This window comes from Vipera ursinii (assembly GCF_947247035.1).
Source record: "Vipera ursinii genome assembly, chromosome: 1".
NCBI classification, from domain to species: Eukaryota; Metazoa; Chordata; class Lepidosauria; order Squamata; family Viperidae; genus Vipera; species Vipera ursinii.
The window spans coordinates 277362933-277507111 of NC_139512.1; the positions used below are offsets into that span (position 1 = coordinate 277362933).

General features: G+C 39.4%; 1 protein-coding gene across 1 annotated transcript; it reads left to right on the plus strand.

Annotated features, from left to right (window-relative positions):
* Positions 1 to 3772: 3772 nt before the first annotated feature.
* FNDC1 (fibronectin type III domain containing 1) lies at positions 3773 to 85413 on the plus strand (the record flags this gene model as incomplete). The annotated part of the gene is made up of 20 exons (XM_083373117.1): positions 3773 to 3860; positions 33778 to 33981; positions 34855 to 34953; positions 37104 to 37221; positions 38741 to 38928; positions 40117 to 40224; positions 42270 to 42458; positions 45030 to 47690; positions 48408 to 48526; positions 48616 to 48727; positions 51219 to 51584; positions 58864 to 58929; positions 62376 to 62528; positions 67347 to 67577; positions 68674 to 68782; positions 74934 to 75013; positions 77567 to 77596; positions 80332 to 80493; positions 81859 to 81981; positions 84589 to 85413. 20 exons carry the CDS (start codon positions 3773 to 3775, stop codon positions 84702 to 84704), a joined length of 5322 nt encoding a protein of 1773 aa, XP_083229243.1. The 3' UTR covers positions 84705 to 85413.
* Between the last annotated feature and the right edge of the window lie 58766 nt (positions 85414 to 144179).

Below are 144179 nucleotides of genomic sequence, written 5' to 3' on the forward strand. Positions count from 1 at the left end.
AATTTGGTCTCCCATAGTTAATTCTTAGCACTGTAATAATGAAGTTTTGCTTCCCACAAAAAAAGTCAGATTCCATAAACCTACCCAATCAAAAAATAAAGAATGCATTCCTCCTCCTCCTCCTCCTCTTTTTTCCATCGTGATGAAGGAAGCCTCAGAGTTACTTGAGAGACGGGCAGCATATAAATTTAATAAACAAAGATAGAAGGAGGGGAAAAAGAAATGTCAAAGCCCAGCACAAAAACCTTACTGCAAACCCTCGAGTGGTTTATATTTTCTTTGGCCAAGCTATGCATCAGGAAAGAACTGGGTCGGAAGAACTGTTTTATTTTCATTTTCCAAAACCAACTATGGCTTGTCACTCCCTTTTTAATTTTATTTTTCATTGACTCCCAAAGAGTTTAGTGATGGAGCAGGAGCAAATGAACAGTTGGTGCTACTTGTCTCTATGGCTGAAGAACCTTGCTAGATAAGCTCTTTCTCCCGCAATCAAATCTTGCAGTCCTCTGCAGTCACCTGCCACACAGCCCAGATTAACAGAATAACAGAATAACTGAGTTGTAAGGGACCTTGGAGGTCTTCTAGCCCAGGGGCCCCCAACCCCCTTGGGCCATGGCCTATTCAGTCTCCTAATCCAGTGCCTTAACTATTGGGCCGAACCAACTCTTACAGTAATAGTAATAGTAGGAGATGCTAATCGGGAGTTATTCCATAGCTCCTGTTATGCTAATCCTTTAATCTAGTAGTTACTCTGGCTGTGACTTGGCAACATGTTTTATTACAGTCCTAGGAACTCCAAACTACTTCCCAGGTTTTGCCTTTCCTACACAAAAATCCCTTTCACATAGAGAGAAGCTCAAGATTTTTGTAGCCTACTGAGAAAAATAACAAGACAAAGCCAACATAATCTACACAAACCATAATGACACCAAGCTGATGACATTTACACACTGATGTCTTCACATGAATGCTGCTCTTGCATACTTTCATCCTGATGTCCGGCACTAATGCAGAAGTTGTGATGTTCACACTATGACATTCTGCACATTCTTCATTTGCTTCCCTGGCCTGCCACTCATGGCCTGGATGGTGCCTTTTCTTAATTCTTTGTACAGAGACAAAAGAGCCAGAAGTCAACTCTTACCTCAATACTGACAATAGGAAGGTGTCCAGTGCCACACTTATGGGGCAGCAAAATAGTCTTGAGGAGTGTTTTTCAAACTTGGCAACTTTAAGACATGTGGACTTCAACTCCTAGAATGCCTTGTGATGAATGATCATGCTGGTTGGGGGATTCTGGGAATTGACATCCACACATCTTAAAGTTGCCAAATTGAAAAACATTAGGTTAGACCAGGGGTGTCAAACTCAATTTCATTGAGAGCCGCATCAGCATTGTGGTTGCCTTCAGGAGGCTGGGTGGGTGTGGCCTGGGTGGGTGTGGCTAAAATGCATATGGCCTACTGGGTGGGCATGGCCAGCACTACATCGTTCACATCAAGGGTGCCTATGGGGACCTGAGCAGGAGTGGGACAGATCTGAGGGTCTCTGGCAGAGGAGGGTCTCTGGGCCAGGGCCAAGGTAGTGGGGGCTGTTCCCTCACTGTTTCCAGGATGGCTTCGCGGGCCACATGAAACCACTTTGCGGGCCGGATTTGGCCCCCGGGCCTTGTGTTTGACATGTCTGGGTTAGACAGTGAAAGCCAAGCTGTCTAGCAAAAGCCTCTTTGCTCCTCTGAATACCTTGAAGGCATCATTGTAATGTCAATATGAGGCCATTTCCTCAGCTATGGTACAACGCTGGAAAAATTTCCTGTCATCTACAGGTCAGCCCATTAATAGGCTTATATATTTCCTGTTATGTAAGTGATACTTGAGGACTACCATTACAATTTTTACCTTTCTTACAAGGAAATGATTTTATCATGAATGAATAGTTGGGTTTACTCTCAGTGTGCATGACATAACCTTCTGACAAGAGGTTCTACTGCTGCCTAGCACAGGGAAACATGAAGGGCAGCATGAGGGAATAAGTATGAGGGAACTTCAACTTCCCAAGGGCACTTTTACCTTACCTATGTCTAAATGACTGAAGACATTGCATTGATTAATAATGAACCTGGCTCAGATGCATGTACTACCTGGTATTCTAATGAAAAGGAAACTTATGGAGGAAGAGGAGGAGGAGGGGGAGGAGGAGGAAGAAGAAGAAGAAGAAGAAGAAGAAGAAGAAGAAGAAGAAGAAGAAGAAGAAAGGTTTTTGAATATATCAATATCAAGGCTGGGAGTAATGATCTGCTCCATAATTTCCCTTCAGTTGCATAATGTTGCCAGATACTTCATGAGCACTTGTAACTTATCATTCTTGTGCAAGATGGATGAGAAGAAATCAATAGGAAACCGCCTGGGTGAATAAAAGCCTTAAAACCTGTTTTCTGGGGTGGGGGTAGGGGAAGTAGGAAACCTCTGAAAGAAAAACTACAGTAAGCTACAAGACTTGGGAACCACAGGAGTCTGTGAGCTTCTGAGGGAGGATGCTGAACAGTCTGGGGAAAATTATTTGGTCTTTTTAAAGCAGAAGAGAACTTCAGACATTCATTCACCCTTAATAATTCCCAACCCTTCTGCCAATTCAATTGTGGTCACTCCCTTTTTGTAGCGTGCCATCAACAGTAGGATTAGCAGTGGCCATCCAGATTTAGGGAGCCCAAAAGAAAAATCTAGTTAAACTTGATGTGGACCCTGAACTCATCAAAAATTGCATATCTCTGGTTTAGCAGTATGTTTAATTATATGACATATGCCCTGTTCACCACCCTGAGTCCCTCGGGAGAAGGGCGGTATAAAAATTTAATTTAATAATAATAAATTTAATAAATAATAAATTCTATCCTTCTATATCCCTTCTTAAAAAGAAACTCAAACCTGGAAACTTTTAGTTTACTATAACTTAAAGGGTGGTAGTAAAAATTACTATAGCCCTACATATTTGAATTTGCTAAACAACTAAGGCCATTCAGAAGAAAACAAAACAAGTCAACAACCAAGATTAAAACAAGTCAGGACTTGGTTTGATCTAGAAATTTAGCAGGTTCTTCTTGTCTTACATAGTGCTTCACAAGGTGGTTGTATGGATAAAAGTTTGGGCCTGTAGGTCGTCCTTTAAAAGAGGAGCGATAAAAATGCAATTAAATGAATCCCGGAACAGGGGAAAAAATGGGAATATAACCCTTCCGTCCCAAGGGTGTATTTTGTCTTTTACGTGTTTTTTTTTAAAAAAAACTTTTGTCTTCAGATCTATTACTTTCCTCGCTTGCCGTCTCAATCCGCCTAGCAGAGCCCGTGTTTCGGACGCTTCGTGTTTGGTCGATTTTGTGACGGAGATTCTCCGCGATCGCACAGGGCGGATCGACCTCCGGGCCAGCTGTCCCCAACGGAACCCATCCCGCCGCCGCTGAGATCGGAGCGCCCGTTTCGTTTCCTTCGAATGACGGAGCTTGCAATGGCGCTCCCGGCCAGCAGGAGGAGACAGGAGGCCGGCTAGGCAGCCCGGCGGAGAGGAGCGGGGACCGCGCTGCAGAGAAGGGGCGAGCAAAGACGGCGCGGAGGCGAGGCTGAGCTCTGCTAAGTGTGGGGAAGTGCGGAGGAAGAGCGCGGTCTCTGCACCGGCCCGTCGGCGTCCACTCTCCCAGCCACCTTCCGCGGACACCCGCTTCCTACCCTCCCTTTGGCAGCTTTCGAGGAGCCCACCGGCCCTTGCGCCCACCGGCTCCATGGCTGCTTCGGCTTCGCGGACCTTCTTGCTCACCGTCGGGACGCTCCTGGTGCTCTTCGCTGCCCTGCTCCACTCCGCCTTCCCAGGTACAGCCCCCCCTCCCCGCCCGGTTCGTTCTCTCGACGGCGCGCCCGCGGGCACCCTTGGAGAGACGGAGGGAACTCGGGAGACCCTGGGGTAGTTTGCAGAAGGGCTTGGGACGCCCTGCCTTCTCTCTCGCTCCCTCTAACCCCCCCTCCGCCGCGGTTAAATTCATCAGCATGGCACCCCCGGGTGCGTGGGGCTACAGCTCGCCAGTTGGCTATGTTGGCAAAGGAAGACGGGAGTTTTCACTCTGGGTATCTGGAGGGCCCGCGCTCCAGAGAATGGCAACGCCAGCCACTTCCCCACCGTAGGAATGAATACCTGGCGTGAGAAATGCCGCGCTTGCCCCGCATAACTCTTATCTCCACCTGCTTTGCGGTCTGTGCAGCCAATTGAGCTTCCTGGCAGAGCAAACTTCTGCTAGCCTGGACTTTTCTTTTTTTGCATCACACATAGATAGATGCAAAAGTGATTGGCCAGCATTGTCTTCTTTTTTCTTTTAAAAGAGGATTGATGGAGCACGGCTCTCCACAAAATGTTGTTTTTTTAAAGTAAACCTCATAGGAATGCAATGGAGCAAATGTTTATTTGTGTACATGGGATCACTGCTTAATATACACACACACAGAGGGACACACACATTCTCACTTTTCCAAAGCTCTGATCTCCACCTTTATTGTCCTTCCATGTCTGTTTTGGTTGTAGGGTCCCACAGAGCCAGGAAACCCGAACCAGTTGTTCCTAAATGTAAAGCAAACACAAAAATACATCTCTCCTGGGGAACTCAGGGAAGGATCTCAGTTGTTTGCAATGCAAAGATTGCAATTCAGGGATAGCATTCCTACCAAATGCTGCAGGGTAGATTTGCAGTAATTATGCATAGGTTAACTCCAGAAGAGGAATGGCTAGTGATTGGAAATAAGATTTGGAGGGGGGGAAAAATGAAACAGTGAGGAATGACTGAGGGAGAATTTGCCACGCATGCTGTTGGAGAGGATCTCCAGGGTCTGGATTTTTTCCCCCCTGCTCAGAATGTTCCCCACATCCACTTTTTATAAAATTAGGTATTGTTGGTAAATGTCATTGGAAAAAAAATTGTCTAGAATCTGTAAAGATATTTCAGATTTGTATTGGGAGTGTAACCAGCAGGAGAGATCTTTTATCATATGTGCTGGGTGTGCAAAAAAAAAACAAACAAACTAGGAAGTTTTGGGTTCAATTACATTACATCAATTCAGAAGATTTTTAAGATTTATGTACAACTGAAACTAGAGGCTTTTCTTTTGGAACTGATTGGTAAGCAGTTGGGAACTTCATGGAGCTTCTTTTTTATATATGGCTACTGCAACAAGACTATTATAAGCACAAAGGAGAAAAGATTTGGTACTATCCACAATGGAGGAATGGATGGTGAAGATTATGGAACTTGCTGAGATGGCCAGATTGACAACTCTGATCAGAAAAAAAGATCTATTATCTAAGTTCAGTGCTGTTAGGAAACCCCCTACAGAGGGGGAAAAATGGAAATGTGACATATGGTTTTAATGACTAGAAAAAAATAAATGGCAAAAAAAGTGTAAGTCATGTTGTAACCATGAGTAAGAAGTTAATTTATCTATAACTTATAAAAAAAATCAAAAGTCTTTTCTTCCTTCCTTCCTTCCTTCCTTCCTTCCTTCCTTCCTTCCCTCCCTCCCTCCCTCCCTTTTTGCTTTTTTTTCTTTTTCTCTTTTTTCTCTATTCTAAATATTCTTGCTAGATTTTAATCTTTTTTAAATAAAATTATATGTATAAGAATGTTCCCTACCTCTCACTCCTTTTTTGCTTTTATTTTTGGTCCTTTTGATCTGTGTTTTTAAAAAAAAGCACGTACTTTTCTCTTATAGGAAGGGCAGAAATGGTAAGTAGCTGAATATGCCCATACAAGTTGAGCTGGGAGTAAAGAACAGGAATTCTTAGTGCATATTTGCCCACAGGGCCAGTTCCTCGCCATAATAAGAGGATAGGATTGTTAAGGTTGGGACTAAATCCTAAGCAAGACAGAATGCTTGGAAGCAAATCCCTTTAGAATCAAGGAAACATCAATCTGAGAAAATACAGTAAGTTCATAAAGTCAGGTTGGAAAGTTGAAACAAAAACAAGTGCGCCTTACTGAGATGTTTTTTCCTCACCCAGGTTTTGAATATCAGTTATTTCATGGTATTAAAAAAAACGCACTGTGAAGTATCTTTCATCAGGCGTACATTTGTCAATACTGTGGTTGTTTCCAACAAGATGCCTTAGATTATAAAGATGGGTGTGGCAACTCCTGAAGAGTTCCCAATGCATTTTTCAGCTCTTCTTTTGGAAAAAAAAAACTTTTGCAGGACAGTGGCTTCCAGGAAGCGTCTGCTGGAACACTTTAGATTAACACAGTACGGAACTCTACAGAGACTTTACAATTAAAGTATCTGCAACTCACTCAGAGGTCACTTATTGGTTGTCTGAGCAGTTCCTGATGATCTAATCAGAGTTGTTAATAGCAATTGGGAGCTCCTAATGCCCTGCAAGGGACGCGGTGGCTCAGTGGGTTAGGACACTGAGCTTGTCGATCAGAAGGTCGGCAGTTTGGCAGGTCAAATCCCGAGTGCCGCGTAACAGAGTGAGCGCCTGTTACTCGTCTCAGCTTCTGCCACCCTAGCAGTTTGAAAGCACGTAAAAATGCAAGTAGAAAAATAGGGACCACTACGGTGGGAAGGTAACAGTGTTCCGTGCGCCTTTGGCGTCTAGTCATGCCGGCCACATGACCACGGAGATGTCCTCTGACAAACGCTGGCTCTTTGTCTTTGAAATGGAGATGAGCACCAGCCCCTAGAGTTGGAAACAACTAGTACACATGTGCGGGGGAACCTTTACCTTTAATGCTCTGTATAAACACAGAGGGGTGTTTTGGGGTTGTTGGGGTTTTTTTGGTCTTGGCCTGAAGTCTTGTGCTGAAACTCAGCTTCATCCCGTTTAACTCAGTTACAACAATTGGATGCACAGATCAAAGAATTATGTGGAGAAAACGAATTGGATGACCAGGGATGGGTGGGTGGAAGTTTTATCTTTGCTTTTATATGGAAACAGTCACAAGATATTGAAGGCTGAGTAGTCTGCCCAGGATAAAATAATTGCTGGCTCTATTCTGTTCAGTTCCAAGTCAGTTCCAAATAAACCTGTTATAGGTAATCCTTGACTTACAACCAGTTGCTTAGAGACCAGTTGAAATTACGACCTACCTAAAAAGGGAATTTAAAGTTAAATTTAAAGAATTTAATCCAAAGTTCCAATGCACACACACACACACACTGCAATCACATGACTGCGCTTTGGGTGCTCAGCATTATGGCTATATTTACGGTAGTGTGTTGCATCCTGTAGTAATGTGACCACGTTTTACAACAGTGTTATGCAAAACTGGTTACTTCTGGTTTTCATCAAAAACTGTGCCCATTATGATCCATTGGTTTGTGTAACAACTGCTGCATTTGTTTAATGACTGCTGCAAAAAAAATGTTATAAAATCGTGACCGACCCATTTTTTTGACTGTTATGACTTCAATAGTAATGGGAGGACTCTATTACAGTCATAATTCGAAGACTGTCTATACTTGCTTGAATTCTAGAATTCTAGAATTTCAAAAATCTGAATTTAGTTAAAGGACATCCACAAGAATGCTCATTTCTAATATTTACTGCTCCATTCACCTGAGCAGCCTATCTTGGCCTTAACTTTCCTCGCCTTCCAGAGATGTAATTCTTAATCTCATAATTGAGAACGATGCTTAGCCATGCTAACTGGGAAGGATGAGATAACAATCCAGCACATCTGTATGGCCAGTCTACTATCAGCAGTGCAAGCTTATACATGTCAACTCAGAATTAAACTCTGTTAAGGCAAACCCACACAGTCCCATTCCCCCTGATGAGATTAGCCCACTAGCTGTTTCCAAAGGACATGCCCACCTCCCACCCCCTCTATCTCATTGACCACTTGCAAATGAGGCAGACCAAGCACAGCTTTAGATATTCCACTCTGGAAGTAACTTTTTCCCCCTTCTCCCACCTCCATATGCCAAACATAGGCAATGGAGGGCACACTGATATGTCTTGGGGGAAGTGGCCAAAAATGTGCTCCTTGCTATGCTCTGTGTCAGTAAATTTGTGGCTTCGGTTGGTTCTGCCGGTTTCCTTTGGAGCTGCACCCTTTCATCTGAATATTGACTCGCTCTTAGACTGGTCTTATAGATGTGCTGGACTATTATCTCATCACTATCTCCTTCTACCAAATGAGCAATTAACAAGCATATCGATCTAGATCAGGGGTGTCAAACTCGCAATGTCACGTGACGTGTCGTGACGTATCACGACTTTTTTTCCATTGCCGGCAATGGGGTGGGCGAGGTTTTGACACCCCTGATCTAGATCCAGCATATGTGAGAAACCAGACCACTTGAACTGCCAATCAATAAGAGAACCAATCAGCTGCTCAGAATTCAAACATAGCACCAAACAAACAACCAGTCACATGACCAACTGACCACACTGGCACACAAGACATTTATAAGCTAAGGAGAATAGGACAAGAAAATCCTGCTGCTGATGTTACCTAGTTTGGTAATGAAACATTCAGAAATTATATTGAAATAAGCTTGGAGAACAAACCACAGCCAAAATTATCTCATTATTTCCAGTTAGCATGGCTAAGCATCGTTCTCAATATGAGATTAAGAAATACATCTCTGGAAGGCAGCTGGTGAGGAAAGCTGCAGTAGACCAGCGTTTCTCAACCCTGGCAATTTTTTTTAAAACAAGTTTTATTGATTTTTAATATTTACATGGACATGTACGGTATTTGTGAAACAATATGGTGGCTGGGTAATTAAAATAAGAAATAGCCATTTGTAAATAGGTCAGGTTACATCAACAGAGATGCCCTCTCTAATTCCCTTAGTGATTACATAGTCAAAATAAGCAAGTTAGTATATTTCTAGTTATAACCTAGTCAATCAACAAAATTCAAAATATATTTTCACTAATACATATCAATATCCTGTTTTTAAATTTTATCTAATTGCAATAGGATATTCTAGAATAGCCTACAGTATATAGAAAAAAAGCTTAATTTGGGGTAACCCACAATTCCCTATTTCAAGGTGCTAACAATGACATACAAAGCCCTACATGGTATGGGTCCGGACTACCTACGGGAGCATCTTCTGCCAATGTCAGCACCCCACCGTCCTGTGCGCTCCCACAGAGAGGGCCTCCTCAGGGTGCCACCGCTCAAGGAATGTCGGCTGGTGGCCCCCAGGGGGAGGGCATTCTCAGTGGGTGCGCCAGCCCTCTGGAACAGCTTACCAACCGAAATCCAGATGGCCCCCGACCTCCGCACCTTCCGACGCGAATTAAAAACTTACCTGTTCCAGCAGTCCGGCCTGGCCTGATAGCTCTAATTGGGGTCCCAGTTTGTATTTTACTATTGGTTTTTTCACTATTGTTCATTCTGTATGCCCACCTTTTCTGTACACCGCCCCGAGTCCCTCGGGAGAAGGGCGGTTTATAAAAACAAACAAACAAACAAACAAATAAATAAATAAATAAATAAATAAATAAAAATTCTTTTGTCTACAAAACCTATATTGTTCATTACGAAACATTTTTATGTTTTACCATTAAAGTCTAATTTTCATCTTAGCAGATCACCAGTTATTAGAAATATATTTTTTGCCTTATCCATTCAACAATTATTAAAATGCTATCTTTTATATATAAAGTTCTAGATTGTATACTATAGTTCAAAACTAGCCACTGAATATTCTATAAGGCATCTTAACCATACATCAATTATTAAAATACCATCTTTTGATATGTCATTCCAAATTCTATAATATAGTTCGGAGTTATATTTCCTTTACAAATCTAAAAATTAAATGTAAAATCAGTGATATTGTTTAGAGATTCCCCTTAATCCATAAAAAGATATTTTTATAGTCTTATCTTTAGAATCCCAAAAAAGAAACAAGTTCAGTCTTTTAAATCTAACTCTTGCCTTCCTTTTCTGCCAATCATACTTCGCTCTTGGTATCTTTAAATTCTCAAATGTATCTTTCTTTCTTCCTAGACCCCTTATTTGAATCCAGGGAGTGAATCCTAATGTCAGTTTTGCAAGGAAAATGTCCCCTTTGTAACCATTGTATTTTTGCTTTGGTAGTTCGGTTTTTGGTGGTTGATATAATATGTTGTTGTTGTTAGCTGCGAAGTCGTGTCCAACTCATCGCGACCCTATGGACAATGTTCCTCCAGGCCTTCCTGTCCTCTACCATCTTCTGGAGTCCATTTAAGCTCACGCCTACTGCTTCAGTGACTCCATCCAGCCACCTCATTCTTTGTCATCCCCTTCTTCTATTGCCCTCAATCTTTCCCAGCATTAGGCTTTTCTCCAGTGAGTCCTTCCTTCTCATTAGGTGGCCAAAGTATTTGAGTTTTAGCTTCAGGATCTGGCCTTCTAAAGAGCAGTCAGGGTTGATCTCCTCTAGGACTGACCGGTTTGATCGCCTTGTAGTCCAAGGGACTCGCAGGAGTCTTCTCCAGCACCACAGTTCAAAGGCCTCAATTCTTTGGCGCTCAGCCTTTCTTATGGTCCAGCTTTCGCTGCCATACATTGCAACTGGGAAGACCATAGCCTTGACTATACGCACTTTTGTTGACAGGGTGATGTCTCTGCTTTTTAGTGTGCTGTCTAGATTTGCCATGGCTTTCCTCCCCAGGAGCAAGCGTCTTTTAATTTCTTGGCTACAGTCCCCATCTGCAGTGATCTTGGAGCCCAGGAAAATAAAATCTGTCACTAGCTCCATTTCTTCCCCATCTATTTGCCAGGAATTGAGAGGGCTGGATATAATATAATTGTCATTAAATCAGTCAAATCTTTTTGTTCTTCCAATTCTGTCTGGGTTAGGTAGAAAGTAGTAGCTGGTATTATGTTTAACATTTGATTAATTGAATTCTCAATATAGTGTATTTGAAGGCCTTTTGTGTCTTCATTCTTGGTGTTGCTTTCTTCAGGTGCTATTAACTTTTTGGCTTGTAAGTTTTGTAGTTGCTATTAAAGTTTGGACTTTAAGGTTTTCTGTAGGTTGCTTTTGTTGTTCTTTGAAATCTCCTATTTTAGTGTTAGTTTCCACTTCTTCTATTTGGTTTTGGGTTATCTTTTCCTCATTTACAGTCAGAGTTTGATTTGGTGGCTTTCAATTGTCAGATTTTTCTTGCAGCTTGTCTTTAATTTGCTCTGTCATTGCCAAGATCGTATCCAGTATTAGTTTATAATCAAGTGGCGGGATGTATTCATCCATTTTGTTGTTATTTACAGTTAAATCTTCCATGGAGGCTGTTTTAATGATAGTCAAAGATTTTCTACCTCCTGAAGAGTTGTATTCAGTGCCAAGTGTTCCCACACTTATCTTCAAGAACAGCTCTATTGTTCAGTCAGCTCCCACAACAGAAAAAGGAAATTTACTTGCTGTACCAGGTTTCGCCACAAGATGTCATCAATAACATATAACATGCAATGTAAGAGGTTTTTTTTCTTTTTCTTTTTCCAAATTAATATAGAACTTTTGTAGGATTAGTCCAAATTTTTTCTTTAATTCACAGTTTAAAGAGAGAATAGGATAGTGAGTCCCCAGCAACAAATAGAAGCTTTTTAGTAAATATGGCTGAAATTGCTTAAATTCTTTGCTGCATTAATTGGATTACTTTTGTGACTTTGAGGCTTTAAGATTTGTTCCCAAAGTAGATATTCGCCGTTTTCTCAAAAAATGGGGATTTTCAGGAAAGTCCCACAGGAAGATGATTAAGGGAATAGGAAAGATAAAAGCTCACCCAGGTCCTCTAGATTGCTTCTTAGTGCTAAGTAGTACTTTTGGCTTTCGGCAGGGAGCGGCTTAGTGATCGGCCATCTTTATGGCTGGTCTCTTCTTCTTCAGGCCAAAGGAGACGATCCCAGATTCCAGCGGAGGGTTGCCACCCTTCCACGATTGCAGGGAAGTCCTCCTGTCAGTAATCACCCCTCCAGGGCGATTTTTGACCCTTTTCAGGGTCCTCCAAGCAAGAAAGAAATGGATGGCAGGAGACATACTGTCCCTGCACATCTGGAAGCGCCGTGTGCGCAAACCGGAAGCCTAAACCTGCCAATTTTAAGATGGTGAGGAAAGTTGCAATAGACCAGTGTGGATTTCAGCTCCCCAAATTCCCCAGGCAGCATTTGGGGAATCTGAGAGTTGAAGTCCATAGACCTCAGAGTTACCTAGGTTGAGAAACACTGCTGTGGATAAATCCTTTATTGAATATCTGTCCTTGATTTGCTTGAAAGTAATGTTAATGAATGAAATACAGGTAGTCCTCAACTTACAACTCTTTGCTTAGAGACTGTTCAAAGTTATGACAGACACCCCCAAAAAGTATTTATAGCCGAGATTCAAAGTTCTGATAGCCATCTTGCTGGTCACATGACCACATTTTATGTGCTTGGCAACAGGCCTGTATTTATGGCCACTTATAACATCCTGAGATCATGTGACCAACTTTTATGACTTATTTGCCAGAAACCGGTGTTTACAATGGGCTCACTTAACCACTGCAAAAAGGGTCACAAAATTGGGCTTGGCCATGTAATGACCCATTTAATGATGGTCACAACTTATGACCGTAGTTGCAGTCTCAATTATGGTTGTAATTCGAGAACTACCTGTAGTTTTGAGAAAGGAATTAAATCCTTGACCGCTTTTTCTTTAAAAATTGTTTATTTTCTTTCTTTCCGAAAAATGTGAAAGTTTGCCAACTATTGTAATGAAACATTCCTTTAATGAATAATTGCCCTATTAAAACTTATGAATGAAATAATTTTCAGGAAAAAAAGTACAGCATATTTTATTTGGAATAGTGCAGGCCATAGCGAAAGGTTCCAAATGCGGGCATGCATTGACATGAGGGAAAAGAGAATTTTATAATAACATTTTTTCATAGCACTTTCCATAACTACTACTACTACTACTACTACTACAACTACTACTATTATTATTACTACTACTACTACTACTACATTAGTATTAGCATTACTGTTTCTAAAAAAGGGAAAAATAAAACATTGGACTATTTGATTGTCCATCAAAGTGGCAGCCCTATCCCAGTGTTTCTCAAAGTTGGGTAACTTTAAGAGGTGTGGACTTAATGCTGGCTGGGGAATTTTGTGAAGTGAAAAATCCACTCATCTTAAAGTTGCCAAGTGTGGAAAAACACTGCCCTGGCCTATTTTGTTTGATCTTGGAAAGCTAAGGAGGATCAGGAAATCCAAGGACTGTAAACCGTACTGAGAAAATCAGAGAAAAGCAACATAAAACAAGATTATGACTGTGAAACATGCCTGTTCTATTAGAGGCCCAATTCCAGTGGCACTGATTCTGTAGCACTTTGTGACCTACTGACCACAAGGGAGCAGTAGGGGATAGGTAGAGAGTTAATGATTCGCTCTGTGTCTCCTCTGTGTCTTTCACCCTGCTTGTTTTAATAGATGGCTAATCTCAGAAAAAGAGGAAGTAAAGAAGTAACTCCTGCAAGAGAGTGACTTTGATATTGGTTCCTGGTAACTGCCTGGACTAGTCCTTGCACTTTTCTTGGTAAAATTTCGGATATAGTTTGCTCTTGCCTCCTTCCTAAGGCTGACAGAGTGACTAACTCCCGGTCATCCAGCTGGTTTCATGCCTAAAGCGGGACTAGAACTCACAGTCTCCTGGTTTCTAGCCTGGGTGTCCTAACTGCTACTTAACCTGGCTTTCCAAATGATATTACATAATTACATAATCTTCAATCCTTGTGCTCTTTGCAAGACTTTAAGAAGGCAGATCCTAGCTAAATCTGTTAAATTTAACAAACTACCCTGTGGAAAAATTATAAAGATTAGAAAATTATAAAGATCATCTTCTGGATTGACTTAATTCAGCACCTTCCAAATCTGTCCAAAATGGAGCAGCATTTCTGCCATCTAGCATGCATCCTACTTCTGAAGCTTCACTAGAATTTGGAAGGAGGTGTAGTTGGGCAATCTTTGAATAAGAACCATTCAAGAGCTTGAAGAGGGGAACAAGAGAAGATAATTTTGATTGAAACATTTAATTACTAATTTTAGTGAGTGGGTTTACTCTTTGTGAAAAGGAAAGGAAAATAAAATTAGCTTGGGATAAGTCTGCTGGACAATGTTGTTACTGAAGCCAGGAGCAGAATATTGAAAGGGTCTTAATGTTACATTGGATTCTTATTATGGAAAATGGAAATGTTCTGCTTCTGCTACTATTTACTCTATTTCTATACTCTATTCATGTCCTATACTGCAATTTCCATGACTTTGGAGTTTATTGACTATAAAATACAGCCAAACAAAGAATCCTTTAGCCAGCTTTAGATTCATCTTTTTCCAGCTTTAAGTATCATCCCAAAAATGCAATGCTTCTTGTCTATAATGTACACAATTTTTTATTTTCATATTTTTTATTAAAAAAAAGATAGAGAAAGAAGTAATGCCACTGTCCTTTGTCCAACCACATCGTGATTTTTTCATTATCTGTACAGCACGTAAAAGCCTTGGCATCAAAACTGGGCAAATGGAGAAGCTATTCAAAATTTGGAAAGAATTTTATTTTTTCTAATACATAAATATTTCCAAAATTTATTTTCATGGGTACTTAAAACCCTAACTTACATCTTTGTTTCAACTTATGACTTTGGTGATGGCAGTGAAGTTTAAATTGATTCCAGATTAGGTGATGGCATAAAGCCAGCCTGGCCTAATCAAAAAGCTAAGCAGAATCAGATCAGGGCAATGCTTGGATGGAAGACCATGAGGAAATACTAGGATTATAAGTTTGATTGAGACAATTATATAAAGTCAAGCATGACTCAAATGAAGGGTAACATGGAAGGTGCTGGGTTCTCCTTCACTGATATAGTTAATGGAGGTGGGATGGTTTTCTCCCACAGATGCCATCAGTGGAATCCCACACTGGGCAAGAGATTAAACTAGAAGATTTCCAAGAGATTAAACTGGATGATTAAATTAGATCTTTTACATTCTGCAGTTCTATGATTCTGTCCTTAACAGTGGGTAACCTAAGGCCTCTGTCTCAGGCAGACCTTGGGCCTCTTTTTAAAAGTCCCAACTATGCAAATGTCTTACTAAGGCCACGGTCTCCTCAGAGTTTTCACTTCATAAATGACCAGGTTCAAATTAACCAGGGTGGCCACATTAAGTGAAGACCTAGCTCTGTGGAGAAGGTTCTAACGCTGCAAAAAATGGAAGGAAAGAGAAGAGGATGTCTAGCCATAAGGTGGATAGATTCAGTGACAGTTGTGATGAGTGCACTGTCGAACACTTGAAAGATCAGGTTAGGAACAGATTCTCAGGAAGGAAAATTTATCCATGTCGTCATGAGGAGTTGAAAACAACTTAATAGCATATAGTCAAACAACCAAAATGACAGCATATTTATTTCTCCTCTCCTTCAAAAAAACAAAACAAAAACAGTCTTTCTTGCTTATTATGAAAAACTCCAGAATATAACCTTAAGTTCAATGGATAACATCTGTGATTTTCTTACAACATTTAATATCTAAGAAAATTATTTTTATCTTGAAAATTCATAACACAAAATATTAGTTAGCTTTTGAAGACATCAAAGTCTTGCTTTGTGAAAAACAGTTTTCATAAGCCTCACTTTTGTAAATAAATACTTACCCGGTAAATGTAAATACATAAAATGTTGAATGAAGTATTTAATAGGGTGCATTTTTTTAAAAAAAATTATATACTGTGAAATATGACTGAATATTGGGTAAAACATGCACCAAAATGCAATAACATTCATGCATTGTGAAAATAACTTCAGGTTTTTTATTTTAAAACTAAAACTTGGCTTTAAGGAAACAACCTTCAAAATTGTCTCTGTAACACTGATGAGTGGCTAGTGTAAATGGCAATACAGAAAGGAACAAAATGCACTCAACTTACATTTTACAAAGATAAAAAATGTTTTTTTTAGAATTTGCCTGTTTTGATATTTTATAGTTTGGACTTTGGCAAAGGAGGATGTTTCCTAATCCCTAGAAAAGATGCATCCAATATTGCTGATTTATTGGTTGTGTTTACTATTAAAAACACAACTAAGAAGAATGTTAGATTTCTTCATCAAGTAAGTGCATGTTAAAGCTTGAGTATGTGTTCCTTGACATTTTTTCAGATTTCTGAAAGAATGTTGGCAAGAACCAGTGGAAAATTGAACTTGCACAGTAGAGATGGAGTGGAAAACCTTTCTATAAACATGAATCTTTCTTAGGTGGGCAAAAAAATGTCTTCCTGTAACACAAAAGTGGAAGAATATTTTGTAGTGTTGAAGGAAAAGTCTTCATCAAGGTTCAGTCCAAGCCGGGAATAAACAACATGGTGACTGCTTTAGAAAGAAGGCTGCAGTTTATTGAAGAGGAGAGCCAGACAGAAATATGGCTCTGGAAGAAAAGAGAGAGAGCACATGTAGGGAGTGGGTTTTTATACCCTTTGGAGCCTTTTGTTTGGAGTTGTTCCTGTGGCATGAACTTTGACCTGAGTCTGAATGTGCCTTTCTGGTATTCTGATGGTGGTGGGTTAATCTTATTATATCCCAAAGATCAATCCTGCTTCTCCAGGGCTGTGGCTGACGTCTCTTAGATTTTTGGTGTGAGGGATTGTTGATTCTAGGGATCTTTCTTCCTAATCCCAGTTTCCTGACTCCAGTCTTTCTGAAAAGATGATCACATCTGCAATTCTGCAGACTTGGTTTCTGTTTGGGACTGAGAGACTGGGGGGCGGGGTTGGTTTCTCCTTTTAAAATCCTTTAGGGAAATGTATTCTGCCTTTTAAATATTTCCAAAAATATTTTTTTCTCGGTGTGGCTGACTTCCCACAGTAGTCAGGTCTCATCATCATAACCCAACATGGTCAAGAGGCTTCTGTAAAATCTGCAATGGAGCATCCTTGATGGATAAAAGGCTCTGATATTAGTTTGTCCTTTTGAGTTCCGGAGTTAGACTTTTGACCATTAATTTGGGGGTCCTCAACCTTGGCAACTTTAAGGCTTGTGGACTTCAACTCCCAGAATTCCTCAGCTAGCTTTGCTGGCTGAGGAATTCTAGGAGTTGATGTCCCCAAGTTTTCAAGTTGCCAAGGTTGAGGACCTCTGCATTAATTGTTTTGGGTAAAGTCTTAAGGAACAATGTTAATTTTCTTGTAAAAGGACTTGAAGGAGAACACCTTATAATTAACTTTGCTTGACACACTGGAATGTGTGTTACTTAACACACAGTATTATGCTTCTTTCCCTCACAACAGCAACCTTGTGTGGTGAGTTGTGCTCAGTAGAAAACTTAAAGTGCGAATATATATCTCATTCGAATGAAAAGCTATCAGACACAGAAATGTGTAAAACTTTTCAATAAAAAAAAAGAAATGTGTAAAAGTGTGGATGCATTCTTTGATCATCTTTATTTCATTGTATCCAGCTTTTTATTTCTTTTTCCCTATTTCACTGAAAAATGAAAAATAAATCTAAATTTATATTTTAGTAGTTCATCTTACAATGGTGATCCCATTTCAAAATGTTGCAGGGAATAAGTCATAATATAGGTTTGGATGAAGAGGATTAGAGTTAAGCTCAGATCTTACAAAACCAAGCGGCAATGGGTTCTTCCAGATCCAGGGACTTTTCTGACTCTAGTTCTAAATGGGGTTGCACTTCTCCAAATAACACTAATATGTCATATGAGGATCTTCCAGATCTTCCAGAACTAATATGTCATATGAGGATCTTCTTTCTGAAAGAGCAAATGACAGCTGTAGCCAGAAATGGTTTCTCATAGATGTGTCACATGCATCAAATGTTCTTCTTTAAAAAAGCCTCAAAGAGCTGACTCTTTCCCCAGGCTGTGGGTTAGGATGGGATGTAAAGCAATTTTGTGAGCATTTTTAGGATGGCTTCTAAATGCCTTTGACACCCATAATCATTGAGAGGTTGGATGGCTTTAGAAATCTTTCTTTCTTTCTTTCTTTCTTTCTTTCTTTCTTTCTTTCTTTCTTTCTTTCTTTCTTTCTTTCTTTCTTTCTTTCTTCTCTCTCTCTCTCTCTCTCTCTCTCTCTCTCTCTCTCTCTCTCTCTCTCTCTCTCTCTCTCACACACACACACACACACACACACACACACACATCATCTGGGATATAGAATCAGCATATATAGTATTCAGCCATGGTGGTGTGTTCTCAGTCAGTGTCCATTTACCAGCCTAGACCAGACTTGATACAGAGACGCAAGCTTTTTGAGCTTCTATTCAAAATCCATGTGCAAAATAAATGGATGGATTATAGAATGTACAAAACGAATTACAAGACATACTAAACTTGACCTACCAAGGAGAAGTTTCATCTAGCTTCAAATATGTGTTGGACATCTGGAATTTTTCAGCTACTGTTAGTATTATGTCACAAATATATGCTTAAAGTTCTGGAATCAATAAAAACTTATGAACCAGAAGGAGTTATCGGCACTTAAAAGATATGAGAGCCAGTTGCATGTATGGATTAAGGCACCAGGCTAGAAATCAGAGGCCATGAGTTTTATTTCCAATTTAGATTACTCTCTCTCAGCTCTAGGAAGATGACATGAGCAAGTCTCCCCTATAAAATCTCAGAAGCTTAGCCAGGCAGTTGCCAGAATTGAAGTCTGACTTGAAGAGGGGGAAAAAGATAGAAAGCAAGAAATGAACTGAAAGATCTATTATACCAAACAAAATATTTCTCTGTCAGCTTTGGGCCTAGCAACTAGTAACAGGGAAGAAATTTCTTTCACCCATTTTTTTACCCTAATTTGAATTACTGTGACAAATGGAATATAGTTATTCTTTGAATCATAAACTGATCCAAATATGTATGGCTTTCCTTACTGTTTTGGAGTCAGCAACAGGCTCAAAAATACCATGCAAAAACCATGTATATTAAGAAACATTGAATGCAAAGTAATATACAATAAATATTGCCAACAAAGCATGTGTTATTAGAGGTGAAATTTTGTGCTGTTTAAAATTGCAGGCAGGTGTGGAAATTGGATGTCACTGATTTATGAGTGAATTCATACTTGATTGACACGAGTTAGTGGTTACCTACTAAGAAGGCCACAGTCCCCTCCATTGCAAGGCCCTGTCATTTCTATTATTATTACTACAGTTGATCACACAGTCAACGAGACGTTTTAACTGGATTTGGCATTTTTGTCCATCTATTGAGTCCTCCTCAAGGATCCGGGATAGGCAGATGTTGCTTAATAATATTAAATGTATTGTCACAGGTTGTAAGCTGTTCCAAGTAAAGCTGCCTGTTGAGAGTGATTGATGGTGATTTTGTCAGTGCCTATGGTATTCAGGTGTTGCTCCAGAAGTTTTGGAATTGCATCCAAGGTGCCTGTTACTATTAGTACTAGCTTTGCTTATTTTGCCACAGTCATTCTATTTCTATTTGCAGTTGTTTATATTTTATGATCCACCCCCCAGTTCTTTCTCTTCTCTTCTGCTGTCTCCAGGTATTGCAATGTCCACGTTCCAGAATTTCTTTTGTCTTTCTTATCAATAATTGTTAAGTGTGAGGTGTTGTGTAGCAGATGCTGCTCTGTTAAGTGTGAGGTGTTGTGTAGCAGATGCTTCTCTGTTTGAATTCTAAAGGCTCAAAGCATTTAGCTTCTTCGTTTTCTCTTACTTCATCTATTTTGTGGTCTCCCAGTTCTTGCTTGCAGGCAAATGGTATTTCTTGCAAATATTCCAATATACCATTCTTGCTACTTTGTCATGCTGTTGTTCGTAGTCGGTTTGTGTGATCTTAAAGTAGCTAACTAGGTTCTTCGGCTTCTTTGCAGAGGCGACATTTGCTGTCTGTTACTGTCTTCTCAATCCTGGCTTTCTGTGCATTTGTTCTTAAGATTTAATCTTGTGCAGCCAAAATTAGCTCCTCTGTCTCTTTCATCAGCTACCCTGCTCTTAGCTCTTGCCAGGTTATCTGCTTTGCCTGCTAGCTTTTGGCTGTGTAACTGGCCATGCAATACTTCGTTTTACCACGTCTCTTCTATTTGGTCTTCCTTATAGGCCAGTTTGGTCTCTTTGGTATTGAGTAAACCTTCATTACTAATTCATCTTCATACTTTATACAACAAGAGAGCAAAATAGAATCTAGACCTGTGTTGAAAGGTGGGACGATCAGAACGAACATAGAATGGTCTTCTTATTATCTAAGACAGACATGTCAAACACAAGGCCCGGGGGCCGGATCCGGCCCGCGAAGTGGTTTCATGCGGCCCGCGAAGCCATCCTGGAAACAGAGGGAATGGCCCCCACTGCCTTGGCCCTGGCCCAGAGACCCTCCTTCTGCCAGAGACCCTCAGATCTGCCCCACTCCTGCCCAGGCCCCCATAGGCACCCTTGATGCGAACGATGTAGAGCTGGCCACGCCCACCCAGTAGGCCATACGCACTCTAGCCATGCCCACCCAGTAGGCCATGCCCACCCAGTAGGCCACGCCCACCCTGGCCACACCCACCCGGCCCCCTGAGGGCAACCGCAATGCTGATGCGGCCCTCAATGAAATTGAGTTTGACACCCCTGATCTAAGATCACCTTCACTGCTACACCCAACTGGTTCTGGGTTCCTTTATGGCAAAAGGGACTGATTCCATGGAGAGAGGTTTTTCTGCGGACCAGAGGGGGCATGGTTTTGAGTGCTGCCTGCATCCTGTGGATGGGGCTTTGGTTGTTTGCTGGCATGCCGCGGCCCAGTTCTGGTCCACAGACTGGGGGTTGGGGACCCCTGCTCTATGGCACTTTATCTTTTCCTCACATAGTTCTCAGTGCTAGAACATCTGAGATGCACGAAGGATCTGCTTCAGAGCTCTGCATGAAATACACAGCAGGATGAGAAGATATAATTCCATAAAGAAGGCCCACCAGCATAGGAGCAGCATGTTCCTTCTGGCTGTGGGGCTAAAATCAGAAAAGGATCTCATTCTCAGGGAATGCCTGGTGATATACATATCTTTGTATTATATGTCATGATTAGCAGGAATCATGTGAGTATGAATGTTGGACTTTTTAACGGCTCTCGTGATATCTTCTCCAGATGTGTGACACCTTTACTGCATGAAGGTTTCCATAAAAGGGTTTCCTACCCCCCAGCATTTGGTTTTAGCAATCAATTCCAAAATGAAAGTTTCTTCAAGGGGAGACATAAAAATTATAAATCTGTGCTTTTTTTTAGTCTACAAGATTAGCCTGCTTTTTAAAACAGATTATCTCATCTATTTTTGTGGAATTATTCTGTGTGGGCCTATTTCATCAGTACTTACTATATTTATGCATCTGCATTAATAGTGTAAGATATCCTTCGTCCTTTCTGATCTTCCCATCTTTCACCGCAAATCTTCATTCGGTTTTGTTTTCTTGTCACATAAAATATTTCTACTTTTGAAAACATAGTGGTCTCTCTGAATCAACAACCATTGGAAGGTGGTTAGGTTGGCTTTTTAATTTGCTAGCCTAAAGTTTTTTTTCTGAGTACTGGGAAAACTGGGAGATCTAAGAATCCATTGGATGAAATCCTTGAGCTGGCAGACCTTTCAATATAGCTGTGGTATGGCTATTGAGTGATTTAGATTTTTAAGAAATAAGGTATAATTGCTCATTTAAAAAAAAAAACTTTTGGAGAAACAGATGTAGAAGTGTGGTTTATAAATAAAAGCTGGAATAAATCCCTTTTCTGTATAAAATAGAGATATTTTTGACCCAGAATACCCTCAATACATTAACAATTTATAGTACCACCCTGCAATTACTGTGGCAATGTAAACTGTGTCTGCATTAGGCATATATATCCAAATTAGTGGATAGATGGTACTAGAAATCTATAATGTAGATAGTCTCAGGTTCTTCAGAGATCCAGTGATATGTCTGTTAAGTGACTTAAATTTCTCAGGGTTGATCCATTTCTTTTATCCTAAGATTCTTCTTCTATTGGCACATGTTTACTTAAGGGTACACGACACCGCATACAATGGGATTAGCGCTATGTAAAAAATCCGTAGCATTTCAGTTCTAAGTCATTCTCTTTTCCTTAGCTTCGAACCTATGCTTTTGTTAATTTTGTCGTGATTTGCTCTGAGGTTGGTACAGGGCAGAGAAAACATTGAATGTTGACTAAAGAGATCCAGGTTCATATCCTTGTTCAGTCAGGAAGGCTGACCTAGCCCAACTCATTTTATAGACCTCCAAACTTTGGTGCATAACAAGACCTTTCTAAGCTTTCTTTGCTCTTATTTTATATTTCATGGCCTAGTATAATTTTGTGATATATATATATAGTGAATTGGTAATGAAATTCAGTTTGCTGGCTGAAGTGGAACAGAAATGGTACACTGCCCCATTACTGGGTTCAACATTTTTCAAAGATCTTTCTGGACATTCATACTCAGTTCCTCCTTTCATTTTTCTCTCATGGTGTAGTCTAAAATCAGGTTGGTTCAGCAAGATACATTCTCAAAGATTTGTTCATAGCTCCGCAGGATTATTTGGGATGCTACACATCCTCTTCATGATCTGTTTTCCTTGTTACCTTCTGGGAAGAGGCTTTGTGGTATCTGAAGCAGAATTTCTAGATTCGGTCATCTCTGCAGCAGTAATGAAGCTTATTCTTCAGAAGCAGTTTCTGGACAAACAAGGTAGAAGCTGCAGAGATTTGATAGTTCTGTAAACGGAGAGTTGGTACAACAATCCGCCACCTGAACTTTCAAAAGAGAAGAATCCTAGTGGTGCAGCCTATGGAAAGTGTGGTAAGCAGTTCAGGACCCAATGATATTTCATATTCACAGTATAAAGGCAAACTGCTCAGAGTTTCTCATGCCCTATTTTACTCCCTAATGGACTACTGCAACATGCTCTGTGTGGAGCTGCCCTTGAATGCTGAAGCTTCAACTGATGCAAAATGTAGCAGTGCAGGCAGTTTTGTGCAGCCCTAGAATGGCACATGTTTCACTTCTGTTCCTTGAGTGGTGGTTGCTTCTTGTTCCAATTCAGGGTGCTGTTTTTGACCTGTAAAACCATAGATGGATTGGAACCAGTGTATTTGAAGGACTACCTTTCCCTAATCACATCTGTTGATCCCATCAGGTCAGATAGGAAGGACAGGTTACAGTTCTTGTCTGGAAAGAAGTTCCATCTTACCCAGGAGCGGAGCCTTTTCTGCTGTGGCACCTGCACCTTGGAACATTATTCCCCCTCTCCCGAGGTGAGGCGGCCCTGATTCTAGCCCTAATTCTATTGACCTTCTAGAAAATTCTTAAAATGTGGCTTTTGCAGATGATCTGGGAATCCCTTGGAAAAAGGGAGCCTATTTGATAGTTACATTATGAGTCTTTCAAACACTCCTCACCCACCCCCACCCCCGTGGTCTTACTGATATTTAATTGTTTTTACTGGCTATATGCCTTCATTATTTTGTTTTCTAGATGTCTCCCAGAGTCACATTCATGACATGGACAGCTATATACATTTGATAGATAAATAAACTTGTGTCCTTTATAAATTTGGCCAATATGGCAAAAAAACAACCACCATTATATTAAAAAACCCCAATCATACTGGCATTAATTAGTACCCCAATTCTATTGAAGAGAGAGGCAATACTTAGGGTACAGTGCAGAACAGGTGACCTTCTACCCTACTTCTCACCTTAACATCTGTACTTTGAGGCAGCTGTTTTAGTAATGATAGGGTTGACTTTTTGTTATATGATGTTGATGAGATAGATATCATCTGTGAATGTCTAGAGCTAATCCTCAGTAAGAAAGGATAATTCTGTTGATGTTGGTTTCCCTAATTTCTTAACTTACTGACTTCCTGTCTAGTTTGCAAATTTGGCAGAAAAACCTTGCATCATTATTGATATTGATGCTCTGATATACGTACCAATTCTATTGCTGGAAGTTCACATTTTTATATTTGTTCTAATGTGGGTATTTTTGTTACACATTTTTTCCATATGAAAATACGTTGTTTTTCCAATTTTTGGACTTTGAAGAAGCAGGATAGAAAGAGTATTGGCATTTTTTGAAGTTTGGTATTGAAGAAGACTCCTGAGAATATCATAGATAGCCAAGAAAAATAAACAAATGGATCATTGAAATAGTCAACTCAGAGTTTGCACTCAAGGCACAAATGACCAGGCTGAAATTATTCTACTTTGGACGCATTATGCCTAGTTCTCTACAGCAGTCTGTAGTGCTGGAAAAAGTGGAAGAGAAGAAGAAGATGGACTTTGTTACAATGGTGATGGCTGCACCATTGGAAGACCTAAAGGACCTAGCTAGGGACATATTATCATGGAGAAAATCTGTGTTGCTAAGAGGCAACACCAAATTGTTGGCAGAGCACTGTGTTTTTTGAGGTATGCTTTCTCTGAATGCATGTTTTAAATTTTCAAACATTTTGGAAAGTTCTGACTGTAGATTTCAGCTTATATGTGCATTCCAAATTGTTCTACATATTTAGAGAATATTTTCCTAAAGATTCTGCTCAGCCAAAGTTTTCTTCCGTCTTTACTTCTGGAAACTTCTAATTTCATTTCCTATGATTTGTTGCTCTTTCCTCTTTCTCATGAAGTGACTGAGTCAAAGGCTTAGACCCAGGAGAAGATGCAGGTCAGAGAGAGAGAGACAGAATTTACCACAATCAAAATAGAACGGGAAGGGACCTTTGAGGTCTTCTAGTCCAACACTCTGCTCAAGCAGGAGACCCTACACCATTTCAGACAAGTGTCTGTTCAATCTGTTCTGAAAAACCTCCAATGATAAAGAACCCACAATCTCTGCGGCAAGCAGTTCCAGTGTTTAATTGTTCTCACTGTTAGGAAGTTTCTCTTTAAACCCAGGTTGCTTCTTTCCTTGATTGGTTTCCATCCATTGTTTCCTGTCCTGCCTTGTGGTGCTTTGGGAAATAAGTTGACCCCCTCTTCCTTGTGCCAATCTCTCAAACACTGGAACACTGCTATCATGTCAACCCTGGTCTTTCTTTTCTCTTGACAGGCCATACCCAATTCCAGCAACTGTTCTTCATATGTTTTTGTCTCCAGGCCTTTAATCATCTTAGTTGCTCTTCTTTGCACTTTTTCCAAAGTCTCAACATTTTTTTTTTGTAATGTGGTAACCGAAAACTGTATGTAGTATTCCAGGTATGGCCTTACTAAGGCTACAGTTGCAAGAAAAAGTATGTGAACCCTTTGGGATTACGTGGAGTTTTGCATGAATTGGCCATAAAATGCGCTCTAAACGTCATCTAAGTCAACAATAGAAAAACACAGTCTGCTTAATATAATACTACACAAACATTAGCTGTTGTCATGTTTTAATTGAACATAAGATGGAAACATTCACAGTGCAGGGTGGAAAAAGTATGTGAACCTTTGGACTTAGTAACTGGTTGACCCTCCTTTGGCAGCAATAACCTCAACCAAACATTTCCTGTAGTTGCAGATCAGACCTGCACAACGATCTGGAGTAATTTTGGACCACTCCTCTTCACAAAACTGTTTCAGTGTAGCAATATTCTTGGGATGTCTGGTGTGAATCGTTCTCTTAAGGTCATGCCATAGCATTTCAATCGGGTTGAGGTCAGGACTCTGACTGGGCCACTCCAGAAGGCATATTCTGTTCTGTTGAAGCCATTGTTTTGTTGAATTACTTGTATGCTTTGGGTCATTGTCCTGTTGCATCACCCATCCTCTGTGGAGCTTCAGTTGGCGGACAGATGGTCGTACATTTTCCTGCAAAATGTCCTGATAAACTCTGGAATTCATTTTCCTATCAATGACAACAATCCGTCCAGGCCCTGAGGCAGCAAAGCAGCCCCAAACCATGATGCTCCCTCCGCCATGTTTTACAGTGGGGATGAGGTTTTGATGTTGGTGTGCTGTGCCTTTTTTTCTCCACACATAGTGTTGTGTGTTTTTCCCAAACAACTCAATTTTGGTTTCATCTGTCCACAGTATATTTTGCCAGTAGTGCTGTGGAACATCCAGGTGCTCTTTTGCAAACTTCAAACGTGTTGCAATATTTTTTTTGGACAGCAATGGCTTCCTCCGTGGTGTCCTCCCATGTACTCCATTCTTTTTTAATGTTTTCCTTATTGTAGATGTGTCAACAAAAATGTTAGCATGTGCCAGAGATTTCTGTAGGTCTTTAGCTGACACTCTAGGATTCTTTACCTCATTAAGCATTATGCGCTGTGCTCTTGCAGTCATTTTTACAGGATGACCACACCTAGGGAGAGTAGCAACAGTGCTAAACTTTCTCACATGAACATCAAGGCTTTTGGAGATACTTTTGTAACCCTTTCCAGCTTCATGCAAGTCAACAATTCTTGATCGTAGGTCTTCTGAGAGCTCTTTTCTGCAAGGCATGGTTCACATCAGACAGTGCTTCTTGAGACCAGTAAACCCAAAATAAGTTTGTGTTTTTAAAGGGCAGGACAGCTGTCAGCAACACATCCAGTATCATCACACTGATTGGGGTCAAGGTTGGCTCACTCCTGGCTCCAATTAGCTCTTGGAGAAGTCATTAGGCTAGGGGTTCACATACTTTTTCCACCCTGCACTGTGAATGTTTCCATCTTATGTTCAATTCAAACATGACAACAGCTAATGTTTGTGTAGTATTATTTTAAGCAGACTGTGTTTTTCTATTGTTGTGACTTACATGACGTTTAGAGCGCATTTTATGGCCAATTCATGCAAAACTCCACGTAATCCCAAAGGGTTCACATACTTTTTCTTGCAACTGTATATAAAGCAGTAATAATGCTTCACATGATTTTGCTTCCATGCCTCTGTTTATACAGCCAAGGATTTGTACAGTATTTGCTTTTTTGGCTGCTGCTGCACACTGCTGGCTCATATTTAAGAGATCATCCACTAGGACTCCAAGATCCCTCTCACAGTTACTGTTTTCAAGCCAGATTTCACTTTATTTGTACTCGCACCTTTGGTTTTTCCTGCCTACGTGTAAAACCTTGCTTTTCTCTACATTAAATGTTATGGATAGGGCCCATGGTTCAAGTCTGTCAAGATCTTTTTGGATCCTGAGCTTGCCTTCTGGGGTGTTGGCTATTCCTGCCAGCTTAGTGTCATCTGCAAATTTGATGAGTTCCCCTTCTATTCCCTCATCTAAGTCATTTATGAAGATATGGAAGAGTACTGGGCCTCAGACAAAACCTTGTGGTACCCCACTACTTACGTCATGTAGCTGTAGTGCCATGTCTTCTCCCATCTATCAAGCAGCTTATTCCATGGTTCATTGGAGTGGGTAGAAATAGGTGCTGCCATGTCTTGGAAACCAGACTGGCAGGCAAATGCAGTGGGCAGTAAATCTACAGGGAAGAATTCATATTAAGACCTCCATAGAATATTTCATATTGCTTTCCCTTTTTAAAAGCCTGCAAAGAGAACTAGGATAGAGAAGCAAATCCTTGTCTATAGCCAGATTTATTTTAAATGGATATACTTTCCATATGGCTTTTTGGCTGCTTTAGGTTTTCTCATGCCCTCTATCCCACGAAGAATCTTTATACCAATTCCAGTTGGAAAAGGGTATCTATAACTGGTGCAGAAGAAGCTGATTGATTGCAGACTTCCTTCCTGCTAAACCAGACCAGCAGAAGTTCAATTAAATTATGTGGCCAGTAGCAATGTGTTCAGTCTTTGTCAAGGATCAGCAATAAGTCTGATTTATTGCAAAGTGAAAATCAAGGAGTTATGGCAGGATATGAAAGCCAAGCCCATAGAATCTTCAGATATGGCTATTGAATAGAAGGTTGACATCATAGGGTTGCCAGCAAAATTGCTCTTTAAGAGGATTCACAGCTACTGCTATATCCAGGTGAGATATATATTACCAGCCATAACACCTTTAATTTCAGTTTCACTGGCAGGTAAGCAGGTTTATTACAACATCCTTGTCAGTTTTTGGAGGAATATCAAATGGACTGATTTTTAACAGTCTGTCTATGGAACTCTAATTTTCAAACTATGCATCAGATGAAAATCTTACTGACATTTTTCTTGCACACAGAAAAATCATAATAACTTTTATGACTGATCTGCTTGCCAACCGCATGAAGAGATGGTTGATCCACTTGCCAGGAATTTTAAAAAGTTTAAGCTGCTTAATATACACACGTTATTATATGGATCCGCATTAGTTGTACCCCCTTGTGAGCTTCAGAATATTTGCTGGTGTGCTAAGGACGGAGGGTGCAGATACATTTTTTTAGGCTTAAGGAGCATTTTTTTGCTATATTTTCCAGGAAAAATAGAGCTTGTCCACATGGAGCATTTATACCAATGCTACTATCATCTCTCTGCTGTTTTTCCCCATGCTGTCCTCCTTGGCAGCTGAGTTCAGCCCTGCCCACCCCCAGCTTTGTTCTGGAAGTCCTGATACACAACATATGCACTGCGGTTTCATCAAAGGAGTCCTTTCGAGCAGTGGCCCCCAACCTTTTGGGCACCAGGAACAGGTTCAGTGGAGAGAGGTTTTTCCACAGACCGGAGGGTGTGTGTGTGTAGTTTTGCATGCTTCCTGCATCCTGTGGATGGGGCTTTGCTTGTTTGCATGGACCAGTTGCTGGCATGCCATGGACCAGTGCCAGACCTAGGGACCCTTGCTTTAGAGATTTGGTACTCCAGATCCTGTGCAAACTGTTTAAGGGATCAGAACAACCTGCACAATCCCACTCCTCCTTTTGCATATAGCTTAATAGCAGAGAGGAATAAAGATCATAATGAATATCTTAAGAATTGCTTCATGCTATCCAGAGGTTCAGGTCTGAAAGTAGGGATTTAAAATTGGCTTGATGGCTTCTGATTAAAGGCAACTCCCCAGTTACTGTAAACAAAGGTGAAGCTGGGAAGCTGTGGAAGGCGTGAGTATTTTTGGTGGGAGAAGGAAGAATCTGAATAACAGAAAGCAAACGAGATCTTGTACTGATGCCTAATTGGACAAATATGCTGAAGGAAATGGAAGCATGGCATAGGTTCTAAGACAGAGTTTTCCAATCTTGGCAACTTGCTGGCTAGGGAATCTTGGGAGTTGAAGACCAACATGTCTTAAAGCTGCCGTGGCTGTGAAATCCTCTTCTAAAAGAAAAGCAGCTTGATTAAGTCTGGGGCCTTTTAGGGCAAATGCAAAGATGCCATTGTATACATGTAACTGCTTTCCCACTTCCCACATAAGGACAGATTGATGGCATAATCATGATCCAAGCATCCTTGTACCATTTTGATTGTAGCGTAGTTCCAGATCATTGTAGAAAAATGAGAATAGTTTCTCCTAACTTACCAAACAGTAGTTCAAAGGATAATTGCCATGTATCTTCTTATATAGATAAGTGGTCCTTCTTTGGCCTTATTTCATGAGCAATAATTTCTAAGGCATTATTTGATCTGCTTGATGAGAGTTTGAGATCAATCCTATGTCAGATGATTGCATACACTTTTCATGAGTCGTGAAATTCATTTTCACTCAGTACTATTGGGTCCATTGAACTGTTCAGTACAACCGAAGAACACATTTCTCTGTGTTGCATTCAGTGATTTGTTCATTAAATTGGAATGTAGATTGCTAGCCTTGGTAAGTGCTATTCATTTTATTCAGTACTGTTTTTTTAGTGTATGGTTTTATGGTGGAATTGGATGTATTTCTTCTAAATCAAGAGTGGGCAACTATGGTCCCTTTACGACCTGTGGACTTCAACACCCGGAATTCCTCAGGGCCATAGTTGCCCTTTCTGTTCTACATAAATATGTGCATTTTTGTTTGTTTTTGCCTGAATTTAAGCCACCCACCATCAGTGTTTGGGATTGCCTATAAATAGCCTTTAGTTGAATAGCCTTTTCAGTTATCTACCAATATGTTTGTGTGCTCTTTTCTATTCTGTGGCTACACTACATATGACTTGCAATTTTCCTACCACTTAATTTACCATCATTGGTTTCCACATCCACATGTTTGAGCCCTTTCAACTTCAGCTCCACTATTGCAATACCTTAATGGCTTGGATCTTGAATTCATTATATTGCCTCTTATTTCATCTCCATTGTACGTGCTAGTGTTTGTGTCTATCTACTTGCGGTTAGAAGATTACATGTCAAATCTTCTCATTAACAACCTGGGCTGGTGATTTTTCCTCCCTCAACTCATGTGGTTTGTTTCTGTAGCTCATCCAGTTTAAATGCATGCCTTAACTCTTGATTGCTATTTTTTTTGGCCTTTTCTCATTGTGGTTTTTCATAATCTGTACAATATTTCAACTAACAGTTTTATTAAGGGAAGTAATGGTATGTGGATATATGCTCGGCAAATACTGAAAATGCAGCTAATGTATCTTGGGAGCTGTTGTAGATTACAAACTCACCATACTGTACAAACTGTGTCTACTTGGTTTGCCTTTAGCTGCATTATACAATGTTCCTCAATGAACAAATAGGTGTTTTGTTGCTGTGTAAGCACATCAGCTCACTCTTACGTACTTTTGTAGCATATCAGAAATGTATTTGGTACTTTGATTTTTATGTTGTGCCAAACACATATTGGTGCATCTGGATACCATTGGTTCCATCTGAGCATGCATGCTTATTTCATAGAATAAGCATGCTGGAATGTCCCACATCAATCTTCATTTATATATCTAAAATAACAATTTATTCTTCTTGGAGGAAAAGTTACTCCTTTTCTACTGTTAATTCTTTGATATCTCAGAAATCTTTAATTTCCTATTGTTCTGAAAACCTGACTTGGAGCCAGCTGATTTTTATCATCTTAGCTGAGCTTTAGCTTGGCTTATTTCCACCAGTTTCTTTTCAATGATTTGGACATTTGGAAGTAACTGCTATTCTAGACTTATTCTAGTCTTCTTTTCTACTTAAGGTAGCCAAATGTAACTGGACAGCTACAAAAACAAGCCTCTTGTCATGTAACAAATCAAAGGCAAATTCATACTGTACTTTTAAAGACTCCCTTGAACTGATCTTGTCTTCGAGGCGAGAAGGGCCATGTTCATATAGTTTTCTTGGCACAATACAAAAGTGGTTTGCATTGTCTTCCACTCTGGTCATTATTCCAGTTGTCTACAACAAATCCAACATTGACTAACAACCTTCTAATTTAGCTTATATCTTGGGATTTGCTAATGTTATTCAGGAAACTAAATGGAAAATTAGCAGCAGAAGATTATGAGCAGAACCACTACCGCTACCTCCTCCTCCTCCTCTGATGAGATCTAACAAGATTGGCTAACAGTGCCACCTCTGTGACTACACATTTGAAATGGGTCAAGTGTACATTGTGGAATGGTATCCTAGGCAGTAACGATTGGCATTGGGTCCCTTGCTAGCAGGAAAGACATGTAGGTTGAATGAAGTTGAATGCTGGGTAGCTGCTGTGAAATGCAAACACCAATAAAGCACCTCCCAGATCAGTTATCCATATAGTACTTCTTATCAATATATTTCATCAGAGTAAAGTCAGAGGAAGAGGGACGCGGTGGCTCAGTGGGTTAGGACGCTGAGCTTGTCGATCAGATGGTCGGCAGTTTGGCGGGTCGAATCCCAAGTGCCGCGTAACAGAGTGAGCGCCTGTTACTCGTCCCAGCTTCTGCCAACCTAGCAGTTCAAAAGCACGTAAAAATGCAAGTAGAAAAATAGGGAACACTACGGTGGGAAGGTAACAGCGTTCCGTGCGCCTTTGGCGTCTAGTCATGCCGGCCACATGACCACGGAGACGTCCTTGGACAAGCGTTGGCTCTTCGGCTTTGAAACGGAGATGAGCACCAGCCCCTAGAGTCGGAAACGACTAGCACACATGTGCGGGGGAACCTTTACCTTTACCTAAAGTCAGAGGAAGTGAATAAAAAGTTAACGCATATATTCAAAAAATGTGCAACATTTTTGTAGTGTCACTATCACCTAAAAATCTGAATTTGAAAAAGGGAGGATGTGAGACTGAGGTTAGGAATTTGAAGGCTGGAAGATTCTTGTTGGCCAAAGAGATGTCTCATTTGGACCATCGAAAAAGATCTGTATGATATGTTATAAGAAAACTTTTTATGTTTGTATTTAGGGGAGAGATCCACAGGAACAGTTCTGATATGGTCAGCTTGAAATCCCAGGGGCTGAAATTACCTAAAACTATGTAAAGTAATTAGAAATTTGCAGATTTTTAAGATCTTTAATAAGAAATAATTCAAAGCAATAAGCACTGGAACTGGTTATGTCGTATTATATTTTCTTATTTTCATTAAAGAAGGTAAAGGTAAAGGTTCCCCCGCACATGTGTGCTAGTCATTTCCAACTCTAGGGGCCGGTGCTCATCTCCGTTTCAAAGCCGAAGAGCCAGTGATTGTCCGAGGACATCTCCTTGGTCATGTGGCCAGCATGACTAGATGCCAAAGGCGCATGGAACGCTGTTACCTTCCCACCATTAGTGGTCCCTATTTTTCTACTTGCATTTTTACGTGCTTTCAAACTGCTAGGTTGGCAGAAGCTGGGACGAGTAACAGGCGCTCACTCTGTTACGCGGCACTCGGGATTCGACCTGCCAAACTGCCGACCATCTGATCAACAAGCTCAGCGTCCTAACCCACTGAGCCACTGCATCCCTTATTTTCATTACAGCACTGTAAAAATGGGCAATTATGCAGTTAATGGTAGGTTTCATGTCTTCTGAGAGAAGATTCATGTGGAAATATTGGATCTTCCTGGGAATCTATTTATTAGGGGCAATTTAAATAGACCTAATATCCTTGTAAAATGTACGGTGTAATAATTTGTGCAAAATGGTTTGTCTTTTTTTGTTACCACACAGGTAGATGCGCTGGATTTAACGGAATTTTAGATACCTGCCTTGCTATGTGGGTTGTAAGCTAATTGTGCCTGACTTTAAAGAATGCAGTTCTCAGTCTGGGGAAAATAAGGTTCTGTAAATATTGTTCTCAAACACCCTGATCTATCCAATTTCTTCCATGTAGAGGCAGCTTATTAATTTGTTAACTCCTTATCTTGTATTCCTTGGGTGAGCAGTTGCTTAGCTTGGTCATTTCCTAGGGAGATTAGGAATGGTGTAGAAAACTCATATACAGTAATGCTAACTCCTGCTGCATAACCTGTTGCTTGGAGAAGGGAAGTTATCTGTGAAAATTAGAGATCGGTCCAGCTGGGGGAAAAATGGATTTGCAACCAGGAGCTTATTCCCATCTTCCAGGCCATTACCTGGATTTTGGACACTCCTCTCTCAGCTCTTAATTGGACATTTGAAGGTCCATTTGGTGTAGTGAGAACTCAAAAAATGTGTTTGCATTGATTCCAGCACATTTTTTTGCATAAATTCTTACTTCTGCGCTGCAGCTGATTTGGCTTCAGAGTTTGGTGCCACACACCTTCATCTGTGTAACAAATTTTTTTTAATAGCATTTGGGGTTCTTAGAGTTAACTGCACTATATGATGTGCATTCCAGGTGTCTTTGACACCCTGGATTATTTAAAAGCAGCAACCTGCTCTTATTTGTATCCTTCTGCTTTCCAGAATAGAATTTCTCTCTTTTCATTCAAGATCCCCATGTTAGCAGTTCCTTCTTCAATTAATGAATACTACAGTTTTGAAAAGTGGGTTCTTCAGTGTGGAAGCAGAAAGAATGCATCAGAGTAACTGTTTACTTGTGTCCTTGTGTGTTTTTTACATTTTTTTTTAAGAAAAGAAAGTGCCAAACAGACCTTTGAGAACACGCTTCCGTTCATCATCTGGCAGGTCGTCCATTCAGTGGAGACCATCCCAATCAGCAAACTCGAGCCCGCGGAGATATCCAGCCTATCTTCGTGGATATGGGGAGAGCAACAGAAAAATCAGTTTTAAATCTCTGCCAAAAGAAGAAAGAGCCCATTATGCTAAAAAAATAGGTAAGTGTGTATCTATGTGAAAGTTTTTGATCATCTGCTTATTGTTCTCACTGTTGTGTTGTTTTATGTGCTATGAAAAATCATTTGATCTCTTCTCCTTGGTAATGTGTTTGTTATTTCATTTGCCAGAATGAATTATTATATCATTTGTTATCAATCATAAAATTGATTACAGTAGTTCTAAACTGGAAAGAACGAAGTCAAGCCAAAGTTCACCCATGGCCACCAAGAAATAAAATAACAATTGTATGTTATAAAAAAGAGGAAATACGATGGGGCACTCAGAAAGGAAGGCATATACATTGCTAATGAAAGTCTTGATTAAAATTGCAGTGATTTCAAAAAGAGGGTGTTTTTTTTTTGCAACATTACAATTAAGTGGAACATTTGCAACCCAAGTTTATTTCACTTCTAACGTGCCTACATCAGAAATAAATTCTGGCATATATTGCTAGCTATTTATTAAATTAATTAATTAGTTGGGTGGGGTTGATGGCATTCATATCAGAACAATTTAAATAAATGAAGCTTCAGGTTGAGGCAATTTTTTTCCTCTTTTTTTTGGTTGTCAGTGTCTCACCCCCTTTTAAAAGTGCATCGCTTGGATTGCACACATATAAAAAAGGGGCAGATCTTAGATCTGGTCACAGCTGCCATTTTTATATTGTTTCACCCTTGCTATGGAGACCCTGTCCACCCATAGCTGACAACATTGGTACTAGTGCTTATTCTGACTGCAATGGTTGTTAAGAGCAGTTACAATTCTTTGAAATGTAGGCTTTCACTCTTAACAAGCCAAGCACTGTTGACTTTTAATCTTTGCAGTAATAAATGTATTAAAATAGTGTATGTGTTTCTTCTTGTTGTATGCAGCATCTGAATCTGTATATCTGGTTTCACCGCATTCAAGAAACTTTGAAGGGCGGACTCAACCAGTACATCAGGTTGTATTAACCAAGAGGAAAGTCCCAGGTCAGTTTTGAAATCAGTGTGCAAACCGGCAAGTCATATTATTGCATAATGACTTTTTTTTTTGCTAGAAAGTGAAATTTGGCTAGAAAATGAAAATTAACAAAGGGCTAGAATCAAGAACATGTGAAGTGTTAATACTACTTTACAATGCCTTGGTAAGACCACACTTGGACTACTGCATCCAGTTTTGGTTGCCTTGATATAAAATAGATGTTGAGACTCTAGAAAGAGTGCAGAGAAGAGCAACAAAGATGATTAGGGGACTGGAGGCTAAAACATATAGGGAACGGCTGCTGGAATTGGGTATGTCTAGCTTAATGAAGAGAAGGACCAGGGGTGACATGATAGCAGTGTTCTAATATCCAATATTCCAGGGTTGCCACAAAGAAGAGGCTCCAACTTATTCTCCAAACACCTGAAGGCAAGACAAGAAGCAATGGATGGAAACTAATCAAGGAGAGAACCAATCCGGAACTAAGGAGAAATTTCCTGACAGTTAGAACAATTAATCAGTGGAATGTCTTGCCTCCAGAAGTTGTGAATGCTCCAACACTGGAACTGGGCATTTGTCTGAAATGGTGTAGGGTTTCCTGCCAGAGCAGGGGGGTAGGACTAGATGACCTCCAAGGTCCCTTCCAACTCTGTTATTTTGTTATTCTAGTTAATACAAGGGAAGACAATCTAGTGCTTTCATATATTTTAGACCACAAATCCCACAATCTCTTAGCATCAGCATATACTGGTCAGGATGATGGGAACTGAAGTCAATGAAGGGAGCACTAGGCTGCCTATCCTCTATCTAGGGATTCCAGAGATCCACTGTAGAGATGGATAGACAGATTTGTGCTTTAGGCTACATTTAATTTTAAATTGTCTTGAAATTGTTACGAAGACATTTCGATTGTTATCTTCATTGGAAAGTATAAGAGTTGCAATTCAACACATCTGGTATGTAGTTTTGGAAAAAAAAAAAGCTCCCAGATAAATGCTAAGTATTTATTTTTCCTTGTCCAATTTGTGTTTGGGTGGAACCAAATATTGTGCATTGCAGGCTTGGAAATGGCCATTTGCACTGTAATAAAAAATAAATCATAGCATACCGTGTTGTTTCCTCTGAAGTTATTGCTTCAAAATATTTACAGTGAATCCAATAGCTGATAATGAGACAGTGTTTTATTCACTTACTAAAGTGGAATCTAGACTTGGTATTTTTTTCATAGAAATTTAGATGCCACAGATTCTTGAATCATTCCCGTTTTAATAGATATCATACTTTCTAACCTGGATGTCTTTTAGCATCTATTCAGATGTTTATAGGCCAGTTATAGCAACTCAAAACTAGAAGAAGTCGTTGTGTAGTACTAAGGAACATCTTTTCACCATCTTTAACAATAGCATTGAAATCAGACTATACTGGTAGTTGAGGCTCAAAATAAACTTTATATGATGTCTAAGAAGTATGACCACTTTCCAAATTTATGACCTTGAGATATGTTAAAATTACGACTCCCAGGAAATTCTGTGTGTTGCAGCCTCAGTGCATCTGGCAAGCACCCATTAGGACAGCTGCTCTACCTTAGTGGGAAGTGGTGGATACTATGGCTAAAGGATGGCTCTGTTCACTTTGAATGAGAAAGCAATCTTTTGTCTGCAGAAATTTTATAGCTTGTTTAAGCCTTCAAGGTCCTTTATAGACAGCCTTGATAATTAATCTGGGTGCTGTTCATTTATATTGACTATTTTTTTTACTGTATTTGCTTTTATCTCATATTGTTATATGGTAAATCATCCGGAGGCTTTTGTAGAATACTTGGCCGAATAAACAAATACATGTGTAAATAAATAAATGTTTTTCTTAAAATCAGCCAAGTGCTGCCACAGCAATTTTTGGTGGTTTTAGAAATCTGGGATGGAATTTGATGCTTTTCTACTTTTGAAAGTTAAGGAGGAGGGGAAAAGCCAATTCAAACTCTATTTCCCCCACACACACACACGCACACACATATTGGATTCTTAGCCAATGGTTAGAATGCTGACTCTTTGTCTAGAGGAATTTAGATCTAATCCTTACCCCCACTGACTATGTAAACTTTTCCCTTTTTAAAATCAACTTCCATATTCATGTCCCAAACAATGTTGTCTCATTTCAGAGGAAGATGGACTGGAAGAAACGAAAGACATTGCTGTTCGTGTTATGTCCTCTCATTCAGTACTGGTCACATGGACAGATCCCTTCAGTGAAAAGCAGAAAAGGCCAATCCCCTCTAGGTACTAAGCATCAGTGCTTTTTTTGTAAAAGAAAAAGGTGCCGGAACTCACACATGTCATACAACCTGCCTTGCCTACCCTACAAGGTTCCATCCAAAAAAGGTGCCGGAACTCCATTCTGAGTGTTCTATGAGAAAAAAAGCCCTGCTAAGCATTAAATGGGATTAAAATAATAATAATAATAATAATAATAATAATAATAATAATAATAATAATAATAATAATAATAATAAAAATTAATCTGGGCTCTTTACATAGGCTTGCCGCAGGTATGGCAATTCTAGCTTGTTGCTTGCAGCTTTGGAAATCTAGCACGGCTGGGCAATACTTCAAGGAACAACAAATCTGACTGATTTGCTTCCCCTTAACCACAGGGCCAATACAACTTTACAGTCCTAGTGCCATGTCCAATATAGGGTCAGTAATTGAGTGTCTAAACCAGGGCTAGGCAACCCTGGCTCTTTTATGACTCGTGGACTTCAACTCCCAGAATTCCTGAGCCAGCCATGCTGGCTCAGGAATTCTGGAAGTTGAAGTCCACGAGTCATAAAAGAGCCAAGGTTGCCTAGCCTGGTCTAAACTCTATTGTGAAGCTTTTGGCAGTTGTCTCAAATTAAAAGTATTTCTTCCATGCGGAAAGTTCTTGTGAAGCATTCTTTAACAGGATTTGTTGAAAGGGGTAGAGGTGCAAGAATTTCAGCAAGTGAACAGTATCTAATTTGGAATCATTATATTCCAGTACATTAAGTTGCAGTCGTGTAGACTCTCTTAGTTTCTCTTTAACTACTTTATATGAATCAGTGGACAGGCATATTTTTTTTCTTCACTGAAGGAAAAATCTGCAGCTGGCTGTTTTACAAAGCCATCTCTTAAACTTTAGGCTTGCTGGATGGCTGTATTGTGGGGTTCAACATGTATTAAATTGAATTTCATTCTGAGATTATGTCAACGCTGCTAACATCGAATATTATTGCTTGACAAGAGATGAAGTAGCCGTTTCATATGTTAAACTTGTGTATTGCTTTAAGAGATTTAGTTTAAGGTTGGGAAGGGGGATGAGTAGGATTGCAGCTTTCAAGGGCATCTCTAACCAGAGAAGATAAGACCTTGGCAGGTTTTCTAACGGAAGGGAAACTGATTCTTTAAATTAATTGGAGAATATGATTAATGACAAAATTAGAAAGGTGGAGAATTGTGTTTTAATATATTGTGCAAGGGGCGGAGATTTCAGATTCCAGTTTTCTTTGAGCAAGCATTTGCCAGTGTATTAGGCTAATAAAGGACTTTTAAGGTAAACAATGCCTCAGAGTCACTTGAAAAGCCCATACATCGGGAACTTGACATATTATTCTTCTGCTGTCACGTCCTGAATATTCTGATCAAGAGTATTCTGCTATCCTTGAGGAATTTGCCAAGTTCTTCAGGGGTTGGGTGCACTGTGCATGTAAAGTAGTGATATCTGAACCTTTGCTATTGTGCATTGGGTTAATCCTGCTTTCTTTTGTCACGTTATTTCTAGGCAATATACTGTCCGCTACAGAGAGAAAGGGGAATCTGCGAGGTGGGATTACAAACAAGTATCCAACAAGCGGGTCTTGGTGGATAAACTAATTCCAGACACAATGTATGAATTTGCAGTTAAAATCTCACAAGGAGAAAGGGAGGGCAAGTGGAGTGTTTCAGTTTACCAAAGAACTCCAGAGACTGGTATGTATTAAGTATTATCAAAATTGTGCCGGTTAAATCTTTTTTGAGAATTGTTAAGGTTCCAGTCCAAAAAATCCCCCAAATAAAATCGTCGTGTTAAGGTAAGTTTCTTAGCCACAACATGAACATGATTTGCCATTACTTCTCCCAGGATAGGGTTTCTACTTTCCCAGTCTGACATACAAAGCTCAGCGTCTGCTAAGCTTCCGTTTTAAAATCAGCCATGCTTGGTTAAGAGCTGCTACCTAGTTGGGCAAAGCAGGCAATACTGTTTTATATGTCAGTTTGCTTTTGATTTTTTCATCTTTAACCAATAGGACCAGCTGCTTCAGTAATTTCTCAATAAAAATAACTCTCTCTCTCTGGTCTTTAATTGGCTATCTGTCTGTCTTATCATCAAAGCAGTACTATACTGACAGGCATGCATGGGTTTAGAACAGGGGTCCTCAAACTTGGCCCTTTTATGACTTGTGGACTTCAACTCCCAGAATTCTTCAGCCAGCATGCCTGGCTGAGGAATTCTGGGAGTTGAAGTCCACAAGTCATAAAAGGGCCAAGTTTGAAGGCCCCTGGTTTAGAACTTCTCTGAATTGTTTATATTATACTGTAAAAGTGTAGCATGGAGAGCAAGCAATCCCCAGCATTTTGTAAATGACAGGCATGTTTGGAAATTGAAGGACATGTGGTGGATACTTTTGTAAAATATCTACCAGAAGGATGCTTGCTGTCTCACTGAATAACTGCTACATGTTTATAATCAATTACACAGCATCATTTTATCAGAAAGCTGTTTGCCACTCATCAACCCCCCCCCCCCCCATCAGAATGTTCCCTAGTCTTTAGCTAGTGTCCTATTCCTGGCATGAGGGCACATTTCCAAATTAAACACTAGATTGCAGTGATCCATCACCTTTGTTTTATAAGAAAAGTTGTGGGTTCTCTTCAGAGTCCAGAGGAATGAAGCATCCCAGTGTCTCATATGAAGAAATATATGAGACAGGGAGCCTATTGGGCATTAAATAAAGTATTTATTTATGAATTTCTTTCTTTCTTTTCTTTCTTTCTTTCTTTCTTTCTTTCTTTCTTTCTTTCTTTCTTTCTTTCTTTCTTTCTTTCTTTCTTTCTTTCTTTCTTTCTCCCTTCTCCCTTCTCCCTTCTCCCTTCTTGTATTTGCTGTTTATTTTGCAGCTCCTGCTAGTGCCCCAGAAAACCTCAATGTGTGGCCAATTAAAGGCCAAACTCCTTCTGTTGTGGCTACCTGGGATGCCCTTGCAGAAAGTGAAGGAAAAGTCAAAGGTAAATGGGGGAAATAAATTAAAGAACCTCATGTGCTGATTTCACTGAGCTAAATAATAATAATAAATAAATGGCAAAAGCAGAAAACTACATGCCCAATCCTGATCTAAATCAGCAAATTGAACAGATGCATTGCCCTCAAATGTTTCTCCCTTTTTTAGAGAGGGATGCAGGGGTCTGCTAAAAACCTGAAACGACATTAGTAGTCCACATTGTTGCTGGGGGGGGGGGAGCATTCATATGCTGGAAAGCAAAATAATATAGTTGTACTTTGAATTCTGGTATCTATAATCTAAGTCAGCATGAGACCACCAGTTTTAGGATTGCAACGCTGAACACACACACCCCAACTCAAGTCTCAGCAAGCTGAAAATAAAAATCTTCATGGCATGCCCCCAACAAGCTAATATAATCCCCCCTCCCCAGAAAATAGCCACTTCCACCCTAGGAACCAGTCCCGCCACACATACACAATGGCACAATAGTGCAAAGCCAGGAATGCAGCTGCTTGTGGAATTTATGGCCCGCAACACACAGCAACAAGGAGGAGCTGCAGCCACTTTATGTTCAGCCACTACAGTGTGGAGAAGCAGGGCTAGGAAAGAGCCAACTTCCCATGGAGACACACCTTCAGAAGTAGGTGACTGTGAGACAGAGGGCATAGACAACAAAGTTCAAATGCAAGAGAAATGGGGAATGACCGTTCATTCATTCATTTATTCATTCAATTTCCCTTTAGAGTTTCTAAGATTATAATTTTAAATTCAGATTTGCATTTCTGTGGCTCTTGCTTCTTTAGTTTGCCAGTTGTATGGGGCTTGATTCTGTCCTTGGGGAGAACCCACAGCATCTAGCCAAGATCAGCAAGTTGCTGGACCACCTGTCCAGTTGAGGTTCCCTCCACAACTCGGGCCCACCCCTTCCCAAACTTCCTTGCAGCCTCAGCAAATGAATGGGATTGTCACATGCAGCCAGTGGGTTGCAACTTTCAGACCTTTGACCTGAATGATACAGAGTTTATGGAAAATATAATGAAATGATGGATAGAGATAACACTCAAAAACTAATTACCCAAGCAACTGATATTAAAAGTACATCCAGCTCAAGTACTTCCAAGTAGCTAGCAACAGAATTGTTTCATTCTGTAATCAGAAACCCTTTGAACATCATTCACTTTTTGAACTAAAAAGAGAGAGATGCCAATTAAAGAGTGCTCTATGTCCTGTTCCATTTTCATGTGAAGTCTGTTCTTTGCTTGTTTGTGACTTAAATGTTAGATTTGTACAAGCCATAAAAGAATGCACAAAAATATTTATAAATTATAAATTACACTTATAATTTAAAAAGAATATCTATCCAAATAAAGGCGTGCCATTGCTAGTAGGCATCAATATTGTATTCAGCTCTTTTCATATTGCAAAGTCAACATGAGAAATAAACAGAACGCAATCTTTAATATGAAAAAGGAAACCTCATTTTAAGATTGTTATAACCCAAAAATAAAGAATACATAAACAGAAGATGCAAATTCATTAGTCTTATGATGATATTGATGGATCAAGGATGGTAATTCCATGGCCTTAAGTTTTATTTGAATAATTAATTGATGTTCTCTAACTGTTTATGTTTCCTAAGTTTTTTTATATGAATTCTGAACTATACTGTAAACTATAGGCTATGGGGAAAGATTACACGTATGAATATTGTTTCCCATACAAACAGAAAAAATTCTGCATGATGAATAAAGAACTTTGAATGAAAACCAATCTCCCTTACACACACACACACACAAAATGTTCAACTTGTATTAATGTATATGTACTAAGATGAACAATTCACTTGCCTGATACACTAGAATTGACTATCACTGCTACCTATATATAAAATGCAGTATCTTTTATAGCCCAGCTTTTGTCTTGACGTGCATTGCCAGTGTATTAATTTTAGTAATGCACGTTCTAATTCATCCTACCCATACAGTCTGTCCACTGGAAACAGGATTGTTTTCAGTTTTCTACTTCCAACCGTCTGCCAAATTGTTTCAGAATACATTCTCTCATACGCCCCGGCACTCAAACCCTTCGGCGCAAAGTCCATTTCCTACCCAGGAGAGACTACATCTGCTTCAGTGGAGGGACTGCAGCCTGGGGAGCGCTATGTTTTCAAAATTCGTGCTGCAAACAGGAGAGGCCAAGGCCCTCAGTCGAAAGCCTTCAGTGTCGCCCTGCCAGCACGTAAGTACAGTGGCTCCATTGTTCACAAACTTCTTGTTGCCTTTTTAAATTCATCGCATCTTGATAATTTTGGAACAATCCCTGCTCCCTTCCAGATGATTGAATAGTTTGAGGGGGGTAGGCAAAGGGGTAGGAAATCTTTAAGGCAGATAGAGCCTGAAGGCAGGACAAGAAGCAATGGATGGAAACTAATCAAGGAGAGAAGCAACCTTGAACTAAGGAGAAACTTCCTGACAGAACAATTAACCAGTGGGACAACCTGCCTCCAGAAGCGGTGAATGCTCCAACACTGGAAGTTTTTAAGAGGAGACTGGACAGCCATTTGTCTGAAATGGTATAGGGTTTCCTTGGAATAAGATGATCTCCAAGGTCCCTTCCAACATTATTATTATTATTATTATTATTATTATTATTATTATTATTATTATTATTAATAATTTATTATTTAAAACTTTTATTCATAAAACATGAAACTCAGTCAACTGAACACTCAAGCTGACTGGCACTAATGGTCAACACGGGTTGCTGCCAGCATCCTAGGTATCAACCAGGTATCTCCTTAAAATGTGAGATATTCAAAGTAGCACAGTTTTTTGTAGCTTTGCTGGAGTTATTGCAGGAAGCTGCAATTTCTTGATGTATTTTGCAAAGTTTTTGGACATAGTTCCCAGTGCCCTGATGACAATGGGTATCACTGTTACACGTTTCATCTATAATCGCGCAGTTTCGATGGCCAGGTCGCGGTATTTCATAATTTTTTCCAGTTCTTTTTCTTCGACTCTGGCATCTCCTGGTACAGCAATATCAATCAACTGTATGCTTCGGTTCTCTATGACTGTGATATCTGGTGTGTTGTGTTGTTATTATTATTGTTATTGTTGTTGTTGTCTCTGTAGCCTCCTCTTCTACTAATTTCAGACCCTTTAGCTGGCCTTGGAGGTTTTTTAAAAGGAAGACAGGTAAATGAGGTGATAAAAAGAGAAAGAGTGAAAACAGTGAAGAGGAAGAGGACTTTGCCCATATCATCAAAGGTGTGCTGCTAATATATAAGAGCTGATCATTGGCTTCAGCGACCATGCTTCTCCACAGAACATCTGAGGAATGAATTAGGCATTGAGGCTCATCTCTGCTGTCAACTGGCTGAAAAGACTAAAAAATATATATTAACAATTGGCTCTCAGAAGTCAGCTCCTGCATACCCTGCCTAATACCCTGCCCACTTGTGTCTCCAGCTGTACCCCTTCTTGCCACAGGGTCGTCCAGCACATAATCCCTGAAAAAATGTTGTTTTTGACAGAGCAAAGTTTTCCCATGTTTAGGCTCATGCAGCCCTTAGTTGGATGGATCCTAAAACATGCCTTTTTAAGGCAGAATGTCCTGCATTAAATTCCAGAGCCTAGATCAGGGGTGTCAAACTGCTGGCCCGTGAGCCGGTTTCATCCTACCGAAGCCGCACCCACCCCATTGCTGGCAATGCAAAAAGAGTTGCGATACGTCGTGACACGTCATGTGATCTGGTGAGTTTGACACCCGTGGCCTAGATGGTGGCAGAAGTTAGGCATATTTCATTGGTTAATCCAGAAGCTGTATATGTACTATTTCCATTTTGCACTGGGTAATTAAAATATTGTAAGACTGTGAAAATCAGAATGTTCAGAAACAAATTTATATCATCAAAATGTTTTTCTTTGTTTCCTGATTCCGATGTTGGACTATATTCCCTAAAAAATATCTGAGAGTTATATTTGAAACTGAATAATATTTTACTTTGATAGTGATCATATTATGTGGCATTTAACATCAGATATAATTTCTAAAAGCACAGCTGATGGCATTTAGTTTGTCCTAATGCTGAGTAACTAACATTTTTTTCCTTCCTTACTCCTCAAGAATAAAAAAGCAGTAAAAGTTGGAAGGGATCTTGGAGGTCATCTAGTCCAACCCCCTGCTAAGGCAGGAAACCCTATACCATTTCAGACAAATGGCTGTCTAGTCTCTTCTTAAAAACTTCCAGTGTTGGAGCATTCACAGCTTCTGGAGGAAGGTGGTTCCACTGGTTAATTGTTCTAACTGTCAGGAAGTTTCTCCTTAGTTCTAGGTTGCTTCTCTCCTTCATTAGTTTCCATCTGTTGCTTCTTGTCCTGCCTTCAGGCACCTCTTCTTTGTGGCAGCCTCTGAGATATTGGAACACTGCTATCATGTCACCCTTCGTCCTTCTCTTCGTTAAATTAGACATACTCAATTCCAGCAACTGTTCCTTATAGGTTTTAGCCTCCAGTCCCCTAATCATTTTATTTGCTCTTCTCTGTACTCTTTCTAGATTTTAAAATATTTTATTAATATTTATATCGGCTTTTAATCCCTATCAGTAAACAATTCTGAAAATATACTACCATAATTATAATTTTAAAAACTAGAGATAATTACAATGCAATATGTTTTATTACTTAATCTTTTCTTTCTTCCTTCCTTCCTTCCTTTCTTTCTTTCTTTCTTTCTCTTTCTTCTTTTTTCATATTTGTTTATTTTTTATATTTTTTTATATTTGTGTTCTCTTGTCTCTTTGTTTAGCCAATACAGATGAATTGAAGACGAATCAACAAACAAATACCGAAGAAGATTTGGAACCTAAAAAGTCTATGAAAATTATGCCTTCTTCCCCTTTTCTAACTTCTTCTGCCTTGTCTCAAAGTGCTTCACCATCCTCGTCTTCTAAGCATTTTTCTAGTCACCCAGTTACTTTTCCTGATGAGGTAGATTCAAAATATCCAATTTCTGATCCGAAAAATAAAGTCTTAGATGGTTCGAACAAAGAAGCAGAGCTGAAAATGGCTTCTCATTCTACAGAAGATTGGGTTGATTCTGTCAAGGCAACATCAACCATGCAACCCAAAGTTCAGAATATTAAAGGGAATGTTAAATCCCATTCCGCCATTAAACCTGCACACACTTTCACATCCTCAGATAAAGCACCTCTCAGGACACGAACGTTAGCAAGGGTAGGGCAAACAAATCCTGATACGCCTAGATCACTACCATCTTCTTCCCTTCCCAAACATACAGAGGATGAAACAAAGGATCTACGACAGGACAGACCTAACCTTTCTCCTGTCCCTAAAGGTACCGTAGATAATTTGCCTGTAAATAATGAAAATAACAACCAACTAGACAATCTGGAGGATAAGCCTAGAACTCTAGAAGAGAGCCATTCAGTTTCAAGCAAGCAACTGTCTGTGTCTCGGAAGACAACTCATAGTAGACCCACCAAATTGCGTTTCCCTTCTATATCAGCTAAATCTCCTTCACCAACCGCAGCTGCAAAGTCTCAAAATCATTCACATCACTTCTCTTACAAACCTATTATGCCTGATACCGGCGATATTCTCGATGATAAGAGCAGAGGAACAGAAAAAAGAGAGCAGAAATTAAATTCCAGGGCGTCTTCTCCTCAGGGAGGTTCATCTCCATCTGTGCAAACAAAGCCTCTCACATATTCCAATCGCCATGCGTTGAGAGATCCAAAAATAACTACCTCTGCTGTTTCTGCTGCTGCCACCCATACTTTACCTCATTCACATGTTTTATCTTCTGATAAACATAGGTCCAAGGGAAGAGATAATTCTGATGATAGTGAAAATGAAAAGAGTGAAAGAGAAGGTGAAGAAGAAGACAAACAAGGGTCATCATATTCTAGACCAAATTTTAGGCCCTCTTCAGGCCTGGCTACCTCGGAACGTTTTGATTTATTAAAATATAGATCTGTTATTACTTCTAACCGATTTGCAAATAGAGTTACCAATAATCATGATGCAAGAATGCAACCACCCAAAGATCCTTCTGCCACACAGTCTTCCAAAGTTCATCCTCAATTTAGTTCTCGTATAGCATCTGGCAGTACCAGTCTTAGGTCTAATTTCAACATTGATAAAAAACAGAGAAGTAAAAATGAAAATCCTCTACCATCCACTCCTCTCCATAGTTACTCACCACCATTTTCTAAGCAGTCTTCTTCAGTAGATGATTTCAAAAGGAAACCTGTGGCTGACACTAAGAGTCACCACAGAGTTACACCAACTAACAAACCTAATCTTGTAAACATCCAAGGAAATAACCATAATAAAGAAAAAGAAACCACAGATACAGATTCCTCAAGAATATCTGCAGAAAAATCATTTCCTCTACATTCTCCTACTTCCTGGTCTCATCTTGATGATCGCAAGATCAAGACTGCATCTCCTAGGACAAAACAAACATCATCTTTGTCAAAGAAACCAAACACTGCTTTATCCCATAAAATTGTACAGCCAGAATCCATTCATTCCTCAAAAGCATTAACTGATTGGGCACAAGTCCGATCCTCTTTAAACTCAAGAAGTGATCTGATGTCGCTTTCAAAGAATGACAAAGAACTTACTGATAATGACAGTGCAGAAGACAAGGAAACAAATGTTAAAGAGGAGCAAAGAGGATCTCCTTTAACACCTGCCAAAGGAGTTCCCACATCTAGAAGAATATCTACATCTTTGTCTCAGGGAAGAACCCGCTCTCTTTCAAAGCATTTTAATTCTCGGTTTGATAGAACTGATGAAAGATCTCCAACTCAGTTGCTACCAGAAAAACAAGCTGGGTCAAGGGTTATAACTTCTACTGAAGTTACCTCTAATACGTATAAATTGCCTTCATCTTCACCTTCCCAAAGATCTAAATATGTACAACCGACATCTACCTCTTCCAAAGACACAATCAGAGACTATCAATACAGTAGAGAAACTTCTTTGAAACAAACTCATCTTTCAGAGCCTCATTATCCATCTGGGTCTAGAATTTCAAGTAGGGTAGCATCCCAAATAAACAAAAAGCATGGACTTTTCCAGCCAACCTCTACAAAGGTTGAACTATCTCCAAAACTGCCCTCCTCTAAAATACATCAGTCAATTTCAAATAGTGATGATGATTACGAAGACTATGACCAATCAGATGTAGAGAAAGATCCTATTTTGTCTTCATCAGCCAAGACTTCACAAATTTCTAACAAACTGAAATCCTTGCCAAAATTAAACTTGGCTTTGCCCCACACCTTTGAATCTGTGTCTTCTCATAGTCGCTTGGCTTCTAGTGTTTCTCCAACACATTCCTCAACTTCTCCCTCAGTGCCTCCTGTTCAACGAATACAGAACTCAAGATTATTAAATCCTTCTCAACGACATCAATTTCGGTTTCCTCATAGACAAGGTGAAGTATAATCATAAACTTTCTAGTTAAATTGAAAGAGAAAAGTTTTACGTTTGGGTGGTAAGAATCTCATTAGGGAAACTGGTTTGTTTTGGAGCCATCTCCTAGTTTTGTGTTATAAAGACTTGTAGTCTCTGAACTTTTGCACAGTTCTGCAGACAGATATCATTGAACCGGTATTTCAGTGAAAATCATTTTGTCATCATCTCTCACTAAGAAAGCCATATTTTTGTGTACTAATCAATAATCATATTAGATAGTCTTAATTCCTGGTAGATGTTTTTTAGATGTTTCATATACGTAGTGCCTATCCTAGGTTAATTAAAGAAACATATTTGTTAGGTAGCACATAAGTTTTACGTACTTAGGTAGTATATAGAATTGTAAAGCAAAGCAAAAAAAATCTCATGAAAAAAAATTAATGTGTGATGAACATGTTTTGTAGGCAAATATAATATGTAAACAAACACTAAAATAGTGGCCATATGAAACATAGAAACACATTTTGTAGAGATACATTTACAATTATTAACCCCAATATGATTAGGTAACCTGGTTTAAGCAGTATGTGTTTGCCTGAAAGACACCTTTATACATGCTCATTTATAAAATGTATTTTGCCATGTTGGAATGATTTGAATTTAATTCCGAGAATTGTCATTTCCCTGAATGGGCAAAATGTTTGATTGCTGTATGTTTTCACCAATTATGTTTCAGGTAATGGTAGGAGACCCAGTGTGATGACAAAAACAGATCTAAATAATAAAATAGCTCCAAATAATAATGGAAAACGAAATGGACAAAAAATAATAAGTGGTCCGCAAGGTGTAAAGTGGGTAGGGAGACCTTCTTTTAAAATATCTGAAAGATTTAATTTTATATTCCTTTGAGTTGGAGGACCTTTCAATCAACATATTGCTTTTAGATTGTAGATCTTGACCGAGGGCTGGTGCTGAATGCCGAAGGGAGATATCTCCAAGACTCCCAAGGAAAACCTCTTAGAGTAAAATTGGGCGGAGATGGCCGCACTGTCGTTGGTATGTTGTATTATTATGCTCTGTGATTAAGGCCTTTTTTTTGTTCAATAAACTTCCCAGAGTATTCTACATTGTGATAAATCCTGAAAGTAAGTAAATTATTTGTTTACTTACTTGATTTCTATCCCTGCCCATTTCACTTTTATGTGACTCTAGGCAGCTTACAATAAAACAAATGAAAATGTGAAATGCATACAGGGAATCCTGTACTTACAACAGTTCATTTAGTGACCATCCAAAGTTACGACGTGGCTGAAAAAAGTGACTTGTGACCCTTTTTCCTGTGACTCTTGGAGCATCTCCACAGTCACACAATCGAACTTTGGACACTAGGAGTCATGCCTGGAGTCATGCCATCACCTTTTGCCACCTTCCGACAAGCAAAATCAATGGAGAAGCTAGATTCACTTAACAATTGTGGCAAGAAAAGTTGCAAAATGGAGCAAAATTCACTTAACTATCTCGCTTAGCAACAGAAATTTGGGGTTCAATTGTGGTCAAAGGTGAAGGACTACCTGTAATAGAGAACCAAAATAAAAACAAATAGCAACTGGGCATGATCTAATTCAGGGGTCCCCAACCTATGGGCCATGGCCCACTACTGGACCATAGCCTACTCACCCTCCACTCACCCTAGCCCAGGGACCTATTTGCACATGCGCACAGGACTGGCGGCGGTGGCTAGCACCTGCACACCTGCACAAATGGGGCCACTAGCGCCATGCAGGTTTTGTGGCCAGTTTGAGCATGGACATGGGGGCTAGCAGCAGCAGCTAGCGCCTGTGCACATGCGCAAATGGGGCCGCTAGCCCCGTGCCGGTTGTGTGGCCTGTTTGCGCATGCATCCTGGGCTAGCAGTGGTGGCTGGCACCTGCACGTCTATGCAAACGGGGCCGTTAGGTTCATGTCAGTACATGTGGCACCATTTCTGCATGTGCAAACTTCCCAACTGCTTCCTTTCCCTCCGGGCCTCCAGCATGAAAAGGTTGGTGACCTCTGATCTAATTCGCCATCTATACAATCAGGCAATGGTCTCTAACCCATGCCCAGGGCTCCTGGCTCGAGCATAAAACCAGGTTTTCACAGCCTTTGGGTTGGATGGAGCCAATCTAAACTCAGAGGGAAGGGGGGCCACAGCAGAAAAGGCTCTCCTTCTAGGCCTTGCCAGCTGACACTCTCTTGCTGATGATACCTGGAGCATGCCCGTCCTACCAGATTAGACAGGAGAGGTAGAAACAATTGAAGCGAGATAGATCTGTAAATAACCTGGCCCTAAGTCGTGAGGGTGACAACCAGTAGTTTGAATTATACCTGGAAGCATACTGGAAGCCAATGCAGCTCAAAGAACAGAGGTGTCACATTATTCAGATATCATATCTAGGACCAGGCAAAGGCATCTGATCACATGAGCCTTCCCCCCCCCCCACCTCTCAATAAAACTCTTCTGTCAAGCAAAATGTATACCAGGAAGCCATCAAAAGATTTAAAAATGTGCTTCTCTGTTTACTTCTCTTTGGATGTCAGTACATAGTTTGCTGAAATGGAGCCTTTACATGCTCTGCCCTCCACCCCGCAAAAAATAAATGATTTGGGTAAATGTGTCACTGCCTTGAGGTAGCGTTCTGTGTGAAAGGTACCACTGGCCTTTTTGTAGTTTGGTGACGCAACCTGGTCTCTTGTCAGTTTCTGCTGTATTTAATTGGATAACAGTGGTAGCCTCAAGAATCTGCTGTTTCTCAGAAAATTAAATAAGATTGGAGAGGACTCGTAATGGCTGATGTGTGTCCTACGAAAGGTATTTTGATCATAATGCATAGTTAATTCATCAGTCTTTTTATTAAAATGTCTGTGCACCATATGGAAAAGAATGGTTGAAGCTTCATGGAAGAAGTCAGTATATTAGGAGAGGGTGCTAAGGATATAAATATTTTGTATGCAGGTACTCCTCAACTTACAACATTTTGTTTAGTAACTTCTCAAAGTTACAACACTGAAAAATCTGACTTATGACCGTTTTTCACAGTTATGACTTTTGCAGCATGCCCATGATCATGTAATCAAAATTCAGATGCTTGGCACCTGATTCATACTCATGACCACTGCTGTGTCCCAAGGTCAGTGATCACCTTTTTCAACCTTCTGTCAAGCAAAGTCAATGGGGAACCCAGATTCACTTAAGAAGTGTGTTACTAACTTATCAAGTGCAGTGATTCACTTAACAACTGTGACAAGGTCATAAAATGGGGCAAAACTCACTTAACAAATGTCTCACTTAACAACAGAAATGTTGGGCTCAATTGTGGTCATAAGTTGAGGACTACCTGTAGTACAGCCCTGAGAATGATTATTTAAATATTCAGTAGTTCTGGCATCTTAAATGGCATGTGTCTGGTTTTCTAGACAATGACCACACTTAAATCCAGTACTTCCCAATTCTTAGTGTCCTAAGGCAGTGATTGAAGTATATTTCCCTCTTCTTGTCTTCTGATAGATTCTAAAGGAGCTCCAGTAGTAAGTCCAGATGGCTTACCTTTGTTTGGACATGGAAGGTTTAGTAAACCTGTAGCAAATGCACAGGATAAGCCAATAATAAGTCTTGGAGGTAAGCCATTGATAGGCCTTGAAATGGTTAAAAAAACCACCACTCCTTATACAACAACAACTACAACAACTCCTGAACCTACAACGACTCCTGAACCTACAACTACAATTGCTACAACTACTCCTAAACCTACAACTACTGAGCCACCAACAGAGAAACCACCACCTACCTGTCCTCCAGGCACCTATACAGAGAATGATGAACAAGGGAATCTTGTATTAGACCCAGATGGTCTGCCTGAGTGCTATTCTGAAGGTACCCTTTCCTACGTTGGCTAAAGACCAGTAATATCTTTGAATATGCCTACATCGAAAGTTGTGATGCGGGGGGAAAGGCATCTATTTTCCAGCAAGGCTTTACAGTTGCTGGGCTTACGAGGCAGGTAAGATTCAAGCTATCAAAAGCTTGAGTTAGTGGTTGTGGAAGAAGAAATGATTCCTTGTTCTCACCCATCTGTTGCAACGATAAATTGTTGAGCTGTTTAAACCAGCAAAATGCAGAAACAAGCCCAAAATTCTTTAAAGCGTGCTTTAAAGAGATGTAGACCTTTATGTAGATAGTTTTTAAGCAAACGCGGGAGAAAAACCATTAACTCTACAGAACAGTTCATTTTCATGTTGGGCTCCTGTTCTGTGGTAAGCTTGTATCTCATCAGCCCTTGAGAGTATGTTGCATGTAATAATGTCTCTCAAACCTGACTGCTCTTCTCTTCATAGAATCAGTGTCTTATCTCTCATATACATTGATCATGCAGAAGTCACTTAAAACTCTTCTGTCAGTCCCTATAATGTGTAGTATCACTTCCCACACTGACATGGCATTGGTATAATTGACCATTTGTTGTTGTTAGCTGCGAAGTCATATCCGACCCATCGCGACCCTATGGACAACGTTCCTCCAGGCCTTCCTGTCCTCTACCATCTTCTGGAGTCCATTTAAGCTCACACCTACTGCTTCAGTGACTCCATCCAGCCACCTCATCCTCTGTCGTCCCCTTCTTCTATTGCCCTCAATCTTTCCCAGCATTAGGCTTTTCTCCAGTGAGTCCTTCCTTCTCATTAGGTGGCCAAAGTATTTGAGTTTTAGCTTCAGGATCTGGCCTTCTAAAGAGCAGTCAGGGTTGATCTCTTCTAGGACTGACCGGTTTGATCGCCTTGCAGTCCAAGGGACTGGCAGGAGTCTTCTCCAGCACCAGAGTTCAAAGGCCTCAATTCTTTGCCGCTCAGCCTTTCTTATGGTCCAACTTTCACAGCCATACATTGCAACTGGGAAGGCCATAGCCTTGACTATACGCACTTTTGTTGACAAGGTGATGTCTCTGCTTTTTAGTGTGCTGTCTAGATTTGCCATGGCTTTCCTCCCCAGGAGCAAGCGTCTTTTAATTTCTTGGCTACAGTCCCCATCTGCAGTGATCTTGGAGCCCAGGAAAATAAAATCTGTCACTACCTCCATTTCTTCCCCATCTATTTGCCAGGAATTGAGAGAGCCGGAAGCCATGATCTTGGTTTTCTTAATGTTAAGTTTCAACCCAAGTTTTGCACTCTCCTTCACAAGAGGCTCTTTAGTTCCTCTTCACTTTCTGCCATTAGACCATTTATCAAGGGTAAATTCTCTGCTGTGTGTCCTTAATTAAATCTTAAGGAAAATGCTTCGGATTTTAGGAAGAAGAGATAGATTTTCCCTCATCATTTGAAGGAACAGAGAAGATTTTTTTTCCCCTGTTCACATTTGAATGCCCACTTAGTTTGCTGTTTATTCAGAAACCATCTGGCTCCCTGCTTGCTCCTTTTTGGGGTAGGATTTCACTCCTCCTGAAGAAGCAGGAAGCAATCTGGTGGTTCTGGATTTGCAGGTCCTGCTGGAACAGCCCGTGAAATCCAGGACAGACTTTGTCCAACTTCAACGAGTTTGCCAATCGCAACCATTCTTGGAGCAACCTTATTTAGTTAATTGATTAGATTCCTATCCCATCTTCATTATTTTTATAAATAACTCAATGTAGCAAGCATTACTCCTTTTTCTTCCTATTTTCCCTCTGGGGAATAAGTTGGGTTGAGAGACCGTGATTACCCCAAAGTCACGCAACTGGCCTTCATGCCTAAGGCATTAGTGACTGATGTTCGTGCCTTTATGACGCTGTGCTTGAATTGCGATCGTGCACAATAGGCTACCTTTGACTCCTCAGAAACTCCTGTTGGACCAGAACGTAGTACAAGAGCCAGTTCACCAAGGTAACACTTAAACTGAGTTGGTTGCCAATATGCTTCCAGTGTGCTAGTTATGAAGTATAAAGCTCTTATGACCTCGGGACCATCTTCCCCAATTGGGCGGTGCCCAAACTGTGTGTAAATTGAGAAGCTGTGTTGGAAGATTTCTACCCCCATCCTACAGGACCTTCTCTTGCCTTATGGACAGCTTATACCCTGGGCCCAGGATAGCCCCCTTTTTGTTGATTTCTGAGCAGGTGGAATGGGCCTTTGGAGTGTAGAATGAAAAATATTGGGCCAGCTGCCATTTATTTATGGATGATTTAATCGGTTGGTTTTACTGATTGTGTTAGTATTTGATATGTGAAATGCCCAGATTGTTTTATTGGAGTGGCATATATTGTAAGTGCTGTAGAGGGGAAAAAGTGATAAATAAGTAAATGCTATGAGTAAATAAATGTAACATCATGAAATGGTTACTTACATTTAGCAGGGTGATAAACTATTTCCAGACCTCACCTACAAAAATTGCCTCTAAGTGTGGGATCTGGAATCCTTTAAAGGCAACCCAGAAGAAACTAGAGTCAAAGGACCAAACAATTGACAATGATTTTGAAGGATAAACCAAAATTGCAAAGTGAAAGCAAGAGATGGCCAAAGTTTTCTTATCTCCAAAATGGTATTAGGTAAGTCAGCATGTTTTGCATGTTTTATTTTTTTCCTGAATAAGCATTACTTATTGGTTTTTAGTACCACTATTGGTTTTTAGTACCACTGTGGAGTTAATTGCAACTCCTAACAACCTACCCAGTATGATCTGTGATAAGGTTTACTAGAAACTGGATATCAGCAACATCTGCCATGAACTTTGCTGTTTATGGAAGCTGTGTTGCACTGCAAATTGTTTTAAAAGTTGCCTACCAATCCTATATGCAACATTAAGCAGTCCTCTCTCATGCAACACTATTTAAATTATGAGTATGTAATTTGCTCTGCTAAGTTATGCAACAGAAACAAAGAAAAGCCATTATTAAAAGGGCATTATAGCAGTAATGATCATAGGAAGAAAGTGCTAATTCAGCTTTCCCAGCCTGGTGCCTTCAAAATATGCTGGTCTACAATTCCTATAATTTCCACATGTGTGGCCATAGATCAACACATCTGGGAAGAACTAATTTGGTGATAGCTTTTCTAAAGCTAACTACAGTAGTGGCCAAAATTGGGAAAACCGTTTGGGAAAAGTGTATTTTTGAGGTTTGATGGCTAATAGCACCACTTTTTTGGAGTAGTACCATAAAATTATATATCAATGGAAAGATAATTTAATCAAGAATGTAATGCAACAAAGTTTGTTCAAGTATCTGTACTGTATTCTATGAAAGATTATAGCCAAATAACCAGAAAAAGGAAGCACAACTTGCTTAGGTTGATATCAGGTAGCTTTCCTTCATCTGATTGTAGCCAATGAGCATGAGTGTTTCGAGAGCCAATCAGGTGTCATCTTCTTTTGGCAATTAGCCAATCAGATCATAGTAGAATTCAGTTATTGATGTCATGTATTGAAGCTGAGAGGAGGACATTTGTCAGTGTGTTAGGTGTTATGCTATCAAGTTGGTTGGGTTTTTTTATGTTCTTTCATTTAGTGAGCTTGTAAAACGTAATAAAATTAAAGTAATGGTGCAAAGAGTTGACTGGTTGCCCAGAAAGTGATGTAAAATAGCATTATTAAGTGAACAAGGCTACAGTTATAAAGAAATTAGAAGAAAACTTGGTGGAAACTTAACCAAAATTGACATTTCTACTGTACACTTTTCCCAAAAGGTTTCCACAATTTTGGCCACTACTGTAGGTGCCTAAGGTAAAATAATGAACGGATTACTTACATTTAGTAAAAGTTTAAAAAAAATGGCAAGCCACAAATAATTCTTTAACTCTTAGAAAACATCATCATTTCAAACGGTGTTTTTCAATAGAGAGAACACAAACCCATGTGCGTATCTGTTTTTTTAAAAAAAACAACAAATGCCATTTTCTGAAAAGTTATGTGCTTGCTCTTATGAAAGGCTGTTGGTAGAGATTTCCAGTGTTTATTTTATTTATTTTAATTTAATTCCATTTATATCCCGCCCTTCTCCGAAGACTCAGGGCAGCTTACAAACTTAGCAGTAGCCTTTATTCTATGTATAAGCCTGCTTATTAGGGCTTTCACACCTCCCCCAAGCGGCATTATTACAAAGTCAGCTTAATTGCCCCCAACAATCTGGGTCCTCATTTTACCTACCTCGGAAGGATGGAAGGCTGAGTCAACCTTGAGCCTGGTGGGACTCGAACCTGCACTAATTGCAGGCAGCTGGTGTTACTTAAGGAGGCATTAGCCCACTGCTCCACCATGACAAAGAACAGAATTTTTAAGCCATCATGATGTTATGAGTGTAAACAATAATTAAAAGTCATTTTTAGAAAATTATGGCTATAAAGAACCCACAGATTTAGTTCTCTCATGTTATTTTGCACCTATGTATCAATATCTATCTTGTCACAAATGAAAGCAAATATATGTGTCCCAGGATAATGTTGCAGGATCCAATCTGGGCCGGTCATCTCTGGTCCAGTGACCAACCCAGTTTTGATCCTGCAATCTATCTATCTGTCTTTCTACTTATCTGCTGCGGGTATTGTGTTGTTGATCTCTAGAGCATATTTTATATTTTATGACATGTTACAGTGGCTCAAATAGAAGGGAGAACAAGGTGGGTAGAGGGGAATGGCAACATGGGCATGATGTGTATGCTGCAATTCATCTATTTCCCTCAGCTGTCCTGACAGAAGTCTATAGTGGCAGCTTTTATCTGATTATGTGATGATGTGCATGTCAGCTTAAGCTGCCAGTGACCTAAGAGGACTCTACTATGTTGATTGTCTTGGATTCTTAGAATTCTTAGAAGAAAAGTTGAATATATGTCAACAACAGCAGTACAGTAATGATAAGGAATGGTGCACAAAGTCTTATTACTGATATTGGAACTGAAAAAGTCAATGTAGTGCACTTGAACAATTCATGACTCATAGGTTAAAACATAGGATTGGGCAGTACATACGTATTCTAAATTAAGAAACAGTCTAAGAAAAGGAGGGTTTTCTGAATTATAGATGCAGAGAGAATAAATGAGAGCACAGATGTCAGTGGAATTCTCTCTGTAATAAAAATTAATGTGTATGCATGCAGAGAAGTTTGTTTTGGTGATACATATGCAGAGGAGACCTGCCTACATCATATTTTGAAATGCAATCTCTCTGTCTCTCATCTTTCCAGCTACCACTTCTCCAACGGCCTTAACGTTGCTCTTTACATACTGTCATTCATGTTTGAAAGCACAGCAGTACAAGAACCAGTCTGGAATATACAAAACCTGACTCTGTTCAAAAGACCAGGATTTCAAGAACTTTGGGTTTGCAAGCCATTCAGATGGATATGCCAACAGGCCAGATGTTAAGTGAGCTATTTTTGCTATGGACTGATTGAGCACCTGAGGTGTCCCTGGACAGCTCTCGTTGAATATGATAAGCATTTTCTGAACACCGGCTAGATGACTGAAGCAGTGGCCAATGTGTTGCAAAAATGTTATCTATCCCTGTGTGGTGTTGGAGGATAGATAACAGCTTTACCACAGTCCTGCCAAATGCAATCAACAGAATCTTCCAGAAAGTTCTCTTAGGATGGAAAAATGCAGCGGCATCTTGGGTCAAACACTTTGTCATTTCTCAGGAATCCGATCAATTGACAGCTTCCAAATGGACTCAGGGAAATGCGGTGTGAAAAGAATGCTGCTGTGGGTTTTGCTAAAATCCTTTGGTCCAATTTTCTCCTTAGGGTTTTATAAAAATGAGTTTAGCAGAGACGGTTGTGTTCCACAGACAAGGAACATTTGGGAAGTCCAAGTGATGCAGCAGTGAAATCCCAGATGGTTCAACATCTTTGAAGAACTATAGTCAACATTAAAAGCCACTTTTACAACTGCTGCTATCATGTTACTGGAAAATAGAGGCCCGTAAACATGAACAGTTATGAGCTTATTAAGGAACCAGTATTTCTAGGCTGCATTCTTTTTTCTTTTTTTAAAAAAGTTTAGTAAAGCAAGCATTCGCTCAAACTAGCTACACTCAGAATTCACGAAGACTGTGGATTACCTTTTCTGGTTAGATTATCCTTTTTGATCCTTTATACATGTTGAGTTCAGTCTATGGAGAGATCTGGGAAGGAAGGAAGGAAGGAAGTGGGTAATATATGTCAAAGAAGAATTACTGGCAACTCAGCTATGGAAAAATGAATGCTCAATTTTGTTTTGCCCTTCCCAGGGTTTGCTTTGGCATGGCTCCTATAAAATTGTATTTTTCTTCTTAAGTCTGAAAGTCGCCCGAGATGAAGTGGCAGTGCTTAGGCTTAGAAATGAGGAAATTGTTCAGGTTGTGTTGCAACTGATGTTGAATAATCGAAGTGGACTAGTTTGGATTTACCAGCTTCCATGTTGTAAAATCTTCCAGAGATGTTGGACAACATTTCCCATCATCCTTTGCCAGTATGCTCATTGGTCTTAGCCAACACATTGGAAAATATCAAACTGAAGAAGACTGGCTTAACAATGATTCTGATTCATGTGAATTTTTTTCTAGCAGTTGACTATCGTTTGGGTGGCAATGAATATCTTATATAGACCTTTAAAAGTGTAATATAGTAACCCCCAGACAGACATGATATGTGTTTCTAGATCTATAACTGCCATCTTTTGTCTCATTGTGCTGCTTACAGATCAATATTTATAACTTAATGTTTTGAAATAGATTGCTGTTAAATATGTTTAACTATGCAAAAAAATGTAAACTTTCATTCTGATAGAGAGAATGCAAAAAGGCAGGAGCTGGAGGTGCTTCTTAATGGTCAATAATTATTCATGGAATATCCTTTCATTCCTCTATTTATTAATATATAAGTGAGTAGCTAATGCTGATTTCTATGGGAAAACAGATATGTTGCAGTGAGGGGAAAATTCAACGAAATATAAACAAAATATCTCCTCCACGCCCAACTTTTCACTACCATATTGGCAGCTAGTTAGATGGAAGGTGATATTTTGGCAAAATAATGCACCTGAATTTCTCCACAAATTCCACCTTGCTCTTTATATTTCCAAAGCAGTTCAGCATAGAAATCAATTTGTTGTTTGATCGGTACATTACAATAGAAGCCATTGGCTTTAGATAGGGATAATCAATAGCCATTGAATGAATAGGAATTGTTTCACTGTTTGAATGTATTCTTTTTTCCATAGATGTATTCTCAGGGTTTGATGCAGATATAGCAGGGACTACAGAATCGTATGTGGTTTATGATGAAGGTACTTGAAAAATCCTTTTCCAAAATGGGTTTTACCTTTCATGTTTGCTTCTAGAAATGCATTTCCAGAAAGATATAATGAGTTTCTAAGAACGCACTGGTAGCCTAGACAGAATTCCAATCTAAATATGTCTAAACAGGAACACTGACTTCCAAATTCTGAGTTTAGTGTCTCCAGGCCAAATAAAAATTAGCAGGTCTGCAGGCAGCATGACTTTCTACATAAACATACACTTGACAGACAGAGATGTGTGTTTAAACAAAGTTTTAAATGGCAATCTTTCCATCCATGTAGAAAGAGGATGGTATAAGCAGATTTTAATAGCTGGAGGGGGATACTGATTAAGGGTTACCTCATTAATTGCTTTCTTATATCTAATTTTTATTCATGCTCACTTTTATATTAAGCTTGGATAATGCCATTAACTTAAAGGAGAAAATAAGTAAATACTAATTGTATGCCAGAAGGAGTTTTTTTAATCTTGGCTTAAATGGATTTTTGTCATTAAAATTGACATGGAGCTTTTTTTTTTACATAACAAAAGGCAAAACAGGTACAAATAATCAAGATCAAATATCCGAGTGATCTGTTTTGCTCCTGGAATTAATAATATTGTTCATATTTCTGTGTCTTGTTTTTCCAGAGGTTGTGCCTTCTGGAAAAATACAACAATGCTGCTTTCCTTCACCAGTGGCTATCAGATTGGCCAAGGACACTTTTTGTTGTGTTTGTTTTATTCCTTGGGTCATTCAAGCAAGACATTTAAAGCTCTCTAAGTAAACATTCCAAGCAGAAGACACAAACCATCTTATATGAGTGAAGTTGTCCATAAAACAAATCACTGTAAATTAAGCAACAGCTGGACACCCAAGAGGAATCCCAGCTCACCCACCACAATCGTTGTGCAATGCCAAGAACTCTGTCCAACTTGCAGGCACACATAGCTAGAAGTCCTCCTGCGACTGTTTTAGTTGCTGAACACATGTGAAAAGGCAATCCATGGTGCAAGTCCATCTCCATATTTTATGGGACCTTTGGCCAATTACACTTGATGGGTTTCCCTATGTCATTGCAAGCTTCTCTCCAATTATTAACTATCGGTCCACTTGGAGTTCTGGATATGTACGGTCAGGGCTTTTTTTGTCATAGAACGCTCAGAACAGAGTTCCGGCACCTTTTTTGGATGGAACCTTGTAGGGTAGGCAAGGTGGGTTGTATGACGTGTGAGTTCCGGCACCTTTTTCTTTTACAAAAAAAGCACTCTGTACGGTATGCTTTGGACTTCAATGCCATAATTTATTTATATATCACTTCCCCCGCTCAAAGGAGTTTACAATGTAGCAATTAAAATGCAATAATATAAACATGTTTAAAAGTACTATAAAAACAACATATTTATTTTTTTAAAAAAAAGGTGGCAGGAAAACAAAACAGAAACCACCTCTTGAACCTTCACCCAGGAAGATTTGGGTAAAGAAGGAGTTTTCAGCAGTGATCTACAATATGTATAGAAAGTTACTCATATTTTCAAGGGCAGAGCATTCCAGAATGGAGATGTTTTGCCTCTAGAAGTTGTAGGTGCTCCATCAGTGGAGATTTTAAAGAAGAGATTGGTATAAGGTCTCCTACTCAAGCAGGGGGTTGGGCTATCCAACTCCATTATTCTTTATGTGTATGTTAACTTAGAGTAGTAAACCCAAGATGCAAGAAGAGTTCCGTGACCATATTAGTGTTTATCTAGGGCTCTAACAGTGAACATATTCTATTAGGAAAGATCTGTATGTGCTGGTAACACCATCTTAGTTTTATCATCAGCTCTAGTGCTATATAAGGCCCAAGCCCAATATAATTAGCAAGGTAACACTGATGACTTAATGTGTACTGTGTATCTCTTGTAGATTTTATAACCAGGCCCATCTCCTTCCAATTATTGTTTACCAAGATAAACGACCTAGTTCAGACATGTCAAACACAAGGCCCGGGGGCCGGATCCGGCCCACGAAGGGGTTTCATGTGGCCCGCGAAGTCATCCTGGAAACAGTGAGGGAACGGCCCCCACTGCCTTGGCCCTGGCCCAGAGACCCTCCTTCTGCCAGAGACCCTCAGATCTGTCCCACTCCTGCCCAGGCCCCCATAGGCACCCTTGATGCCAACGATGTAGAGCTGGCCACGCCCACCCAGTAGGCCATACGCACTCTAGCCATGCCCACCCAGTAGGCCACGCCCACCCTGGACACACCCACCCGGCCCCTTGAGGGCAACCGCAGTGCTGATGCGGCCCTCAATGAAATTGAGTTTGAAACCCCTGACCTAGTTGGTCATAGCATGTACCTGTATATTGGCCTTGGGTCTTTTCTAGTCACTAATCAACATTCCTAGTCACATCATGAGAAACTACGCTGAAACATGACGATTTGTTCAAGAAAACATCTTGCCCAAGCAAGAAATTCTTTCCAGTGCTACACTGTAAATTTTAGAAGAATGTCCATTTATTACAAAATCTTATGCAACCCTACAGTTAAAAAAAACAAAACAAATTTATTTATTTTATTTTATTTATTTTATTAATATTTCTATACCGCCCTTCTCCCGAAGGACTCAGGGCGGTGCACAGGGCAAGAATAAAATACAAAGTTACAAATATTAAAAGAAGATTAAATAGTTGCCCATTAAAACAATTAATACCCTACATTTATAAAAACCCAAAAAATACAACAATAAAAATACAAAAATAAGAACCCCACCAATCCCTCATCAGGCCAGGCCGGCTTGTTCAAACAAAAACGTCTTCAGATTGCAGCGAAAGGAGCGAAGATCGGGCGCCATCCGGAGCTCTACCGGTAACTGATTCCATAGTTCCGGAGCGCCCACAGAGAAGGATCTCCCCCTGGGGGCCACCAATTGACATTCTCTGATCGGTGGCACCCTGAAGAGACCCTCTCTGTGGGAACGCACAGGGCGCAGGGAAGTTGATGCCGGCAGCAGGTGTTCCCTGAGGTACTCCGGACCCCTGCCATGTAGGGCTTTAAACACCATTACTAGTACCTTGAATCTCATTTACCAGGATGGTGACAGTTCCAGAAAGCTCTGGTATCCAAGAAACAATTAAAGGATGCAGGGGAAATATGATTGCAGAAAAGCAAGTAGATTGTTCTCTGTTACCTCAAAGGACAGAATTGGAACCAGTGAGTTAAAAGTTAAAAGTAAAGAAAAAAAAGAGGGGGAACTCCTGATGGTGGAAGTTGACAGTGGAACAGACTGCACATAAAGTCATGAATTCTCCTTTACTAAAGATCTTCAAACAAGAGATTGAATGGTCAGAGATGCTATGTAGACTTCTTCAATAGAAGTATAGACCAAATAACTTTTCTGCTTCTTCAGCGGCCTATGACCAAACCTGGGCACTCTTTAAACAAATGCATCACATTTTCTATTCTTTTGTCTAGATTATGAGTTTTTGGAAACTACTTTGCCACCATACACCACCACCGCTACCACCACCACTGAATCACTGCCTGAAAACATCTTTCCAGAGTTTAGTGTCACGGGCACAGATCCTTTATCAGAATATGATTCTGCTGGAAAGAAACGATTTACTGGTAAGTCTGAAACTGCTGTTAAAAGAACAAAGATTACCAATCCTCTGATAAGGGCTTCTGAAGCTAACTAGACTGTCAGTCCTGTCAGCAAGATTATTTTGTTAATGGCAAACATGCCCTGTGCACATCACCTGAGAACCATTTGCTTCATGAGATCATAATAAGAATCATAGTCAGATAGAGGAAATAAAAAATACACTACACTACTGTCATGGTTCCGACAGATGAAACTCTTCAAAGAACTTCGAGGCATTGTTTACCTTAAAGAATCTTTATTCGAGAAACATAGCATCGGCACGTACACAGGCAAAGCCAAAATTTGAATTCCCCTCCCCTGAGCACGTAGTATCAAAGCACAATTCCCTCCTCTAATTAATAGTCATAAATCACATTGCCCAATTAGTTTGAAATGCAGGCTTTCCCTCCAGTTCTCCAACCTGCCATTCCTTGTCATCTCTTATTTCACAAACCTTGGTTCTCACACTACTACAGTATTGTTATGTCTAACTAAACTCCCATGCACATTCCTCCTCCTCCCCACCCCCAGTATCATTTAATTCTAACGCTAATTCTAAGAGTAAAACATAAGAAGGAAAATGGCTGCATCTCCAGTGTTTCAAAGCAAGAACATCCGATGTTAGCAGCGTTGACATCTACACCACTGATAAAGTAATAAATTCATATTTTAAACCTCTTTCACAAGGACCAGCTTGGTGTGTCTATGGGCATCAGGACTTTTGCTGGATCCTTCTCCCTATAGAAATTCTCCCTCCCTGCACATAAAATAAAATAAAGTAAAACTGTAAAATTCTGAATTCTTACAAAGTTATGAAATTGTGTGTGAGTTTTATAATTTTTAATAATTTTATAATTTGTATAATTATTATTTTTATAATTAGATTACGAAATCTAACACCTTGCAGTAGAATGCTGACTTTACAGGACTGACAAAATCTTATGAGACTTTTCTGGCTTTGTGCATTTTCTTTTGAAATGTATATGATCTTGCTCGAAAGGACATGAAAAGCACTTGCAATCTTTTCCCACATAAGGTTTGAAATGGAAAAGGCCTGTCAAAGTTTGTTGGCTTTTAATCAATTCTGTCCCTTTTTACACAGATTTTCCCCCCCAAAACTAAGTAATTCAAACACCGTTGCCTTTTGTTGTAAAGAAATTATTCTGATTTTCATTCTGATCTTGACAACATAGTATTCCCAATTCTGATACTCTTTGGAATTGCTTGGAGGAGAAAAATTGAGTCTGCTCCTTCTAAGAATTAAGCATATTCTGTGGTAAATGTTAAAAGGTATTTTCCCCCTGGAATTGGCAAAGAGACGAATATTTTCTCAAAATCTGTACAGTATTCATCAACCTCGTGAAAATATGGAAATTATACAGTAAATGCAGTATCTTGTTCCAATGTAGACATTGGCCTATATAGGAAGAAATGTATGAATACTTCTTCCAGTCCAGTAGGTGTCTTTCATCTGGCAATTCATTTCCCTTCTTTTGAAGAAGATTCAGCTTCATATTGCTGAAAGAAAAAATTTCATCAGGGTCCAGTCCAAGCCGGGAATAAACAAAATGGAGACTGTTTTAGAAAGAAGGTCGTAATTTATTGAAGAACAGAGCCAGACAGAGGGCTCTGAGAAAAACTGACCACACGTTGCTGGGAGTGGTGGGTTTTTATACCTTCTTGGGCTTTTGAGGTTGTTTCCTGTTCCTGTGGCATGAACTTTGACCTGAGCTTCAGTGTGCCTTTCTGGTATTCTGATGGTGGTGGGTTAATCCTATTATGTCCCAAAGGTCATTCCTGCTTCTCTGGGGCTGTGGCTGATGGCTTACTTCCTGTATTGGATTTCTTGGGTGAGGGATCGTTGATTCCAGGGATCTTTGTCTTTCTAATCTCATCAGCTTCTAGCTTCCAGCCTCCAACCTTTCTGAAAGGATTGTTGAATTTGCATTTCTACAGACCTGGTTTCTGCTGAGGGGGAGGGAGAAGTTTCTGCCTTTTTAATATTCCCCAAAATATTTCTTTCTCGGGGTGGGGGAGGGGGCTGACTTCACACAATATGAACTTGTGATTTTAACATTATGTACTATGTTGCTGCTGCTCCACAGTTTAACTCTAAACCTAATTTGAGAAGAGTGGTCAAAGTAAATACCATTTCTTCAGGTTTTGTTTGTTTTTTCATGAATGCAAACCTTTGTGCATAACAAAGAGAGACTGGAAGGACAGTTATGAAATGATGGACGTTCTGCTCCTCAGTGTACTTGCAAGCCTTTGGTTTTGTTTTATGCTGTGATGCCTAATTGTTTTTTAAAGTTCTTTATAATGGTATAAATGGCACACCCCTTGAATGTCTATCTTGCATCTATGAACAAAACAAATCTAAACTTGTATTTTTGAAAAATAATAGAAAAATGCTGTACTTCTGGATTAAAAATTGCATCATGTGAAAAGGAAAAGAAGAACGATATCCAAAGTTTATTATCTCAGAAGGTGATCCTTTGCAGTTCAATGCCAAGTAGGGAGATTTCTCTCAAAGCAAATGTTCTCTTCAAAAACAGATTTTTTAAAAAGGTTTGCACCAAGAGAGGAAACAGCTGAATTTCCTTTCTTATGACACCATTTATTAACAGTCTCGCTGTCTCTTTCACACACAAACACACAACACACACACACACACAGAGAGAGAGAGAGCTGATAGAATTACTTTCATTTTTAAAATCCAGTTTATATAACAGGATATGAAACTGCATGTAAAGTTTGTCCCAGATAAAGCTGTTTTTAAAAGGGAAAAAAGTGCTTCTAAAGTTGGTTTTTAGGTGGTGAATTTGAATCAGTTTGTTCCTTTGAAGGAACTACTTTTTGCTTTGGTTTCAATCAAGCCTTTGACTAGGTATGTCTATCAAGCTGTCAAGAAGTCTTCCTTTTCTCTCACCAACGAGATCAGGTCATTTGGGAACAAAAAGCAATCATCTCGCTTAAAAATAAATGTACACTTGGAAATAATTCTTCCAGAATGACCAAATCTAACGAGATTAACAGACATTTTTTTCTTATAAACATTTTGTCGCATTCATGAGGAGAAAGGGAAAAATTGTTCTAACCAGAACTGTAAACTGTAACAGAATAAATATTTCCACTGACTAGTGCAAAGAGATTTTTCAACCTCAACCTGACCTTTTGAGATAATATGTACGCCCATTAATTTACAAGATCTGTTTGCCTGAACCCTTCTTACTGGTATAAAATACAAAAGTGATAAATTGAGCTGGGGTAGCAATATTCTTCATAGAACTTGGAAGGTGTACTTTGTATCTCAGGAAGAAACCAAACTGGCATTCTTGCCTACTTGCTAAGTGCTGCTATTTATTTATCTTCGTTATTTTTGTAGGTTGCTGTTTAAGGCTGTTTGCAAGGTATGGTTAAAAAGATAAGTCAAGATTTGCAGCCATGAAAGTACAATTGAAATCTCATGTGTTTCTTATGTGTGATGCAGCCAATCAGAAATCATTTAATCATTTCGCATCTCAGCTGTAGCTACAGAGAGAAAAAATAACCATAAAATTGGTTCAAGTCCATAGTGTACCTTCTCTGCAGTATTCTGAGCATTATGGTTAACCCTTAAGTACTCAGATTCTAAGCACATGTTTGAAAATATAGTGATCCCTAGTTGAGACTATCATAATCACAACCATTCTCTTGGCTTTTAACAATTATTTAATTGTCGTTAATGCTTTTATAGTTACGTTTTTATGTCATTATAAACTACCCAGAATCATTTGGATAGTGAGATGGGCAGCATATAAATTTAACAAATAAGTGACCAAATCCTAAACTTTTAAGAGGCAGAATTGTTGCTGTGAGACATATGCAAATAGCAGCCTTACTACTACTTAAAAATGTAAACAGTAAGACCCTACTTATTTCCTAAACTTCCTTCTAAGGATGGTATAGCTGCTGAAAGAGAAACCTAAATGGTATATAAAGTTTATATTCTGATGCTTTTTAAAAATTGGTGTGTGTGTGTGTGTGTGTAGTATATTCTAATGCTTTTTTTAAAAAAAAAATCCAACCTTGTAGTTGCTTGCAACTTTGTTTAATATAGAGAGCTTTGTAAATCCCTTTGTTTGCTGTACAGGCATTGTAATAGGTATGAGGCAGAGGTCTTCAAACTTGACTCTTTTATGACTTGTGGACTTCAACTCCCAGAATTCCTCAGCCAGGCATGCTGGCTGAGGTATTCTGGGAGTTGAAGTCCACAAGTCATAAAAGGGCCAAGTTTGAAGACCCCTGGTGTGAGGGATCCTTGGTGCTCTCTGAACTGGGTTGTTTTCTTGCAAGCATTTCATTATTCAAACTAGATAACATCATCCGTACATATTAATAGGTATTTTTTCATAATTTGTAGTTTTAAAAACAAACAAACATTCCTTTATATATGCAATATGTTTTCAGGGCTCATTTTTCTAAACTTACAGAAACTTGCCCGCTTCATTCATTGCTACAAATATGTGCAGTGCCTAAGCCCTTTTTTGTGCATCTCTTAAATAAATCCCCTTAAATTTCTGTTTCTTTCTTTTTGTAGACTTAAAATAAATCTTCTTTCCAGTTTACAAAGTTAGCAAAGGTAGGAAAGTAGATAATTCCTAAGCTCAGGAGCTGTCCTTTTTAATGCATATTTTAACCAATTTGCACTTTCAATTAGTCTTGGAAACTTGTCTGAATGTCAAAACTGAGTGTTCTTTTTACTAATCCACCACCACCACAAATTTTTAAACTCAGCGGTCTCCCTTTGTGATTTCTTCCAGCTCCTTATGTGACTTATCTAAACAAAGACCCAGCAGCTCCATGTTCTTTGACAGAGGCACTGGATCACTTCCAAGTAGAGAGCCTGGATGAACTTGTTCCCAAGAACTTAAAGAATACAGGGATGCAACCTCCGAAGACTCCACACAACATCACCATAGTAGCTGTGGAAGGCTGCCATTCTTTTGTGATTGTTGACTGGGCTGCACCTACCCATGGAGATCTGGTAACAGGTACACTAATGCTTGTTGCAAAGGTTGGACTGGCCATAGAGGCTGAATTGAACAGAACTTTTTTTTTCCATTTCTTGTCTACATTTTATTTTGCAATAAATTCCCTGATGTCTTTCATTGAGTCATATTCCAGGTTTCTTTCCAATGCAAAATAAATTTTGGCCTAAATTACAGAGCTAATCTCTTTTTAAGGTGACTAAATAAATAAAACATGCCTTGACATGCAAATAAAAAATTATAACGTGAGGATCAGTCTCTCTACTTTATATATATTGTTTTTGAGAGGCTTTATTGATTGATCTATTCATTGAGAGGCTTTTTCAAAGTTAGGGTACCACCATGAAAAGTCCCTGCCTCTTATAAATATACATCAGACCTCAACGTGTGATAGTACTTGGAAAAGGCTCTCATTTGAGGATACATTGGCAGTCTTGTATGTGTTCTACATTTTGCTTTCATAAAAACTGCTAATTTGTTTTCTGGATTCAGAAACCATTTTACTTGATGGGAAAGTCCAGAAGCTGCTAAAGAGATAGGAAATTACAGTGTTGAAGGATTCAATACCCTTAGAAGCCTAAGATCACTTATATATAGGCTATTATTTTCTTCTTCCACTAATACAGATTTATTTATTGACACCATCAAGTCAGTCTTGACTCCTTAGCAACTGCCCGGACTAGTCCTTGAGTCTTCTTGGGAAGAACTTTAGGAGTGGTTTGCTATTGCCTTCTTCTGGGGGCTGAGAGAAAGTGATATTAGGAATGTGGACATTAGGATTTTTCAAAGGTTTATAGGAGCCATATAATCTTGGGGAAAGGTCCGATTGCTTTAATGATGCACATTTTGAAGCATTTTTTTCTGGTAGAATCCAAAATGTTCTACATCTTTATTGGACATGGGCATAGTTAATGCACATAGATAGCTAATGCCTACTTGCATGATGTTGATTGCACCCTGTTCCCCACCTAGCTTTGCTGCCATCTCTTCTTGGCAGAAAGGAATTCTCTCCAGCTTTGAACATATGATGGTGCATGATGTATTAGGCTACTGAAGTACACTGGGGTCTAACACATCCATGTCATCTTTTTCTTGACAGGTTATTTAGTTTACAGCGCATCCTATGAAGATGTCATTAGGAACAAATGGTCAACCAAGAGTGCAGCAAGCACTAATTTACCCATTGAAAACTTGAAGCCAAATACAAGGTATTATTCCAAAAGACATGATTTGGAGAGGTGGGGATGGAAATGGATATAGAAACATATTTACAGTTGAAAGGTGTCTTGGAAATCATCATATCTAACACACACATACCACACCCATCCTGCAGTGCAGAAAATCATGTCTTAACCATTTGAAGTCAGGAACGGAGTAGACTTTCAGAAATCCCATAACTGTTATGAATCCAACTCAGCCACCAAGTCTATCTTGGATTTGTACCAACTCTTTCATTTGCTACTTAATCTCCTCCTGTATCCTTTCACAAGTTATCAAAGTTGCAGGCAAATGCAGCAGTAGATGTTTGGGAGAGGAGGAACTGAAAATATCGTGTGTTTGCTTTGTACTCCTAAATAATTTACCCAGATGAGTAGGAACAACAGTGTACAGAATCTCTGATGAGCACAAAGATTTAGGCAGACTCAAAAAATTTCAGTGTGGAAAGTTAACTTAAACTTGATTTTTGCCTCCCCTTCAAATGTACTTGCATCAAGGACTATGATGTCATAATGTAAGTGATGTCACTTTGTACGTTGTCATTGTGATATCATTATGGCTTGTTACGAATACCACTGCTTGTGTCCTCTCTTCCACTCAGCGCCAGTATTCTCCACTTGGGAGTCTTTCATTGGAGACGAAGGGTGCATTTCAAAAGGCAACTGGAAAGAAAATCCAGTTGCCTTTTGAAGAGCACTTTTGGGACTACCATGATCTGGATGATTGAGAATCTCCATAGACTTTCATTGGAGCATTTTGTAGCTGTTAAGCATTTTCCCTCTGCTCCTTCTTGGGCACAATCGTTTTTGTACCCACACTGCTGAGAATAAAGCCAAGCATCTGAGTCTTAACAATACCCAATTGTGGGGGGACGTTGTAGGCCACAGGTGTCAAACTTGCCATGTCATGTGACGTGTCACGACGTATCACGACTCTTTTTGCATTGCCGGCAGTAGGGTGGGGGCAGCTTCAGAATGATAAAACCGGCCCACGGGCTGGCAGTTTGGCACCCCTGTTGTAGGCAAAGATGTTCACCTTTCAGAATCTGGGGAACGATCCGGAATCACAATACATATTAAAAAATGTGGCAGTGACACTAGCATATGAGGAACTCATTAATACCAATGAAAGAGAAAATGTGTAGCTCAGACATGAAATGAGGGGCCCTTGGTGCTCTCTGAGCTTGGTTCAACCAAGCTCAGAAAGCACCAAGAACTCATTTGCACTCAAGTCATTCTGCTCAGTTGCTTATATTTGTTAACCAAGATGCTCCCACTCTAGATTGTATAATAGGGAAACAGAATTTCAGGATCGGATTGAAGCCTTTGCCTTTTCTTTGACAGCTAACTTATCATCTGCACCACCGGTGCAGTGTTTCTCCCAGGCAAACATAGCCCCTTGTCTTGTGACTTTAAAATTGCCCTTCAACCACTGTAAAATTTCTGCAATTTAGCAACCTGAACTGGGAGTTTAAGCTAGCTTCAATCCATGTGTTCATGGTTATGTGCAGATTGTGAGGAAACTCTGATTCACAGAAACTGAGTGTGCATGAAGTGTGGTCCTCCCACTTTGTTGTGGTTCCTGATTGAAGGATCTTATGCCTACTTGTTCAATTGAGTTTTAGACTGTTGCTTGCTGGATACCTGGCTAAAGTATTTTACTCTGTACAGTCATTCATTTAGTATAAATTTTAATATAGTCAGAAATAGATTACTGACACACCATTGTTTTAATGCAATACAAGAGTTAAGATTTTCTTCTTCTTCTTGCTTATTATTATCCTCTGTACCTTCTTATTCACACTTAGCAACATGTAAAAATAATCTCTAGACACTTAAGTAGAAGCATAAACACCCTCTCACGTTGAGCTTAATTCCTGATTACTCTTTCCCGCCGACGTTCGTGGCAGGGTTACACCAGTAATTTGCTGTGTTTTTCCAACTTTCCAGTCTAGTCAGAAGCTCTGGAATTCCCAGGCATTCCTCCATCCAACTTCTAATCAGGGCCAATCCTGTTTAACCAAGGATCAGCCAAGGTTGGCTAAAAAATTTGGAACTCAGAATCATGATGGATTGTGCTAAATCTCGAACTATGTTGCAAATTGCTTAATCTATCAAGCTTAAAATACTTTGCCATAGTGTTTATACTGTATTTATTTCTCTGAAAGGAAGAGTATGGTTTCATTTTTAATATAATTTACTTTTAAAATAGATAGGGTTGTCTCAGCTATCCAGAGCATCTATAAACTGAAATATTTTATTATTTTAAAAAGTTGCCCTTCTTAAACAAAATCAGTTGCTTTCTTGTAACTAGGATCCCCCCCCCAATTTGCAATTTTGCAATTGCGACTGAATGCTGCTTTACATATTCAGATTTTGGGTAAAACTCAATTTTAAATACTCCTTAGAGTTTTCTTATTCTGCTATGATTCTTTCTTAATTAATTTTTATTTGCTATCCTTTTACAGTATTGGAAGACAAGGAATATCATGTCTAAGCTGATCTGTATTTTTTCTTTTTGGAAAATAGACCACATAATAGGTTTTAAATAATTAAACCAGATCTGTGGATCAAATAATATATTTTAATATTTTCTTCAATTAAAATTAAGGAATTTGTTTTTGCTTTCCATCATATTGGAACTCTGGTGATTAATGAATTAATGAATTAATGAATCACCATTAATGAATTTCAGAAGTAGTAATCAAGTCCAAAACCAAATAGGAATTATAATACTGTGTGCAATTCAATTAATTACTTGATTTATCTTTGACTAGATTAGACTAGACTAGACTAGACTAGACTAGACTAGACTAGACTAGACTAGACTAGACTAGAATAGAATAGAATAGAATAGAATAGAATAGAATAGAATAGAATAGAATAGAATAGAATAGAATAGAATAGAATTGGAAGAGATCTTGGAGATCTTCTAGTCCAGCCCCTTGCTCAAGCAAGAGAACCTACACCATATCAGACAAATGACTGTCTAGCCTCTTCTTGAAAATCTCCAATGATGGAGCACCCACGATTTCTCAAGGCAAGCTGTTTCACTGGTTAATTGTTCTCACTGTCAGAAAGTTTCTCCTTCATTCCAGGTTGCTTTTCTCTTTGATCAGTTTCCAACCATTGTTTCTTGTTCTGCCCTCTGGTGCCTTGGTGAATAACATGACCCCCTCTTCTTTGTGGCAGCCCCTCAAATACTGGAATACTGCTATCATGTCTCCTCTATTTCTTCTTTTCTTTAGACTAGCCAAACCCAAGTCCTGCAGCCGCTCTTCGTTCTTTAGTTTCCAGGCCTTTAATCATCTTAGTTGGTCTTCTCTGAACTTTTACCAGACTCTGAACATATTTTTTGTGATATGGTGACCAAAACTGGCTGCAGTTTTCCAGGTGTGGTCTTACTAGTAAGGTAAAGTTTCCCCCGCACATGCGTGCTAGTCGTTTCCGACTCTAGGAGCCGGTGCTCATCTCTGTTTCAAAGCTGAAGAGCCAGCGCTTGTCCGAGGACGTCTCCGTGGTCATGTGGCTGGCATGATTAGATGCCAAAGGCGCACGGAATGCTGTTACCTTCCCACCGCAGTGGTCCCTATTTTTCTACTTGCATTTTTTACGTGCTTTTGAACTGCTAGGTTGGCAGAAGCTGGGATGAGTAACAGGTGCTCACTCTGTTACGCAGCACTTGGGATTTGACCCGCCAAACTGCCGACCTTCTGATCGACAAGCTCAGCGTCCTAACTCACTGAGCCACCACGTCCCTGTGGTCTTACTAGGGTTTTATAAAACGGTACTAATACTTCATGTATTCTTGATCCTATGCCTTTGTTTATACAATCCAGGATTGTATCAGCTTTTTTGGCTGCTGTTGCACACTGCTGGCTCATAGTCAAGTAAGTGATCATTCACTAGGACTCCAAGGTCCCTCTCACAGTTACTGTTTTTAAGTCAGGTCTTGTCTAATCTGTACTTGTACCTTTGATTTTTCCTGCCTAAATGTAAGACTTTGCTTTTCTTCACATTGAATCTCATTTTGTTGGATAGGGCCCATTGTTCAAGTTTGTCAAGATCTTTTTGGATCCTGAGTTTGTCTTCAGCGGTGTTGGCTACTCCTGCCAGTTTAGTGTCATCTGCAAATTTGATGAGTTCCCTTTCAATTCCCTCATCTAAGTCATTTATGAAGATATGGAAGAGTACTGGGCCTAAGATGGAGCCTTGTGGTACCCCACTGCTTACTTCTCTCCATGTGGATGTAGTGCCATTGAGGACTACTCATTGAGTACAGTTTGCTAGCCAGCTACATATCCATCTGGTGGTAATGTTGTCTATTCCACCTTTTTCTAGCTTACCAGGAGGTTATGGTCTACTTTATCAAATGCCTTATTGAAATCTAAGTATGCTACGTCCACAGCATTTTGCTGGTCTACTAGTTTAGTCAGCTTATCAAAGAATGAAATAAGATTGGTTTGGCATGATCTGTTTTTAACAAACCCGTGTTCGTTATGGCAGATTTTTTTCTAATTACTGAGTGTAATTTTTGACCAAAAATGAATCATTTATGATGTCAGCTCTTTTTCAACATTAGTTTTTTATTATTATTATTTCTCTTCAGCCCAACTTCTAGTCTGAAGTCCTAGGACCTGAACTGTATTCATATCAGATTTGTCTGCAAAACAATTAGAAATTGAAGGGGATGTTGCCAATGGGATTCACCCAATTTTGGGTGGTATTTTCTCTGTCAAAGACTGTTATTTAAAAAGATCAACTGGGAAATTATGGAAATATTTTCCGCAAAATTCTATATTAATGAGGTTACTTACTAGAGTAGCCTCTAGAGAAGTGAAACACCTGTAAATAAAAATCAAGCTTAAAGAATCCCAACAATAAAATTGTTCTATTAAAATGTCCTTATATTGCATTATGAGTTTGTGCCTTAGAGTTTGTGCCTTTGAAGATCTGTGTGCCTTCAAATCAATGTTAACTCCTAGTGACCATCTGAACTAGTTCCTGTAGGGTTTTTTTGAAAGATTTTCAGAGGTAATTTGCCACTGCAATCTTCTAGGAGCTGAGAAAGAGTGACTGGCCCAAACTTTCTTTGGGCCTAAGGCAGTACTAGAACACAAAGTTTATCTTTAATAGTTTCTCTTTTCCTTCAATATGAGAATTTATGGCCCTTTCAATTCCATGGGTTCTGAGAGTTTTGAAAGGGCACCTACCTTTCATTTGGATATTTGAGAATATGGCAAGTGTCAATATATAATTCATTCAATCTGAAGTGTGCATAGGCAGCTTTTGGATATTATGTCAACTGGGCATTTATCAGAATAATATATTTTCCTACAGTTAATCACCAGTTTCAATGCATGTCTTGCCATGAAATCAATGTTCCTGGGAAATAAGACTTTTTGTTAACATATTATTATTGTTGGTGTTTTTCCTCAGAAATTAATTGTTTACATTTTAAATTTCTTTGCTAATTTTCCCCATGTCCATTTCATTCACATAAAGTATCTTGGCTGCATGTGCCCTGGTTAGCTAACAGTGCATATAGAACAACCGAGGGCTCAGTTTAAACCAGATATCAGACAGTTTATCTTTCCAGCTCAGAATTAAAATAAGGCCAGCAATTGGAGCCGCTCAAATTGACAAGGTGGCTTTTATATACAGACTATTTTTATTCACCAGATTTTTCTTTTGCCCCCAACTCTTTGGGAAGATATTGATACATTTTCCAAGGAAAATATGGGCTAATTCATGGATGTGCCCATGCCACAGAATTTAATATGGCTTTTTAACATTTGATGACTTCCATCTGTCTACATCAACCAATCTCACAGAAAGTAAACATAGTGCTTGAGATAATGCTCCATATTTAAACACTTCAACTATTGTGTTTCACCACTGTCTGCTCTTTGCTCATTATCAAATTCTGTTGTTTCTTGCATGGTTTCATGACTGAATAAAACTTTTTGATGAAACTATCATTAGAAGTGCCTAAAAAAACCAAGGTATATTTAATATCTTTTGTGGAACTTTTCAGCATTCCTTCTAAAGCCTGTTCGGAATTTGTCTAATTTTATTACCACAAGCTGTTATTATTCTGCCATTTTATTGGGTGCTCGTTTTCTCTCTTTCCTTGATTTAGGTATTACTTTAAGGTCCAAGCAACGAATCCATATGGTTATGGTCCTATAAGTTCATCTATCTCCTATGTCACTGAATCTGGTATGGTAGTTTAATATAATATTAAAATATAAAACAAGTTTTAAACTGCACTGTCAACCAGAATCCAATGTGTATTAAAACGTCTTCAGAATAAAAACAAAGGACAACAGGAATGTTCAAAGGACAATACAGTAAAGGAGGAGGAGGAGGAGGAGGAGGAGGAGGAGGAGGAGGAGGAGTGTTAAGAAATAAAGACAACTTTGCCCGACCTGAGTTTTCTTCAGATGTGTGGATTTATTTCCAAACATCTCCAGCCAGAATGGCTATTGTTGAGGATTCTGGGATTTGAATTTGCACATCTGGACAGTACCAGTCAGGGAGGGCTGGTTAAGAACTGAAGTAACAAAAACAAGATGACAAAGTGCTGATTGTCTCTGGCCAAACAGGAGTGAGTTTGTGCTTCAGGTCTGGCTCTTTCTATGCAGAGAGCCAACATCAATGTTTTCTAATAGCTTCTCAGGTTGCCCAATGTGGATTTAGTCTTTGCTATCCTGATAATAAAGAAAATGAATGGCAGACCAGTTCTGTTTTCTTCTCAGGAAAACTTCATGGCTGTTTCCATTTGGTCATCAGGGGTCAAACTCAGCGCAAAAAAAAAAAAGTTTACCTATATATCTTTACCCTGATAGTGGAAAAAAGATTAAATGAAAAAATGAAAAGAGGAAATTCCGTTTCTGCTGCTTGCTTGGCAAGACACTTCACAATAGTTTTTTCTTTCTTTCTTTTAATCCTGAGCAGCTGAGTAATTTGAAGCTATTGTGTCTGCAAAAAAAGTTGGGGAAACAAATTTTCTTTTAGATTTTTCCTCCTTCTGGGTTGAAGCTTGTTTTCATTTCATAAAGCTGATCCTGTTCTTTGAAATCAAAGGCTTTTAAATAATTTCAAAATATGTCCAGTGATAGACATATGTTCCATGATGCTATTTTTACTTGCAAGGTTGGGCATAGGTCATTTGGCACAATGTAACAACAAAATACAGTGGGGTTCACACCTTAAACTAACTCTGAATAACTCCAAGGTTATTTTCCCCCCTAACCTTAGGTTCCTGAGTTCCTGACTTGGAATTCATGTACATAACTTATCTTTCAAAAAATATGCCTACAAATCAACTCAATAGTTCTTCTTATGGATTTAGAGTAGGAATCTTTGCGTGTGTGGGATGTAAAAGTAATGTCCAATTGAGTACTCCCACATTGATTCCTGGACAAAATGAATTGAAGCCTTAATTCAGGGGCGTCAAACTCGCAAGGTCACATGACATGTCGTGACATATTGTGACTTTTTTTCCATTTCCGGCAATGGGGTGGGCGTGGCTTTGGCATGACACAGCCAGTCTGCAGGCCGGCAGTTTGACACTCCTGCCTTAATTAGCACCTATATCTGCAAGGGAATCAACAGGTCTGCTTGACAAAGGCAGCAATTACATCATTGTACTGCAAGCCCTGCCCTTTTTGTGTATATGCACAGTGAAGTCACATGCACATGAAAAGTGGCACAGATTGCAGCATGGAGCAGTGATGTTGTTTCCCTAATTGTCTTGAAAGCATCAGGAGCCTGCAGATACTTAGGTTGATTAGATTGGTTAAAAGAGACTTTTAAAATAAGCGTTTACACTTACTAAAGAATCATTTCACTGAATTAGTAGTAAATGTATATTATATTAATACCAGTACTTTAATAAAGAGCCTGTGTAATAAGTACCATATGATTACCATCCATGGCAGTGAAAAGTTCAAATATGGAAATTTCATTGTCAGAAATAGAATAAAATCGCAAAACAGCTGGAGCACCCCTTGATCACCATCAGCATTGATAAGGTCACCACCAGTCATTTGCAAAACGCAGCTTACTTAGAACAGCTTACATCTTGCAACAATACCTTTAATACCATCAAACAATATCTACCAATCCCAGGTCCATGGGAAAGGCTCAGCTGGTGGATAAAATGCCTAATCCATTCTGAACATCTGGCTGACTGTGCAACAAACCATATTAATTTATTAAACTTGTATGCTGCCTGACTCAATGGCTGGGTAGCTCATAGCAATAAAAAAAACTACAATAAAATCAATAAAAAAGAGGTAAAAGATGGTAAGTGCAATGGAGACAGGGATGTACTGGATGTAGAGACTTTAAAAGAAAAAGCCAAGGAAGAGAAGTCAAAGGAGATGATGTTTAATGATTGTATATTTTAAAATACGTGGAGAAATTAGAAAGGATAGCACCACTTCAGGTCTCCTTCATCAGAGATATTAAGAGGAGTGGGAGCACAAAATAAAATAAAAAATGACTCTCCAGCGCAAAAAGGTGGTAAAAATGCTGCTGTTTTGTCACGTTTTTAAAGTATGTCATACTGTTTTTAATTTCACTTACTGCTTTAAATAATTTTTATATGATATTGTATGTGAGCCATTCAGAGTTTATGAAATTAAGCAGGATATGAATTATACAAATAAACAAGAAGATTTAGAAATTACCTGTTGCCTTATTTTGACTGTAGATGCTGAATTTTAAAGTAAATAATTGAAACATTTCCTTCTTATTTCCTTTCAGATAATCCTCTTCTTATTGTCAGACCGCCAGGTAAGTCTCAGTTTTGCTTTCTGGTGCTTTGTTACTTTCTCCTGAGAGTGGCATGGATTAAAAACTGTGATTTAATATCTATGATGAAGAGGAGAGGAGAGGAGAGGAGACGAAGGAAGGAAGGAAGGAAGGAAGGAAGGAAGGAAGGAAGGAAGGAAGGAAGGCAGGCAGGCAGGCAGTGGAAATCAAAGTTTGGAAGAGTATCCTCACTTTAAGAACTACAGCATAATTGCAGAACTTTGTTTAGTTTGAGAGCCACACTTGCCCTTGAAATAATGAAGTGGCATTACCTGGAGCTGAGGCAGGTGTTGAGTCAGGACAGCTTCTTCACAGTTCTCTAACCATTGCATGAATATACTACAGTTACACTTTTTTTTCTGCTGTGTCTCATGATGTTGCCTTTGTCTTATCCACCTCCACTATCTGAGGGAGCCTGTTCCAAAGTAATATTTTCTCTTTTCTCCCAATATATCATTGGCTGTCAGCCTGATCTGGAATGCTTCATTGATGCACGGCACTCAGGAATTAGGATTCATTCAGGTCCTATTGATCACTTAGGCTTCTGAGAGCCACTCCACCCCCGCCATCCCTGCTCCAAATGTATACAGTAATGGGCAGTAGGAATAACTTGGAGGAACCAGTGGAAAAAATGCAAACAAGACAATGGTTAGATAAAAGGAATTTCAGTCCAGGGCAGAAATATAATTTGAGTAGCATCTCAGACATGTTCCTTCCTAATTCTCATAAAGATAAAGGGAGAAAGAGGGGAAGCACACATTCAGAGATGCAAGATTCTGTTACTGAATAATAATAATAATAATAATAATAATAATAATAATAATAATAATAATAATAATAATAATAATAATAATAATAATATAATGTATTAGCATTCATACCTCTAGCATCTTAGTCTAGTCTACCTTAAAAATGACTAGTGGATAGCATTTTAATGGGGCCATCTGAAAGAGACCTACACTTTGTTTAATTCAGTTTATTATAATTAGATTAGACTAATTAAAATTTAAGTACTATCAGTATAATTGGCTCTCTATGTAATTAGTCATTTTGCTTTCTGTCACACTAATAGTTCCAATATAACATCTAAATTTGATGGAGTGGCTACACTCCAGAAAACTCCAAAGAGTTCATCAGCTCTTGGAGTAGAGGAAGAGCAGAATTCTATGTCTGTTTGTCAAGTTAGTAAACAAGATTTCAGGTTAGTGACTTTTGTATGTTTGTTATAGTTCTAGAAGCGATTTAGATTAGAATATTGCAGTGCATCTTTCCTTATATAATTCAAGATAGTGACTGCTTAACTTGACATTTAATATATTTTTAGCACAATGTTATTATACAATGGATTAAAATTATGTCTTGCAATCATAATTTGTTCCTGGGTTTTCATGTTTAATATTTAAAAAGCAGAAAGTGCCAAATAATTCTTGCAAGTTGCTTTGAGTGCATAACAGAAACCATATGGTTGGCTTCACAACAGCAACTGTAGTGGTATATGGCCGATTTCACTGGCACCTCTTCATGAGAAACCACTCTGCTGATGAAGAGCACAAGAATGTGGAATGTTGTGATCCAGATTCATTGTATAGGTCTCTTTCTACTTTCCTTTTTCTCCTTTTTCAAATAACATGGTTGCTGAAATGCTAGGAAAAGTGAGAAGCTTGGTGTAGAACTTTCACTCAGAGCTCAATGGGCTTATCTTTGCATGTTATTATTCGTCATTTGAAGTCTGTCTATAGGCTTATGCCTTTTTTTCAAGTTGAAAAGGCCAAATAGTGCTGTGGTAGGTGTTTCCCCTCCTTTAAAAATTCTCAAGCCGTGGGACAGCTGCTACCAGTGTAAGAGAGCAGAGAATATAGGAAAAGCTCATATTTTAGAAGCAAAAGCCATTGTAAGCAAGAATGCACTTTTATGTGCTATTATATTAGCTGCTAGGGAGCCTACTAGATCAGATGCTTAAATTGGAAGCATTTTCTGCAAATTAACCTAATGATTTCCTGCACTGATGCAGGCAGCAGTCTCTCCCACACACATAGATTACCCTGATTTTTAAAGCTGAGAAGGCAGTTCTTCGATGTTTTCTTTTGTACTTCAAAACTGTCATAATTTTAAAAATTAGGAGAATCCATTCGTGCTTAAGTTGACATGTCAGAGCACACAGGCTGTAAAATAAAAACAGTTGATTTCAAAAAGAAAGATAGATAATTCCTATAATATTTTGGAGCGTATTGTAGGTTGCCAGATTTTGTTGTGAATGTTGAATACACACTGAAGAGTTTCTTGATCCATGGTGCCCAGATTGTGGTTTGCTGTGTAACCATTCAGACTTCGAATGAAGGCAAATATACGTGTCGCAGGATAATGTTGCAGGATCCAATCTGGGTTGTTTGCCAGGACCAGAGTTTAGCCTTCTGAGCTCTTGGACTTCAGGGAACCTCTCTGTAGTAGAATGTGTTATTCAGGCTTATTATTCATTCAGACTCCTTCCAGACAATTTGCAGTGGTATGGAGAGCCATAATGAAGGAAACAAAAAGCTTTTTCACCATTTAGTAATCTACTTCCACTTATATCGCTATGGGTGCATGACCACTTCCAAATCAAAGTAAACCCATTTCAGTAGATTGTGTACTGGTCTGGTCAAGTAGTAATATTTAGTAAGTTATTCTTAAGTTAATATGATCATATTTCATAGTCAAGATTTTAACCTGTTTTGCAGGTGGTGAACCCATCTGGATCCCATTCAATTTTAGATACGATCCTACATACTCAGAATGCAGTGGAAAACAATATGTGAAACGGACGTGGTACAGGAAATTTGTAGGTGTTGTTCTTTGTAATTCATTGAGATACAAGATTTACCTCAGTGATGATCTAAGAGGTATGTATTTGGGGGATCTGTCAGTGCTGGAGTAAGATATAGTAAAATCTCAAAAATAAATTTGATTACCTTGCATGATTAAAATGTATCCAAGCTATTGGCTGGCATACAGTAAATAGATCAGTCTTTTTTCCCCTTTTCTTTTAATCCTATCCAAGATATATACTGTATTAAAAACACTTTGGATTGTCTCCTTAGTCAGTTTGAATAATTTGGGGTAATCTGAAATTCTATTATTTGAGTTCTCTATCCACTTTCAAGTGAGTGAAATGCAGCAGGAACAAAAAAAAGCCATATTTTGCAGTGTTAAAATTTTGGTTTGGGTCCCCCTGCAAAGAATTGCAAGCCTGTGTTTTAGTAGGCTATGGTAATATTCCATAACGCTTTGTATGAACAGTGCTATGTCCTAGTAAGATCATTCAAGACAAATAGATTTACACTTTGTCACATAATACAAAATATCAGTTCAGTCTCAATCATTTCAGCTTAAGCTCACCACAGTTTTGGAAATTGGGAGATTTCTCATTCCCTCACAATCCTTGAAAATCTGAGAACTGCTACTTTATTTTCAGCAAGTGCATAATGAGATGCTGTAATGTTTTAACTCAGATCAAAATGGAATCAGTCCCATCTTTTTAAAAGGAAACATTACATATCAGAACCAGACCAAGAAGCAACAATCGTGTTCTAATTTTTAAATCATTATAGAAAACATTTTAAATGGGTTGTTTTTAGGGGAAAAATGCTTAAAATAGTATGTGTGTAACCTAGAAGTGATTTTTTTTAAAAAAAAATAGTTATCATACAATGGAATGAAGTGGACTTAAGGGTTTACACATGGAGGAAAAAACTGCCTGGAAATAAACTCATTTACTCATCTCTAATTGTAATGCTTAGACTTGGTTCTGTTCAGTGAGTTAGAGAAGAATATTTCTGTATACATTCATGTATGCATTTTTGTACCATCTTCTGTTTTATGTGGAATAAGAATACTGCTACCTCATTTTAGTGCAAGTTCTTAAATATATACATATTAATTGCTCCTAAGACATTGAAAAAAGGAAACCACAGTACAAAAAGAGTGCTACCAGTCCAATGGCAAATGTGTCAGTTGAAGGCAAGAAATTTTAACTGTGATTCTTAGCCAACTATTTTTGACCGAATGCAGGAATGCTGGCAAGGACCACTGGTTCACTTTCATACTGTGCCAGTGGATTATTTCATTATAATGCTCCCATTATTGCAGAAATTCATAAACATAATAAATAAGTTACTACCAAGGAAGGGACAGAAGATTCTGGATTTATAGTCTTGGCTGCACCAAACCCATTCTAAGTGCTTCTCACCCTCTTCACTTTTTTCCAGATACATTTTACAGCATTGGGGATAGTTGGGGAAGAGGGGAAGATCACTGTCAGTTTGTAGATTCACACCTGGATGGACGAACAGGACCACAGTCCTATGTGAATGCTCTGCCTCCTATTCAAGGTAAAAATAAGTGCAACATTAATTTGATGGGGGTCTGGAGATTTACATTGCATGCAATTGTAGAATAAAGGCAGTTTATGCCTGGCTCTTCAAAAATTGTGGGTTTTGTAATACTAAAGTTGGACTTTCTGTTCCCAGGTTCCCCCCAATGCATCAGCAAATGTGTTCAAGCAGTTCAGTATTATAAGCCAGTCTTCCCTCAACATGCTCTCTACATCTATTGGGGTGCCAACTCCCAACCAGCAACAGAATTAGAGATGGAACACATTAGCAAAGCACCACATTGGGGAAGCTTATGGCAAATTATTTCATTTCTAGTCTAGGCAGTGACTGGCAAAGTTTTTAGAACCTTGGCATTTTAGCACCTAAAAAGAAATAATTACTGAAATGCTAGCTTCATGCTGTACTTTGCTTTCTATGCAAGAGTGAGTGATCCACATAGGGCTGACTATGGAGAAGAATCACAAAATACCCTGAAGTAATGGACATAGCACAGAAGACAACGTTTCAGGTTGCCCTCCATCCATGTGGAAAGGAGTGCTGAGAATTGTTAACATTTTAAACATTCCACTTCTTTCTACCGGCTTGTCTATCATTTGAAAATGGTTATCTTTAATTTGATTCCTTTTGATTTCTTAATTTTACCCTTTTTTATTGCTAGCACTGATATTTCTGCCTTCTGTGTTCTCTTCTTTCCATTGGCCACCTCTGTTTGGTGGGGCAGAGCCAGAACGCACCTCTGCAACTTTTTGCAGATTGTAGGAAAATTAGCAATAGCACTTAGACTTATATACTGCTTCACAGTGCTTTGCAGCCCTGTCTAAGCAGTTTACAGAGTCAGTATATTGTCCCCAACAATCTGGGTTCTCATTTTAACGATCTCAAAAGGATGGGAGATTGAGTCAACCTTGAGCTGGTGAGAATCAAACTGCTGAATTGCTGGCAGCTGGCAATTGGCAGAATTAGCCTGCAATACTACATTCTAAACACTGCACCACCAATGGCTCTTAATGCTATGATCTGCTAAAACACTAGTGTAATTTCATTTACCTGGCAAGAGCCATTCCTACTATTAATACCAATAATGAACGCATTATTGGTATTAATGGTACATCAGAACAGGACACGGTTGTCTCTGCCTATTAGTTTGGAATAAGTCCCACTAATATGTGAAATGGCAAGCTTGTATTATGTGATACATAATGTTTCTGTCTCTTCAAATCGGCATATATTACTTTGGGTTGTTCTAATTCTCACAGTAACCCAGACAGTGCCTTGGAATATAGCCACTCAATGCACTCAAGCAATTTTTAGAATGGAAATGCGGTTATGCAACATATTTCTCTGGCTCTTATCTTATCAGGCACAAGCAACTAGAGCTACACGTGAAGGGTGTAGGTTACTTTATTGTATTCTAGTTATAATACAAAAATCCGCTCAAACTGCTTGCCTTCTCTTGGGAACAAACAGATAAGGTACCATGGAACTTAGGAGAACTTAGGACTTTTGTGGATGCGCAATGACTCAAGACTAATTCCCTGCTTGATCCCTCTCTTTTGATTGGCTGGTAGTTTTCCAACTGATCTACAATTATAGAAGGAGATCTGGGTGGCAGATTGGTAAGGTATAAATGTAAAGATCTATCTGGCTTCAACAGCTTTCTTTCAGATTTGAAGTACAAGGCACCACTTCTTGCAGTAGCCAAGAAAGGAAGCCCAAACAATGAATTAATGAGTGAAAGAACTTCTATGAGTCAGAAAGAAATTAGGCTGGCCCCACACTACTACCATTTGTTTCAGAAAGGGGCCTTCAGTCAACAACAAGACCCTTGGTGGAGCAGTGGGCTAATGCCTCCTTAAGTAACACCAGCTGCCTGCAATTAGTGCAGGTTCGAGTCCCACCAGGCTCAAGGTTGACTCAGCCTTCCATCCTTTTGAGGTAGGTAAAATGAGGACCCAGATTGTTGGGGGCAATAAGCTGACTTTGTAATAATGCCGCTTTGGGGGGGGGAGTGAAAGCCCTAATAAGCAGGCTTATACATAGAATGAAGGCTATTGCTAAGCACATTGATTTGTGCTTCTTAGATTGTAAGCCGCCCTGAGTCTTCGGAGAAGGACGGGATATAAATGGGATTAAAAAAACAACAACAACAAAACTGGAAAATCTGTAATGTAGAAAGAGAAGTAACCAAAGATCAAGTGAAGCACAGGATTATTATTAACAGGGGCTATGCAGCAAAAGAGATGAAGAGGAAGAAGAGCTGGTGATACACGCCAATAAGAAAGTTTACAAGAATTACAGGCCAAGAAACTTTACTTCCCTTCTACTTCAAACCTTCTGTATACAGCAGAACAGTAAGAAATGTATTTAAGCTGCTTCTAGAACAGGATATGTTTTATGCCGTAAGGAATAACACAAGAAAACAATTGGGTTCTTCTGAAGAATGCTCAGTTAGCAAGGTGTATCTCACTTCTTTTCCTCCATCTCCATTTTCTTTACAGTAATTAAGTAATTATTGAACTAAAATTAAAATTATTAAGTAAAATTAATAAAGTAGTTATATCCCTCAATGTTAAGATAGTAACTTCAATATTTTGGTTCCTTCAGGTTATTATCGCCAGTATCGACAAGAGCCTGTATCATTTGGACGCATTGGGTATATGACACCCTATTACTATGTGGGCTGGTATGAGTGTGGTGTAACAATTCCAGGGAAGTGGTAGCTGTGCTATGGTCCTCTGCAGATCGTAACCACAACTTATGAATAACTACCATTGAAGGACTTGGAGCAACTGCATCTGGGAATGAAAGAAAACAAAAATCCCTCAAACAAGAAACAAGAGAAGCTTACTGGAACTCAGTGATGTCCTTATCCTAAATCAATGGTGCTGATTGGTTAATTTGCTTCAGGACATATACTGTATAGGATGAATTTGGGGTTGTCCTGCCTTTTTTTCCTTGGTTCTAATAGGCCTGGGAACGTAACTGAAATGAGCAGTTATCTATGCTCAGTGAAGCCTAATATATTTGATTAACCACACAGAAAAAATGGAATTGTGATATATCTTGCAAGAAGATGACTTAAGCATGCTGTGCTTGCATTATGGAATGTTAACCACTTCCCACTGCTATTAATAGGATTCTTTGTTGTTATCCACTTTGGGTTGTGAGCTTCAGAATGTTAGCTTACAGCTGCACTATGTTACAAAACACCCCTGAAAACCAAATGGAAGTGTTGCTCACAGCTTCTTCTGGGGGTTTGCACATTGCTGAACAAAATACCAGGTCACTCTGTAAATTCAGCTAGCACAAACAATGAACAACCAGTACACTATAGTTGCAGAAATACTTTTTTAAATTGATATTTTGTAAAGAAAAGAATTTAGATAAATATGTTTATGGGTTAATGTTTATGTAAAAGGTGCTATTCATAACAAGTCTTCTGAAAATATTCTGTGAAAAATATACTATGCACAATACATTAATCGTATATGACTCAGGCTTTTATTCTTATAGGTGGTGTTGAATTATAATGAAATAGAAAACAGAAAAACAACAAGAAAAAATAGGAAATTTCAGCATCAAACTATTGAGTATGGCATGTTTCAGCCATTCATGGGTTATTTGGTCCATATTCTAATGTGGCTAAGATTCCAACTTCAGTATAAACTTAACCAAGTGTACATTAAAGGTACTTTAGATGTTCTTTACAGCCTAAACCACAAACCTTTTAAGTGGAATAGAAAGAGAGTTTGATTTCAGTGAAGTATGCTTAATCTGCCATATTATGTACATTTGCACCAAAGAAGGCTTCACAAAATCATGTCAGAAGGGTTAAAAAAATTAATTCTACCTCTCTCTTCCCTTGCCCGCATGGCCTCAGATATACCCTCCTTTCCATGGTGGTTATTTTTAAAGTACATGTTAAATGAAATATAATATTTAATATCACAACTAGTATACTCTGTCCCCTGGCTACACGTGTGCTTAAATTTGAAAAATTAGATCGAACATCCAAGCCTTCAGTTGCTGAAAACTTTTAAGTCTTTTTCAAGCACATATTGTTCTGTACCAGCCTACTACCGGCCCTGCAGATAAGGCAGGGACAACCCCTTTACAAGAAGGCAAGAGGCTGGAACTAAGCCTACCAAATTTATGAACACAAAAGCAAATAGAGCAAAACAAGACATGAAACAGGAACTATTCAAACGGTTGCCTTCAGCAAACCGGCCCTCCCACACATTCCCCTTTTAAACAGTTCAGGGCGTGGCTTCTCTCTGCCTCCTTCCGAGGTGCCCCATTGCCTTCCTCTGTTTACTCCTGATTGACTGCCTCCTGCGTCGGGCGTCCTTGAACAGGGCCAGCTGTGGGTCATCTTCATCCACGCTGTCAGGCTCACACAGCTGGGTCTGCATCGTAACCAGGTGGGAGGGGCCTGACTGAGGGCTCTCATCAGCAAGCTCTCCAACACCCTCAGCAACCTCTCCAACACCCCCCTTCTCCTCTGAATCATCCGACCCAAATGCCGAACCCACAGGCTGACCCTGAATCACAACACATATTTATTTAACCTAAAAATCAAACTCTGAGAATTAATTCCACCAACCTGGTGGAAATTTGAGGCTTATTTTTCATGAAAAACAGTATCAAGTTACTTTTGAAGAGACAAGAGTTTCAAAACAGTTCACTTGGAAGTCACATGCTTCAAAAGAAGAAGAAATGCGAGAGCTCCAAACCGTAGCTTGAGTCACTCAGTTTTTGAGTATCTCATTTTTTTCTTCTTCTCAGAAGCAAAGACTCTCACCATCTATTTAGCACAGTCCTGGGCATTTTACTGTCCGTGGACCATATTTGGCCTTTTGGCTGTCCCTGTCATGCTTGTGGCATGAGTGCTGTCAGTGGGGGGATGGGAGAGCATCAGCAAGAGGAGCAAAGTGGCATCATCATTGGCAGAAGACAGGGCGGCAGTGATCCTTCACAACAGTTGCTTATGTGACCTCTTGGGAAAATGAATTGTCCACTCCTGATTTAGCATATAGCCATATAGTATGCAGGACTTTCACATTTTAATCTTGTTAACATCCTAATCCCGTTAGTATGGCAATACATCACTTGTTCTTTAAGAAGAGATATTTGAGATACTTTGCAGTTCTCCAGTGCACATGTGGAACCAAGCTGTTTATGTCACATCCTTCCTGTATAACCAAATTGTTAAAAAATAATGATGTAGCCTCTTCTCAGATGTACCTTGTGAACACACAGAATTCCCATATGTGTTTAAAAAGTACAGGATGCAGATACAGCTGGATAGATGCTAAACTGGTATTTAAATGTTAATTTCGCTTTCCAATTTACTATGCATCTTTTTTAGTAGGCTGATGATGGCTTGCTTATTTAGACAGAGATTCTCCAACCTAGCTGGATGAAAATGTCTTCCTTCCCTATACTTCCTCTCCATTTAGCATGGAAAATCTAAATAGAAAGTATAATTTTCTTGTATTGCACAATTGTATCAGTGTTGGTCAATTATAGCCATTCAACATCATGCCAAAATTACAGTAATGAGGACAGACTTTACATCTCTTTAGCATTGATTGGTTGACACTACATAATATTACAAATAATCAATTGGAAATAGTTAAAGTTGGTATACCTTTTTATACTAAATAATACTTTCTGATGTCACTTTATTGAGTAGTGTGTCTCCATTAAAGACCAAAGGTTTTGGGAAATAAAGCAACTGGGGGAAAAATCATGCAGAACGCTTGATTTCAAGCCAAACTAGCAGATTCTTCCAGCAATAAACAATAAAGAATTGGAAGCATCTACAGAGCTGGATGTAAATAACCAATTTCCAAAGTGTGACAAAGTTTGTGGTTTCCAGGCTTCCATGTTTATGAGCACCATTTGATATTGCCAATGGACAAGTATGGCTACTGTATGAAAACACTGGAAGGCAATGATTGTTTATCATTATTTTTGGTTTATATCCATACTTTGCATATTGGATTTTACTTTTCACTTATCTCCATTAAAACCAGAATTGCACATTACAGAGGATGTTTCCTGTGCCAATGCAGTATTTTTCTAGAAAAAGTTAGTTGAGGGTTTGTAGATACAAACATTAGGCCTGGCACCAATATGCAATACTTTGATAGAGCAATTCAAGTCTTACAGAGCCTTGACATCAATGATAAGTCCTTATTACTGACCCATAGGATTAACCCTAACCTTAGCTCTCTGGGACATTGTGCAAATGGCAGACAAATCCCAAACAGAGGATACTGATAATTGTTTGAGGCACTACTTCTCAATGTGGTTGCCGTATATGTTTTCATGGGTGGTCCTGAGGACATCAGGGAAGAGTGTATAATGATATCTTGAATGATGCCATAGTAACTTGTAGCCGGATATTCTGTACAAGATTTGTTAATGTAGGAAATCTCCTCCTCCAAAGCAGATTCCATTGACCGCCTGTTTAAACCTGGAATTCTCTTTTTGGAACATAAATGGTGCATAACAAGTCACTACTATAATCCAAAAGTTCATGAACTGTCCCAAATAGGAACATATGAGCTTTTTCTTGAAAATCACTAGAAAGTTTAAGTCATGGAGGAACTGAGGAATTCTGGGAGTTGAAGTCCACATATCTTAAAGTTGCCAAGTTTGAAAAACACTGGTTTATGTCTCCAGCACGTGAAACACTCATAGTTAAGTGCTTTCTGGCAGCCTCCATCAGAGAACTATAACTGTAAAATATCCCTGAGTTGCTAAGACCCTACAGTCTTCCCAAATAATCAACCAAGTTGGCTATACTTCCAAGAGAGACTGGCTTAAGGGATCCATCCTGTTTAAAAAACCAGCAAACACTTTCCATTCAATAATGTTTTCCCAATATAGACGGACCTGATTTTCTGCCATCTGCTGCTTTTGAAATGCAGTGCAAAACAGAAGGGTAGGATTCCTGGTTGAAAGTATAGTAACAGTGTGTAAACTGTGGGAGCTAATAAGCAGCACCAATATAGGAGATCCTTCTCTATTACAACTTATTTTTATTTTTCCCACCTTTTCTAGCAGCATTTTGGAAAAAAGAACACTCCTGGAATATTCACCGTTTTTCTAGTCAAGCTATTTCCTGCTACCTTCCTATATTTTATACTGTGGATTTCAACGCATTCAATATATGAAGACAGCAGGTAATTTATCTCAACTACCAAACATCCCAATGCACTCTGTAATAAAATGACTATTACAAAAATTCCATTTTCTTTTGCTTTGATAGTAGCCTTTCTGGAAGATATTGCCACAATTGATATATTACTAATAGAAATAGCAATTTCTCTTGAGTTCAACTGTCATTCTGACTGTTTTCAGGCCTCTTTGCAACCATATTCAGCAATATTTCTTTCTTTTCCTCTCATCACATCTTTCTAAAGAGACCATGTGAAGCCTGCCATTTACTGTAAGCTGATCACTCTATTTTCATAGATAAGGGATCTTTTGGAAACAGACTCAGCAGTACAATTTACCATTTTCCTTAGTTTGTTCAAAGTGCCAGTATTATGTCCATAAGCTCTAAAATAAAATAACTTGCAAATATTTGGTCCTACAGTAATCTATATTCTACATCTGATATTATGAAGGATAAATATCCTCTGTTTGAGAGATCTTCCAACTGGAGATGCAGTCAATTAGTTGGGTGGGATGAACAGCCCGTGTAGGGGAGATGAGCGGCATAGAAATTTAATAAATAAAATAAATACATTTTGATATTCCCCAGGGCTACTGTTGCTGAATCTATGTAGAAATGCTGCTTCAGAAATAGCAATTCCTGCTCTTGTTGGAGAATATTCTTGGTTTGCCACACTTCGGGGATCACGTTAAAGCAGGGGTGTCCAACCTTGACAACTTTAAGACCTGTTGACTTGGGGATTCTGGGAGTTGAAAGTCGCCAAGTCTTAAAGTTGCCAAGGTTGGACACCCCTGCATAAGAGCTGCATTCTGGCCTAGCTAAAGGAATCCAGCTATGGAATTGCTAGCCCAGTGGGACAGCATGAGAAACCAGAAGGTATCAGAAATTTGCCATGGGAAATTAAAGGTACACATAGAGTTACCATATTTCTGAACAGGCAAAAGAGGAGACTGGCTGTTGGAAAATAAAACAAATGGGGGAAAGGAGAAGAAGATACCTGTTTAATATTTGCTTTTATATTCACAGGAGATGAAGGGATTACAAGTGAGTAGGCAGGAACACAATGGGGAATACATCTTGAGAGGAATGTACTAAGGCCAGTTAGGAGGCAAAAGCCTTCAGCACCTAACTGATTAAATTTCAGGCTGCAGTCCAAGCCAGGAGGAGGTTACTAATCAACTAATTAAGGTCACAAAACAGACCTCTTATTCTGGAAGTGCTACACCACAGAGAAAAGTGGCTCAGGAAAATATAAGCTTGCTAAATACTCAAAAATTTAGATAAGATTTGCTTTCAAGGCTATGCCTGTCAGAGAAGATGAGTATATGTCCTTCTTTTGCCAGATGTTTGATAACCCTGAATGCCTGAGAACATATACTCCTTAAATCATGAAGTTGTTCAGCTGGCAAAAAAATGGCAAAAATTTGACCAAAAAGGAGAAAAGTTGTTGCACAGAGCTGTTCCTTCAGCTTCAAAATGCTCTGATATGTAATCTGAGATTACAAACAACTGAAGGAATATTTTCAAAATACATATTCTTCCTGTGTCCAAGAAACTTTTGAAGCTGGATATTCTCTTTTTTATTGGAGTGTTTACTATAATCCCCTTGAAGGTCTATTCTTATTAGCTGACAAACCAGGAATAAATATTTAACATTTGATTATGATGTCCATGCTAACCTACTGCAGTACCTCTATTTGTAACCTAATTCGAGCATACTTAGGCTAGAAGAGGGGGGAAAATCTAGAATTCCTAATATCTAACGTAATAATTACATTAACAAATACAGGATTGTCACATGAGCTGGGGCTGGGAAGTAGGATTACTTGGAGCTCTTTTAATTTGCACAGAATGCAATGTCTCCAATCCAGTAGAATGAAAATGGAGCACCAATAATTCCAGGAATTTAGGTCAGATAGTGTTGCCAATGCTACCGCTAAGACGTCAGCTACTGCCTGTGGTAACCAATCTGTTATCTTTATAGATATAAAAAAAATCCAGTTAATCAACCAAAACAAACCACTGCAACAGTGGAAAAAGATAAATAAGAAATGGCAATTAAACCCAGAAAAACATGACAACATGTCTAATAGAACTTTCAGCCGCTTCCAAGTGTCTGTGAAAGAGCCAAATTCCACTTGGAACATGAAGGTATATTGTTTGTGGCAAGTTGGGCTTCCTTTGGCAAGAGATTGTAGCAGCTGGTAGGGCCAAAAAGGCCCAATTGACAGTAAACTAAGGAGAAAGACCAGGCTAGAACACACAAGAAATTAGTCCTTCAAAAATGTAGTTCCAAGCCAATCAGAATCTTGAGTTCAACCTAAAAACAACTAAGACAGGTCAAATAACATGTATCAAGAATCCACACACAACCAGCAATTTGACAACAGCATTTTTACATTAAATTTTCTGGAAATATTTAAGTTTAGCCTCTTTTAGAACAGTTAGAGCACTTATAGTTTTTCTGTCCATGTACAGATTTTTGCCTTTTCATCATCTTGTTTGGTTATACTTTGAATTGCATTTAAAACATTTTTTAATATATTTCTATATTCATTTTTATTGTGTTCTTAACTAGGGCTTTTCAACCTTTTCACCCACTGTACCACTTTTAGGATATGGCAACATCCAAGTACCACCAGTCACCTAGCAAGGTGTCAAAAACTTGATGACCAAAAAAAAAAAGGAAAAAAGTGATGAAGTACAGGTAGTCCTTGACTTACAACAGTTCGCTTAGGGACTGTTCGAAGTTACAATGGCACTGAAAAAAGCGCCCCCCAAACCACAGCCAAACAAGACACTTGCTTGCCCGCCCGGCGGCGCTCTTCCTCCTGTCTGAGGTTTTCATTGTTGTGAGCATTTCTGTTGAGGATTGGCAGTGGGGGTGGGGTGTTTGGTTTTTATTTCCCCCCCCCCCCCGTCTGCTGTGTGGTTGCAGCAGGTTTTGGTCACTTCACATGACCCCGGGGAAACTGTGACCATCATAAATATGAATCAGTTACCAAGCATCTGAATGTAAATCAGAAGACCCTGAAGATGCTGCAACATTCCAGCTGGAGCCTGGCGCTGATCCTGGCACTTCCACTGAGCCCTGACAGCCCCGAAGAAGTGCTGATCCTAGTGCTTCTGCTGAGCCCTGACAGCCCTGCAGCTCCAGCCATCTCTCACTCAGGCTTGTGTGGTGCTGCCACTGGTTCAGCTCATTCTCCTCCCCGCTACCACTTTTCTAGGATGGTCGTGTATCACCTGCCAGGTGCCAATGTACCACAGATGGTACCCGTACCACTGGTTGAAAAGCCCTGTTCTTAACCACTGGCTTGGGTGGAAAAGCAGAATATACATGAATAGATAATTTACAGAACAGGCTCTTACAAATCTATGTATCTGAATGATGTTGATTGCAAGAAGCAACTGAGCAGCTTGACTAGTGGGAAAATGAAGAAATTGCAGCTAGTAGAAACACCTGACGTTGGTGGGACTTACCACTCTGTAAGCATGTTCATTATTCAAGGGAGGTCAGCTGGGTTTCCATAATAAATTATTTGACTTTCAGAAATCAATTGCCTTTATTTCCTTCTGTAGGCACAAATGACTAAAAGGACATTTGAAAGGTTACATCTACTTGCTTAGGTGCCGAGTTTAAAGTGTACTGTCTCTACATTACTGCCTGTTATCTATAAATCCAAATGTAAACTGATCCATACTATGGCTTTTTAAAGAAGCTTTGTAATAAAGTACAATTTGTCTTTACAGCTTTATTTAAGTGTTAATAACATGAAGAAAATGAATGCAGGGATGACAAATGTAGCAGTTTGTTCTTCAAAAATAACAAGGTCATTTTTTTTATTTTGGTATGTGCAAAATTTCACATGAAATTTTATATAACATCCATTGTGCAAAACCTTTTCTAAACAGAATTTGGGGGCAATATCTTCTCTTCCCATACTGACATCTGGCAAACCTTCTCCACTTTTGAGCCATGACTAGACCCATAATTCGATGTGTCAATTCTTTTGACAATGATGTGCTTCCTTGGGAGTGAAAGTATTTCATATCCTCCAACCAAAGCATGCAGCTTTATACCAAATAAATGTATTAAGACCTAACTTTATAAAATTTATTTGGGCACCAGTTTGGGCTTTTATGGAGTAAAATGTGGATCCTACCTTAGCAGCATATGAACATTTCTGATAATGCCTCTAAATGAACAACACGTGTTAAAATGAAGAGCTTTCTTGATAAACCCACCATTTTTTGGATATTCTTTTCAATCTTTGTAATCTGATGGCAAAACATAGAAGCAGTGTGATAACTGTGTGTTATCTCAATACAGGCACTGCTGGCGGCTTACAAGTTTGCCAAGATTTGATATCCTGGTGCAGTGTCCTAGCTTTGTAGCAGTAGACTCTTTCTGGTTTATCTGCACGTTTTACAGTTATAACAACTGAACAGAAGAAGCTGCAGTCATAAGGACTTTATTCTCACTAGTTTGTTCAGTTGCTTCCATGTTCTGATGGGTGTTATTTTGCCAGGAATGTTTGTCAGTCACTGCTTCCGAGTTCTTGCAAGCTCATGTTGCAGAACATCTGGTGATTCTCTGAAGTGAAGTGACCCATTCCAGTCCATTTCAGTTCACTGATTCCCAGAATGTCAATATTCAGTCTTGACATTTCTGCTCTGCCAATACTAAGTTTGCCTTGATTTATTGTTCTAACATTCCACATACCAGTGGTATACATGATTTTTATAACATCAGATGTTCTTTTTGCCTCTGGCAGCATCAGCAACTGGATGTTCTTTCTGCCATATTAGAAGCACCAGTGCTATTTGCACATATCCTCTGCTCTTCCCCAATAGTTCATTAGATACTTTCTGACCTAGGGGATCATCTTCCTGTATTAAATTGACCTTATCCTGATGTATGGCAATGGGTTGCCATTTTTTCCTCCAGCAGATATAACTTAGTCTAGTGGTCTCCAAACCTGGGCGCTTTAAGACTTGTGGACTTCAATTCCCAGAATTCCTCTGGCTGAGGAATTCTGGGAGTTGAAGTCAACAAGTCTTAAACCGGCCAAGTTTGAAGACCCCTGACTTAGACTGACCACTTATCTAAGACCAGCCCCTCAACAGTAACTCTTCTGGGATGCTCAGAGTATCATTGGGACGCAGAAGCCCTTTCAACACTGCAAGGCAACAGTCCATCAAGGTCAGAAGAATTAGATACATTTAAGTAACTAAGGTACCAGACATAGTTTGGGTTTATTAGGAAATGTCTACTTACTAGGTTAGAGTAATTTGGAAATGTTTTCAGCATTTCAGCAACAAAAAAGAAGTAAAAATAAACCAGCTTCTCTTCCTACACTGGATCCATTTCCCGAGCAGTGTTCCATTCAGTCAAGTAAAGATGAAGCAGTTAATCCAGCAGGCTTTACTGTGTCCTTGTATGCTTCATTTTTTGTCTATCTGGAAAAACCTTGGTACAAGAAATCCTGAAAACAATGATTACTGTTTAAGTAACAAATTAGCCCTGAAAGTATTCCCGAAACAGGTTGAATGCCTTGGCTTTAGAATTCCCCATCAATGCAGTTTCAAGTCACATTGAAATTCAATTTATAAGTACCACTATTCCATTCACTTTATCACATTCCTAGATACTGCTTACCCAAATAAATATATTTATCACTGGAATTTATTGTTTGGTCCTTTTTTCTTTTTTAGAAATCTCTCACATTTTAATAATTTTGTTAATGTGCTTGGAGATCTTCAGCTTTTGGATTAGAAACATAATGAATAAATATTTCACTTGATTTTGAACGTTGTTCCTTTGTCATGAAGATTAACATATCCCAAATATCTAAAAGGGATATATGTCAACGTTAATGACAAAACTAATAACAATTAGGATTACCAGACTCCCATTTATGGTTGCCCAGATTTTTGCAGCTCATATCTGATACCAACGTTTTAGTCTCAGCAAAATAGTAAAGAGTCCATTCCCATAAATAAAATTATGGTTAGCATTTTTATTGTTCTCTTGAACAATTGCCTGTTTTGTAGTAGGATGCAGGTGAGTTGTGCACAACAACCATGATTTTATTAAGTCATTCTTAGGACAATCTTGTTTAAGGTAAGTGGGTTTATTTTTCCTCTTTCCCTATAGGAGTTGGAGTAATACTGTAATAGTATAATTAGGAGGTTTTTTTAAAAAGCAACTGTTGAACCTATGGAATTATGGTGGTTATTGCATATGATATTTTTGTTCAAATCAGAGAAGAAGGTGAGTATTAGGAGAAGGTAGAAATGTGTCTCCTTGTTCAAGTCTAATGTAAAGGTTTGTCCTTGCTTGTTAGGATGAAACAATTATTTTTAATTTACTTTACCTTGTATGGTTAAGACAGAGGAAAATTAGATACTTTTAGATCTACAGTGTTTACACCTTTTGTAAGACTGTTTTTGTTTTTATCACTTTTTTTAAAAAAAGTTCTTCTCTTAGGATCTCTCCAGTAGCATTTGGAAGTGTTTGGTTTCACTTCGTTCGGTGTCTGGACTTTTTTAGAGCCCGTGTGTTTGGTAAGATATTGTCTTTTTTTCTTAATCTTTTACTTCTAGGCTTATTCAGATAACTGTGTTAATATAGCATTTTACCTACCTACCTACCTGCCTGCTCTTTTGTCTGTAGAATAAATTGTATCCCTACAACATTAGAGAGCCGTTTGGTGTAGTGATTAAGGCACTAGGCTAAAATCCAGGAGATATGAGTTCTAGTTCTACTTTAGACACAAAGCCAGCTGGGGGACTTGAAACCAGTCACTTTTTCTGACCCTAGGAAGGAAGAAATGGAGGGGCGAGGGGGAAAAGAAGAAGAGAGCATTTCTATATTGATGGTCAAGAAAAGGCTGAAAAGAATATTATTCTGCTTTGATTCTGCAAATGCGACATGTAATTATGGACACAATCTGATATCAATTAGGCTGCAAGAGTTAAGGGCCACTTAGTTTATTAAAATATTAATCATAACTCCCAGGTTCTGCCCTGGACGTGGTAAAAGCACACTGATTCCTTTGATTGGTGATGCTACGGATTAAGCTTGGTCATGTTTCAAAACCGATTTAAATGAAGCACTGAACTGAATTAATGAAATAGTGCTTCTTTGTTATTTATTTATATTTTTCTCATGTGCCATTTGACTTACCGGTATTTCATATTTTTTCAGGCTTACACTTTCAAAAAAACAAGTTGTGATGCTTGAATGATCAGCAGCGACTTGCGTGCATGTACTTGTGAGGTCTAAAACACTTCATCTGAATCATTTTTGGAATCTGCATTGCTCCACTATAAATGTGCAAATATTCATAAGTAAAGTTAGAACTGTTATTACTGGCATAGACTTCTGTCCTCATGCTAGGGGTAGTTTTGTGTCCCAGTCTCCGTCTTCATAGAAACTTCGTCAGAATCCACAGTTTATTGCTCCTTCCTAAATTAACTACCAGCCCAATAGTCAGAAGAAATTATTTCTGTTACCTCTAGCAGAAATCCCCAAAGAACAATACCGAATAGAACTAACTGAGTAGAAGTTGAAGCATTCTTGGCCTGGTTCCCGTTATGGCAGCAAGCATAAAAAGATTTTCATATTCAGGGGAACAATATATATATATTTAGTGAAGTAAGTATAAATATCTAGTGCAGCAGCTGTCAGCACATTTGTGATAAAACATGCTGGATCACTCAGTGTCCAGTGATGGGCACCCTGAGAGGATGTGGCTCCCAAGAGGAGGGAATGTTTTGTTAGTAATTCCAACTGTGATATAAATCTTTTTGGTAGAACAATTCACAGCACTATTGCCTCCATACTAGGAGCTGCCTGCTCTGAATATTGCAAAGCCAGTTTATATAACAAGCCACATCTGGTACTAAATCATCATTACCACTGTATTCAAAGCAATCTGCTCCAATTCAGTTGGAGAAACCATCAAAATCCCCTCGAATTTGATTCAAAGTCTTAAAACAGTCTGTTTTCTTTCTTTTCTTTTCTTTTCTTTTCTTTTAAATTATATTCAACAGAGTTACAGGGAGATGTCAATATGAAGCAATTAATTCTGGCTCAAAGCAGTTGCCTAAACTCTTTAAAAAGAACCATTTGAGATTTAACCAGCTCCATTGTCTTTACATCTGTGAAGGCCAGGCTTTATTCAGGAGAGACTCATCTCTGATCTGTGAAGGCTGAGATAGGATCAAATAGCCTAAATCTCAAGACCGACTAAGTTTCATGTGTGTGTCTGTATTCGTATAATCCAGGGGTAGGCAACCTTGGCTGTTTTATGACTGGTGGACTTCAACTGCCAGATTTCCTGAGCCACCATGGCTCAGCTTGGAAACCTCTCCCTTTTCCCTCAGCATGGCTAGCTCAGGAATTCTGGGAGTTGAAGTCCATGAGTCATAAAACAGCCAAGGTTGCCTACCCCTGTCTATCACTCTTTTTCAGTTGATTGAGGTGTTCAGTGCCATATTTTATTATGTCATCACTTTTTAATTCCTGCTTATTTATATTCATGTTATTTATAAAACCAGAAATGCCTCAGACTTCCCTGGATCATTGAACAGGTCTGTTCAGTTATCATCTAGTGATTTTATAATGCATATCTGTTTTCTCTGGTCTTTTTAATATCACAGAATATAAGAGAACTGCTTTTCTTCTTCCTCTTCTGAACTATATTAATAAAACCACCAGGAATTTAAATTCCCAAATGCCCTCTGCAATGGAAAGATCCTTAAATCCTTGAGCTTATTTCAAAAAAGGCACCTATAAACAATAGGTAGACCTCACTTAAAAACTGCTGTGTTTAGTGACTGTTTGAAGTTACAATTGCGATAAAATATTAACTTTATGACTGGTCTTTGCATTTATAAACTTTGCAGCATCCTTGCAGTCATGTGATCTAGATTCACTAAAGTTCAACCGGTGGGTGTTTACGACCATCCGAGAAACCCATGATCACATGATCACCATTTGCCGGCTTCAAGGCTGGATTCCAACAAGCAGAGTCAATGGAAAAGCCAGCAGGAAAATTGCAAGTCACATCTTATGTCTTGCTTAATGAACATGTTGCATAGCAGCAGAGTTGCTGGTCCCAGTTGTGGTTGTTAAGCACTGACTTTCTGAGAAGCCCAGTTTGTTTCAAAATATGTTTAGTTTAACGTTAGCAGTTTTATTTCAAAAGAAAGAAAGGAAAACGGTAAATTATAGGAGGACAAAGGGATGGATTAAAGTTGACAAACCAGTTCCCTGTTATAGCTACTTTTTTTTTTAGCAATATTAAGGTTTAATAAACAAGCACCAATCCCTGCCTATTTTACTTTAAATTTTCATGCAGAAATGTGGTGTATAATGTGGTAAATCATTAGCGATTATTGCTAGAGAATGTGTTGAAATATACACCTCGCACATGCGTGCTAGTCGTTTCCAACTCTAGGGGACGGTGCTCATCTCCGTTTCAAAGCCGAAGAGCCAGCGCTTGTCCGAGGATGTCTCCGTGGTCATGTGGCCGGCATGACTAGACACCAAAGGCGCACGGAATGCTGTTACCTTCCCACCGTAGTGGTCCCTATTTTTCTACTTGCATTTTTTTATGTGCTTTCAAACTGCTAGGTTGGCAGAAGCTGGGACGAGTAACAGGCACTCACTCTGTTACACGGCACTCGGGATTTGACCCGCCGAACTGCCGACCTTCTGATCGACAAGCTCAGCGTCCTAACCCACTGAGCCACCGTGTCCCACCATAATCATACAAAGATATATTTGTTCAGTCAGATAAATATGCAGTGTTTCAGTACACAATTGTGTTTATCATTGCTTTCTTATTTTCATTCTTAGAAGCATACCAAGACTTCTAAGAAATGCATCCGTTGATTTTCCCATTTCTGTTTGATCTAGATAGGTCACATACTGTTGTCTCATAGGGCTTTTTATAAATCTAGTTCAGTATAAGCAACAATCAAAATATTTGCAGTTAATGACTACTGTAAGAATGTCTCATTCTTAAAATTCTTAAGAGTAAAATCCTGAAGATGTTCATCTATATCTAGATCTCCCTCTCAGGAAGGGGTGGGCAATTACAGCCCCTTTATGAGTTGTGGACTTCAACTCCTAGAATTCCTGAGCCAGCATGCAATTCTGGGAGTTCACATCTGCAGGTTGTAAGGGGGCCATAGTTGACCAGTCCTATTCCGCAGGAATGGAAAATTCCTTCTTTTTGTGTTACAAAAACTAGCCAAAGAAGACATTGTTTCAGTTAGTTTAATCAATGACATCTATGATGTATTGGTTTTTTATAATTATATATATGGATTTTAGCCTCCTGTTTTATTTTGACTTTGTTGACTTGCACAGGGTCCAATTGGATTGGGGGCATGAAGGTATAAATATTGTAAAATAAATAAATCCTAGTTGCGTTTTGGATCTCTATACAGATCTTTGACACCTAATCTGGTTTCCTGACAGCCCAAATACCTCAACAGTCAATCAGAAATCTTATGAGCCTCCATTCTGACTTAAGAGTTTGTCAGGATTTGTTCCAGCTTCCCTGTCTGTCTGTCTGTCTCACTGTGTGGGGGGTCTGCATGCATGTTCCTTCGAGTCAATGTCAAGTCCTGACAACTGCATAGACTAATTCCTGTGGGGGTTTTTTAGCAAGACTTTTGGAAGTGATTTGCCCTTCCCTCCTTCCTAGGGTTGAGGGGAAGGGATTCACTGGCCCAAGGTGGCCCAGCTGGCTTCATGTCTAAGGTGGGACTAGAAAATCTAGTTTCCTGCTTCTAGCCTGGTGCCTTAACCACTATACCAAACTGCCTCTTTCCAGTTTCCCATTAGTATAGCTTTTTATTGTTCAGAAGAGAACTTAAGCATTTTTACATACATTCGTGTGAAATACGTAGTTTGTTTGTCTCTTGTCATCATCTCTTTCAAACTCCAAGGACATGGAGAAGTTTAATTGGTTATTGTCCTGCAATCATGGCTTCATCTGCAGTTTAATTCGCTAATTAAAACCACTATCTTTTCAGAGCATAAGGAAGCCCAGCTAAATATGCATTTAATCAAGAGAATTTAGAGAAGACATACTTTCAAAACAATTAAAACAATTGAAAAATGTACATAAATAACCAAATAACTACCGAAACAATGTTTTTAATATTTTTGCTAGGTCAGGAGGCAGACACCACAAGGAATGATGGATTTCTATTGTTTGTGGGGTATATTACCAGACTGGTAGACCTGGACCTCTCTTATATCAAAGTCTCAAGACAGTGTCATCTTGAGTTTCTTTCTCATTCCCTCTTCTGTCCCAAGTTGATCTTTCCTTAATGTTTTTTGTATTCCTTTTTCAAAGTTATGCTCTTCTACAGAAAGAGTATGACTGGTCGAAAGTCACACAGTCAGCTTCCATGAGTACTACCTAGTTTTCCTGCTTCTAATCCTATATCATAACCACTAGATATAGTTCCATACTCTGTACTCTGATTCTGAGATCTGTCTCCAGCACAGACACAATTGAAGAATGAATGCCTCTTTCTTCTCTATCCCCTTATACTCTCTTTCTTCTAAAGGCAGTTTTGAGGTGTCCTGGGGAGAGCAGAAAGAAGGGAAGGAAGGAAGGAAGGAAGGAAGGAAGGAAGGAAGGAAAAGAGAGAGAGAGAGAGAGGAAAGAAAGAAAGAAAGAAAGAAAGAAAGAAAGAAAGAAAGAAAGAAAGAAAGAAAGAGAAAGAAAGAAAGAAAGAAAGAAAGAAAGAAAGAGAAAGAAAGAAAGAAAGAAAGAAAGAAAGAAAGAAAGAAAGAAAGAAAGAAAGAAAGAAAGAAAGTCTTATTGTTTGTGAAGGCAATATTGCATAGTTTTCAGACCTATTTTCTTCCCTAACTTTAGGTTACAACACCTAATCCAGTTTATTTATCCCATGTCCATTGTTCGATTTATGATGTATATATTTAAAGTACAAAACTAAGTACTAGGGGTATATTAAAGCAAACAACAAAAAGATATTTATAGTTCTCAAATGGAATTTCTTTATATTACAGCCCAGATGTCAGTGAGTTTTCTTTCCAACTTGAGAATATGATTTCTTTAACAGTGAAAGGAGGAAAACTAAGTAATGTAGATAATCTGTATCATCTGCTTGGCATAAGAACAATGTTTTTGGTTTCAAGTTTTTATAGTTCATTATGAAGTTAGGATGAAGTTCAATACTAAAGGTCCCTTAAATATGCTGATTTGATTTTTAGGCATTAGAATATAGCATACAAAGTAAACTCACACTTTAGCTGCCTAGATTTTGCCTGTCTTATTTGGCTTAATACAGTTTATTTTATTAATGCAGATTCAAATTGGCACTAATGAATTAGGCAAAATGCAAGGATAAGACTCTAAGGAAAGGGAAATAACCCTCTTAGAAAGAATGGCAGTCCCTTCTCAAAGTCATTCTTGTAATCAACAATCTCTCCCTACCCAGAGCTCTATTTTGATAGATCATTCTTTGAGGTATACTGACAGCCACTATCACTAGCTGCTTTCCAACATTTTTAGAACCTTTTAAATAAATAATTTTCCTTTAAGTGCAGAGGATCAATGACAGTGTCCCCCTCTCCCTTAAAGTCAGGAAAACCACCGAAGGTGCAAAATGTGTTTCTCAGTCAACTTTTGAAACAGAGTAAGAACTTGTGTTATGTTAATTTCCAATTTGGATTCATAACTGAGGATACTAAAAATGTAGTCCAGTAGAACATTGGAATGCTTTACAGTTAAAAATCAAAGAGAAGATACAGAATAATCTGATTGAAATGGAAAAATGTTCTGGAAATGGTGTGGGAGGTTAAACAAAGAGTCTTGGGCAACGGAATTAAAAACAAAAAAAATGAGATGATTTTGGGTAAAACTCAAGTGAAGGAAAGCTAGGCAGTCTTTAATGGGACATTGGGAATATGTGTTTGGGAAAGAAAACTTACTAAATGTTGATTAGAGTAAACGTGGTAAACTAAACAGACTTTGGTGATGGAATGTTTTGCATGAATCTGGAACTGAATCAGGGAAGTGTTTATGGTGGCATGAGATATATATTTTTGAAAACCATGAATGCATGTGTATTTTGTATGCAAATGATGCTGAGTTCCTAGCAAAGAACCTGAATGAGCTGCATTCAAAGCATTGCAATAAGGAGAATGGATCTGAAAATGTTTGTATGAAAGAAAAGATGGCTATAATGGCTTCATAAATTGAGAAACACTAAAATGAACAGGTGAATACTTTGGTAGAGTGTTGACTAAAGATGGGGACATGAATGGAGAAATTTTAAGATGTGTAAATGCTGGATAAAAGCAATGAATAGTATGTTGTTGTTTTTTATGAGGAATGAATGTGAAAGAAGTGAAAATGAACTACATATAAGAGCATCCTTCAAAGAACACCCTTTGTTATATGGTAGTGAGCATTGGATGTGTCAGGAGAAACATACAGATAAATAGAATGCAACAAGAATAGTTTGTTTAAGAAGTTTATATATAAAATAACAAGAAAGAAGGTCAAGAATGGGTAGGTAATGTATGTGTACTGAATACAAAACAGTGACCAGTATAAAATGTATTTGAGGAGGCTTACTCATATAAAAAGAATATAAATGGAATTGCAACTATTTTAATTAGCCAAGGCGATTAAAATAATGTGAGTGACTGAATACAAATAATGGGCTGGAACCTGTGGACTGACGTGTATAAAATTCATTGGCATCCTTCAGTCTCGAGAGACTATGATATCGTGCTCTGGAAAGATGTCCTAAAGCAGCATCTGGTGTGGCTAAAAAGGCCAATTTGAGAACCAGATTTCACTGGTTCCGGGACTGCCTCTTTGCCTCAGCCTGCCACACAAGTGTTTCTTCGAATTGGAGAAGGCCATGCTGAATCTTTAGCCTCCAAGCTGAGTGACCAGAGGCCAAGTTTTCCCAGCTGTTAATGTCCATTCCCAAGGCCTTTAGATCCCTCTTGCAAATATCCTTCTATCGCAACTTTGGTCTCCCTCTGGGGTGCTTTCCCTGCACTAGTTCTCCATACAGGAGATCTTTCGGAATCTGACCATCAGCCATTCTCATGACATACCCAAGCCAGCATAGATGTCGCTGTTTCAATAGTGTATACATGCTAGAAATTCCAGCACATTCCAGGACTGCGCTATTTAGAAGTTTGTCATGCCAGGTGTTGCCAAGAATACATCGGAAGGTGTTAACTTTCTCTCCTGACATGCGTAAAGGGTCCAAGACTCACTGCAGTACAAGAGTGTGTTCAGGACACAGGCTCTATAGACCTGGATTTTTGTATGTTCTGTCAGCTTCTTATTAAGCCATACTCTCGTTGTAAGTCTGGAAAATGTGGTGGCCGCTTTACCAAAACATTTATTCAGCTCCGTATCTAAAGAGAGAGTGTTGGAGATGGTTGAACCGAGGTACACAAAGTCATGGACGACCTCCAGTTCTTGTGCAGAGATGGTAATATAGGGAGGTAAATCCATGTCCTGACCCATGACTTGTGTTTTTTTCAGGCTGATTGTTAGTCCAAAGTGTTGACAGGCCTTGCTAAAAGGAGTCCATAAGTTGTTGAAGGTCTTTGGCAGAGTGAACAGTAATGGCAGCAGATCCCCCCTTTCCACGTCGCTGAAATAGTCCAATGGAACGGCGAGGCCGATACGATTAGTTCCAGCTGTGTTGCAGGAGTTACCAGAACGTGATTGTACACAGTCACGAACTGCTTCCGGAACTCCGGCTCCATATTTTACCTTGAGGTTTGACTCCTGAAGCCTTTTCCAGTAGTAGATATAGCCACAAGACAGTGGAGGTTTGAAATCAGAGTTTCCCTTCTCCTAGAAGATGGTTCTGCCGTTTTATCCACTGTTGGGGCATAGAGCCTTCTTCTGCCTTCAAAACCATTGACCGTCTTCTCCTGTAACCCTGGAAAGGGGCCCTTACGAGGTGCTACCAGCCAGGCAAGCTGGATCAAGGTTTTTTAGGGAGGTATTACTCCTCCAGTGGATCACGTTTTGTCAGAACTCTCTGCTATGATCTGTCCATCTTGGGTGGCCCTGCACGGCATAGCTCATAGCTTCATTGAATTACGCAAGCCCCTTCGCCACAACAAGGCAGTAATCCATGAAGGGGTGTATAAAATTAATCCAATTAATTTTAGTAAGGTAATATAAATGAAGATCTTTTCTCAGCATGATTGTTTATTTTTTGTGACTGACCAAGGCTTTTGGGTCATGAGTGAAATAATGGCATGAAGTTGTAGCAAAACGATTTTAAAAAAAATTCCCATTACCCCAGGAGTAATTTAACATTGACAGATCTACCCGTCTAGAAAGCCCAAGAAAGAGCAGTGAAGTTGAGTAGGGCCAGATATATCTGTTCTCCTTTTATTGGCCAGAACTCTGGGTCACATAAGATGCTGTCTGATTTATTGCATGACAGGGATTGTGTCTCAGCAAGACAAAGCAAATGAGCTGATTTGTCTATTTTCAGAAGATAAGAGTAGACTTCATGCACTGGCAATAATTCTGCAAACAAGCGAGTTTTTCTCCAGCATTACTTCCATGGGGTTTGGGGAAATAGCACTGCTGAACTGCTTCATGAGAGTTGGCAGAGATTAAGAGGAAGAGAGGAAGGAAAACAAGTTAAGAACAGCAGGAATGGTGAATTTCAACAATTCTATGAACATTTTTTAAAACTACTGCACCGAAGACCTTCTGTTTTTAGAAAAAGGTCTTGCTGTTGTATTGGTTTGGGATGTTATGTTTTAAATCCAACTAGAAACATCCACAGGAGGTGGGTTAGGGTGAATGAGGAGAGAAGTGTTATACTTTCCTGGTACTTTCCTGGTGCAATCTCCACCCCTTTGGTATGTGTATCTTGAGATTGTGTGCATGGATGAAATGGGTGGAGCTTTGCAGTGTGACAGTAGAATGCTGCCTTGAATTCTACAAATAGGCCTCAACTTGTAACCAGTTGCTTAGCAACCACTTGAAGTTACAACTGACCCTACCCCCAAAGCTGTTTACAATCTGGTTTCAAAGTTCTGTTATGCCAACTCCATGGTCATGTGACCACATTTTGAGCACTTGGCTGTTGGCATGCATTTACAGCCATTTGTAGCACCCCGCAATGACATGACCATGCTTTGCCTGGAAACTGGCGTTTACTTCTGGTTTCTAGCAAAAATCACCCCATCATGAACAATGGGTTCACCTAACAACCATGGTGTCCACTTAACGATCTCTGTAAAAAGAGAGAGAGAGAGAAAGAGACAGAGAGAGAGAGAGAGAGAGAGAGAGAGAGAGAGAGGACCCAGTCATATGGTGCCCTACTTTATGGCCATCGTAGCTTACAACTGTAATTTTCAGTTTAATTATCCTCATAACTCAAGAACTGCCTGTAATCAGTTTTGTGCCTGGGACACTAAGACCTGATTCAAGTCTCATTGCAAGCAACTGGATTTGCATAATCTTTACATGCCCTGTTTTTACAGGATTTTCTGAAGCTGCAGAGCCCATGAGAGAATGGGATGCTTTCTTGAGCAGACTTTGGTGCCTCCATAAATCGCATGAGCACGGGGTATGCTTTTGAATGGTTGTTGGAGGCTGCAGAGGGTGTGGAAGAGCATCCTCTGAAGCCACTTCAAGAACAAAGGCTTCATGCAATCCGGAGCTGCCTCAATTATTATATAACTTTTTTAAAATAAAAGAATGTGTAAAGAATTGCTCCTCTTTAGTTTGGGGGAGAGTGACACAGCAACAGAGTCATGTTAGACATTTTCCAAATTTTTGACATGTCAATCCCAAAAGGTTTGCCATCTCTGGTCTATTGACTCTATGGATGAAAATACCTAGGAATAATAAAAATGAGGTCCCTTCTCCTTTAAATAAGGAGGGTGACAGTACTTTTGGTCTTTGTCCCAGTCCATGCTCTCATTGGTTAATGCAATTGTTTTTATTCCTGGAAAGTGCTTGGAATATATTTGATCGTCCATCAACTGCTTTGCTTGCAACTGCTGCTCAGTAGGATGAGGTCATGTCTTTTCAACCAACACAGAGAAAACATGTAACAGCTAATTGATTTTAGTGTCCAAATCTTAACCTACATTGTTGTGGCTTTTTTTGTGTGTGTGTGCCACTAAATCAAAAGTACATATGATGGTGTTTTTTTCCAAAGGCTTTATTCATTATAACAACATTTCCACAACTGACAAATCAAATGTTTTAAATTACAACTCTGAGTCATAACTCTTATCCAACTCCACCAACTTCAGTAGAGAATTGAGCATGTAGTTAAGCTTTTCCTGCTAGAATCAACAGGACCTAAAAATGATTGATGATGATGGCTGGTGGACTATGGGAATAGTCATCAAAGTCAGACTGAATGATGGTTAGCATTATTTACTTTAATTAGATTTATATCCCATCTTTATTTCAAGAACTCCAGAGAGTACATGGAGCAATTCTTCACAATAACTTTATGAAATTGGTTGGCAGGACAGAAAATGCCTGGCCAGGACTGTTTCTCTGACAAAGGATGACTTGATCCTGGATCACTTGACTTTTACTCCAAAGCACCACACAATACACATAACATCTTGAAAATATAACCCCAGATATAGTGAGGGCTTTTCTAGATGCGAAGTTCAAATGTTATCTAACAATCCAAGAGCTGACAAAAAAGATATGCAGGTTTAAGTATGCTGCATCCATTGCTTATCTATAATAGGAACTAGGCTGACATTTCTGTGATCTACTCTGCATTCTCCCACATGGATTATTTTCACTGAACTAGATCTCCACTGCCCACTGACTGTCAAGGTGGAGGAGACGGACACTATGGCAAGCCTCATAGAAGCATCTAGGTTAATTAAGATCTTTACATCAGGAGTAAAGCCACATCCCCAACCAGGAGTAGAGCAAATTCAAAAAATTCAAAGTGGATGTTTTTTCTCAGTTCCTACAGGATAAAAACAGGCCATTTTCCTACCACCCTCATTCCTTGAAACCATGCAGTGGTGGAGCAGTGGGCTAATGCCTCCTTAAGTAACACCAGCTTCCTGCAATTAGTGCAGGTTCGCATCCCACCTGTCCTGTTGACGTTGCCTTCTTCTTACCCCCAGCCCAAAGCTGAAGCAGCTAAAAGTTATTTGTTGTTGTTCTATTTTAACAGTAATATTCTCTTTCTCCCCCCACCCCCTTTCTTTTCCTTGCCTTTCCTTCTTTTGTAGAGACAAACCAGAACACCTCATAATGTAATGTCCAGCTCTTACTGGCTGCTGCAGACACAATGTGTCACTGGTAGTCCGTGGGCCCTGTTTTCTAGGGCCATTCAGTCTTGGATGAGTCTGTTTTTGTTTTGTTTTTTTGTTTTTTTCTAGATGAGGCTTTCCTCCAGTACTTTTCCTCCTGTACCTTTGAGCTCCTCCCCTCTTGGAGCCAAGATCAGTTCAAACAGCAACAAGACAGTAAAAAAATCTCTCTCCTACTGCTGATGCCTTAACACATAAATCACTCTACCAGTCAAATATTAAAGAGATAGATTAAAAAACAGCTGACAGATTTAGCAATTGTGGGATTAAATGAAAAGAACTCTCCACTGCACTAGGAGACCATCCAACCACCCAATGGAATATCTTGTCCCTTTAGGTCAGGGGTAGGCAAGCTTGGCTCTTTTATGACTCATGGAGTTCAACTCCCAGAATTCCTGAGCCAGCATGGCTGGCTCAGGAATTCTGGGAGTTGAAATCCACTAGTCATAAAAGAACCAAGGTTGCCTGCCCCTGCTTTAGGTGAAGCTGGCCCCGTTCTTCTGGCCTACCCAAAGAGTGTTAAAACCTGACTCTAACAACTAGCATGGGGATCCAATAGGTAAAGGTAAAGGTTCCCCCGCACATGCTTGCTAGTCGTTTCCGACTCTAGGGGCTGGTGCTCATCTCCATTTCAAAGCAGAAGAGCCAGCGCTTGTCCGAGGACGTCTCCGTGGTCATGTGGCTGGCATGACTAGACGTCAAAGGCGCACGGAACGCTGTTACCTTCCCACCGTAGTGGTCCCTATTTTTCTACTTGCATTTTTACGTGCTTTCAAACTGCTAGGTTGGCAGAAGCTGGGACAAGTAACAGGCGCTCACTCTGCTATGCGGCACTCAGGATTCGACCCGCCAAACTGCCAACCTTCTGATTGACAAGCTCAGGGTCCTAACCCACTGAGCCACCGCGTCCCTGTGGGGATCCAATAGTGGTATGCAACTATTGGTGTTGGTGGCTTGAGAACTTTCTCTGTGTCTTTTTAACTTTGTCTGTTTCTGTAGGATTTTATGGTTTTTCCTCGTAAATTGCTTGAGAAGAGCCTCAAATGATGAACCAATCCCTTTCAGCCACTTAACTACGTTTTTCTCTCTCCCCCCTTTTTTCCATGTAATGGAGCAATGGAAACAATATGGCTTAGTTTTGCAGCCACAGTTTTGCCTTTTTACACTGGCTACGAACCACTAAATGGTCTGTTAAGGTTTCTGGTCCTGTTGTTTTTATGGGAATTGCTTTTTCTTCAAAAACAAGCCAGTTTCAATCCAAATGAGTCCATCCCGTTTCATATTTCAGGATCTGTTGTAAAGTTGTTTTTAATCATCTACCAAAACCCTTATCAGTTTATTTAGGAAGACATCCCAAATGTGTGTGTGGGGGGGTAAGCAGTATGGTTTATAGTAATGAAACAGCTGATTTGGGAGTAAAGAATAGTTCTTTTCTTTATTCAGCATTCTCATCAGACTCAAGCTGTCAAAATAATTTGGACTGATAAGCAGATTATTTCACAGAAGTAAAAAAAAACAGATAAGACTTATCCCAATCTAATTTATTGATAAGCATCTGATGGTTTTCATGCAATTTCTAGTCTGAAGCAGGAACACTCCAGGGGTCCACTCATAATTCCTATTTTTAATAAAGACATTACCATCGCTCTCATAGCAACAAAGCAACAATTTGTACAAATTCCTGACCCATAACAACACTGTATTTCTTGTGATCCCATTTGTTTTGGTTGGAGACAAGAGCTACTAAGTAAATCTGCAGCCAGCATTCAGGGAATTTTGACAAAAACAGAAATTATATCATTCTCATGCCTCTTGCAACCTATTTCTCCATTAACAGAAAAGTAATACTGTACATTTACTGTAATTTCAAGCGAATGATCCATCTAGAGCAGATTGTTAACAATTTTCAGATGCTCATTGATAATGATGCTTTCTATTTATTTCTATTTACAGGGATATTACTTTCATCAGTCAGTTGTCAGAAAAGGACACATGGAGACTTTCACTAAGCTTTTATTGAGTTTAGAAATGCATTTTCTAAATAAAAATAACAACAAATTGGCCAATATCTCCATTGGTTTTACCCTGGAAATGAAAGAAAGACAATGCTAAGAAATACATTAACCAATTTTGAGATAGAATCAATGCAAAGGACTTCATAGAATAAACTATTGTAGAATAGAATAGAATAAACTACTATACTTTATCCATTGGTGGATAAAGTAGTGGGCTAATGGTGGAGCAGTGGGCTAATGCCTCCTTAAGTAACACCAGCTGCCTGCAATTAGTGCAGGTTTGCATCCCACCAGGCTCAAGGTTGACTCAGCCTTCCACCCTTCCGAGGTAGGTAAAATGAGGACCCAGATTGTTGGGGGCAATTAAGCTGACTTTGTAATAATGCCGCTTGGGGTGTGTGTGTGTGAAAGCCCTAATAAGCAGGCATATACATAGAATGAAGGCTACTGCTAAGCTTGTAAGCCGCCCTGAGTCTTCGGAGAAGGGCGGGATATAAATGGAATTAAAATAAAATAAATAATTGTCTACCTATAAGTCTTTTGTCTTTTCAACTACACTATACAGCAATCCTTCTGCATAATAAACTTTATTATGCAGAAGGACTGGAAAATTTTAAGCAAAGGAATTGCCACCTAGTTCAAATGATTCCAAAACCACAGATGCATATAAGAAAAAAGGAAATAGATTTTATTGTACATAGGGAGACTTGATTATTTGCCTACAGAAGCTGGGTGGACTCAATTCTGGGGCCAATGGATAAGTCTCACCACTTGGTTAGGACCATATGACCCGACATCCTACTTCTTTTTATACTCACTAGTTACAAGACCTGTCTTATACATGTAGAATTTTTGACAAGTCATTCATTGTTTTTACCAGATATGTTTGAGTAACCTACCTCTAATCAGATATCTTTCAATTCTCCCTTCCAGTGATGGACAATTAGTTGGACTGCAAGGTAAATATTTAACCCTGTGACAGGATCGAGATCACTTAGCTGCTTTTGACTTAGCAATGTCTTCAAGCAATGTCACATCCATTTTTATATATGGGCCACTTACCATGAATTAGAAATGTTGCACTGAAAAAATATTATTCAAAAATGTCTAAGCCCAGTAATAAAAATACATCAATAAAAATACAATACCAATACCAATAAAAACAATAAAGTTGGAAGGGACTTTAGAGGTAATAATAATAAGTTGGAAGGGACCTTAGAGGTCATCTAGTCCAACCCCCTGCTAAGGCAGGAAACCCTATACCATTTCAGGCAAATGGCTGTCCAGTCTCTTCTTAAAAACCTCCAGTGTTGGAGCATTCACCACCTCTGGAGGCAGGTTGTTCCACTGGTTAGTTGTTCTAACTGTCAGGAAGTTTCTCCTTAGTTCTAGGTTGCTTCTCTCCTTGACTAGTTTCCATCCATTGCTTCTTGTCCTGCTTTCAGGTGCTTTGGAGAATAGCTTGACTCCCTCTTCTTTGTGGCAGCCTCTGAGATATTGGAACACTGCTATCATGTCACCCCTCAATCTTCTCTTCGTTAAACTACACATACCCAATTCCAGCAACCGTTCCCTATATGTTTTAGCCTCCAGTGCCCCAATCATCTTTGTTGCTCTTCTCTGTACCCTTTCTAGAGTCTCGACATCTTTTTTACATCGTGGTGACCAAAACTGGATGCAGTATTCCAGGTGTGGCCTTACCAAAGCATTGTGAAGTGGTACTTCACTTGATCTTGATTCTATCCCTCTGTTAATGCAGCCTAGCACTGTGTTGGCTTTTTGGCAGCTGCAGCACACTGCTGGCTCATATTGAAGTGATTGTCTACTAAGACTCCGAGATCCCTCTCACAGTTACTATTATTGAGCAAGGTACCACCTATACTACACCTGTGCATTTGATTTTTCCTGCCTAAATGTAGAACCTTACTTTTTTCACCATTGAATTTCATTTTGTTAGATAGCGCCCAGTGTTCGAGTCTGTCCAGATCCTCCTGTATTTTAAGCCTATCTTCTGGAGTATTGGCTATTCCTGCCAGCTTGGTGTTGTCTGCAAATTTGATGAGTTCCCCATCTATCCCCTCATCCAAATCGTTAATGAAGATATTGAAGAGCACTGGGCCCAGAACAGAGCCCTGGGGCACCCCACTACACACTTCCTTCCATGTAGATGCAGTTCCATTGAGGACCACACACTGAGTACGGCCTGTCAGCGAGCTACGAATCCATCTGGTGGTGATGCTATCTAACCCACATTTTTCTATCTTATCAAGTAGTAGGTTGTGATCTACTTTATCAAATGCCTTACTGAAGTCCAAGTAAATTATATCTACAGCATTCCTCTGGTCCACTAATTTTGTCACTTGGTCAAAGAATGCAATAAGATTTGTCTGGCATGATCTGTTTTTGACAAACCCATGTTGACTTTTAGTGATGACTTTGTTTGCATCAAGGTGTTCGCTGATTTGTTGTTTGATTATCTTTTCCAGAATGTTCCCAGGTATTGAGGTCAGGCTGATAGGTCTGTAGTTTCCTGGATCTATTTTTTTCCCTTTTTTGAAGATGGGAACTACATCAGCTCTCTTCCAGTCCTCTGGTAGTTCCCCAGTGCTCCAGGATCTTTGAAAAATATAGTTCAGTGGTTCTGAGATCATGTCTGCCAGTTCCTTGAGAACTTTGGGGTGTAATCCATCTGGGCCTGGTGATTTGAACTCATCTAGGCTGGACAGGTGTTCACTTACCATTTTTTCCCCTATCTTAACTTGCGCTTCTATTCTGTTTTTTATGGCACTGGTTTTGGTAGGTTGGACTGTTTTTTCCCTTTGTGTAAAGACAGATGCAAAAAACGAGTTAGATAGTTCTGCTTTCTCCCTATTGCTTATCACCTTCTTGCCACTTTCCCCCACTAATGGACCAATCATTTCCTTAACTGTTTTCTTGATTTTTATATGTTGAAAGAAGCATTTTTTGTTATTTTTGACTTTGGTCGCAAGCCTTAGTTCATTCTGAGCCTTAGCTTTCCTCACTTCATCTTTGCATGCACGGGCTATTTGCTGATATTCTGACTTAGTTATGTGCCCCTCTTTCCAATTCTTATACTTGTCCTTTTTATCTTTCAATTTATCAGAGAGTTCTTTATGCAGCCATGCTGGTTTCTTTTGAGAGCTGTTAATTTTCTTCTTTGTTGGTATTGTACTAGACTGGGCCTTTATTATCTCACTTTTCAAAATTTCCCAAGCTTCTTGAGTTGTTTTCCCCTTTAGGATTCTCATCCATGGAATTCTTCCCATGGTCTCTCTAAGTTTATTGAAATTAGCTCTTTTAAAGTCCAAGACTCTAGTTTGGCTGTGTTCTATTGCTTGTGCCTCCAGAATCTTGAATTCCAATATTGCATGATCACTTCCCCCCAAGGTTCCTGTGGCTTCGACATTTTCTATCATTTCATCTCTGTTTGTGAGAATTAAATCCAATATGGCTAATCCCCTAGTTCCCTTCTCTACTTTTTGGGAGAGAAAGTTGTCTGCTAGGTTTGTCAGGAATCTGTTTGATCTTCCACTTGGTGCAGAGTTTGTCTCCCAGTTGATATCAGGGTAATTAAAGTCCCCCATTACTATTGTGATGTGCTTCTTACATACCTTAGTTAGCTGACTAGCAAAAAGTTCATCTATTTCCTCCGCTTGGTTGGGCGGCCTATAGTATACACCTATGGCAATGACATTTTCCCCCCTTTTATATTGACCCAAATGCATTCAAGTTTACAGTTTTCGCCATTGTTGTGCTCTATTTCTGTAGAGATAAAGTTATTTCTTATATAGAGAGCAACTCCACCTCCTCTTTTGTTTAGTCTGTTTCTTTTAAATAGTTTAAATCCCTCTAGCTGTGTGTTCCATTTGTAGGTTTCATCCCACCATGTTTCCGTAATGGCAACAATATCATATCCGCCCTCATTTACCTGAATTTCTAGTTCACCTAGTCATCTAGTCCAACCCCCTGCTCAGGCAGCAAACCCTATACCATTTCAGACAAATGGCTGAGATTAGGAACAATTTAAAATTAAGACATGATACATCAGCAGGACTGATGAATGATCCCCCTGGATAGCTATCCTCATTACTAAATGTTGTTATTTAGTTAAAGCCACAAAGGAAAAAAGAAATGCTACCTTACTACTATGAACAAGGGGTATTTCTGGCCACAATGATATTCTTTAATGAACGCTTTTTTAATGTCTGAAATTCTCATTTTTGGAAAATGCCTCGGGCACAATTATGGAGGAGATTAGATTTAAATCGAATAAGTAAAAAAAAACTGTCTTACATTGAAGATATGTTTTGGGTAACTCGCAGCTGTTTATTTATTTGATTTAAATCCAAACTCCTCCAGAATCATGCCTAGCTCTGTTTACAAAAATAAGAACTGCAAGCATGAAAGATGGGTAACATATACTAATAGACTTAAGCTGAATTAAAATATGGTCCTTTGAAGAGTAAGAAGTCCTTTGAAAGCTAGTGGTAAGTCAACTTGACCAAAATTTTCCAAAGTACACAAACAATAGAATCTGGACCATTTCAGATTAAAGGCTTAAAGTTATTCTTCTAACTGATCAACTGATATAGGATTTATGTTCCACTTGTCTGGTAGCCACTATATATACTATTCAAAACATTTATTTTATGTTGTTGCTTCTTTAAACTAGCATATCAAGTTTATCAATATTAAGCATAGACTAATTCTTGCCTTACTAGTTCCCTACCTATAGAATATATTCTCTGTGTCTTTCATATACATGCATTTATACCAGTATGCACACACACACACACACACACACACACACACACAAACATACTCTAATCTCCCATCTGAAAACTCTACCATCTCATTTCAGTCTATACAGAATCTGTGTCTCGTGTGTTGTAAGAAAAGCAGATATGTCTCAGGGAATAACATTTTGTAGAAAGTGAACAGAAATAAATTCACATTCAAATTCCACAAAAAATAATCACAGTAATTCATACATCAGATAAGCCCTACCTCATTTGTTTCCTACTCAGTATCTTATACTAAAACATTCTGTTATTACTATTATACCTAATGCTGTACTTCCCTCTTCTATAAATGGCTCTGTCTTATAATTCTACCGCATTTTCGCCATCATTGTCTTTTAAACTATTAACCTGAACTCTTGGCACTATTTGGTCCTTCTTGTTCTCCTCCCATATTTGTGACATTAAAATGTATTTAAGGCACAATATTTCTCCCAAGTGAAATAGCAATATTTTATGACCAGGGAGACAGCTATAGTCCTTTTCATCATCAATGACAGCTAGTCTGAGATGTGTCTATTCCATTGTTCATATTTCCAGATGCTCTGACTGGAGTTGAGAATGGTTAAAACATTAGCAGAATCTCTTTTCAATTTACTGCTGTTCTCATTGAATGAAGATAGCTGGATTGCTCCTGGATAGCTGTATTTAGAGCCCAGATGTCCATGAAGCACCTGCCAATTATTACATGAACACAATATACTGCCTTTGTGTCATTATTTAGGTCTAAGAGTTAATGAGACATGGGAGTTGCCTACTTCTCCTCTTACCACAAAGACTAATGGAAAAAAGTTTTCAAGGTTATCACAAAAGTATTAAGAGTCTTCTTCTAAGTATAAATTTTTTTTCTGCAGTGCCAGAAAAATGGGAGCATCAATTATTTGGATATGGATTTGTAAATATGATTTGGAAGGAGTTTTGAAATGAACAGAATAATCCAATGCACATTCACATGAAAAGAAGTCCTACTAATGGGATTTAATCTCAGAAGTGTCTGAAAGCCAGAAGTACTATTTTGTTAAAAATGGCATTGGATTAAGCTATGGAAAGTGGGGTCCTTCAGAAATGATTGAACTACCATTGTCACCATTCCTCATTGTTTCTTCTTCCCCAAACAGGGACCAAAGCAGAGAAGCATCACAATTTATTTAAAAAGAAAAAGAAAAATCATAATTAAAACATAAAAAGGCATAATGCTAAATTCTTAAAGAGTTTCCCCCTATTCTATAAACTGTTTCCTAATTACAGTGGAAATGAGTTATTAAAATAACTAGCATATGATTTAGATATGATTTAGATAAGAGTGTTCATTAGAAACTCATGCTGAGCAAAGATAAACTTTGTAGCTTGTTTCAATTAGGATTCTTTTTAAAGAAACAATATTTTTATTCTAGAAGTCATAAGGAATACATGCTGAGTTGCTAATGTCCAGAACAAGTTACTTGTTGACGTCAATAAGTTGTTAGCTTCTCTGGTATTTAGTAATGCAAGAAAGAAAAACTCCCATTTGTATGTATTCAGAGTGTCAAAGCAGAATAAAGTGACAGATTAAATACATAAGGAATTCCCTTTTGGCTCCTTGGCAATATGCCTTCAAGTAGCATGAAGATAGAACATGGTCCATCTTTTCAAAAGTTATGTATGTTTACTGTGCTGGTAAACAGTGCTGATGTTAAACTCAGTCCTTTCATGGCCTGTGACTTGGACTGTGCCATTTTGTTGGAAACAGCAGGACTCTGCAGACACACAAAGCTAAATGAAACAGCAGATTGACTTCTTGCGAGGCAAAATCCTATTTCAAAAATATTTTCGTATTCTTGGAGATAAAATTATGAGTGATCTAGCATGCTCCTCATGATAGGCTGGTTTTCCATGTCCATTAATGCCATTGATGGCCTAATGAAATAATATCTAATAAGAAACACCAAAGCACAACTATTAAGCTTGCTGTGGGTTCTTTAGTAATAAAAAAAATCATTTTATCCTATTGTGATCCATCCAGAGTCAGTCGTCAAGTGGCACTGAAGCTGATCGAATAAATGAATTAATAAATACATAAAAGCTTGATGAAATTGGAGCTAACTACACAGTCATGTCGTGTAACATTATAAAAAATCATCTCACTAAAAGCAAAGGAAATGTTTTATTTTTTTGCCAGCCTTTGAATGCAAAAATAGGCTGAAGACCTTACACATCAAGTATCGGATAGGTTAAGCTATAGGAAAGTTGGAAAGCCAAACTTGCTTTGATGGAGCCCTAACACTTTCTGTGTGTTCTTCTACTGAAAGGCCTCCCAGCATGGTTATTATGAGCTCATATTTCCAGCTGTTTTTGTAACTCAGCCACTTAAAACTTTACAGAGGATTTAAAAAAGGGGATGAACAAGTTATCAGCTGACATACAGATTTAGGAAATTGCTACAAAACTAAGACCTCAAATAAAAATAAATAATATGAAACAAATCTTAGAATGTTCTGTGGTAAAACAGAAGGCATTTAAAAATTAATTTCAGGGGACAAATATTTAAATATAATTAATGTTCAGTTCTACTGTTAATAATGCTCCACACACAGAGATGCAACGGTGCATCTTTATGATCTCCCATCATGCTTTGTCTGCTGCCCTGTATAAATATTGAAATTCATCTGTTCAGAATTGAGGGATGATGGAAACCGTCCACACAGATAAATTGAAAGATGTCCAGATTTCTAAGCTACATCATGCCTTTTCTCTGAAGCTTGATTTTTGCAGACTGATGTCTTTGCCACGTCAAAACAATTCATATTAGAAATAAAAGTGAGTTGATTCTGCCCAAAAATGTGGAAATATACTGCTGGTGATAGATCAGATTTGATGTAATGGCACTTTAAAGAAATAACAATATGTTAATTTGGGTGGATCTAGCATTGATTTAGTCAATGGATGCAGTACTAATAGAGGAACAAATAGAACATATAGCATAGAATAATAGGGTTGGAAGGGACCTTGAAGGTCTTCTAGTCCAACCCCCTGCTCAACAGGAGACCCCATTTCAGACAAATGGCTGTCCAGTGTCGTCTTGAAATCCTCCAGGGATGAAGCTGCTACAACTTCATAATTCCTGTGTATGTTGTGCTAGCACATCCAGTAAAGGAAAGTCTCTAGAAAAGTGTTTCTCAACTTCAGCAACTTTATGTTGTGTGGATTTCAACTACCAGAACCAAACTGTTTACTGTGGAATTCTGGGAGTTGAAGTCCATATGTTTTAAAGTCATGGATCACTGAGGCCATTTCCTACCATTAGGACATTACATCAAAGCTTCTCTCATGCAATTTAAGAACATTATTCCGTGTCCTAAGCTGTATTGGATATATTGCTTGAAAAGTATTCCTTCCAAATATACATAAAGTTAGCAGATGATGAAACTGGCAGTCCAGGGTGCTGTTATATTTATTTTATTTATTTTATTTTAATTCCATTTATATCCCGCCCTTCTCCGAAGACTCAGGGCGGCTTACAAGCTTAGCAGTAGCCTTCATTCTATGTATATGCCTGCTTATTAGGGCTTTCACACACACCCCAAGCGGCATTATTACAAAGTCAGCTTAATTGCCCCCAACAATCTGGGTCCTCATTTTACCTACCTCGGAAGGATGGAAGGCTGAGTCAACCTTGAGCCTGGTGGGACGCGAACCTGCACTAATTGCAGGCAGCTGGTGTTACTTAAGGAGGCATTAGCCCACTGCTCCAACAAGGCTCAATGTTATTATTTCAGGTTATATAATAATGGTATAATGAAGTATCGTTGATCAGCCAGCAGCAGGCTAATCAGTAGATAATATGATTAAAAATGCAGTTGGTGTCAAAAGTGGAAATAGCTTCACTGCAAGAGAAATCCATCAGCCTCTGCTCTCCTCAGAGGATTTCCTTAAAAAATAAGGTACAAAAGGGGCCAGAAAAACTTGCCAAAGGATCACCAGTTAATGTTGGTCCATAACTGAAAAGACCTAGAATCTTCTATGTCAGGGATCCCCAAACCAGTACCAGGCCGCGGCATGTCAGCAACCAGTCCACACAAACAAGGAAAGCCCCATCCATAGGATGCAGACAGCACAGAAAACCACACCCCCTCCAGTCTGTGGAAAAACCTCTCTTTATGTAACCCGTCCCTGGTGCCCAAAAGGTTGGGGACCTCTGTTCCATGTGTCTCCAGTCCCTCAGATGTTGAGGAATCAAGAAGAAGACCTTTAAAAATGATCCACATGTCTGTCTCTCTCTGTCTCTGTATCCCTGTCTGCCTGATATGCATGTATGTATGGAGAGAGGAGAGAAAGCATATGGAGAGATAGAGTGCATTACACTTATTTGTATATTTCCACCACTTTATATATGCCTTCTAAGATTACATTTAGCAAAAAAGCCACATGTTTATGTTGATGAAAGTTTAACGGGACTATGAAATCTGCCACCTTCCAGATGTTGCTGATAGTCTCTGTGTCTATCATGCTGGCTGGGTTGCTGGAAACTGTGGTTCAATAAACAGCTGGAGGGCTATTTATGGTTTATGGTTCCCTATTTATGGTTAACAGCGTAAATGTCAATAGAAAGGAGAGAGCAGGAAATAGAGGAGGAAAGGAAGATACATGACTAACAAAACAACTGATGAAAGGACCTCCACATTAATCAGAATAGACTGCATGGCTTCTATTCTTAAACACAAAGTTCAAAATATAAGAGCAAAAAAGGACTAAGTGTTTAAGATTGATCATGTTATGTATCCAGGTGCAGGCATCTGCATAGCAGCGGCCACTAGGGGGAGTTGGCCTGGACGGTTTTGGCGGGAAACCCAGTTTCGGCGTGAAACCTAGGGCCAACCCCATTGGCTAGCCGCCTACCTGGCCAGGTATATAAGGAGGCCAGGTAGCCCTTGTTCTTCAGTACGTACCCCCCACACACAATAAAGAGCTGAACACGTACTCCAGCTGGCATCTCTTCCGTGCGTCGGACCCACTACATTACAGATCAGAGGGGCCAGACATACATATTTTTTTCTAGGAAGAAGGCCAGACCTAGATCTGATCAGGATCAAATCTAAATTTGTTTTCATTTCCTTTTTTTAGTGAAATAAACAGATTAGAAAAGTTAGATTAATTGACCATGCTTCCTCAATGGGCATGTATTTTGTCGCTACCTCCTTCCGTTACATACAAACATTACAATATGGTGACTTTTGGAGAGGCTGTGGGGGCCAAACCCATTCGCACAACCCTAGGCACTCAGATTATGTTGGAAACCGTCTTTCAAAGGACTTGGTGCCAGACAATGAAGGACTTCAAAGTATATGTGTGCCCAATGCAATGCTGTAGGAAATTCATCACTTAGACAAGCCATTCAGGTAGCTGCTTCAAGGTCAGTTTTCAAGCCAGGACTAGTTGACTACTGGCAATCCAAAGATTTGTGTCTCTTGTAGAAACTCCACAGATAGCCAAATCTCGTCCATGTTTTAGCAGAGTTTTAGCATGTTTTGGCAGGAATGTCCCTTTGACATAGTTCACTTCAGTTCTTGTCCTGTGGCAGAAAGAAAACAACTTTCAAAGGAAAATTAAGAGAGAAGGCAAATTCTGTTAACATTTGAAGCGTGATGCTGAAAGTTTAACTTGCACAAATAAGACAGCATGTTAGGTGTGATACAGGTTTTCTTCCCATTCACATTCTTTGGTGTAAGTCTCAAAAAATAAACATTCATGTGCAACCTATGAAAGCTTGTCATTTTAAAAATATTTATATTCTAAAATAAAAACTTTAATACAGACATCAGCAATATCTTCATTGCCTGATTTTGCCCAATGACATGATGTAAAGCAATAATAACAACATGCAGAATAAGAAATAACAGAACAAAGGTAGCAGATCAGCACTGATTCATAAGGCAAAATAAAGTTTTCACAGAAGCAGAACTGGAAGAATTGCAAAGGTTACCCAGGGCAAAGAAATCAAAGCCTTGTCAGAAGGAACTCAGACTGTAGAGGCAAACCAGGGGAAGCTGGGAGTAGAAGCCAGCGCAGCTATTGAATCATTTTCATTCTTAAATCAGGCACCCTCTCTTTTACCTTCTCCTAAGAAAGAACAAAGACTTCTAACTTAAAAAAAGAAAACAAATAAAGAATAGTTGAGCATTTAAAATAGTAGAAAAACAACCAAAGAAGCTTGAATTGCAAATTATAGGCAGAATCTCCAATTTCAGTCAAATCAGATGCATTTCTACGAATTCATCAACAGAGAGACTGCAGCGAACCAATAAACACCTGACAAAAAAGAAACTGCACCTTTGGAACAACCCAAAGAAATACAAGAGGTTGTTACATTGGACGTTGTTCAAAGAAACAGATAGCAAAAGTATTAAAAGATGCCAATACTGTAATATCAAATAGAAGCACCACCTCACCACAATAAAAAAACCAAACTAATATATAGCATGGCTCCAGTTATAACTGAATACCTCAGATGCAAAATCACAAATGTGGAGTGGGGCGAGCCAAACTCTGCAATACTAAATGAGAAATCAGGCTGGAAATGAGATCAGTATGGTAAGATCAGATGCAAGCAAGCAAAAACAGATGAAAAAAGAAAATAAGCTGATGAACAATTAGACCAAAGAATACCAGATCAAGAAATATCACCTACAAAAAAAGGAAGACTAAGGAAGCACTGGAAATAATAAAGCAGCAAATGACAGCTATAGCCCAGAAGATCAGCAGATATGAAGCTTGAATTGCAAATTATAGGCAGAAATTCCAATTTATTTTTATTTTATTTTATTTATTTTATTTTAATTCCATTTATATCCCGCCCTTATCCGAAGACTCAGGGCGGCTTACAAGCTTAGCAGTAGCCTTCATTCTATGTATATGCCTGCTTATTAGGGCTTTCACACACACCCCCAAGCGGCATTATTACAAAGTCAGCTTAATTGCCCCCAACAATCTGGGTCCTCATTTTACCTACCTCGGAAGGATGGAAGGCTGAGTCAACCTTGAGCCTGGTGGGACTCGAACCTGCACTAATTGCAGGCAGCTGGTGTTACTTAAGGAGGCATTAGCCCACTGCTCCACCTGTCAAATCAAAAGCATTTCTACCAATTCATCAATAGCGTGACTGCAGTGAATCAGTCAATACTTGACAAAAAAGAAACTGCACCTATGGAACAACCCAAACAAATAGAAGAATGCAGCTTGAATAAAGGAGGTGGATAAGAATAAAAAGAAGCTGAAATAAAAGAATGTGTAATAACAGATGAAATGGTGAAGAAAGGGGCAACGAAGATCAAGAATTGGTCAGCACCAAGTGAAGATGAACTAACTGCATGGCTTTTGATTGAAACATCTGACTCCTCTATACCCTCTTCTTGTCAAACAGTTTAACAACATACTTCAAGGAGCTGAAATTGGAGACTGATTAACATTTGGCAAAACCTACCTGAAAATGAAAGATTAAAAAAAACACTCTGTGAGTGTGTGTGTGTGTGTGACTAGAAAACTACAGGCTTACCAACAACTTTGAAATTGCTAACTGGTATGGTAGCTGACGACATCCAACAGCAACTAGTTGAAAACAGGCTCCTTCCACCCAAACACTACAGGAACAAAAGATCAGTCCCTTATTGACAAGATGATTTTGGAAAACTGCAGAAGAAGAAAGACCAACTTGAATGTAGCTTGGATTGATTACAAGAAAGCATTTAACTTCCTGCTATATGATTGAGTAATCAAATGCCTAGAAATAACAGGAGTCAGTAGAAATATCAGCTTTCTGCAAAGATCGAGGGCACGATGGAAAACACATGGCTGGTGAATGATGATACACTGAGAGAGATTACTATAAAGAGACAAATCTTCCAAGGAGAATCACTATCACCACTGCAGTTTTCATTGCACTGATTCCTCTGTCAACAATACTGACAGGCCACGGCTGTCAAACATCAAAAATATCTGCCGACTATCTCACCTCCTTTACATGAACAATCTGAAGATGTATGGAAAAACACCATCTGAAATAAAATCGCTGCTCAACACTGTTTGTACATACAGCCAAGGTATTGCAATTACAATTGAGTTTGGACTGGACAAATGTGACATGCTCACCATTAAATAGGGAAGAATAGTGAAAACTGAAGGAATGAAGATGTCCTATGGAAATAACATCAAGAGTCTGGATGGAGATGATCACTACAAATACGTAGCTGGGCATCCTTCAGGTTGACAAGCTCACTTAAGAAAAAGGTTAGAAATGAATTCATCATAAGAGTGAAGTTCAAACTCAGCGAAAGAAATATCAACTAGGCAATTAACACCTACGAAATTCCAGTCATTAGGTACACAGCTGGAATAGTTGACTGGACTCAAGCAGAACTAAAAGTCCTGGATAGGAAAGCCAGAAAAATAACCACAGTGAATCATGCCCTTCATCGATGCAGCAACATTGACTGATTCTATCTACCAAGGAAAATAGGTGCGCTTGGGATGTTGCAAATACACCAGACACTTGAAGAAGAAAAAACAGCATTGGAAGAATATCTGAAGGACAGTAAAGAAGATACACTGAAGTTAATATATCACGAAGGCTTACTGAGTATCAGAGAAACCAAACTGCCCTACAAATAAAGAATAAAAAAGAGATATGGCAAGGCAAAATATTACATGGCTAGTACATTTTTAAAAAAAAGCAGGCAAAGCAGATAACAATAAGACCTGACCTGACAATGGCTAAAAGCAGGAAAGCTGAAGACAAAAATAAAAGGGGGGTGCAATTCAGACTGTATAAAATCAAGCCTTAAGAACAAATGCATATGAAAAGAAAAATTGAGAAGATGGCAACAGATAGTAAGGGCTGCCTCTGCAAAGCAACTAAAGAAACAGTGGGCCACCCAGTTAGCTGCTGCAAGAAGGATTGTACAAACAATGGCATTACAAAGTAGCACAATGATGCCTTGGAAGATCTGCAATACTGCAAAGTCGCATGGTCGCACACAGAGACGGACACTCAGCTGGATGTTAACTTCTTTATTGGGGTCAGGAACAAGGCTGGGGAAAAGGGGTTACCTGGCGTATCTTTATACCTGCCCAGGTGAATATCATCCAATGGATTCAAACCTGGGCTTCCCGCCAGTACAGGTGACCAATAGATTTAAACCCTGGCTTCCCGCCAGAGCTGATCATGCCTCGGGCTGTCAGGCTTTGTTCGCAACCAGGCTTTCCCGCCAAAAGCGGTTATAGCCTGGAGCTGTCCAGCCCCCTGCTGTGCTGACATCCTGTGTATGCTTTTAGTCGCATACACTACACCCCTTCCCCCATAGTGAGGGTCTATCCCCTCTCTCCAACTATATACAACTTATTAACTATGTACAATTTGTTACCTTCAATTAATTTCTTTGACATTCCACTTCCTCCCCTTTAGGAACGCACATAGTCAGAGAGATAGCTTGGAGCCTTGTGGGCCCTGCTTGACCGTCTTAGGACTGTTTCAACCGGTGGTGATGTGCTGTCTCCTGTTCCCCCTGGTTGCTGTGGAGGTGGTGGATTGTTGTATGTATGTATGTGTGTGTGTGTTGTTCCAGGGTCTTGTGTAATGCTGGGGTTTGGTTGGCCGCTTTGATAGTATTGTTGAGGCCTTCCTTCGTTGGGGTTTGGAGTTTCCCTGTTTCTACTGCTGGTTTCCTGCCTGGCAGAGGGTTGCCCTTGTGACCCTCTGGTATCCCTGCTGGGTGCTTGTGTTGAAGCTTCCTCCTCCTCATCGGATCCCAGTGTGTCCTCAAAAACCCTTTCAGGAGCCCTTTTCCTTAGCTGGTCTAGGTGCCTTTTCCACAGGAGTCCCCCCTCCACCCTTACCTTGTAGGACAGAGGCCCTGTTTGGGCTAGTATTTCCCCTGGCACCCATGGGTGACCTGAGCTATAGTTTCTCGCCCAGATGGAATCCCCAGTGTTAAAAACGTTCCTGATGTTTGGGGGTCCGATGTCTGCTGCTACTCTGTCGGGGTGGAGCCTGTCCAGTGTTGTTATCAGACGTCTGCCCCATCTGAATTCAGCTGGGCTTTTCCCAGTTGCGGAGCAGGGTGTTGAGTGTTGGTGAAGAAGGAAGGTGGCCAGCCGTTGCTTCCATTCCCCCTGAACAATGCGCTTGAGGGCATCCTTGGTTGTGAGCACGAACCTTTCTGCCAACCCATTACTGGCCGGATGGAAGGGGGCTGAGGTGGCATGTCTAATCCCCAAGGTCCTCAGGAACACCTGAAAATCCGATGAAGTAAATTGTGTTCCGTTATCTGACACAATTACATCTGGAAGACCATGGGTTGCAAACAGCCCCCTTAATGCCTGAATGGTTCCTGCTGAGGTCATATTGCCTATGGGCACCACCTCCAGCCATCTAGAATGGCTATCTACCACTACTAGCAATGTGTGTCCCTGGAAAGGGCCCGCATAGTCTATGTGCACCCTGGAACAAGGGGTGTGTGTTTCCTCCCACTTGTGTACTGGTGCATGTGGTTGTTCGGGCCGTGACCTCTAGCACGTGTAGCACCCTGCTACTAACCCTTCTATTTCCTTGTCTAGCCCCGGCTACCACAGGTAGCTCCTTGCCAGAGCCTTCATCCTTACCACCCCGGCTGCCCCTCATGCAGTGATTGAAGGACTCTTTCTCTTAGTCCTTTGGGAATAATGACTCTGCTTCCCCACAACAGACACCCTTTGTGTGTTGATAGTTCATGCCTTCTGGAAAAGTATGCAATGAACTCTTGCCCTGGTGATTTGTCCTGCCACCCACTGCTTACCCACGATTGCACCCTGCTCAGGATTTTGTCCTTGGGGGTCTCTGTGGCCACGTCCTTAGCGTTGAGAGGGCATTCAGGCAGCTCCTGTATTGCCAGTATTTGGGCAGCAGGCGCGGGGTCTGGCTCAATCTCCCTTAGGGGCAGTCTGCTGAGGCCATCTGCGTGTTCTGTACCAGCCTGCTACCGGCCCTGCAGAAAAGGCAGGGACAACCCCTTTTACAAGAAGGCAAGAGGCTGGAACTAAGCCTGCCAAATTTATGGACACAAAAGCAAACAGAGCAAAAACAAGACACGAACCATGAAACAGGAGCTATTCAAACGGTTGCCTTCAGCAAACCAGCCCTCCCATGCATTCCCCTTTTAAACAGTTCAGGGCGTGGCTTCTCTCTGCCTCCTTCCGAGGTGCCCCATTGCCTTCCTCTGTTTACTCCTGCTTGACTGCTTTCCTGCGTCGGGCGTCCTTGAACAGGGCCAGCTGTGGGTCATCTTCATCCACGCTGTCAGGCTCACACAGCTGGGTCTGCATCGTAACCAGGTGGGAGGGGCCTGGCTGAGGGCTCTCATCAGCAAGGTCTCCAACACCCTCAGCAACCTCTCCAACACCCCCTCCTCCTCCTCTGAATCATCCAAGCCAACTGCTGAACCCACAGGCTGACCCTGAATCACAACACTGCATGCCCCATCTCTTTGCCCGGCCTGTGTACCAACTTGCATGCATATGCTGACAGAAATATGGACCAACGTAACATCCTGGGTGACAGAATTTGTGGTGTCTGTTTTTCAGTTGTGAACAGTCCTAACAGTGAAAGGGACGCTGTGGCTCAGTGGGTTAGGATGCTGAGCTTGTCAATCAGAATGTCGGCAGTTTGGCAGGTCGAATCCCGAGTGCCGCGTAACAGAGTGAGCACCTGTTACTCGTCCCAGCTTCTGCCAACCTAGCAGTTCGAAAGCATGTAAAAATGCAAGTAGAAAAATAGGGACCACTACGGTGGGAAGGTAACAGCGTTCCATGCGCCTTTGGCGTCTAGTCATGCCGGCCACATGACCACGGAGACATCCTCGGACAAGCACTGGCTCTTTGGCTTTGAAACGGAGATGAGCACCAGCCCCTAGAGTCGAAAACGACTAGCACGCATATGTGGGGGAACCTTTACCTTTATAGAAAATGAATTATAGCATTCATTCATTATGTTACCACTTCTCACCTACTTACATCTTATGAATAACTATTGTGGTGGAATGAAAAACCCAAAAAAATGAGAGTATAGAACAAATCAATAAATACAGTAAATCTACTTTACTCTGCACATCCAATGAATTTAAAGTGTTTACTGAGCATATTAAATGAGATAATCATGTGCATAATTTACAGACATATTTTTAAAACTTAATCTAAACTTTTTGAGAGCAGTGATCAACAAACGTGCTTGAATAGTTATTTACATAAGGGTACATAATCATGGGTAGAGTACTGTACACAGTAATTCAGACACTGAATGCTACAAGATGTTCCTCTGAACAAAGATTTTTTGGGACAAATGTGCACCATAGTTCTCACATATATAAAGTCTCTGAGGTATGATTTTGTTGACATACCCAAAAATTGCACAAGTATATTGCATATTTTCAGTGCCTAAAGGCAACAATCCAGCACAATCCAGCACCAATTTTAAACATCCTGTCTGAGTGTTCCTGGACAAATCTGAGAAATGGAAAAAAATCTGAAGAGTGGTGCTGTGCAATTGGATGGTTAACTAGATCAATAAGATACATGCTACATAAAATAATGTAGATGCTCTTACAAAGCAAACCTCTATTCAATTGATGTGTATCAGTTCTAAAAACTGCCAAAAAGGTATTAATTAACTCATGGAAGTATTTGAAACGATAGTAGCAAAATTGATATATTCAATTAAGTCTATCGCTGAAGCTCAGGAAACAATGATTGAAACTTAATCATGCTCCTTATCTCCTAGACCAAGAATATAAGGTTAAATTCTCAGGAGTTCATGTTTCAAACTTAATGTTATCACTACTAGCACAAGCTCTCTATGTGATTAGGAAATAAACATCTGGCATCCTGTAGCTAGGCAGAAATAACACAAAGTGTTGGGAATAATGGGATGTTGCCAATGTGAACAAAGGAATGTATTAAGTTACTAAAAGTCCATTGTTTTGAAACTATTTCATGCCCAGCAGCCAAGGCTCTCTCTTTATGAAACTAGAAATTATTGGCAAGAAGTGCATTCTCCCTTACAGTAGGGACAAGCCAACCATTTATAAAAATGAATAAGTGTCCAGTTCTAAATATTTTTATCCACAAAGACAGAATAATGACCATAAAACAAAAAAATGAATGGGGCGGTAAGCCAAGACTGTACAAGGCAGATCCCAGATTCTTGTTACATGATGAAGATGAGGAGGCAGTCCAGATCCCAGCAGCTGTCGTTCTTTGCTGCCATCCTTTTCCATGGGTCAGTGAAAGATACCTTTCAGAGTTCTTTCACTCAGCCTAAATGTTTGTGTCTAAACATTAACAAGATCCCAACAGAAATTCACAATTTGGGGCATCTACAAGGGAAGAAGGTGTCAAAGAAACTAAGATGGTGCCCCCAACTGGGTGAACAAAGCTTTTGTACATGTTTTGGCTACCTGTAGGTAGTCCTCAATTTATTATCACAATTGAGCCCAAAGTAAGACAGTTGTTAAGTGAGTTTTGTCCCTTTTTACCACCTTTCTTGCCACAGTTGTTAAGTGAATCACTACAGTTGTTAAGTTAGTAACACAGTCGTTAAGTGAACCTGGCTTCCCCATTGACTTAGACAAGTTAACCTCCAGATGCTAAGTTGGGAAGTGGGATAAATCCAATATAAATGTACTGTAGTTTGTGTTATGTTGTGAGCCTGTTGTGATGCCTCAGTTATTGTATTATTATTTTACTTCTGTTTCCTATTCAGTTTGTAGAGGTTTTATTATATTGTTTCTTGCAGACTGTTTTTAACTAGTGCTCTAATGTAAGATGGGTGGCCATATAAATTGTCCATATAAATAAATAAAATAAATGAATCAGACGCTAGAAAATAGGAACTTCCCCTACATAATATACCACACATCCACTGAGACTTTAGCTATGTAATAAGAATTACTATTGCTCTTGATTTTTTTTCCCAAAGGACCACACTGCTTCCAGTCTTATCCTTCTCTAAAAGGTATTAAACAAATTTAAATATGTCATTGAGAAGATGGTTTAAGTTATACCTCTGCTGCCCTGAGTTGTTCTGTTAGACCAGGGGTAGGCAACCTAGGCTCTTTTATGACTCATGGACTTCAACTCCCAGAATTCTTGAGTCAGCTGACTCAGGAATTCTGGGAGTTGAAGTCCATGAGTCATAAAAGAGCCGAGGTTGCCTACCCCTGTGTTAGACAGATAAATGTATAATTTAATTAATAAACAAAACAACAGATAGAAAATAGAAATTGAAACACCAGAATCACTCCGTAGCTTTAGAATAGCACAAGGAAAGGAAGGATGAAAGGTTAATTAAGTACAAGTAAATACTGTCAAATACTGACAACTACCAGGTTGCTGAATGCAATTACTGCAAATGACATGAAAACAAATTTCTTAGAATCTGTATAATTCAAGAAAGAAAATCATATCTTTTTATGGAGAAAAGTGGCTACGGGCAAGATTTCATCTTGACAGATTTGGATTCCAGAAATGCATAGCATAACACGCTCAGCGCTCATACAACTTCTGGGTGATTGATGATGTCTCCGATCCAGTGATACTGACATGGCACAAATCCAGTCCTTCATTCCTGTCACACCCAAGGCATTCAGTATAACAGAAAGGGTCACAAGGGTCACGGCAGTACTTCAGAATATTTGGCTGGAGGAAGATTTTTAATCCCAGCTGAATGCCATTTGCTTTTATCAACTGATCTGAATTCTTTGGGCAGACTGGGTTGCTTTATTATTCACAGACCAAAAGACCAATTTTTTCTCACTTATGAAGCAACTTCTTTTCTATAGACTCATAGATTTGGGAGAGGCATTTGGGCCATTGAGTTGAAGCCCTTCCACCATGTAGGAATCCAATTTAAAGAATCCTGGTCCAATGTTCTCTGCTTGAGCATATCCAATAAAAGGGGAATAACAGAATAACAGAATGGGAAGGGTCCTCAGAGGTCTTCTAGTCCACCCCATGTTCAAGCAAGACACTGTACCATTTCAGATAAGTGGTTGTCCAATCTCTTCTTAAAAACCTCCCAGGATGGAGCACCCACAACCTCTGAAGGCAAGTCGTTCCATGATTAATTGTTCTGTCAGGAAATTCTCCTTAGTTCTTGGGTTCCTCTGATGACTCTGTAATACTTTTGTTATTAGAGCAATTTTTTCTAACACTCCTCTGCCATTTGCTTTCCTGCAATTTAGATTCATTGTTCCATATGTTCAGGAATGATAGAGAGCATGACTTGACTTTCTTTATACCGTGCAATATAATTCAGACTCTTGAAGAGTACCATCATAACCCACGAACTCTTCTAAAGGCCAAACTCTACTGGTTCCTTTGATTTCTCTTCATAAGTCATAAATTTTAATTTCCAGATCATCCTTGTTGATTATCTATAAATGACCTGTACCAGTGTTTTCCAAAATTGCATGCAATATTATTATTATTATTATTATTATTATTATTATTATTATTATTATTATTATTATTATTATTATTATTATTATTATTTCTGCTGGGATCTGGCCAACAAAGCAAGATTATTACTTCCTATGGTTTAGTAACTGTTACTGCAGTCAACTATTCTGTTTGCCGTTCTTTCTTTCTTTCTTTCTTTCTTTCTTTCTTTCTTTCTTTCTTTCTTTCTTTTTTCTGTTGCTGAATCATTCAGTCTGCAAAAACAAATAAACAACAGCTTGGTGTGCTGTACATCGGAGGCCAATCTAATAGAGAATAGAGTGATGAAGGATGGTTGAAGCCAGCAGGCAACAGATTGGGTTGTAAAACTCAGCATGACAATTAGATGGCAGCAAAGAGAGTTTTCTGTGTTTGCTGCCATATATGTGCACCTGGTTGTTTTTTTTGCAACCTAGATCTAGTAGCCAGATCTGCTGCATTGTCAGTGCATAGTAATTTTCCCCTTTGAGGCACTTAGGAATTCATTGCAATCTACTTTTACCTCATATGGTTCTTTGCAACATTCAGATGTCTCTGTAATTATCAAACAAAACACAGATTTCTATTGAGACATTGTGAAGTATACACATTCAACAACAGCAGCTGCTACAACTGCTTAGGGGTGGGTTTCCAGTTATAGCTGGTTCATGGTGTCATTTTCAGTCTTTCATCAATCTTTCTATCAAGCTTTGTTTTAATAGCCTGGAGCCATAAGGAGGCCTCATTTCACCTATTAGATAAGTTTCAAAACACCAATTATATATTTTGACTTTCTTTTGGAGAAGTGAGCCAAGTTTATTATGAATATAATGGCATGAAATATAGCAAAATTGTTTCAGTGATTTATTTGGACAAGGATGTAGAATTAACCAAAAGAACAATCAAAGAGAAAATTTAAAATGAACTTAACCTTTCATCATCTTTTTTTTTAAAAAAAAAACCCTAACCCTAACTACTACCATAGTTCTGAGAGTTATATCTGTTTGATATTATTAAAAATTCTGGGACAATTAGAGATTATTTCCAGGTGCTTCTCTTTGCATTGCTAACTCATATCGACACATTTCCTGGCTTTTGAGGATATTTAATTTTACTTTATAGGTTAATTTTTAATTATTACAGTTAGAATAATTTTAAAGTGGTTATTACATTTGCTTTATTCTACACAACAAAACATGTAACAATTCGAATACAATAGTCACCACTTGAATTGTGAAATTTTAAAGAGACTTTCATAAAACATCCAGAAAAAGATAATTCATAGTGACTAACTGTTTGGTCTTGTACCCATTTTCTGGATTTTAATAGCAACTTTAATTTCTTTCTTCTCCAAAGTGACCTAATGAGAACCAAGATTTATTATAAATGTACCATCCATTCATTTATTCATGCTCATTTGCCTCAAATGTTGCATAGTAGAAGAGAAACACACACACACCCAAATGTAGCTGAATTGGCTGAGTTAGAAGAAGAGAGGAGATGGATGGGAACAAACTATGAAATGCTGTCATGCTGCTCTCGTCTGATGAGAAGAAAAGCCAAGAGGAAAGGAAATCTAATTGTGGTGGAAGGCCACAAGCTTGCTTTGCAAGGAGGATTAAGGATAATAATAATAATAATAATAATAATAATAATAATAATAATAATAATAATAATAATAATAATAATAATAATAATGATGATGATGATGATGATGATGATGATGATGATGATGATGATGTTGGAATGGACCTTGGAGGTCATCTAGTCCAACCCCCTGCTCAGGTAGGAAACACTATACCATTTCAGACAAACGGCTGTCCAGTCTCTTCTTAAAAAACTTCCAGTGTTGGAGCATTCACCGCTTCTGGAGGCAGGTTGTTCCACTGATTAATTGTTATAGCTGTCAGAAAATTTCTCCTTAGTTCTAGGTTGCTTCTCTCTTTGGTTATTTTCCATCTGTTGCTTCTTGTCCTGCCTTCAGGTGCCTTGGAGAATAGCTTGACTTCCTCTTCTTTGTGGCAGCACACAAACCCCATCCGGTTCACGAAAAAATCTCTCTCCACATAACTGGTCCCTGGTGCCCAAAAGGTTGGGGACCTCTGCTGCAGAAGACTCCTGACAGTCCCTTGGATTGCAAGGCGATCAAATCAGTCAATCCTAAAGGAAATCAGCCCTGACTTTCTTTTGGAAGGACAGATACTGAAGCTCAAATACTTTGGCTATACCAGATGAGAAGAGAGGACTCATTGGAAAAGGCCGCAATGTTGGGAAAGACTGAAGGCAAAAGGAGAAGGGGATGGCAGAGGATAAGATAGCAATAGCACTTATATATCTGCTTTACAGCACTCTCTAAGCCAGGGGTGTCAAACTCAATTTCATTGAGGGCCGCATCAGCATTGCGGTTGCCCTCAAGGGGCCGGGTGGATAGGGCCAGGGTGGGCGTGGCCTACTGGGTGGGCGTGGCTAGAGTGGGTGTGGCCTACTGGGTGGGCGTGGCCAGCTCTACATCATTCGCATCAAGGGTACCTATGGGGGATTGGGCAGGAGTGGGACAGATCTGAGGGTCTCTGGCAGGAGGAGGGTCTCTGGGCCGGGGCCAAGGCAGTGGGGGCCGTTCCCTCACTGTTTCCAGGATGGCTTCACAGGCCACATGAAACCACTTCGCGGGCCGGATCCGGCCCCCGGGCCTTGTGTTTGACACGTCTGCTCTAAGCAGTTTACAGAGACAGGCTATTGCCCCCCCCCAACAATCTGGGTCCTCATTTTACCGACCTCGGAAGGATGGAAGGCTGAGTCAACCTTGAGCTGGTGAGAATCGAACCACCAAACTGCAGGCAGCCAGCAGTCACCAGAAGTAGCTTGCAGTGCTGCATTCTAACCTTGCGCCACTATGGCTCATAGATGGTTAGATAATGTCATCAACGCAAGGGGCTTGAGTTTGGGCAGATTCAGAGAGACAGGGGGACGGGGGGGGGTGGCTTGGCATGCTATGGCCCATGGGATTGCAAAGAGTTGGACCTGATTTAGTGACTGAACAACAACAACAAATGAGAAAAAAGATGAGAGCACTAAATAAAACATTTAACTTTAATTATCAGATTTCCGCAGAAGTTATACCTCTGCCCCTTTCTCCCTAGGAAATTGAATAAACACTTAGCAACCATTCAGAGTTGTGACTGGTCCGAAAAAGAGGATTTATTACCTGGATTTGAAGTTTCAATGGTCAAGGCCCCCTCTGCAATCCTGTGACTGGAAGCTCGGTAAACACTGCACATTTACAGCCATCTGCAACCTCCTGCTGTCACATGAAATGTTTTATGAGAGTTTTGTTGAAAGCCAGTACTTACTTCTGGTTTTTGATAAAACTGCACCCATAGCAAACCACTGGTTTGCTTAACAACTGCACAATTTGCTTAATGATTGTGGATTTGCTTCACAACCATCCCAAAGTTTGGTCAATCATGAGATGTGGCAAACTGCCATAAATGTGGCTCTTCTACCAAGCACCTGAAATTCAGTCATGTGACAGCAGAGGGGGCCCAACCTTTAGAACTTCAAGTCCAGGTTATAAGCTCCCTTTTGGGGGGAAACTTTCCATTATGGTCATAGGTCAGGGGTAGGCAACCTCGACTCTTTTATGACTCATGGACTTCAATTCCCAGAATTCTGGCTCAGGAATTCTGGGAGTTGAAGTCCATGAGTCATAAAAGAGCCGAGGTTGCCTACCCCTGTCATAGGTCAAGAACTTCCTGTACAGATACAGCTATCACTATAAGCAAGTTTTGTGTAGTGCTTAAGGCATCAAGCTACAAACTGGGAGGCTGCGAGTTCAACCTTAGACACGAAGCCATCTGGTGACCTTGGGCCAGCCACTCTCCCTCAGCCCTAAGAAGGAAGCAGTGGCAAACTACTTCTGAAATCTTGCCGAGAAAACTGCAGGTATTAGTTGCAATATACACATCTGACTCTAAATGTTCATTTAGAAACCTGAAACTTCTTTATTTCTTTGGCAATGGCAGTCTGGGTGACACCACTGGTAAGATTGAGCCAGTTCTTTCAGTGTCTCGGAACTTGCTGGGTTTGAACAAAACCTGGGCCATCAGCTAGCCAATTAAATCATAGCCTACCATGTACTGCAGACCCAGCCTCTCTGATTACTTCATGGCCCCATGTATTATAGGGAATTCAACAAGTGGGTTTTTTTTTTATTGAAAAGTTTTAAAATACAGTTTTCCTTTAAAAAACCCCCCTTCCCCCTCCCTACTCCCCCCCCTACCTCCCCCCAACCTCCCTCCCTCCTCCCCTCCCTCCACCCCCCCTCCCCCCCCCGACTTCCCAGAGCTAAATACAAGGTATATATATATAAAAAGGCAATCATAAACAACCATATACTAACAACTATAAATTCTAAAATCCATCACTCTCTAGCTTATATAGGATAAGACACACCTTAACAATATTAAATATATATAAAAAACTAGAATAAAAAAAGAAAAAAAACGAAAGAAGACTTATTCGAATGCTACATAAAACTTCTTAACCCTATACTTGTTCTGGATAAACTCAATCCATTTTCTCCATTCCATAATATAACGTTCTTGCGAATGATCTTTCAAATAGGCCGAAATCTTCGCCATCTCTGCCAGGTCGGAAACCTTTAAAGTCCACTCTTCTATGGTCGGCAGTTCCTCTTTCTTCCAATATTGGCCTATCAAAAGTCTTGCCGCCGTAATTAAGTTCAACATCAGCTTGGTGTCCACAACTGTAGCGTCTGCAATTATTCCCAACAAAAAAAGTTGCGGACAAAACTTTATCCTCTGTTTAAAAATCTTCTGCATATTCCACCAGACTTTTATCCAAAAAGCCTTAACCTTCTTACATGTCCACCATATGTGAAAATATGTTGCATCTTCATCACCACACCTCCAACATTTAGGCTGATAATTCGGATACATACTTGCAAGCTTTTTAGGATCTAGATGCCATCTATAAAACATTTTGTAAAAGTTCTCTCTTAGATTTTGAGCTTGAGTAAATTTTACGTTCCTCACCCAAATCTTTTCCCACGTGTCCATTGTAATAACTTCCTGGATGTTTTGGGCCCATTTTATCATACAATCCTTAACAAGCTCTGTTTCCGAGTCAATCTCTATCAATGCAAGATATATCCGTTTAATATGTGCTGGTCCCTGATTTCTAATCTGCTTTATCAAATTTTCATCAGTCATTGTAAATCCATTTTTCTGGTCTTCTTTCCACCTGGCCTGTAATTGAATATATTGAAACCAAGTTTGAACAACCTTCTCTTCTCGCAAGAGGCTATATGATTTCAAACACCAAACATTCCTTTCCAGGCTTAAAATTTCCTTGTACGTAGTCACATCATGTTTGAAACCAGCATGTATATTTTCTATTGCGTGTTTTGGAATTGCCCACAATGGTATCTTGCTGCTTAGCTTATGTCTATACTTCTTCCAAACTCTCAGCAATGCCTGTCTTAAAATATGCATCCTAAACACAGTATCTACCTTCTTATCATACAACAAATATGCATGCCAGCCAAACAACAAATCATGGCCCTCAAGATTTAATAACCTCAATTGCGTCAAATTAATCCAATCGCTTATTCCTACTAATGCAGCAGCTTCATAATATAATTTAAAATTAGGCAATTTAAGGCCACCTCTCTCACGAGTATCCTGCATAATCTTAAGTTTAACTCGTGGCTTTTTCCCTGCCCACAGAAATTTATTGATACCACGCTGCCATTCCTCCAAATTAGAATCTTTCTTAAGAATCGGTATCATTTGAAACAAAAATAAAAATTTGGGCAGGACATTCATTTTCACTGCTGCAATCTGTCCCAACAAAGACAATTGCAATTTTTGCCAACTCTCCAATTCTTTTTTAATTTTCCCCCATAGTTTTTCATAATTATTTTTATATAGCTTTGTATTAGAGGGCGACAAAATCACCCCCAGATATTTAACCCTCTTAACAATCTCAAATCCAGTTAATCCTTCTAAGAGAGCCTTCTGTGAAACTGTCATATTTCTAGCCAAAATTTTAGTTTTCTGTGTATTTACTTTAAATCCAGAAACCTTCCCATATTGTGTTATTATCTCCATCAGGTCCACAACAGAGTTCTCTGGCTGGGTCACTGTAACAACCAGATCATCTGCAAATGCTCTCAATCTATAGTCCTGATCTCCAACTTGTATCCCCTTAATTTTTTCCGAGCTCCGAAACTTAACCAATAGTATCTCTAATGTTAACACAAATAACAAGGGCGATAACGGACACCCTTGCCTTGTGCCCTTCTCAATATTACATACTGCTGTCAGGCTATTGTTAACTATGATTCGGGCAGTTTGTTTTTGATATAATGCCCTAATCGGCTGTAAAAAATTTTCCCCAAAATCCATTTTATCTAAAACTTTCAACAAAAATTGCCAATTCAATTGATCAAAGGCCTTTTCAGCATCTAAAAAGATTAGCGCTGCAGAGATCTGGTTGTGCCTTTCCAAAAACTCTAACACATCAACTATATGTCTCACATTATTTTTCATTTGCCTACCACTAATAAACCCCGTTTGATCCCCATGAATCACCTGTTGCAGAACCCTCATCAGTCTATTAGCCAAAACCTTAGCAAATATCTTATAATCTGTATTTAAAAGCGATATCGGTCTGTAATTTTTAACTTGAGTAGCATCCTGGTCTTCCTTCGGAATCAAAGAGATAAAAGCTGTTCTCCAAGACGGTGGCACCTTTCCCCCCCTCTGAATTGTCTGAAACAGTTCCTTTAACGGCTTTATCATCTCAAATTGTAAATTTTTATAATAGGCCGCAGTCAAGCCATCCGTGCCTGGCGCTTTATCCACTTTCAGTTCCTTAATTGCTGTAAGAATTTCTTCTTCTGTAATCAGTTGATTAATCCCCTCTTTTTGTACTTGCGTAAGAACTGGGATGCTAGCATTCTCCAAGTATATATCAATATCTTTTACATTAATTTCCTCTTTAGTATATAATTTCGAATAAAAATCCACAAAAGCATCCTTAATAAGATTCTGTTGAAACACAACCCTTCCTTTATACTCAATCTTATCTATATTAGAGGCCCTTTGTTTTTTCCTCAGTCTATAAGCTAACCATCTGCCTGGTTTATTAGCGTTGCAAAAAGTATTGTGCCTAGCAAACCGCAGGTTGGTTGCCACTTGATCTGCCATTAATTTATCAAATTGTCCTCTTAGCAGTCTAATAGCCTCCTTGACCTTCACATCCTCTGGATTCAAAATCAAAGCCTTTTCTTTTTCCTTTATTTCATTCTCCAGTTCTTTCCTTCTAATTTCCACTGCACGTCTATGTCTATTATTCATATATATCAACACCCCTCTCATATAGGCCTTGCTAGCATCCCAAACCATGTCCATAGAGGTACCCTTATTCATATTAATCTCAAAAAAGTCCTTCATCCGCTGTTTGCATTCTTCCACATTTCTCTGATTTCTAAACAAATTCTCATTTACGCGCCACGAGCGCCTGTCTCTTTTCTCCTTATCAATCTCCAACCAAACTGGACTATGGTCAGAAATAGTTCTTGCACAAATCTTCACCTTTTTAGTTCTCAAAAAAAAATCATTAGTCAACAAAATAAAATCAATCCTCGAAAAAGATTGGTGTCTGTCAGAATAAAAAGTATAATCCTTCTCCTGCAAGTGTCTCTCACGCCAAATATCTCGCAATTCCAGGTCATCCTTCATTTCAAAAAAAGATTTAGGCAGTCTAGCATGACTTGGAATGCGCTTAAAAGCTCCAGCCTTGTCCAACTGTACATCCAAAACACCATTCCAGTCTCCCATAAAAATAAAAGATTTATAATCCAACTGGGTAAGCTTTGTGTGGAGTAAGCTAAAAAAATCAGCTTGTTGTTGGTTAGGTGCATATAATCCAACTAGAAGCGTCTTTTTACCTTCTAACAACAGCTCAATCATAACATATCTTCCATGCTTATCTGCTTCAATTAAGTCTGCTGTTAAGGCACTTTTAACATAAACAACCACTCCATTTTTCTTATTCTCTGCAGAGGCAACAAATTGCGTACCCAGTCTCGAGTTCAATAAATGCTTTTGATCCAAAACTCTAATATGCGTTTCTTGCAAACATATAACATCTATCTTAAATTGTTTTAAATATTGAAAAACTTTCTTCCTCTTCTGCGGTGAATTTAGTCCATTAACATTCCAGGTTAGAAATTTAGTTGCCATGCATATCCTCCCAAAGCTCTTGGAGCACAGCTTTGATAGGACTAACTTCTTTAGGCCGTGCTCCTCCCACAGCTTGACTATATGTACGTTGTGAAGAATCTGAAGACTTTTGCTGATCTTGTTCTTTTATTTTCTTTGCTCGTTTTAAAGCAGCACGCGTTACTCTTTGCTCTCTAGGATCATCCAAAGAAGTTGTAACTTGATCTCCTCCAGCACCACTTTCCTCTGTTTCATCCTCTTGATGTTCTCCTTCTCCAGATCCCTTTCCAGCTTCCAGAAGTGTTAATGGGGTTGCTTTTAAGACATTATTGTAGAAATCACGCGCTTGCTTCACAGTAATCAGCCGATACCTTTTACCTTCATGCATCACCATCAGCCCATCTGGAATCTCCCATCTGAACCTTATATCTCTTTGCTTAAGCTCATGCACGAGAAATGTATAGTCCTTCCTTCCCCTTAAAATCCTTGGAGGAATTTCTTTTAAAACCAAGACTTCTTGTTCAGCAATCACCACTTTAGCATCATAGGCAGCTTGTATAACTTGATCTCTAATCTCTCTTTTTGCAAAATAAACCACCACATCTCTAGGCAACTTTCTCTGTCTGGCAATCCATGAATTCACCCGAAACACTTTATCCATAGCTGCTCTTATTTCAGATGCTGGCTGGTTTAATACCACTTCGAGAGCCTCAGAGATCAGCTGCTTTAAATCTTCTTTAATATTCTCTTTTAAACCTCTGATTCTGACAGCAAAGTGCATCTGGTAATATTGGGCTAGGCTTAACTCCCTTTCCACTTTGTCTCTTGCATTTTCATTCTCCCGTGCTTTTACTTCTAATATAGCATTCCTTTGAGCCAGATCATCCATTTTTTCATCTAATTCTTCCACACATCCCGCCACTTTATGCACTGAAGACAAAATGTCTACCTTCATCACGCTGAACTTCTGTTCCATCCTCTCTTCCATTCTCTCCTCCAATTTCTCCAATTTCTCCTCCATCTGTGCAAATTTATCACCTATTGATTGATTGATTGATTCCAAAAGTTTATCCAGAGCATCTCGTAAGTCCTTCGATGTCAGCGCTTCAGGAGGGTGCAACGCCTGTAGTGATGATTGTTGCACCGGCGAGGATCCACCACTCCGAAGAGTTTTAGGGGGAGGTTTCGCCGCCATCTTTTAGTCCTCAATTATGACGCACTTTCACTCAAAGTTTAAAAAGTCCAACAAGCTAGAGAGTATAGTAAAATAATCCTCTTCACCTTTACCTCTTGTACCGCTCTGCCTGCTCCTTTAAATCATAGTCCTTTCTTCAGGCAGGGATGGTTCGCAGACGCCTGGCTCTGCTCCAAGAAGTTTGGAGCAGAGACGCCGGCCAGCTGGGAGCAACCCAGGCTTCGGGGGAGTTCAATCCTTCAGCCGCCCAAGCTCCAAGCTCAGGCGGCCCTGGAGAACTCTACCCCTACCTGGGGCCTCACCCCCTCCTCTTCTCCCGAGGAGGGGGCTTCAATTTCACCCGAACAGCTGATCGGCGCTGTTTCGGGCGAAAAAACAAACAGCTGAGCCGCGGGCAGCCCAGGAAGGCTGTCTTCGGCGCCGCGCCGCCACCGGAAGTCCAACAAGTGGGTTAATTAAGCAAAATACAGTCCAGTTAAATAGGGGTACGTGGGTCGTATAAACATAGCCAATGTGATTCAAAAGAAGTGAGGAAATGAATTTAAAAAAGAGAAACACCAATGCAAACTATGCTACATATGTTAGTGTTTCTTTCTGTCACTGACCAAAAGTGTGAAGAAGCCTAAGATGTTGACATTTTTGTAACTTATGCTTCCAACGGTGGCAGTAATATTTTTTCTTTCTTTCTCATATGAATGTGTCCCATTCTGTTCTGATTGCCATGCAATATGGAAAAGCAAAGTGTATAAAAGAGTCTTCCTCTTTTCTGTAAGTTTATTCATTCTCCTCCCCACCTCACCCCTTTTTCTCTTTCTCCTCCCTTTTCCCAAATTTCTCCTTCTTTCTTCTGCTTTCATTATTTTCTTGAGGAAATGTCCATTTACAGTGGCTTGGTTTTCTTTTTCTGAAAAATATAATGCAGCAATATAACAACTAAATGCAGACTTAATGTTTGAGTCACACCTAAGTTGTCTCTCGTAAACAGTTTTAGGACATTTCAGCCCATTTCATACATTATTCCAAATGACTGTAAAATGTTCCTTCAATCCAGATCATTTTTTTCTGGATCAAGTTGAGAGAAATGAGAATATCAGCCTTAAAAATATGTGTCTGCTGTTTTCTATACAGAATTGCCAAACTATTGATGCTACAGATATTCTTCTAAATATCTATGATGCAAATATGTTTGCCAACTATCCTGGATTTTATTGGTCTGAACAGTAAAACTGAGGTCTTTCAAGTAACCTATTTCAGTAACTCTCTGAATCTTTCCTGTATCCTTTTTTTAAAAAAAGCATGACTGGATTCCATTATTGCCTTTCGTTTGCTTATAATTGGTCTCATGTGATGCATTCTTCAATCCCAGAAAATTGTTGCAAGTCAAAATAAGTATATTAAGCCTACCAGATGTTCAATAGGCCTCTTTCAGCCTCTTTTTTAAGAGAGAAAAATTGCAAGGCTGAAATGAATTCATTTGACCCCAAATCTCCAAATTTGGTAGGTGTAATACTTGAGACCTCAAAACCTGAGCTGGGAGCCACAGTGAAAGCATATAGTGCTCCCTGGGTGCTTTATTTGTTCATTAATGTTTCCATACTGCCTTTACTTTGTATTACTCAAGGTACTGCATACAATGCTCCCTTCTATTATCCCTGTGAGGTGGGCTGGGCTGAGAGAGAGACCCTGATTCAAAGTCACTAATATTCAAGACTCAGCAAGTAACATATCCCAGAGTTGGGGCCTGATCTGCTTAATGTTTTATGCATCGGATCTATTATGACCTGCCACAGGTCCGCCCACCTCCACTTACCTCAGGTTCTTGTCCTGGTCCTTCCAGGAGGCCACTGTTGAATTATTGGTGTCACAATTCAGCACTGCCCTTAGTCTCAGGATGCAGCCTCCTAATATATTCTGGTAACAGCTTTAAACTACAGGAAGAGAAAAGCAGCACCAGATTTTTTTTTTTAAAGTGCCATCCCTGATACCACAGCAATTTCCCAGATCGACAGGTAATCCTCAACTTAGGACCACAATTGAGCCCAAAATTTATGCTGCTAATTGAGATAGGTTTTGCTCCATTTTACGACCTTTCTTGCCACATTTATTAAGTGAATCACTGCAGTTGTTAAGTTAGTAACCTGGTTTTTTAAGCGAATCTGGCTTCTCCTTGCTTGTCAGAAGGTCTCCAAAGGGGATCACATAACCAATATGAGTCAGTTGCCAAGCGTCTCAGTTTTGATCACATGATCATGGAAATGCTGCAAAAGTCGTAAGTACAAAAAATGGTCCTAAGCCATTTTTTTTTCAGTGACATTGTAACTTCAAATGGTCACTCAATGAAATGTTGTAAGTTGAGAATTATCTGTAGTGTCTCATGCCCATGGACGTTTACTAGTTTTGCCATTTTTTCATTGTAAAGGTTTCAAACTATGGTTCTGGTGATCAAAACAATTTCTTGAAGCCCTGATGTGGGAGAAAGCATAATTTTCAGAACAGCATTCTTTGTTGAAATTATTGGTTCTGATTAAGATTAAGCATTTGCTTTTGATAAATCTGTTCTGTTTGGATGCCTTGGGATGAGCAACCAATATAAGTGCCAAAGCTCAAATCTTGGATTCTAATTTGAGAAGCATGACAGCTGTTTTGGGGAAAGATAATTGATAGAAGTGTAAGCTGATACCATGTACTTTTCATAGGAGTACACGCAACTTTTATATTGCATATACAATCCTTCATGTGAGTCAGTTGTCAGGGATATGCATTTATGATTGTCTATAGGAAAATATATTCTTTTTCTATATCCTATTTTGGTTCAACTGCTTGCTGCATTTGTGTAAGAATGAAATATTTAATTCAAGCCTGTAAAAGTTTCCTCTAAAGCTATCACCACCAGGGACTTTATGTGTTCTCGTGTCAAAAATACAAGCCTTCGAGAACAAAGCTTAAATCCTATAAGACATGTAGACTAAATTCAGCTTTTAAAAAAAAGCAAGTAGTTGATTACAATACTGAAAGCAACTTAATCATATTTAGACTACACTTACTGAAAACAAATTACAGTAGACACAAATTGAGTTAGATGTATGATTTCAGTAAATTGACTCTGTAGACTCTAGACAAAAATCCCTATACATAGAAATCAACCACGAATATCAAAATAACAGAAGTCAAAATAACTTGGGCAGAATGCTTTTTTTTTACTTGACTATGAACTCAAAAAGAAACAAATTTTCAATCTGACATGAGGGTTAGAAGTTATTTTATTCAAATTATTTTATGCAATCCAAAAGATCTATAGGTTGCACTCCAGTCTTCCCAATCAGAGGCTCTCTGATAGTTTGTGATTAAAACTCCCAGAATTATCAGCAAGCACAGCCCTATGGGATGCTGAGATCTCTCAGCTTCCTGTCTGCAGCATAGAAAGGTATGTATAGGACAGGGGTAGGCAACCTCGGCTCTTTTATGACTCATGGACTTCAACTCCCAGAACTCCTGAGCCAGCCAAGCTGGCTCAGGAGTTCTGGGAGTTGAAGTCCATGAGTCATAAAAGAGCCGAGGTTGCCTACCCCTGGTATAGGATATGATCACACCCACCATCTTAAATTTATTCCTCCTCCCCCCATGTAGCAGATCCATGGAGGGATTCATAGGGGGAGATCCATAGGGGGAAGGAATCAATTCAAGATGGTGGGTATGAGCATGTGATCATAACTGCTCTTTTAACATGTGTCACCTTTGGACACATGCAAAAGAGTGCTAGAACTTGTGTGACTATGGTGGACATCATGAAAGAAAAATCTGGTCCTGTTCCAAGCCAGGAGAATGCTATAGAAATGAGCTGAAGGCACGTTGCATTTTGGAAAGGAGTTCTCTGTTTATTGTTATCCAGAAACTGGTGACAACAGTGTGTTTCTGGGGTGACTGACAATGGAGCTGAGAGTAATTGGGTTCTTATACCATTTTGGGGGCTTTGTGTTTGAGATGCCTGTTCCTGTGCAAGAACATGTGCTTTAATATTCTAATGGCTGTTGCCAGATTCCTATGGGGTCATGTAAGGGTCATGGCTGGCTCTATAGGCAAAAGAGGAAATGCAAATCCTAGGTCTTTGTCTGAGATAATCTTGTCAACTTTTGGCTTGGCTAATTGTGTTGCTTATCTGAAGTCTCTGCTCTTTGCTTATGAATAGAGTGGCCCAATCTTTCTAAATCAGGGGTGTCAAACTGCTGGCCCATGGGCCAGTTGCATCACACAGAGGCCACGCCCACCCCAGCTCTGGCAATGCAAAAAAAGTCATGATATGTCACAACACGTCACATGACACAGTGTGTTTGACACCCGTGTTCTAAATGGATACAAAATCTAAAGACTGGCCTCTTCATGTTTTTGCTTGAGGCTTTTTTCTATAGTAGGAAGACTGGGGCTGCTTTCTGCCTTTGTTAAGATTTTTTCGCCATTTCTCCTTTAGGGGAAATATTCTATCCTGCCTCTTTTAATATTCCCCAAAATATTTTATTCTCTTGGAGGCATTGTGCTGACTTCCTACATCCCTGTCAAAACAAAACAAGCAATCAAAGTTTGATTGTTGAGCCATTGAACAGAGGCACTAATTCAAGGTTTCTAGCACACATGGCTGCAAGTTTTTAAAAAAACTTTAGCAGATAAGATGCTATGACACAAACTTCTACTTTTACTAAGCAATGTCAGAAACTGACCTTGGGGTATGGGAAAGAGGATAGTTATAAAACGTTCTCTCCATGCCTAGGGTATCTACTCGTTTCTGTAACTACAGATCCCAGGATCCCAAATGGGAAACTGCTATCCTTTTCCTTCATCATCCCTTGAGCTCTTGTTGAAAGCAAATTAGATGAAATAAATCAGAGGGCTCC